Source organism: Gorilla gorilla, chromosome 18 (genome assembly GCF_029281585.2).
Source record: "Gorilla gorilla gorilla isolate KB3781 chromosome 18, NHGRI_mGorGor1-v2.1_pri, whole genome shotgun sequence".
In the NCBI taxonomy this organism is placed as follows: Eukaryota; Metazoa; Chordata; class Mammalia; order Primates; family Hominidae; genus Gorilla; species Gorilla gorilla.
Genome location: NC_073242.2, coordinates 103,893,240 through 104,037,418, shown reverse-complemented (window position 1 = coordinate 104,037,418; position 144,179 = coordinate 103,893,240). Strand labels below are relative to the sequence as shown.

General features: G+C 47.1%; 1 protein-coding gene, 1 long non-coding RNA gene and 1 pseudogene across 16 annotated transcripts; 1 reads left to right on the top strand and 2 right to left on the bottom strand.

Annotated features, from left to right (window-relative positions):
- Positions 1–41,605: 41,605 nt before the first annotated feature.
- LOC129527733 (uncharacterized) lies at positions 41,606–59,245 on the top strand. Of its 3 annotated transcripts, none has more exons than XR_008672794.2 (4): positions 41,606–41,727; positions 42,551–42,745; positions 56,518–56,659; positions 56,951–59,245. It is a non-coding gene; the product is annotated as an uncharacterized lncRNA (long non-coding RNA). The 3 variants fall into 3 exon arrangements; XR_008672793.2 differs by lacking the exon at positions 41,606–41,727 and adding an exon at positions 45,410–45,546 and having other exon boundaries at positions 42,460–42,745; XR_008672792.2 differs by lacking the exon at positions 41,606–41,727 and having other exon boundaries at positions 42,460–42,745.
- A 13,393-nt stretch (positions 59,246–72,638) lies between these two features.
- Positions 72,639–101,545, bottom strand: LOC101134557 (nuclear pore complex-interacting protein family member B12-like). 13 transcript variants are annotated; one of them, XM_063699762.1, is made up of 10 exons: positions 101,421–101,545; positions 97,273–97,351; positions 96,955–97,112; positions 91,451–91,536; positions 87,192–87,320; positions 83,475–83,574; positions 83,167–83,362; positions 79,040–79,100; positions 78,895–78,930; positions 72,639–77,539 (listed from the first exon to the last, which is right to left on the bottom strand). In XM_063699762.1, exons 3-10 carry the CDS (start codon positions 96,977–96,979, stop codon positions 74,162–74,164), a joined length of 4,011 nt encoding a protein of 1,336 aa, XP_063555832.1. In that variant the 5' UTR covers positions 96,980–97,112; positions 97,273–97,351; positions 101,421–101,545; the 3' UTR covers positions 72,639–74,161. The 13 variants fall into 13 exon arrangements, with proteins under 13 accessions (XP_063555832.1, XP_055222475.2, XP_055222476.2 ...); XM_055366500.2 differs by lacking the exon at positions 91,451–91,536 and having other exon boundaries at positions 97,263–97,351; XM_055366501.2 differs by lacking the exon at positions 91,451–91,536.
- On the bottom strand, positions 97,370–143,251 carry LOC101126158 (putative pyridoxal-dependent decarboxylase domain-containing protein 2; annotated as a pseudogene).
- Between the last annotated feature and the right edge of the window lie 928 nt (positions 143,252–144,179).

Genomic DNA, 144,179 nt, shown 5'->3' with positions numbered 1-144,179 from the left:
TCTCACTCTGTTGCCCAGGCTGGAGTGCAATGGCGTGATCTCAGCTCACTGCAACCTCCGCCTCCTGGATCCATGTCATTCTCCTGCCTCAGCCTCCGGAATAGCTGGGATTACAAGCACCTGCCACCACGCCGGGCTAATTTTGTATTTTTAGTAGAGACGGGGTTTCACCGTGTTGGCCAGGCTGGTCTCGAACTCCTGACCTCAGGTGATCCGCCCACCTCGGCCTCCCAAAGTGCTGGGAGGGTTGGTGTTTTTAGGAGCTTCACACACACTCCAGAGCTGGTGTTGGAGGAGGGTGCAGAGACCCCAGGAGGTACCCTGGAATGGAGCCCAATAGGAAGACCCAGGATCTAGGGCAGCAGGTTCAAGCCTGCTCAGCTGGGAAGACCGTTTCCTTCAGGAGTGTGGCGGGTTCCACAAGGCGGGTTGGAGACATGCACCTGCCCAGGCTGGGCCACTCAGGGTTCACGCCGGGGCACTGAGTATTTTGGGGGTGCAATGAACTCTGCACAACGCACCAGGGTGGGGGCGGAGATGAATCAAAGAAGACAGCTGTTTGTGTGTGAGCTTCCCTGGCCTGTGCACACAGAGACAGACATACACACCCACACACACACATTCATACACACCTGCACACACACACGGGCGCACACAGACGCCTGTACACATACATTCACACCCACACACACATATGCATTCATACTCACCTACACACACATCTGTACACACACATTCACACCCACACACAGACATACATTCATACCCACACACACACACCTGCACACACACACACACAGGTGCACACACACACGCCTGTACACATAGATTCACACCCACACACATACACATTCATACACACCCGCACACACACAGGTGCACACACACACCTGTACACATACATTCACACCCACAAACATACACAGCTATATACACACACACATTCATACACACACACATACACAGGCCCATGCACGGACACCTGTACACATACACTCACACCCACACACAGACATACACATCTGTATGGCAAACATTCATACACACACAGATACACAGCCGTACACACACAGGTGCACACACACACCTGTACACACACACTCACACCCACACACAGACATACACATCTGTGTGGCAAACATTGACCCCTTCCTCAGGCTGCTGCTGCTGCTGCAAATGTTACTCAGCGACCTGGAGGCCTCATAAACCACGCGTCCGGCCTCGGCTGATTCCACAAGGCTTCGTGGAGCTACCTGTGCAGGGGGGAGAGGCGTGAGGCTCAAAGGGGCCCTGGACGCAGGGACAGACGTTTCTTTACAGACACCCACGTGAGGTAGACAAACCACACATATGTCTCCAACCACACCTGGTAATTCGTGAGGATGAAGAGGTGAATGCCCCAGGCCATATTCCCTTTGTGCTGTCCTGGTCTAGCGTGAAATGTTAATTTTTGCCTTTTTTCGTGTCTAAAGGGGCCCTTAGATTGTTAGATGTTCCTGCTTTCATAGTAGTCGCATGTGGACTTTTGGTGATACTTTGTTGTGTTTCTACTGCTTGTTGGAGGCAGAAAAAGCGACTCGTCAGTGTTTTATGATGAAAATGAAAAGTGTGAAAGGTGAGCGTTTGGAAAGACGGGAAGTCGTAACAGACATACTTTTGTGAATTTTGGTGATTTTTTTTGTTTGTTGGTTTCAGTCTTTGGAAAAAACCTGTGGTTGGCCGGGCGCGGTGGCTCACGCCTGTCATCCCAGCACTTTGGGAGGCGGAGGCGGGCGGATCAACAGGTCAGGAGATCGAGACCATCTTGGCCAACATGGTAAAACTCCGTCTCTACTAAAAATACAAAAAATTAGCCGGGCGTGGTGGCGGGCGCCTGTAGTCCCAGCTACTCGGGAGGCTGAGGCAGGAGAATCGCTTGAACCTGGGAGGTGGAGGTTGCAGTGAGCCGAGATCGCACCACTGCACACCAGCCTGGGTGACACAGCGAGACTCCATCTTAAAAACAAAAACAAACAAAACAACAACAAAAAACCGGTGGTTATTCCTGATACCACAGAGAGGGTTTGGAGCCTCCCCAGATGCACGGCTGTGTCCCAGTCCAGGTTCCAAAGGGGCTTTGTGGATCTTTTTCTGCAGACAGAATGAATGCTTTGTCCTGCCAAGTCCTACGTTGAAACCCTGAACCCCAAGGTCAGAGTGTTACTAGTGGGGGGTCTTTGGGAGGTGAGGAGGTCGTGATGGTAGAGTCTCATGAATGGGATTAGTATCCCCATAAAAGGGACACCAGAGCTTCCTCTCTCTCTCTCTCTCTCTCTCTGTCTCTTTCTCTCGATCCCCCACCATAGAATGACACAGCAAGAAGGTTGCCGTCTGCAAGCCAGGAAGGGAGTCCTCACCAGGAGCTGAGATGTTGCCACTTTGATCTTGGACCTCCAGTCTTCATGTGTGTGAGAAATCAATGTCTGTTGTTTAAGCCCTGTGGTTTGCGGTACTTTGCTGTAGATTTTCTTTCTTTCTTTCTTTCTTTCTTTCTTTCTTTCTTTCTTTCTTTCTTTCTTTCTTTCTTTCTGTTTGAGACTGAGTCTCACTCTGTCGCCCAGGCTGGAGTGCAGTGGTGCGATCTTGGCTCACTGCAACCTCTGCCTTCTGGGTTCAAGTGATTCTCCTGCCTCAGCCTCCTGAGTAGCTGGGACTACAGGCACCTGCCACCACACCCGGCTGATTTTTTACTTTTAGTAGAGACGGGGTTTCACCATGTTGGCCAGGATGGTCTTGATCTCTTGACCTTGTGATCTGCCTGCCTCGGCCTGCCCAAGTGCTGGGATTATAGGCGTGAACCACCGCGCCCGGCAATTCTGTCTGTCTGTCTGTCTGTCTGTCTATCTATCTATCTATCTATCTATCTATCTATCTATCTATCTATCTATCTATCTCTCTATCTATCCATCCATCCATCTAATCCATCCATCCATCTATCATCTATCTATCCATCTATCTTTTGGGTTTTTTTGAGACAGAGGAGCTGAAACATAGTGAGAGGTTTCTGTACCCAGAGAGCTCAACCTCTAGGGTGGAGAAGTTTAAACATTCACTAAACTGGCTTTCATTTAGTAATTGGTGCAGAGAAAAGAGAGACATTTGTGTATGTGTGTGTGTGTGTTTTCACATCACAATATATCATTCTCTTCTCTTCATTTTGTCTCATTTTTCAGAAGCAACAAAAAGGAGAAGAGAAGTTTATTTCCATGCAGAGAAGGAAGAGTTTGCTTTCTATTTTATTTTATTTTATTTTTCAGATAGTTTCACCCTTGTTGCCCAGGCTGGCATGCAATGGTGCAATCTCGGCTCACTGCAACCTCCACCTCTGGGGTTCAAGCGATTCTCCTGCCTCAGTCTCCCAAATAGCTGGGATTACAGACACCTGCCACCACACCCAGCTAATTTTTTTGTACTTTTAGTAGAGACGGGGTTTTACCAAGTTGGCCAGGCTGGTCTTGAACCCCTGACCTCAGGTGATCCTCCCGCCTTGGCCTCCCAAAATGCTGAGATTACAGGCATGAGCCACCGTGCTCGGCTGAGTTTGCTTTCTTTGGAGAGCAAACAGATAGCCCCACCAGAAATGTACTTATTTACTTAGTTGCTGGCATGTTTGGAGTGGATATTGGAGTTTTTCTCAGCCAGGGAGGTGAGAAAGTCTCCATCAAGTACTAACTAATTCATTTACTCATTCGTTCATTCAATTCAACTTTGAATTTAAAAGTGGAGAGTTCCCCTCCGTCTGACCACAAAGTGATGTGCAGAAGTAGCTTTATTTTAAACCTGCAGATAAGATGGATCGGTCTCTGATTTGTAATTAGAAGTGCAGCAGATAACGAGACAATCTGAATGTCCTACCAAGTCTTTGACCTGTTCTTTGGGAGGTGGCATAACCTTATCTTCAATCATCAAGGCTGCACGTGGAGAAGTTATTCAGGCAGCTGAAAATATCACCCCAGATCTTGCAGAGGAAGCAACCTAGGAGTCGGAGTGTCCCTGCAGATGCTCCACACACGGGTGGGATATAGAAGGAGTGGAGGTGGACGAGGTCTAAGGAGAACAAGGAAAAGGACATGAGAGGATCAGAGAAGACCTCAATAGCTTAGCCAGGGAAGGAATTCATGGGAAAAACATTAGGAGAATTTATAGTCTTGACAGGGAACCCAAAGACGGAGACTCAGACAACAGGGCAGAACCCAAGGGAGGAAGGTGGTCGGGGAGGACTCTCCAAGCTGCCTCTGGGCTCTGGAGAGGTTGCTGTCGTCATGAGGAATTTCTGTCCTGCAGCTGATTTCCTTTATTCTCTCAAGGTTCCAAGTGCTGGGCAGAAAGTCCAGCTCCCTGGATGCCAGGATGGGGGGATAGAGAATGTAGGAGGCTCCAGGATGCCAAAGAGGGAGGTGACGCTGGTTCCCACTGAGACGTGTGAGGCAGGAATGACCCCAAGATGACAAGGCTCTGAGTCCCGGCACGATGATTCAGCTTCCCCATCTCACATGTTCATGGAAGGAGCATGAGGAACTCAGGCATCAGGAAGAAAGTGCCCTTGGTTTGGGGTGGAGCGAGCTTTGGGAACCTCAGGAAACGTTTCACGATGACCAACAGGATCAGCCAGTGGGAGAGGAAGAGGAGATTTGTTACAGCCATGAGGTGGGTTCACTGTGGACACAAATCAGAGGCAGGACAGCCAAAGAGAGGACCAACTATTGGCCACGTGTGGGTAAGAGGAAAGAATTGTGACTGGGTTCACAGTGCAGGGGGCATGGATTGAAAAGCAGGACACGTCTTTCTCTCTTCTGGTTTCATTGAGCCTTTGCTAAATAGAAGCTAGAATCTCATAGACCTGGTGGCGGCTGTCTTAGTTCCTTGGTGTTGCTATGGCAGAATGCCATAGACTGCATGGCTTAGAAACAGTAGACATTTACTGCTCACAGCTGTAGAGGCTGGGAAGTCTCAGATCAACGCGTGGTAGATTTGGTGTTTGGTGGGGAAAGTCCCGGATCAAAGCGTGGTAGATTTTGTGTTTGATGGGGACCTGTTTGCTCATTCATAGATGGCTCTGTCTGGCTGTGTTCTCATATGGTGAAAGGGGTGAGGGAGCTCTCTGAGGTCCCCCCTTTTTTTTGAGATGGAGTTATGCTCTTGTACCCCAGGCTGGAGTGCGATGGCACGATCTTGGCTTGCTGCAATCTCTGCCTCCTGGGTTCAACTGACTCTCCTGCCTCAGCCTCCCAAGTAGCTGGGATTATAGGTGTCCACCACCAAGCCTGGCTAATTTTTGTATTTTTAGTAGATATGGGGTTTCACCATGTTGGCCAAGCCGGTCTCGAACTTCTGACCTCAGGTGATCCTCCTGCCTTGGCCTCCCAAAGTGCTGGGATTACAGGCGTAAGCCACCGTGCCTGGCCTGGGGTCCCCCACTCCTTTTTTTTTTTTTTTTTTTCCTTTTTTAGATGGAATTTTGCTCTGTTGCCAGGCTGGAGTGCAGTGGTGCGATCTCAGCTCACTGCAACCTCTGCCACCCTCATTCAAGTGCTTCTCCTGCCTCAGCCTCCCAAGTAGCTGGGATTACAGGTGTCCACCACCATGCCTGGCTAATTTTTGTATTTTTAGGAGAGACAGGGTTTCACCATTGTTGGCCAGGATGGTCTCGATCTCTTGACTTTGTGATCTGCCCACCTCAGCCTCCCAAAGCGCTGGGATTACAGGTGTGAGCCACTGCTCCTGGCCAAAAATTATTTTTTATAGACCTGGGGTTTTGCTATGTTGCTCCGGGTGCTCTCCAATTGCTGGGCTCAAGCAATCCTTCCACCTCAGCTTCCCAAAGTGCTGGGGTTACAGACACGAACCATAGCACCCGACCGGCCTCTTTATACTATTTTGCAGGAACATTAACTTGCTTTCAGTAAGTGCAGTTCCCACGAAAAAGCCGCGAGTATGGAGAAGTTTGCCTAGAAAACTTAGGCAGTTACTCCTTTTAGATAATTTAACCTCAAAGTTGAAACAGGGCATCGCAGAAAGGATCTGAATTTAGAGGTATGTTTTATTGAATCACTCAAGGCCTAGAAACAGAAATGATCAAAGGGTGTTCGCGAGTGTGCTTTCCAGCTTCCGCGGAGCTGAGCCCAGCTCACTAATGATGGTAATTGTGGTCATAGGTGACTCGCCCCCGAGCTGGGGGGGCTCTGAGCACCTCTGCCTTCCACCCTACTGGGGAGCAAGGCTGTGGGACCGCCTTTAATGATTGGTTGTTATTGTCTGAGGATATCTAGAAATTCAAGAGAGATCTACTTTATACTCTGGAAATGAAAAGCCTTTTGTATTCAGCAAAGGGATTGGTGTTGAGAGGGGGCTTCACGGGTGTACACCGTGGGGAGTATCCCTCCTGGGTTCCAAGCTCAGACAGGTGGCCCAAGACAAGATGTCTGGCTTTTTAAATTTTAATTTAATTTAATTTAATTTAATTTTAATTTCATTTTAATTTTAATTTAAGTTAATTTTAATTAATTAATTTATTTATTTATTTATTTATTTATTTTCGAGACAGAGTCTCTCTCTGTTGCCCAAGCTGGGGTGCAGAGTGCAATGGTGCAATCTCGGCTCACTGCAACCTCCACCTCCCGGGTTCACGCCATTCTCCTGCCTCAGCCTCCGGAGTAGCTGGGACTACAGGCGCCCGCCACCATGCCCATCTAATCTTTTGTATTTTTAGTAGAGACTGGGTTTCACGGTGTTAGCCAGGATGGTCTCGATCTCCTGACTTCGTGATCCGCCTGCCTCAGCCTCCAGAGTAGCTGGGATTACAGGCGCCCGCCACCACACCCGGCTAATTTTTTGTATTTTTAGTAGTAGAGACGGGGTTTCACCGTGTTGGCCAGGATGGTCTCGATCTCCTGACCTTGTGATCCACCCACCTCGGCCTCCCAAAGTGCTGGGATGACAGGTGCGAGCCGCCGCGCCCGGCCCGTTATTTTTATTTTTAGTACAGATGAGGCTTTTCTCTGTTGCCCAGGCTGAAGTGCAGTGACGTGATCAGGGTCCTTGCATTTTTTGTTTTGAGACAGGGTCTTGCTCTGTCGCCCAGGCTGGACTGTAGGGATGTGATCCCAGCTCACTGCAGCCTCAGCCTCCTGGGCTCAAGCCATACTCCGGCCTCCGCCTCCCGAGTAGCTGGACTACAGGTGTGTGCCACTATGCCTGGCTGTTTTTTTCTAAATGATTTTTTTTTGGTAGAGATGGCATCTCACTATGTCTCCCAGGCTGAAGCTCTGTGGTGTGATCACAGCTCACTGCAGCCTCGAACTCCTGAGCTCAACTGATCCTCCCACCTCAGCCTCCTGATGTCCTGGGATTACGGGTGTGAGCCACTGCACTCAGCCAACAGATAAAGATGGGGTCTCGCTATGTCTCCCAGGCTGAAGCTCAGTGGTGTGATCAGAGCTCACTGCAGCCTCGAACTCCTGGGCTCAAGTGATCTTCCTGCCTCAGCCTCCTGAAGTGCTGGGATTAGGGGGGGTGAGCCACTGCACTCAGCCAACAGGTAGAGATGGGGTCTCGCTATGTCTCCCAGGCTGAAGCTCTGTGGTGTGATCAGAGCTCACTGCAGCCTCGAACTCCTGGGCTCAAGTGATCCTCCAACCTCAGCCTCCTGAGGTGCTGGGATTACGGGTGTGAGCCACTGCACTCAGCCAACAGACAGAGATGGGGTCTCGCTATGTCTCCCAGGCTGAAGCTCTGTGGTGTGATCAGAGCTCACTGCAGCCTCGAACTCCTGGGCTCAACTGATCCTCCCGCCTCAGCCTCCTGAAGTGCTGGGATTAGGGGGGTGAGCCACTGCACTCAGCCAACAGATAGAGATGGGGTCTCGCTATGTCTCCCAGGCTGAAGCTCTGTGGTGTGATCATAGCTCACTGCAGCCTCGAACTCCTGGGCTCAAGTGATCCTCCCACCTCAGCCTCCTGAAGTGCTGGGATTACGGGTGTGAGCCACTGCACTCAGCCAACACATCTGTAAATATGCCTAAGACATCTATACCGTAGTAGGTTTGCTACAAGGATCAAGCAAGATGGTGTTCTGGAAATACAAGCCTCACCCTTACGAAGCTGTTTCAGCAGGTGTAACAAATGGCCATTCACAGAATGGCTCAAAAAAACACACATTTGGCCAGGCATGGTGGCTCATGCCTGTAATCCTACCACTTTGGGGGGCTGAGGTTGGAGGATTGCTTGAGACCAGAAGTTTGAGACTATAGCCTGAGCAACAGAGTGATGTAGTGATACTTTGTTTCTAGAAAAATAAAAAATAAAATAATTAGCCGGGTGTAGGTGGGGGGGTCTGTAGTCCCAGCTACTCTGGAGGCTGAGGCAGGAGGATCGTTTGAGCCCAGGAGTCCGAGGCTGTACTGAGCTAGGATTGCACCACTGCACTCCAGCCTGGGCAACAGAGCAAGACCCTGTCTCAAAACGAAAACCAACACACAGACGGGTGCGGTGGCTCACGCCTGTAATCCCAGCACTTTGGGAGGCTGAGGCGGGTGGATCATTTGAGGTCAGGAGTGCGAGACCAGCCTGAGCAACATTGTGAAACCCTATCTCTACTACAAATACAAAAATTAGCCAGGCGTGTTGGTGCGCACCGGTGATCCCAGCTACTCTGAAGGCTGAGGCAGGAGAATGGCTTGAACCCGGGAGGTGGAGGTTGCAGTGAGCCCAGATCGCACCACTGCACTCCAGCCTGAGCGACACAGTGAGACCCTGTTTCAAAACAGAAACAACAAGAACAAGAAGTCCTGCCCATTCTTTTTTTTTTTTTTTTGAGACAGTTTTGCTCTTGTTGCCCAGGGTAGAGTGCAATGGCGTGATCTCGGCTCACTGCATTTTCTGCCTCCCAGGTTCAAGAGATTCTCCTGCCTCAGCCTCCTGAGTAGCTGCGATTACAGGCACCCACCACCACGCCCTGCTAAATTTTGTATTTTTAGTAGAGATGGGGTTTCACCATGTTGGCCAGGCTTGTCTCGAACTCCTGACTTCATGTGATCCACCTGCCTCGGCCTCCCAAAGTGCTGGGATGACAGGTGTGACCCACCCTGTCTGTCCCCTTTCCTTTATCTTTTACAACTCCAGGACTTTAGCATAAGCCTACAAGTCCTGCCCCTTCTTTTAAGATTTTTTTCCTCTTCAATTTCACTCAGCTGAGAGAAAGGGGAGACCCCCCCTCCTCCTTTTCACCAAACACCTACTCATTTTCCCAAGTTGTACCCACCATACTCACAGCAAATTTCATTTAGGGTAGACGTTTTATTTTATTTATTTTTATTTTCATTTTTTTGAGACAGAGTCTCGCTGTGTCACCCAGGCTGGAGTACAGTGGCACGATCTCGGCTCACTGCAACCTCCGCCTCCCGAGTTCAAGTGATTCTCCTGCCTCAGCCTCCGGAGTAGCTGGGATGACAGGTGCACGTCAACCACAGCCCACAAGGTGGCCCAAGGCACGTGGAGTTCACATTGCACACACCATGGGTCGAAGGTGGGCGTCTGATTCCTCCTGAAGGGTGGGGAGCTGTGATGTGAACAGGCCACTTCAATGGGACAGATGTGATCTCCATTTGGGACTAAATACAAGCCCACGGAGGGTCCACAAAGCACCAAGGAAAGCTGGCATTTCATGTCTGCCTCATTTGTCTAAACCACACCACACCACACACCACTCTGGGGTCTGTCTGACCACAGGGAATGTCAGCAGAGCTGAAGCTGACTGAGACACTGACTGAGGGACACTATCTATCTATCATCTGTCAATCAATCAATCAATCAATCATCTGTCTATCCATTATCTATTTATCCACCTATCATCTATTATCTCTCTCTCTCTCATTCATCCATTCATCCATCCATCATCTATTCTATCTTCTATGTATCTATCCATCTATTCATCCATCTATCTATCTTGTATGTATTCATCCATCCTATCTATCTATCTATCTATCTATCTATCTATCTATTTATCTGTCTATCAATCAATCTGTCATCTATGTATCTATCCATCTATTCATCCATCTATCCATCCTGTATGTATATATCTATCATCTATGTATCTATCCATCTATTCCTCCATCTATCTGTCCTGTATGTATTTGTCCATTCATCCATCCATCCATCCATCTATTCTATCATCTATGTATCTATCCATCTATTCATCCATCTGTCTATCCTGTATGTATTTATCTATCCATCCATCCATACATCCATCCATTCTATCATCTATGTATCTATCCATCTATTCTTCCATCTATCTATCCTGCATGTATTTATCTATCCATGCATCCATCCATCTATTCTATCATCTATCTATCTATCATCTATGTATCTATCCATCTATTCATCCATCTATCCTGTATGTATTTGTCCATCCATCCATCCATCCATCCATCCATCTATTCTATTATCTATCATCTATGTATCTATCCATCTATTCATCCATCTATCTATCCTGTATGTATTTATCTATCCATCCATCCATACATCCATCCATTCTATCATGTATGTATCTATCCATCTATTCATCCATCTATCCTTCATGTATTTATCTATCCATCCATCCATCCATCTATTCTATCATCTATCATCTATGTATCTATCCATCTATTCATCCATCTATCCTGTATGTATTTATCTATCCATCCATCCATACATCCATCCATTCTATCATGTATGTATCTATCCATCTATTCATCCATCTATCCTTCATGTATTTATCTATCCATCCATCCATCCATCTATTCTATCATCTATCATCTATGTATCTATCCATCTATTCATCCATCTATCTCTCTTGTATGTATTTATCCATCCATCCATCCATCCATCCATCCATCCATCATCTATCATGCATCTACTCATCCATCCATCCTCTATTTATCATCTCTATCATCTATAAGTCAATCAGTTTATCCATCATCTATCAATCACCCATCCATCTATCTTTATCTATTATCTATCACCTATCTATTTATCTATCTATCCTGTATGTATTTATCCATCCATCCCTCCATCCGTCCATTCCCTATCTATCTCTATCATATAGAGAAAAATGGCAGCAGAGTCCACACTGGCCTCAGAACTCTCTGGTGAGGTTGCACCAATGAAGCAACAGATTATGAGGATGTCACTTTTCTGGTTTTTTTTTTTTTCAAGATGGAATCTCACTCTGTCACCCAGGCTGGAGTGCAGTGGCACGATCTCAGCTCACTGCAACCTCCACCTCCTGGGTTCAAGTGATTCTCCTGCCTCAGCCTCTTGAGGAGCTGGGACTACAGGTGCCCACCACCACACCTGGCTAATTTTTGTATTTTTAGTAGAGGTGGGGTCTCACCGTGTTGGCCAGGCTGGTCCTGAACTAGTGACCACAGGGGATCTGCCCACCTTGGCCTCCCAGCATCCTGGGATTACAGGCGTTAGCCACCGTGCTCAGTGATGTCACTTTTCTTTGAATAGTTTAGATGAAACCGCACCAACTGTATGTGACTTTGTTATATCTTTTATTATATGTATAACAAAAATACATAGTTATATGTGTTGTATTTGGAAGTGCATCACTGAATGTGGTTCTGAGGACCTTGGGGAATTATTTAATTTAATTAAATTAATTTATTGTAGAGACGGGGTGTCATGAGGTTGCTCAGACTGATCTCAAACTTCTGGGCTCAAGAGATCCTCCCTTCTCGGCCTCCTAAAGTGCTGGGATTACAAGTGAGAGCCACTGTGCCTGGCAGGAGAATTATTTTAAATGCTTCCTAAGCACAATAAATAATGCATGAGACACTTACTGCATCTGCTCCTCAAATTCCTTCCAAAAGTGCTTTGGGGCCGGGTGCAGTGGCTCACGCCTGCAATCCCAGCACTTTGGGAGGCTGAGGTGGGAGGATCGCTGGAGCCAGGAGTTTGAGACCAGCCTGGGCAACATAGCAAGACCCCAACTCTATAAAAAAAAATCTTGGGAGGCCGAGGTGGGCAGATCATGAGGTCAGGAGATCGAGACCATCCTGGCTGACACGGTGAAACCCCATCTCTACTAAAAATACAAAAAATGAGCCTGGCATGGTGGCAGGCGCCTGTACTCCCAGCTACTCGGGAGGCTGAGGCAGGAGAATGGCGTGAACCCGGGAGGTGGAGCTTGCAGTGAGCTGAGATTGAGCCACTGCACTCCAGCCTGGGCGACAGAGCGAGACTCTGTCTCAAAAAAAAAAAAAAAAAAAAATATCAGCTAGATGTGGTGGTTTCCACCTGTAGTCCCAGCTCCTGGGGAGGCTAAGGTGGGAGCATTCCTTGAGCCCAGGACATCGAGGCTGCAGCGAGCCAAGATCGTACCACAGCTCTCCAGTCTGGGCAATAGAGTTAGCCTATCATCTCTGCAAAAATAAAGATTAAAAAAAATACTCTCATTGTTCAACTCCCACTTAGGAGTAAGAACTTGCGGTGTTTGGTTTTCTGTTCCTGTGTGAGTTTGCTGAGAATGATGGTTTCCAGCTTCGTCCATGTCCCTGCAAACGACAGGAACTCACCCTTTTTCATGGCTGCATAGTATTCCATGGTGTCTGTGTGCCACATTTTCTTTATCCAGTCTCTCACTGATGGAGCATTTTTTTTTTCATCCTTGGGTTGCTGCCATTAGTACCAAACACATGCTTAACCAACAGGGTGTTCTGAGATGTACCCTTTGGGAACTCCCACGTTATCCATTTGGCCACTAGGACGAAGTTCACCCTTGCAGGTTGAGACACATGGAGCTCACATCGCTCCAATGAACACAAAGCCAGCCCAGCCATAATGAAAATGGGACCCTGGTCTTTGGGCCCCTTGGGGCGTCCATGACATAAATAGTGGCATTGCCTCCTTCCCACAACACCCAGAGGCAGGCGCTATTTTCAGGTGCATTTTCCTGATGAGGAAATGAGGGGTTCGTTCAACTCCCACTTATGAGTGAGAACATGCGGTGTTTGGTTTTCTGTTCCTGTGTGAGTTTGCTGAGAATGATGGTTTCCAGCTTCGTCCATGTCCCTGCAAACAACAGGAACTCATCCTTTTTCACGGCTGCATAGTATTCCATGGTATATATGGGCCACATTTTCTTCATCCAGTCTATCATTGATGGGCATTTGGGTTGGTTCCAAGTCTTTTGCTATTCCCAGCAGGTTTTCAAAGCCCGTCGTCTTTGCTTAGCATGCACCATGATGTCAGCTCTCTGAATTCACCGTCTTTCTAGATGAGTCCCAGAGTTTTTCTTCATCACTCAGTGTTTGGCAACAGGGAAGTTTTTCTAAGCAGTCAACCCATCAATGATAGACTGGATAAAGAAAATGTGGCACATAGACACCATGGAATACTATGCAGCCATCAAAAAGGATGAGTTCATGTCATTTGCAGGGACATGGATGAAGCTGGAATCCATCATTCTCAGCAAACTCACACAGGAACAGAAAACCAAGCACCGCATGTTTTCACTCCTAAGTGGGAGTTGAACAATGAGAACACATGGACACAGGAAGGGGAACATCACACACCGGGGCCTGTCGAGGGATGGGGGGCTGCGGAAGGGATTGCATTAGGAGAAATTCTCACCATCTATGAATCCCTCATTTCCTCATCGGGAAAAATGTACCTGAAAATAGTGCCTGCCTCTGCGTGTTGTGGTAAGGAAGCAATGCCATTATTTATGTCTCATTTATGTCTCTCACACTGTGGCTTGAGCCTGTGTCTGTTTATGCTGCTCTGGTTTGTGGTGGAGGCTGCCGTCTGTCAGCCTCTGCACCTGCCATCTGTCAGCCTCTGCACCTGCTCTGAAGTTTTCCTCTGGGAATAAAAAGGCTCTTTTTGTGCTGAAAAATTGAGCCCAGGGGTTCATCCAGCAGAGGACTCTGTGGGTATAAATATGAATGGAGAGGATTCTAAATATATAGCAGAGCAGAAGTCAGATGTTTGTGGAGAGGTGAAACGGCCTGGCCAGGTTCTTGGAACTTTAGAAATGAGGATGGCTTCCGGGGGATTTGGGGAGCGACCGTTCTCAAGCGGGGATGAGCATGCACCCCGGCGGACACTTCGCACTGTCCGGGGCGTTTCTGGGTGTTGTAACTGGGAGGGGGTGCTCCTGGCACCTGGTTTGTGGAGCCCGGGGATGCTGCTCAGCACCTTACAGTGACCACAGAGAACCCTCCAGCCCCAAATGTCAGCAGAGGTGAGGCTGAGAGACACTATCTGAGGGATTCCATCTATCATCTGTCAATCAATCAATCAATCTCTCAATCTATTATGTATCTATCTATCTATCATCTATCTATCTATTATCTATCTATCCACGTATCATCTATCTATAATCTCTCTCCCAACCATCCATCTATCCATCCATCCATCCATCTATCCATCTATCCATTATCTATCATGCATCTATCTATTCATCCATCATCTATCATCTCTATCATCTATAAATCAATTTATCCATCATCTATCATTCATCCATCCATCACCCATCTTTATTATCTATCTATCATCTATCTATCTATCCATCATTCATCTATCATCTACCCATCCATTACCTATCTATCTCTGTCATATATAAATCAATCTATCATCCATCAATCTACCTATTTATCTATATCTATCTATCTACCTTTATTATCTATCATCTATCATCAATCTTTATCTATTATCTGTCTATAATCTATCTATCCGTCATTCATCTATCATCTATCCATCCATTACCTATCTCTAGCATCTATAAATCTATCTATCATCCATCCATTATCTATCTGTCTATATTATCTATCTATTACCTATCATCTATCTACAGATCTATTTATTCACCCGTTATCTATCTATCTATCTATTTATCTATCTATCTATCATCTATCTATGGATCTACTTATTAACCCATTATCTATCTATCATCTATCTATCTATCTATCTATCTAATCTGTGCTTTTCAGCTGCTGATGATTGTCTCCTCTGAGGACACTTTGTCAGTCTCTGGGGACACTTTTGGTTGTCTGGATTGTGGAGTGAGGGTGCTCCTGGACTGGGAGTGAGGGTGCTCCTGGTCGCTGGTGGGTGAAGCCCAGGGACGCTGCTCAACACCCTACAGTGCACAGATCAGCCCCACCAGAGAGAATCGTCCAGTGCCACGTGTCAGAAGTACCAGGACTGAAAGACACTGCCTGAGGCTGAGGCAATCTCTGTCTATCTATCGCCTATTAGTGATCTATCAGTCAATTATCTACCTATTAACTGTCTATATCAATTATCTGTCATACCTATCAATCAGCTATCAATCATTAATCATCTGTCTATATCAATTATCCATCATACCTATCAATCAACTATCATCAATCATCTATCTATACTAATTATCCATCATACATATCAATCAACTATCAATCATCAATCATCTATATCAATTATCCATCAAACCTATCAATCATATATCAATCATCAATCATCTATCTGTGTGAATTATCCATCATACCTATCAATCAACTATCTATCAATCCCCAACCATATATATCAATTATCCATCATACCTATCAATCAACCATCTATCAATCATCAATCATCTATATCAATTATCCATCATACTTATCATTCAACCATCTATCTATATGAATTATCCATCATATCAATCAACTACCTATCATCAATCTATATCAATTATCCGTCACACCTATCGATCAGCTATCTATCAATCATCAATCATCTATCTACATCAATTATCCATCACACCTATCAATCAACTATTTATCAATTATCAATCATCTATTTATATGAATTATGCATCATACCTTCAACTATCATCAATCATCTATCTATATCAATTATCCATCATACCTATCAATCAGCTATCATCAATCCTTGATCTATATCATTTATGCATCAATCATCAATCATCTATATCAATTATCAATCATCTATTTACCTATCAGTCAACAATCTATCATCTATCATCATATCAATTATCCATCAGTCAGTTATCTACCTGTCTATTCAATGGTTTGCAAACTGGATGATTTTCTTTTTTTGAGAAGAGGTCTCAAAACTTTGTTTTGGGCTGGGCACGGTGGCTCAAGCCTGTAATCCCAGCACTTTGGGAGGCCAAGGCGGACCGATCACCTGAGGTCTGGAGTTTGAGACCAGCCTGGCCAACATGGTGAAACCCTGTCTCTACTACAAATACAAAAACTAGCTGGGCGTGGTGGCAGGTGCCTGTAATCCCAGCTACTCGGGAGGCTGAGGTGGGAGAATTGCTTGAACCTGGGAGGCGGAAGTTGCAGTGAGCTGAGATTTTGCACTCCAGCCTCGGTAACAAGTGTGAAAATTCATCTCAAAAATTAAAAATAAAAAATAAAATCTTCATTTTGTCCTGAGTTGAAACTGAAGGGCCGGCATCGTGCTTCCCAAAGATGTCCTGTTTTATGCTGGAGGTGGCAGTTTCTTGTATTTGCAGATATGTGTGAAAAACCAGGCCTTGGCAATGACCTTGACAATAGGCGGTAAATAACTCCCAGATGCTTAGCGTTCCAATAATGGAACGCTAGGCATCGATAGGTTTAAGCCCCCTATGATTTTAGCACTGATATGGAAGTATGGGATTCCTTCATGGCGAAAATAAGACACTGGTTTTGCTTTCTGTTTTCTTTTCTTTCTTTTTTTTGAGAAGGAGTCTTGCTCTTGTACCCCCAGGCTGGAGTGCAATGGTACTATCTCGGCTCACTGCAACCTCCGCCTCCCGGGCTCAAGCGATTCTCACGCCTCAACCTCCAAAGTAGCTGGGGTTACAGGTGCACGCCATACCTGTGCACCATGCTGGCCAGGCTGGTCTCGAACTCCTGACTGCAGGTGATCTGCCTGAGCCACCACGCCTGGCCGCAAACACCCCATTTCAAATATACTGAGTCTTTCAGCTTGGAGGTCAGAAATGGCCAAGGGTGGCCGGGCCGGTGGCTCACGCCTGCAATCCTGCAGTCCTAGCATTTTGAGAGGCCAGGGTGGGAGGATTGCTTGACTCCGGGAGTTCAAGACCAGCCTGGGCAACATAGCAAGACCCCCATTTCTACACAAAGTAAAAAAAAAATTAGTCAGGCATGGTGGCTGACGTCTGTAGTCCCAGATACTGGGAAGTCCGAGGAGGGAGGATCTCCTGAGTCCAGGCGTCCGAGGCTGCGGTGAGCCATGATTGAGCTACTGCACTCCAGCCTGGGCAACAGAGCCAGACCCTGTCTTAAAAATAAGATAATAATAATAAAAAATAGGCCAGGCGCGTTGGCTCATGCCTGTAATCCCAGCACTTTGGGAGGCAGAGGTGGGCAGATCACCTGAGGTCGGGAGTTCGAGACCAGCCTGGCTAACACGGTGAAACCCCATCTCTACTAAAAATACTAAAATCAGCCGGGCGTGGTGGCAGGTTCCTGTAATCCCAGCTACTCGGGAGGCTGAGGCAGGAGAATGGCTTGAACCTGGGAGGCGGAGGTTTCAGTGAGCCGAGACTGTGCCATTGCACCCCAGCCTGGGCAACAAGAGCGAAACTCCGTCTCAAGAAAAGAAAAGAAAAAAAATGCTCAGGTACATTTTTGCTTTATTTCAGGATTTCTTTACGTTGCTGCGAAAACCTGGATGTTGGGGGCTCTGTCTGTGTATCGTAGACGGAGTTTTGAATTGCTCCAGTGAAACACAAGTATTTTTCCTTATGCTGTCAACCTGCTGGGGGAAGCCTGAAGACAGTTTAACCTTCTGGCTCCGGTAATCATCTTGTCGCAGAGACCTCGGAGAGCTCCCAGAGCCTGGCTGCCACGGTGGTTCTATATACCCCCCGGCCCTGGCCTGCCTTGGGACACCCCTCTCCGCCTGCCGGCCCCAGAATTTCCCCACACACGTGGTCATCACAGCCCAAGATGTTTAATGATGGCTTCATGCACCATGCCCTAAACATGGGTGACAGGCCAAACACCCACTGATTACCTAATTTAATTCAAGCCCACCTGGCCCCGTGGAAAGGCTGAGCTGGGGATGCACACAGGTGCCCCGTGGTTACCTCCGGATGTCAAATTGAAGTGAGGTTTTCCCGCGTGAGCCGGAGGAGCTGTTTCTACCCACCAAGATTTCCACGGTTTGCAGGAGAAACAGTTTTGTGTCTGCCCTCTGGATAGCCCTGTCAGTTTTATCGAGCGTGTCTGATTAAGGAATATTTAAAGGTATGTGTTCAGAAGCGTTTCTCCCCTTCTTTTGCGTGTGTGTGGCTATGTTTAAAAAAAAAAATGTAAAACCAGTTACAGGCAAAGTAGGCTAGTTTGGTGCTGAAATAACGCCGTCGTTCATGAGCTGGCTTAAATAATGCAGTTGTTAGAAACCAGCTCTCAAAGCTGTGGGTTGGCTGAGGAGTGTTTGTACGAGGTCCTGACCACAAACCTGTGTGTATCTGGAGCCGGCGGGAGACATTTGGCCTAGACTATGAGGCTGGCTAGATCTGGAAGGTCCTCAGTGTTAGAGGGGCTGTTTCGGGAAGGTTTTCTGGCAGCTGAGTCCCAATTCCAGGAGGAAGTAGGCACTGAGTAGATAATTTCAGCTCCCCCAGTGAAGGCGTCCAGCCTGCAGAGAAAGATAGCAGTGGCCCCCTGCCCTATCCCGGCAAAGCTGACCCTGAGAATGCCCGGGTCACAAGCCCACGTGGACAGTGTCTCCTTGTGCCTCGGAAGAGAATTCTGCATTAGGAAGGAATCCAACGGGAATGGGGAGAAAAGGCCCGAGATACATGAGCAGAGGTGAGCCGTGCCAGGGCTGAGCCACGCTTCAGGAGAGACCAGCTATGTCTCTCTCTGTGTTGGGAGCCGTTGGGTAAAGCGGGGACTTCTGGGTGAGCCAACATTACAGACTTATTTGGGGATTTAAGGCTCGGTTAAATATGCCCCTCAAAAAAGTTTCCTGACTTTTTTTGATACGCGAGTTTCATTATCAGGGGGCTCATCAGCCGGGGACTCGGTGCAGGATGGATGGAAGCCGTGGGCCGTGTCAACTCTACAGGGCTGTATTTTTTTTTTTTTCATGCTCATTACGATTCTTGGATGTGTGTAATTTACATCTAAATGCACTGACTAATTTTGATCCGATCATGTCAAAAATGATAGGTACTGTGTGGGAGGAGATGACAGCTGTACCAGCGCGGGTTGCCAGAGTGAGAGTCCCTCGGGGCAATGATTTAATGCCCCCAGTCAGCCAGGCCTGTCAGCATCGGAGGCCAAATTATGACACATCATGTCGACGATCGGTCCACACGGAGGCTGCGGTGGGGGGAGCCCTGGTTCACCCAGCACCGTCCCGGCCGACCCCCGCCCCCTCCGGCCCCGGCAGCCGCCCCGTGCCCCGTCACACACGCAAGATGCAGAGTGGGGAGAAATGATGCACTAACCCCCCTGTAAAAGAGTCATTTGCATCTGTATTTTTTACTCCAGCAACGGCACGTCAGGTGTTTGCAGGAAGGGCAGGCTGGACGGCCTCCATGCAGCGTGAGCGTGTCCGCGTGTGTGTGTGCACGTCTGTCCACATGTGTGTGTGGTGTCTGCGTGTGTCTCTGTGTGTGTCCGTGTGTGCGCACGTGCCCGTGTGTGTGCATCTGTGTGTGGTGTCAGCATGTGTCTCTATGCGTGTGTCCATGTGTGTATGTGTCTGCGTGCATACGCCTGTGTGTGTCTCTGCATGCATGTGACTGTGTGTGTCTGAGTGCATGATTGTGAGTGTATGTGTGTGAGTGTGGGCATATGCCTATGCACCTATGTGTGTGTGCGTGTTTTTGTGTGTCTGTGCATACGCCTGTATGTGTGTCTGTGTGCATGCATGTGAGTGTGTGTGTCTGTGTGAGTGTGGGTGTGCCTATGCACCTGTGTGTGTGCGTTTCTGTGTGTCCGTGCATGCATGCACCTGTATGTGTGTCTGAGTGCATGGTTGTGAGTGTGTGTGTGTCTGTGTGAGTGTGGGCGTGCCTATGCACCTATGTGTGTGTGCGTGTTTCTGTGTGTCTGCATACGCCTGTATGTGTGTGTGCATGCATGTGAGTGTGTGTGTCTGTGTGAGTGTGGGTGTGCCTATGCACGTGTGTGTGTGTGCATGTTTCTGTGTGTGCATATGCCCATATGTGTGTCTGTGTGCATGCATGTGAGTGTATGTGTATGTTAGTGTGAGGGTGGACGTGTGCCTATGCACCTATGTGTATGTGTCTCTGCATGCATGTGACTGTGTGTGTGTGTGTGTGGGTGTGCCTATGCATGTATGTGTGTACGTGTTTCTATGTGTCTGTGCATATGCCTATATGTCTGTGTGCATGTATGTGAGTGTGTGAATGTGGATGTGCCTGTGGACATATGTGTGTACATGTTTCTGCATGTCTGTGCATGCATATGCCTGTGTGTCTCTGTGTGTATGCATGTGAGTGGCATTCATGTGTGTGTATTTGCATGAGGTGGGCATGCCTATGCACGTATATGTGTACATGTTTCTGTGTGTCTGTGCATGCATATGCCTGTATATGTGTCTGTGTGCACATGTGTCCATATATGTGTGTCTGTGTGAATGTAGGTATGCCTACATATGTACGTGTGTACGTTTCTGTGTATCTGTGTATCTGTGCGTGCATTTGCCTGCCTGTATATGTGTGTGTGTGTGTGCACATGTGTCTGTATATGTGTGTCTGTGTGAGTGTAGGTATGCCTATGTACATATGTGTGTACGTTTCTGTGTGTCTGTGCATGCATATGCCTGTATATGTGTCTGTGTGTGCAAATGTGTATGTGTGTGTCTGAATGTGGGTGTGCCTTGTACGTAGGTGTGTACATGTTTGTGTATCTGTGTATCTGTGTGTGCATATGCCTGTATATGTGTCTGTATGCACATGTGTTCATATATGTGGGTCTGTGTGAGTGTACATATGCCTATGTACGTATGTGTGTACGTTTCTGTGTATCTGTGTGTCTGTGCGTGCATCTGCCTGTATATGTGTCTGTGTGTGTGCAAATGTGTCTGTATGTGTGTGTCTGTGTGAATGTGGGTGTGCCTTGTACGTATGTGTGTACATGTTTCTGTGTATCTGTGTATCTGTGTACCTGTGTGTGCATTCGCCTGCATGTCTGTGTGCATGCATGTCAGTGTACGTTGGCGGCCCCTCATCAGGGCCCCTCTTGCCTGAAGGAAGTGCCACCCCCAGACCCCCTTTGCTTTGTTTTGAGTCTCGGGAGTGACGTCACTGTCGGCTCCACTGGATCCTCCCATCCTTGTTCGTCCTGGGCTTGCGGGATGAGTCTGTCAGGAGCAGACATGCCGTGGTGGGCCGTGCACACGTTGCACCTGCTCTCAGAAGTCCTTTCCCCGAGGAGGAGGCTCTGTTGGAGAGAGAGACCCTTGGGCACCTGTGGGCCCTCACTGCTCTCGTTCTGAGACTGTGGTACCGGCCGTCTCCAGCCCTGGCCCTCGCCCGGTGACTTCCCCAGGGCACCCCAGGAGTGTGCCAAAGGAGGACTCACCGGGGAGGGTGGGTGAGGTGCATGCCCGCCGTGCCGAGACGCTCCTGAAGGCAGAGGCTGCTCAGGAAAGTCGGCTGCTTCCTAATCTCCGTCCGTGCTCACGCAAAGTCCTCGGTCGCTGTCTGCCACACGCTTATTTTATTTGGCAGAAGTTACAGCTCAGGCGATTTCGTTAGGAAACTTGTTGGCGTTTCTTGGTTCTATGCAGGATGCCTGGTGCTTTAGGAGGAGGTGGGGATTAGAAAGAGTCTTGAGGCCGGACGTGGTGGCTCATGCCTGCAATCCCAGCACTTTGGGAGGCCGAGGCGGGTGGATCACGAGGTCAGGAGTTCGAGACCAGCCTGGCCAACATAGTGAAACCCCATCTCTGCTAAAAATACAAAAATTAGCCGGGCGTGATGGTGCACACCTGTCATCCCGGCTACTCGGGAGGCTGAGGCAGGAGAATCGCTTGAACCCGGGAGGCGGAGGTTGCAGTGAGCCGAGATCGCACCACTGCACTCCAACCTGGGCGACAGAGGGAGATTCCGTCTCAAAACAAAAACAAAAGAATGTGGAAACCGCCATTGAAAACAGTTACAGTTTTTGAAGAACCACTTGGTGGTCAGAGTCTTGTAGCCGAAACCATAACTTCTAATCTTGCGGCTAATTTAAACAGCAGCTTGGCTGTTAGAAGCCAGATGAGGCTGTCAACATCAGACCTTTGTCAGGGTCTGAGTTACAATTTTGCAATGGCGGTTTCGAGGATTTTTTTTTAGATGGAGTTTTGCTCTGTCGCCCAGGCAGAGGGTTCAGTAAGGCCGGACGTGGTGGCTCGCACCTGCCTTCTAACAGCCAAGCTGCCCTTATTCATTCCTGGGCAGGGGATGAGCTAACTTTGCAAGGAACTTATAGTGTTTAAAACCAAGACGACAACAGCCCTTTCCCACAACGGACCTCCTTCCTGCCTGGGGACATGATTCCCTTTACAGGACCAAGAAATTAGCCACAAGATTAGAAGTTATGGTTTCGGCTACAAGACTCTGAGCCTCCCTACATGGCTCCTAAGATCAGTGTTTGAGATATTTCTCAGACAGTGTGCTTGATGGATCAGCTGGCCCCACCCACTAGCTCATCTGATCCTGTGGTCCTCACCCAGGAAGAGGCTCAGTGTGAGAAGATTTCACCTCTGAACAATCGACACTCTTCCACTCAGTGGCCTCCCAACCACCCACCAAGTCGTTCTTCAAAAATCTGATCTGTGGGGGCCAGACGCGGTGGCTCACGCCTGTCATCCCAGCACTTTGGGAGGCCGAGGTGGGTGAATCACCTGAGGCTGGGAGTTAAAGACCAGCCTGACCAACATGGAGAAACCCCGTCTCTACTAAAAATCCAAAAAATTAGCTGGGTGTGGTGGTGCGTGCCTGTAATCCCAGCTACTCGGGAGGCTGAGGCAGGAGGATGGCGTGAACCCGGGAGGTGAAGGTTGCAGTGAGCCAAGATCGCACCACTGCACTCCAGCCTGGGTGACAGAGCGAGACCCCGTCTCAGGAAAAAAAAAAATCTGATCCCTGGGGTCCGGGCATGGTGGCTCAGCCCTGTCATCCCAGCACTTTGGGAGGCCGAGGTGAGTGGATGATCTGACGTCAGGAGTTCAGGACCAGCCTGGTCAACATGGCGAAACCCTGTCTCTATTAAAAATGCAAATACTAGCCGGGCATGGTGGTGCATGCCTGTAATCCCAGTATTTTGGGAGGCCGAGGTGGGTGGATGATCTGAGGTCAGGAGTTCGAGACCAGCCTGGCCAACGTGGTGAAACCCTGTCTCTATTAAAAATGCAAATACTAGCCAGTCCTGGTAGTTCACGCCTGTCATCCCAGCACTTTGGGAGGCTGAGGTGAGTGGATCATCTGAGGTCAGGAGTTTGAGACTAGCCTGACCAACATGGTGAAACCCCATCTCTACTAAAAATACAAAAAAATCAGCCAGGTGTGGTGGTGGGCACCTGTAGTTCCAGCTACTTGGGAGGCTGAGGCAGGAGAATCGCTTAAACCAGGGAGGTGGAGGTTGCAGTGAGCCGAGATCACACCAATGTACTCCAGCCTGGGTGACAGTGTGAGACTCCATCTCAAAAAAAAAAAAAATTAGCCAGGCGTGGTGGCAGATGCCTGTAATCCCAGCTGCTTGAGATGCTGAGGCAGGAGAATCACTTAAACCCGGGAGGTGGAGGTTGCAGTAAGCCAAGATCGTGCCATTGCACTGCAGCCTGGGTGACAAAAGTGAGACTACGGCTCAAAAAAAAAAAAAAATACAAATACTAGCCAAGTGTGGTGGTGAACACCTGGAACCCTGGCTACTTGGGAGGCTGAGGCGGGAGAATCATTTGAACCCGGGAGGCGGAGGTTGCAGCGAGCTGAGGTCGCGCCTGGAAGGTGGAGGTTGCAAGATTCTGTCTCAGAAAAAAAAAAAAGAAAATATCATCTATCTGTAACATTGAATACTACACAGCCATGAAAAAGAATGAAATCATGTCCTTTGCAGAAATACGGATGCAGCTGGAGGCCCTTATTCTTTTTTTTTTTCTTTTTTTAGACGGATTCTCACTCTGTCGCCCAGGCTGGAGTGCAGTGGCGCGGTCTCGGCTCACTGCAACCTCCACCTCCTGGGTTAAAGCGATTCTCCTGCCTCAGCCTCCCGAGTAGCTGGGATTACAGGCGCCCGCCACCACGCCCGGCTAATTTTTGTATTTTTAGTAGAGATGAGGTTTCACCATGTTGGCCAGGCTGGCCTTGAACTCCCAAGAAGCTAGGACTACATGTATGCACCACCATGCCTGGCTAATTTTTTGATCTTTTGTAGAGATCAGGCCTCACTATGTTGCCCAGGCTGGAGTGCAATGGTGTAATGACATAGCTCACTGCAGCCTCAACTTCTCAAGCAATCCTCCTGCCTCAGCCTCCCAAGAAGCTAGGGCTACATGTGTGCGCCATCAGGCCTGGCTAATTTTTTGATCTTTTGTAGAGATGAGACCTCCTTATGTTGCCCAGGCTGGAGTGCAACAGTGTAATCATAGCTCACTGCAGCTTCAACTTCCCAGGCTCAAGCGATCCTCCTGCCTCAGCCTCCCAAGTAGCTGGGACTGCATGTGTGTGCCATCACGCCCGGCTAAGTTTTTGATCTTTTGTAGAGATCAGGCCTCACTATGTTGCCCAGGCTGGAGTGCAGTGGTGTAATCATAGCTCACTGCAGCCTCAACTTCCCAGGCTCAAGCGATCCTCCCACCTCAGCCTTCTAAGTATCTGGGATTACAGACATGCACCATCATGCCCAGCTAAGTTTTTGATTTTTTTTTGTACATACAGGGTCTCACTATGTTGCCCAGGCTGGTCTTGAATTCCTGGGCTCAAGTGATCCTCACTCCTCAGCCTCCCAAAGTGCTGAGGTTACAGGCGTGAGCCACCGTGCCTGGCCTCTTTTTTGTTTTTGAGACAAGGTCTGAAATAACAACTATCTTAAAAAAAATATATATATATATATATAGTTTTAATGTTATATATATAAGGTTTTAATGTTATATATAAATGTTTTATATTTATATATGACATATATAACATTTTAATGCTATATACATATGTTTCAGTGTTATATATACATACAAATATATAAATATATATATTTTTTTAAACAGGGTCTTGCTCTGTCACATGGGCTGGAGTGCCCTGGTGTGATCACAGCTCACGGTTGCTTCGACCTCCTGGTCTCCAGCGATCCTCCTGTCTCAGCCTCCCCAAAATGCTGGGATTACAGGTGTGAGCCGCCACTCCTGGCCAGCACCTTCTCTTATGCGGTACCTAGAAAGTCCTACATCATGCGAACGTCTCCACCAGGTACCTGGAGGTGGCATTTGGGGAATGAGGGGGACCAGGGCTCGGAGCATCCACAAAGCAGCTTCCTTGCCTCATAGAATCATCCCCTTAGCCCAGAGCTGGAGGTGAGTGGGGGCGTGAAAGAGGCATCTTCCCTTCCAGAGGGCGGCAGTGGGGTTGAATGGATAACTTTAATCCTGACACACGTATTTCAGAAGACCTACCGCCAACTTTCCAGCTACGGGCAGCAGGCGTGATGAACACACGGGCCCCGGTGAGGGTTGAATGGGCCCAGACGGCAGGGCAGAGAGGTTTGCATACATTATAATGTTCTCAGAAACTAGGATAAGCACTGGCAGCGGACGGAATGAGGAGAGCTGCATATTCGGTGAACTGTGTTGAAAGCACAGGGTTTTCACGGAAAATAAATAATGTCAAATGCAGCTAAAATACCGTGTGCCACCCGTAAGCCAGTGTTTATCCAGAGCTCCAAGTGTCTGTGAGATTTTAAGGAAAAGAAAGGAAGCTGGAAAAAAAAAAATAATCCAGATGAGTCACAGACCAATGATCCCTAAAAGGTTTGCTTTAATAATTTTTTTTTTGTGGCTGTGGAAGATGACTCGGATTCAAAAGAATGAGGATGTTTATGTCTGCAGTCTGTTCCTCTCTTGAAGATTCATTCTAAGTAATGCAGGTCTCCTAAATGCTAGCAAATAGTGTCATACACTCCTTTTCACAAAATAGCTTTGACTTTGGGGAAGGCAACTATCATTAACTGGGCACCGGCACCTTTAAGCAAAGGTTTCCTGGAATAACAGTCTGCTAAGGAAATATAATGAGAGCTATTTCTTGCCCTTACTGCTCGAACCCGTTGGCTGGAACTCAACCAGCCTGCCCCCCAGCTGAAGCACGTCTGGTTTAAATTCATACAGCATAGATTTACAATTTTTAAACGACTGGATATGTATTTTTTTTCTACGCTGTTTGCAGACCTGGTGGACACCTGTTGTTTCTGGTTAGGAAAGGAGGAGATAATTGGATACCAGAGAGCCTGACTTCTTGAGCCACCATTTAACCGGCTGATTTCAGCAATAAATTGGAGGGGGGCGGGGGTGGGGGAAAAAAACACCCAAGAAACATTCAGACAGATTTGCAACCACAAAGTCTGTCTCCTTTATTATTTTAATTTTATTATTATTATTATTCTTTTTTGCTTTGTTTAACATAAAAATGATCTAGGTGAGTCCTCCTGGGCTGATGTGTATGCGCTTTTTCCTGCCTGGCTATCCTGTGGCTTTATCTAAGGCAAATCGGAGAAAGTGTAAATAAATTAGTTCAACCATTGTGGAAGACAGTGTGGCGATTCCTCAAGGATCTAGAACTAGAAATACCGTTTGACCCAGCCATCCCGTTACTGGGTATATACCCAAAGGATTATAAATCGCTCTACCATAAAGACACATGCACACGTACGTTTATTGAGGCACTATTCACAACAGCAAAGACTTGGAACCAACCCAAATGCCCATCAACGATAGACTGGATAAAGAAAATGTGGCACATACACAGCATGGAATTCTATGCAGCCATGAAAAAGGATGAGTTCATGTCCTTTGCAGGGACATGGATGAAGCTGGAAACCATCATTCTCAGCAAACTCACACAGGAACAGAAAACCAAACACCGCATGTTCTCACTCATAAGTGGGAGTTGAACAATGAGAACACAGGGACACAGGGAGGGGAACATCACACACCGGGGCCTGTCAGTGGGTTGCGGGCCAAGCGGTGGGATTGCATTAGGATGCTATCCTAATGCTAACAAATATCTAATCCATCCTGGGCTTAACACCTAGATGACGGGTTAATGGGTGCAGCAAACCACCATGGCACATGCACACCTATGTAACAAGCCTGCACATTCCGCACGTGTATCCCAGAACTTAAAGTAAGATAAAACGTAAAAAAAAAAGTAAATTGTCTTAAACACACTTTTCCCTGTAGCATATTAAAATGCATCGGTTACTGCTTATTAAAAACATAGGATTTTGAGGATCATTTTTTTTCCTCAAGCACAGAGAGGGCGTTGCTATATTTTCTGATCCAAACTGGGGTATTTTTGAAGGTGAGGAGGAATATCTCACTACCCAGGTACGGAGCAAAGTGGCCGGGGCTCTGAGACGGCTTGGAGACCTGTTCCACAGACCTTTGTTTTGGGAGTGGCCTGTTTTCCACACTGCTGGGGTCGATGGACAAATGCCTCATGGTTCAGGGATTTTGGGGTGTGATGTGGAATGAAATGATGGCCGGGCGCGGTGGCTCAGGCCTGTAATCCCAGCACTTTGGGAGGCCGAGGCGGGTGGATCACCTGAGGTCAGGAGATCGAGACCAAGCTGACCAACATGCTGAAACCCCGTCTCTACTAAAAATACAAAAATTAGCTGGGTTTGTAGTGGTACCTGTAATTCCAGCTACTCAGGAGGCTGAGGCAGGAGAATCACTTGAGCCCAGGAGGCAGAGGTTGCAGTGAGCCGAGATCGTGCCACTGCACTCCAGCCTGGGCGACAGAGCGAGACTCCATCTCAAAAAAAAAATAATAACAATAATACAAATACAAATGCAAAAATTAGCCAGATGTGGTGGTGTGTGGCTGTAATCCCAGCTACTCAGGAGGCTGAGGCAGGAGAAACACTTGAGCCCAGGAGGCGGAGGTTGCAGTGAGCCGAGATCACACCACTGCACTCCAGCCTGGGCGACAGAGCGAGACTCCATCTAAAAAAAAATAATAATAAATAACAATAATACAAATACAAATACAAAAATTAGCCAGATGTGGTGGTGCGTGGCTGTCATTCCAGCTACTCAGGAGGCTGAGGCAGGAGAATTGCTTGAACCCAAGGGGCAGAGGTTGCAGTTAGCCGAGATCACGCCACTGCACTCCAGCCTGGGCAGCAACAGCGAGACTCTGTGTCAAAAAATAAATAAATAAATACAAATACAAATACAAAAATTAGCATGGTGGTGTGTGGCTGTCATCCCAGCTACTCAGGAGGCTGAGGCAGGAGAAACACTTGAGCCCAGGAGGCGGAGGTTGCAGTAAGCTGAGATCACACCACTGCACTCCAGCCTGGGTGACAGAGCGAGACTCTGTCTCAAAAAAAAAAAAAAAAAGACCGGAGAGATGAATTTGAGAGTCCCTTCCCATCTCCTTGTTTAGATGCCCTAGGACCATTTAACTCTTTCTCTGCTGCAAAGCCTGCTGTCTCGGCGTCTTGGTCTGCTACCGTGCAGTGGACATTGGAACCTCATGGTCTGGTAACAAGACTAACAGCTAGTATTTCTCACCCTGCCTGTGTCTTCTTGATTTTCCTGTTCCTCTGTTCTAAGTTTGACCTCCTCCCCCATTTGTGGAACAAATTTCACGTGTTGGGTACGTGTTGATGGTCTTCTCTTTTTTTTCTGCATTTCACTCGAGGTAAATTACAAGGAAAAGAATGACAATGCATGAGACAACCTCAGGTCTTACTGGGCTGGGGTTTACCAAGAGCTGCCTCGTGCAAGTCTCACAGATGACAGCAGGTTTATTAAAACAAAGACTGTCACCGGGCATGTTGGCTCATGCTTATAATCCCAGCACTTTGGGAGGCCAAGGTAGGAGGATTGCTTGAGGTCAGGCATTCAAGACCAGCCTGGGCAACATAGCAAGATACCATCTATACAAAAAAAATGTAGGCCAGGCATGGTGGCTCACGCCTATAATCCCAGCACTTGGGGAGGCTGAGGTGGGCGGATGATGAGGTCAGGAGATCCATCCTGGCCAACGTGATGAAACCCCATCTTTACTAAAAATACAAAAATTAGCTGGGTATGGTGGCGGGCGCCTGTAGTCCCAGCTACTCAGGCGGCTGAGGCAAGAGAATCTCTTGAACCCAGAAGGCAGAGATTGCTGTGAGCTGACATCATGCCACTGCACTCCAGGCTGGTGAAAAAGCAAGACTCCATCTCAACAAAAACAAAAAAAATTTAAAATGAGGTGGGTGAGGTGACTTGTGCTCATAGTCCTAGCTAGTTGGGAGCCTGACTGGAAGAATCTCTTGAACCTGGACAACATAGCAAGACCCCATCTCAGCAAAAAATACAAAATACAAAACATTATAATAAATAAAGCAAAGATGATGACTCTGAACAGGGTTTTTGAGTTCTCAGAGATTCGGGGTTCTCCCAGCTGGACTGCACCCCAGTGACCATTTTTAAGGCCCTGCCACGTGGACGAGGATCTGTATTCAGTTCTGCGTTTCATCCTGGACGGAGCTGTCAACATGTAAACATCCGTTTCACATTTCAGCCTTAACGACTCCTTTAAAACACGTACAAGTCATTTTGTGCAAAAATAAAATAAGTACTCGAAAATGTATTCAGTTATCCTTTTGTAAAATGAAATCGTGCCAGGGTTTTGACAAGTAAACAGATGGATCTTATTACACCGGTGATTACGGGTGGAGGTTATTTAGTATTCGTGTTTTATGGTGATGCTGGAGTCTGCAGAGGATTGGATGTCTTGTTGCTTCATTTCCAGCATCGATTCTTAGATAAGGGACCTCCTTTGAATAATTAATATACTCCTGGTGATAGATGATCCGCATGGTCTGGATATTAGGTTATCAGTCACGACCCACTTGTTTTAATGTAATCCTATTGAACACGTGTCAGGAGCTGTTTACCCAGAGGTGACGGCTACACAGCACCCCCGTTTCCAGCCAGAAAATCGTACCATTTCCTTTCCTTAATCTGCCACTTCCCGACCCTTTTCCCCGTTTCCAGCCAGAAAATCATACCATTTCCTTTCCTTAATCTGCCAGTTCCCGACCCTTTTCCCCGTTTCCAGCCAGAAAATCGTACCATTTCCTTTCCTTAATCTGCCAGTTCCTGACACTTTTCCCCCAGTGTTTTAGTACAGATGGAGTTTCACCATGTTGGCCAGGCTGGTCTTCAATGCGTGACTTCAAGTGATCCACCTGCTTCAGCCTCCCAAAGTGCTCGGATGACAGGCGTGAGCCACTGCGCCCGGCCTCCAGTGTTTTTCAAATTGTGGTAAAACGCACATAACACAAAGTCTAGAGTATTAACCATGTATTTTGTTTTAAGACAGAGTTTCACTCTTGTCGCCCAGGCTGGAGTGCAGTGGCACGATCTCGGCTCACTGCAAGCTCCGCCTCCCGGGTTCAAGCGATTCTCCTGCCTCAGTCTCCCGAGTAGCTGAGATTACAGGCGCCCGCCACCACGCCCGGCTAATTTTTTGTATTTTTAGTGGAGACCGGGTTTCCCCATGTTGGTGAGGCTGGTCTCGAACTCCTGACCTCAGGTGATCCACCCGCCTCAGCCTCCCAAAGTGCTGGGATGACAGGCGTGAGCCACCGCGCCCGGCCGGCATTCGCCGTGTGTAAATGTACAGCTCAGCAGTTTGATCTGCAGTTGGCTTCTGCAACCATCACCACCATCCGTATCTCCAGAAGTTTCTCATCTTCCCAAACAGAAACGCTGTTCCCCTTACACACTCACTCCCTTTCCCCGGCTGCCACCAACCTCCTCTCCATCTCCATGACTCTGAGGACTCCAGGGACCTCCTATAAATGGAATCCCACAGTGTGTATCTTTTTTTTTTCTTTTTTGAGACGGAGTCTCGCTCTGTCACCCAGGCTGGAGTGCAGTGGCACAATCTCAGCTCACTGCAAGCTCCGCCTCCTGGGTTAGGCCATTCTCCTGCCTCAGCCTCCTGAGTAGCTGGGACTACAGGCACCCATCACCACGTCTGGTTAATTTTTTTGTATTTTTAGTAGAGACGGGCTTTCACCGTGTTAGCCAGGATGGTCTCGATCTCCTGACCTCGTGATCCACCCGCCTTGGCCTCCCATAGTGCTGGGATGACAGGCGTGAGCCACTGCACCCGGCCCCACAGTGTTTATCTTTCTGTGTCTGGCTTCGTCACTGCTCCAAGACTCACGTTTGTTGTAGCAAGCACCAAATTTTCTTCCTTCTTTTGGCTGGCTTATGAGGATTTTAGGAGGGACTTCAGTCTCCCAGTTTGTTATTTATTTTCTACGTGCTTTCAACGTCATGTGTTTCCTGTGTTTCTGTCCTCTTGTGTGTTTCGTTGATTTTTATTTTTGTAGACACGAAGTCTTGCTCTGTCACCCAGGCTGGAGAGCAGTGCCATGATTATAGCAATCCTCCTGCCTCAGCCTCCCGAGTAGCTGGGAGCACAGGCATGCACCACCACGCCCAGCTAACTTTTCTGTTTTTGGTAGGGACAGACTCCTGGGGAAGAGGCGGAAGGAAAGGAGTGCTCTTGGGCCCTGTATTGTAGGAGTTTCTGGGGTTCTAACAACAGCAACATGTCTTCTCCCAGTCCTGGTGTCCAGGAGTCTGAGATCAAGGTGTAGGCAGGAACCACAGTCCCTCCAGAGGTTCTAGGGGAGGGTCCTTCCTGCCTCTCCCAGCTCCCGGGGGCTCCAGGCATCCTGGGCTTGTGGATGCATCACTCCAGTCTCTGCCTCCGTCTCCACGTGGCCTCCTCCTCTGTGTCTGTCTCCTCTTCTGTCTCTTAGAAGGACACTGGTCATAGGATTTAGGGCCAGTTGTAATCCAGGATGATCTCATCCTATAATCCTTCACTTATTAAATCTGCAAAGACCCTATTTCCAAATAACTCCCTGTTCTGAGGTTGCAGGTGGATGCATCTTTGGAGGAGGGTGTAGCACGGAGAGACCTCAATGGCACCTCACGGAGGGCAGAGTCATTCTGTGGACAATGGCCCCTATGAAGATTTTTTTTTTTCTTTTCTTCTTTTTTGAGACAGAGTCTCGCTCTTTCACCCAGGCTGGAGCCCAGTGGTGCGATCTCGGCTCACTGCAACCTCCGCCTCCTGGGTTCAAGCGATTCTCCTGCCTCAGCCTCCCGAGTAGCTGGGACTACAGGCGCCCGCCTCCACGCCTGGCTAATTTTTGTATTTTTAATAGAGACAGAGTTTCCCTATGTTGGTGAGGCTGGTCTCTAACTCCTGACCTCAGGTGATCCACCCACCTTGGCCTCCCTAAGTGCTGGGATGACAGGTGTGAGCCACTGCGCCCGGCCACCTGTGAAGGTTTCTAAGCAGCAGGAAGCAGGCTGGGCTGTCTTCGCCGTGGCCCCTCCTGTTCCCTGCTGGGCTGAGCTCCGAGGAGGCGTGAGTCTCATACAGTCCATGTCATTTGCTGCCTCCCATCTGGGCCTCCCCTGGCCTCGCGTGACGCACCCAGGAGCTCGCTGGGCCAAACCCCAAGACCGATTTCTTTCCTTAACTTTCTGAGGTCTTCACAGGACTCAACCCTGTAGAGTAGCCTCTGTCCGGACCCACAACCCTCCTGCCCTGACCTCCCAGCCTTGTTAACGTTAAGAGGCTCCACCCTCCCACCCTCACCTGCTGTGGCTCACTGGGGCCTCAGCGGCAGCCGCCTTTGCAAGCCCTTCCCGGGTGACTTCAACGACCGTCAATGTTCAATGCCCCCAAGTAGAATCTTCCATGTTCAGCGTTCAACGTTTATCTGTCAAAGACATCCAAGCGTGTAACTCCGACGGAAGCCCTCTCCCGAGACCCCGGTCGGCACAGACAGCTGCTCAGGGGGGTGTGTCTCCCCGCAGGTCCTCAAGCTCATCTTCTCCTCCTCATGGCCCCTCTCTGGGGGCTGCTTCTTCATGTACTGGCCTTGGGCAGAAACTGGGACCACACAGGAGCCACCCAGGTCTCCTTGTGAGAACGCTGCACCCCCTAGCCCTGTGCACCCCTCACCCCCACACCCACTGGTCCATGATCCATCATACTGCACCTGTGACCTCCCTCCCTCCCTATAAAAACACTGCTCCTCCCAGCTCTGTGCACCCCTTATCCCCACACAATGGTCCATGATCCATCATACTGCACCTGTGACCTCCCTCCCTCCCTATAAGAAACCTGCACCCCCCAGCTCTGTGCACCCCTCACCCCCACACCCACTGGTGCATAGTTCATCATGATTACACCTGCGACCTCCCTCCCTCCCTATAAGAACCCTGCACCTCCCAGATCTCTGTGCACCCCTCACCCCTACACCCACTGGTCCATGATCCATTATACTGCACCTGCGACCTCCCTCCCTCCCTATAAGAACCATGCACCCCTCACCTCTGTGCACCCCTCACCCTCACACCCATGGGTCCATAGTTCACCATGATTACACCTGTGACCTCCCTCCCTCCCTATAAGAACCCTGCACCCCCCAGCTCTGTGCACCCCTCACCCCCCCACACACACTGGTCCACAGTTCATCATACTGCACCTGTGACCTCCCTCCCTCCCTATAAAAACACTGCTCCTCCCAGCTCTGTGCACCCCTTATCCCCACACAATGGCCCATGATCCATCATACTGCACCTGTGACCTCCCTCCCTCCCTATAAGAAACCTGCAGCCCCAGCTCTGTGCACCCCTCACCCTCACACCCACTGGTCCATAGTTCATCATGATTACACCTGCGACCTCCCTCCCTCCCTATGAGAACCCTGCACCTCCCAGATCTCTGTGCACCCCTCACCCCTACACCCACTGGTCCATGATCCATTATACTGCACCTGTGACCTCCCTCCCTCCCTATAAGAACCCTGCACCCCCCAGCTCTGTGCACCCCTAACCCCCACACCCACTGGTTCATGCTCCATCATACTGCACCTGCGACCTCCCTCCCTCCCTATAAGAACCCTGCACCTCCCAGCTCTGTGCACCCCTCACCCCCACACCCACTGGTCCATAGTTCATCATGATTACACCTGTGACCTCCCTCCCTCCCTATAAGAACCATGCACCCCTCAGCTCTGTGCACCCCTCACCCTCACACCCATGGGTCCATAGTTCATCATGATTACACCTGCGACCTCCCTCCCTCCCTATAAGAACCCTGCACCCCCCAGATCTCTGTGCACCCCTCACCCCCACACCCACTGGTTCATGCTCCATCATGACTGCACCTGCGACTGCTCTCTACCCGTAACCACCCTCTATGGTGTTTCCTGTGAAACTCAAGCTTGCCACCCGCCTGGAGTCCCCTGCGGTACACCACTGGGCACAGGAGACCCTCTGAGCTTCCTTGCCTGGCCTGAGGGTTCTTCCCACAGCTGATCCCGTCTCCTCTTCCTGCTGCGGGGAGGCCGAGTCACCCCCATTCCTGAGGGCACTGCACAGCCCCCTCCCTCTCCCTGCCTTCTGTTCCAGCTTCCTTTGTCCTTGGAACCACAGAAGTACCAGCTCTGCTGAGACACCATTATTGGCCGGGGCTGGGGACCCTTTCCTGGGCATCTCGTGGATATTCTGGTCACGGTGTGCATCATGGATGTCCAGCACTTACCTGGAGATGTCAGCGTCCCTCTCGGCACAGACCATCTCCCAAGCAATTGTCCCTCTGGAAATGCTCCCAGGAGGTCCACGCTCATATACTGAATTCCTGCACTGCTGTCCCCCCTCCCCACGGCCACTGGGTGGGTGGATGGCCTGGAGTGTTTCCAGGACACAGCCCCTCCTGCCTGTGTCCTAAAGGGACATAAAATCATGCTGCATAATTGTCACGTGTGGTTCACGTTACATATGCCACATGTTCTGTCTCGATCAGAACTTTCTTATAAATTTGTTAAAGTTCCTTCTAGATGTTAGGTATTAGACTTTTTTTTTTTTTGGTGGACAGGAAGTAGGATTTATTGGTAAATGCCGAGACCAGCTCGGTCGGGGAGACCCTAACCCAGCAGTACTACAGGAATTAAAGACACACACACAGAAATATAGAGGTGTGAGGTGGGAAATCAGGGGGCTGACAGCCTTCAGAGCTGAGAGCCTCAAACAGAGATTTACCTACATATTTACTGACAGCAAGCCAGTGATAAGCATTGTTTCTATAGATTATAGATTATAGATTAACTAAAAGTATTCCTTGGCCGGGCGCGGTGGCTCACGCCTGTAATCCCAGCACTTTGAGAGGCCAAGGCAGGTGGATCACGAGGTCAGGGGATCGAGACCATCCTGGCTAACACGGTGAAACCCCGTCTCTACTAAAAATACTAAAAATTAGCTGGGCAGGGTGGTGGGTGCCTGTAGTCCCAGCTACTCGGGGAGGCTGAGGCAGGAGAAATGGCGTGAAGCCGGGAGGCGGAGGTTGCAGTGAGCCGAGATCGCGCCACTGCAGTCCGGCCTGGGTGACAGAGTGAGACTCCGTCCCAAAAAAAAAAAAAAAAGTATTCCTTATAGGAAATAAAGGGATGGGCCGAAATAAAGGGATGGGTCTGGCTAGTTATCTGCAGCAGGAGTATGTCTTTAAGGCATAGATCACTCATGCTATTGCTTGTGGATTAAGAACACCTTTAAGCGATTTTCTGCCCTGGGTGGGCCAGGTGTTCCTTGCCCTCATTCCGGTAAACCCACAACCTTCCAGTGTGGGCGCCACGGCCATCAAGAACATGTCAGAGTGCAGCAGAGATTTTGTTTATGGTCAGTTTTGGGGCCAGATTTTGGGGGGCCTGTTCCCAACAGGTAAGTATTAAGAGGGGGCTGGGGCTGGGCGCGGTGGCTCACACCTGTAATCCCAGCACTTTGGGAGGCTGAGGCAGGTGGATCACGAGGTCACGAGTTCGAGACCAGTCCCCTCTTAATACTCACCAATAAATCCTACTTCCTGTCTACCTTTAAAACAAAAAAGTCTGGCTGGGCACGGTGGCTCATGTCTGTAATCCCAGCACTTTGGGAGGATGAGGAGGGCGGATCACCTGAGGTCAGGAGCTCAAGACCAGCCTGACCAACATGGAGAAAACCTGTCTCTACTAAAAAAATACAAAAATTAGCCAGGCATGGCGGTGCATGCCTGTAATCCCACCTACTCCAGAGGTTAAGGCAGGAGAATCACCTGAGCCCAGGAGGCGGAGGTTGCAGTGAGCCAAGATCACACCATTGCACTCCAGCCTGAGTGAAAGAACCAGGCTCTGTCTCAAAAAAAAAGTGTTTTTTTTTTGTATTTTTAGTAGAGAGAGGGTTTTGCTGTGTTAGCCAGGCTGATCTCGAACTCCTGACCTCATGATCCACCCGCCTCAGCCTCCTAAAGTGCTGAGATTACAGGCGTGAGCCACCGCGCCTGGCCTCATTGTTTTCTGTTCAATTTAATTCCATTGCATTCTATTCCATTTTATTCCATTCATTGTTTTCTGTTCTATTCTATTCCATTCCATTTCACTTCATTCCATTCCACTCATTACTTTCTATTCTCTTCCACTTTATTCCATTAATTATTTCCTGTTCTATTCTATTCCATTCATTATTTTTCATTCTATTCCATTCCACTCATTCTTTTCTATTCCATTCAATTCTATTATTTTCTATTCCATTCCATTCCATTGCATTCCATTCCATTCTATTTTTTTCCATTCCTTCTTCTCTGTCCTATTTTACCTATGTTATCCAGCATTCTTATTGGCACACATCCATTCTGTTTTCTATTCAGTTCCCTCCCAACCACTGCATTTCATTCCATTCTATTATTTTCTATTCTGCTCTATTGCATTCATTATTTTCTGTTCTATTTCATTCCATTGCATTCTATTCCATTCATTATTTTCTATTCTATTTTATTCCGTTCAGTTCCATTCAATTCATTATTTTCTATTCTATTCTCTTCCATTCAATTCCATTCCATTCATTATTTTCTATTCTATTCTATTCCATTCCATTCATTATTTTCTATTCTATTCCATTCCATGCCATTCCATTCATTATTTTCTATTCTATTCTCTTCCATTCCATTCCATTTCACTTCATTCTATTCCATTCCATTCATTATTTTCTATTGTATTCTATTCCATTCGATTCCATTCCATTCATCATTTTCTATTCTCTTCCATTCCATTCATTATTTTCTATTCTATTCTATTCCATTCAGTTCCATTCCATTGATTATTTTCTATTCTATTCTATTCCATTCCTTTTCACTTCATTCCATTCCATTCCATTCATTATTTTCTATGCTCTTCCATTCCATTCCATTTCACTTCATTCCATACCATTCCATTCATCATTTTCTGTTCTATTCTTTTCCATTTGATTCCATTCCATTCATTATTTTCTATTCTATTCTATTCCATTCAATTCCGTTCCATTCATTATTTTCTATTCTATTCTATTCCATTCCTTTTCACTTCATTCAGTTCCATTCCATTCATTATTTTCTATTCTCTTCCATTCCATTCAATTCCATTCAATTTCATTGATTATTTTCTATTCCATCCCATTCCACTCATTATTTTCTATTACGTTGTATTCCATTGCATTGCATTGCATTGCATTCTATTCTATTTTTTCTTTTCTCTTCTTCTGTATCCTATTTTAGGTATGTTATCCAGCATTCGTATTGGTACACACCATCCAGGAGAAATATGAAACAGAGCAAAGGAGAAGACAGCAAGACACAACAGAAGCATGAGGAGTAAATGGCAGCCAGCAACGGCTAAGCCAGCCTTAAAGAAGGAGGTGCCTCCCCTTGGGTTTCATAGCATCTCATTTCCTCTTTTTCTTCTCTGGAGAGAGGCCACCTGAAGGGCATTCAAGGCTAGGATGGGTGGTGGGCACCTGAAACACGTAGGAAGCTGAGATACAGTCATGATGGGTTCAACGGTGCGCACAAATAAGGTACATCCATGTCCTGACCCTAGTGTGAATCTTCTAGGGCTGTCACGACAAAGTGCCACAGCCTGAGCGGCTTTCACAACAGACACTTATTCTACCAGGATCCTGGAGGCTGGAGGCCCAAGATCAAAGTGTGAGCAGGGCTAGTTCCTCCTCATACCTCTCTCCTGGGCTTGGAGACGCTGTCTTCTTCCTGTGTCCTCACAGGGTCATCCCTCTGTGTGTGCCTGTGTCCTCATCTCCTCTTCTTATGAAATGTCTTAGTCCATCTCAGGCTGCTATCACAGAATATCATAGACTGGGTGGCTTATAAACAGCAGACATTGACTGTCCCACAGTCCTGGAAGCTGGAAGTCCAAGACCAAGATGTGGGCAGGGCTGGTACCTCCTGAGGCCTCCCTCCTTGACTTATAGATGCCATCTTCTCCTGGCTTATAGACGCAATCTTCTCCCTCATAGGGTCATCCCTCTGTGTGTGTCTGTGTCCTCATCTCCTCTTCTTATGAGATGTGTTAGTCCATCTGGCTGCTATCACAGAATACCATAGACTTAGTGGCTTGTAAAAAATAGACATTGATTCTCCCACAGTCTTGGAGGCTGGAAGTCTGAGATCAAGGTGTGGGCAGGGCTGGTTCCTCCTGAGGCCTCTCTCCTGGGCGTGGAGTTGCCGTCTTCTCTGTATGTCCTCACACGGTCCTCCCTCTGTGTGTGTCTGTGTCCTCATCTCCTCCTCTTATGAGGTGTCTTAGTCCATTTCAGGCTGCTATCACAGAATACCATAGATTGGGTGGCTTATAAACAACAGACATTTATGGCACTGACTATCCCACAGTCCTGGAGGCTGGAAGTTCAAGATCGAGGTGTGGACAAGGCTGGTTCCTCCTGAGGCCTCCCTCCTGGGCTTGTAGACACTATCTTCTCCCTGTGTCCTCACAGGGTCAGTCCTCTGTGTGTGTCTGTGTCCTCATCTCCTCTTTTATGAGGTGTCTTAGTCCCTTTCATGCTGCTATCACAGAATACCATAGACTGGGTGGCTTGCAAACAACAGACATTGATTCTCCCACAGTCTTGGAGGCTGGAATTCTGAGATCAAGGTGTGGGCAGGGCTGGTTCCTCCTGAGGCCTCTCTCCTGGGCTTGGAGATGCTGTCTTCTCCCTGTGTCCTCACAGGGTCGTCTCTTTGTGTGTGTCTGTGTCCTTGTCTCCTCTTCTTATAACGACACCAGTCCTATAGGATCAGGGCCCACCCTAGTGACCTCATTTTACCTGAATCACCTCTTTAAAGACCACCCCATCTCCAAATACACATTCTGAGAAACTGGAAGTTAAGGTTACAATACATGAATGTTTGGGGGTGTGGGAGAGGAACACAGTTCAGCCTATATCAATCCACAATCTTTGAATAGGAGCTATTCTGGAAAAACGGTCTTTGCAGATGTAATTAAGAGATAAGTTATGATGAAATCATCCTGGATTAGGGTGGGCCCTACATCCAATGACGGGTGTCCTTCTAAGAGACAGAAGAGGAGACACAGACACAGAGGAGGAGGCCACGTGGAGACGGAGGCAGAGACTGGAGTGATGCGGCCACAGCTCAGGGACACCTGGAGCCCCAGGAGCTGGAAGAGGCAGGAAGCATCCTCACCTAGAACCTCCAGAGGGAACATGGCCCTGAGACAACTTCATCTCAGACTTCTGGGATGGGGCAAATGAGGACCACCGAAAGATATGTCCACCTCAGACCTGGAAGTGGGAGCATACTTGGAAACAGGTTCTTTGGAGATGTCATTAAATTAGGATGAGGTCATAGGAGATTAGGGTGGCCCTACCTCCAATGACGGGTGTCCTTCTGAAAGACAGAAGAGGAGACACGGACACAGAGGAGAAGGCCAAGTGTAGACAGAGGCAGAGACTGGAGTGATGTGGCCACAGGCCCAGGGATGCCTGGAGCCCCCGGGAGCTGGGAGAGGCAGGAAGGATCCTCCCCTAGAGCCTCCCAGAAAGAACCAAACACAACTGCAATGGGTTGGATGGTGACGTCCAAAAGATCTGTCCATGTCCTGACTCCCAGAACCTGTGAATGGGACCTCATTTGGAAAAAGATTCTTTGCAGATATAATTAAGGATCTGGAGATGAGATTATTTAGGAGTAGGGTGAGCTCTAAATGCAATGAGAAGTGTCTTTCTAAGCGACAGAAGAGGAGACAGAGACACAGAGGAGAAGGCCACGTGGAGACAGAGGCAGAGACTGGAGTGATGCAGCCACAAGCCCAGGGATGCCTGGAGCCCCCAGGAGCTGGGAGAGGCAGGAAGGACCCTCCCCTAGAGCCTCCAGGAGGAACAAAACACAATTGTAATGGCTTGGATCATGACCTCCAAAAGATATGTCCATGTTCTCATCCATAAACTTGTGAATAGAATCTCATTTAGAAATAAGGTCTTTGCAGATGTAATTAAGTTGAGGATCTTGAGGTGAGATCATCCTGGATGGTCTCCAAATGCAATGACAGGTGTCCTTCTAAGAGACAGAAGAGGAGACACCGACACAGAGGAGAAGGCCACGTGGAGACAGGAGCTGGAAGAGACCGTGGCTCTGAGACACCTGGACCTCAGACTCCTGCTGTCCATGAGTGGCAGAGGATGAATTTGTGAATTTTTAAGGCTCCTGGTTTGTGGCAGTTTGTCGTGGCCACCAGAGGAGACTCCTGGAGCAATGGTTTCACTGAAGGGGACGTTGGTGTCCAAAGCCCCTGATAGTTCTGGAATGTGAGTCCAAGGGCCGCATGTCAGCATCTGCTGGGTCTTCTGCCTCCCTCTGGGACCCTGGAGCCTGGACAGGTGAGAAGGGCTGGGACTAGGTCCGATGTGGCACTGCCACAGAGGTGTGTACCCACCGCCAGGGACTCCTGCTGTTTCTTGGAGGCTGGTTTGCTTGAATCACAAGATGTTCCGTTTCAGCCAGACGAGCACATCCCGACCCCCAGAGGTGCCCGTGTATCCTGGATGGGGACCCGCCGTGGCTCTTGCCTGCACAGATGGCTTCCTGCTTTCTGAGCTCTGACGGCTTCTGTGTCCCTCCCCTTGCAGCCTAACGTGGCTGTGGCTGTGATGGGCCACATCTCAATCTCGTAGGACACAAAGACCCCCGTGGGTCCTATCCAGGGCAGCCCTGGCGCAGGGCCCTGTGTCAAAGTCCAGCTGAGCCGTGGGTCTGTGGGGGTCACCGGGTTGGGTGGGGTGGGGCTTGTCATGTGCTCTCATCCTTGTTGATGTGCACTGAGGCCATCTCGGAGACCACCTGGGTGCAGACGGCTTCCTTTCACTCCAGAGAACCTCCCCTGAGCTCGTCTTTCAGCGTCGGCTTCGGCCACCAGTAGGTTCATCTGCACAGCTTCCTACGAATTGCTTCCAGCGACTTTTGCATGTGTGGGTGGCTTCACGGAGACAGCCCCTTTCTCTCCTGTTCCTTTTTATTTTTCCCTACCATGGAGGACGAGGACCTGTCATTGCATTTGGAGCCCACTCTAATCCAGGATGATCTCAGCTCAAGATCCTCAACTTAATTACATCTGCATGTGTGAGTGGCTTCCCGGAGACACCCCTTTAGTCTCCTGTTCCTTTTTCTTTTTCCCTGCCATGGAGGACGAGGACACGCACGCACGGGAACTCAAGTTTAACCCCATGAGTATTTTATGCATGGGGCATTTTCAGCCCAGGTGTACGAAAATGGTCTCACTAAGGGGACTGCTCGGATGACCCATCCAGTGAGGGTGGCATTGCCTGTGTGGCAGTTCAAAGAATCGGAGACAAGCTCTAGAGAGAGAGAGGACACACACAGGTGCACGCATCTCACACACACACACGTGCACACGCGGGCACGCACACACAGGTGCACACGGCCATCACACCGGCCGTGTGAGAGGTGTTGCTTATATTGAAACGGTCTTCAGCCCAGAAGGTCACTGGTGGCAATAATGGTCTCATTAGACACGCCATCCATCATTCAAATAATCACAATTTAGAGCCCGCGTTTCATGCCGGGCTGGTTTAATCATTAGCAGCAGTTTGTAAACGGCCTCATTCACCTGGGATTCGGGGATATTGCATGATTTAGCAGGTGACCCCTGACCTCTGCGGGGGGTGGGGGGCGGAGAGCCTGCCTTGGAGGCAAAAGTGGAACAATGAGGCTGACTCACTCAGGGACAATTATTATGCTTAACAGCCTCACTGTCATCTTAGAAGGAAAAGGAGCCAAAAAAGAAAAAAAAAAATCCATAGGATGCTGAGCATTCCTTCCAGATCCTTCAGCATTCCTTCCAGATCCCACTTTAGAAGAAGGCAGTGGGGTTGGTTTAAACGCACCCAGCGTGCTCCCGAAGATAATGTTTTTGTTTCCGTAGATGCGGTGGCAGCTTTCTGGCGATTTCTAGGCAATGTACAGGAGGAAAGAAAGAAGGAAGGGGAGGGCACGGAGAAGCTCCGGAAGGCTGGATGCTTGGGGAAGGAGGTCAGGAGGCAGGACCGGCCGGCCGCCCTCCAGACGTCCAGATGTCCAGACGTCCAGCCAGCCAGAGACCGGTCTGCACCTGTCACAGGTGAGCAGCATTTGTTAGTGACATCTGCACAGGCATCAGTTGGGTAAAGGATGTTCCCGTGTTGTACGTGAGCGAGTTAGAGAAAACGCCACACTTTGAGACGAATTAAGAGTCCGTTTATTTAGCTGGCAGCCAAGAGACGGCTAACGCTCAAAGTTCTCTCGGCCCCGAAGAAGGGGCTAGATTTTTTTTTATACTTTGGTTTAGAAAGGGGAGGGGGGTCTAGTGAAAACCATTTTACAGAAATAAAGTAGGCAAAAAAGTTAAAAGGATAAATGGTTACAGGAAAGTAAACAGTTCCAGATGCAGGGGCTTTAAGACTATTACAAGGTGAAAGACGTGGGGCTTTGGGCATTATCAATCAGACGAATTCCTGGGAACTGCGGATATAGCTTGCCACAGTATCTTATCGGTTAATTGCATTCTTGGATGTGCTGGGAGTCAGCTTGCACGAGTCAAGTCCTTGAGGAAGGGGCTGCCAGTGAAAGAGCCAAGATGGAGTCTGTCTGGTTCTCTTAGCTAAGGGTGAGTCCATTCAGGTGGAAACAAGGCTAGGTGATTGAAGGAAAAGGGAGAGTCTAAAAACAGGGTTAGTAAAAACGAGGTTGGGCATTACAGGTGAAACCCCGTCTGCCTGTGCTAACAAATGCTGCTCACCTGTGACAGGTGCAGACCGGTCTCCGGCTGGCTGGACGTCCGCAGGGCGGCCGGCCGGTCCTGCCTCCTGGCCTCCTTCCCGAAGCATCCAGCCTTCCAGAGCACAGGCAGACGGGTACAGGATGGTCCCCAGGCCCTCATTCACTTGGAGGCAACAGGAGAAAATCCTCTCCCATTTCTGCAGCCGTCCGCGTTTCTGCGCACAGAGACGGTTAAATGCTTGTCATTTAACTTGTCATTCTGTCCGTAACGCAGTGTTCTATTTTTATTTCCATCGGTGCAAAGCTCATCACTCTCCGTCCCCTCCTGCCTGGGATGCTTGCAGCCCCCTTCCTGAGACGGTGGCGATCCCCCAGTACCAGATTTTTGGTGATCCCAGGGGGGCCACGGGGTGTGCCTGGCATCTCTTTTTCTTGTGATCATTTAAAATTCATCCTCGCTCCAAAGAAGATTATCTGTGTAGCAGTGTTGCCTCCGTGAGCCGTCCTGATTTTTTTTTTCCGGTATTTCAAAGGGAGGTTAGGGGATCGGGTTATTTTTGGTGAGAACAGCGGGAAACCAAGCCCTGACTTCTGGAGTCCCTGTGGTGCAGGAGAGGGATCTCTGAGGACCATGGTGGGAAAATAACTCATCCCTCCTTTGGTCATCTTTGGAGATGAGCTGAAACCAGGAGGGGCTCTAGTCACTTATCTATCTGTTTCTTAAATTTTATTTTATTTATTTATTTTTTTTGAGACAGAGTCTTGCTCTGTCACCCAGGCTGGAGTGCAGTGGTGCGATCTCGGCTCACTGTAACCTCCGCCTCCCGGGTTCAAGCGATTCTCCTGCCTCAGCCTCCTGAGTAGCTGGGACTACAGGCACCCGCCACCATGCCTAGCTAATTTTTTGTATTTTTAGTAGAGACAGGGTTTCACCATGTTGGCCAGGCTGGTCTTGAACTCCTGACCTCATGATCTGCCTGCCTCGGCCTCCCAAAGTGCTGGGATAACAGGCGTGAGCCACTGCAGCCAGTTGATTGTGAATTTCTTTTTTGAGACGGACTCTCGCTCTGTCACCTAGGCTGGAGTGCAGTGGCGCGATCTCAGCTCACTGCAAGCTCCACCTCCCGGGTTCACGCCATTCTCCTGCCTCGGCCTCCCGAGTAGCTGGGACTACAGGTGCCCACCACCACGCCCGGCTAATTTTTTGTATTTGTATTTTTAGTAGAGATGGGGTTTCACCGTGTTAGCCAGCATGGTCTCTATCTCCTGACCTCAAGTGATCCACCTGCCTCAGCCTCCCAAAGTGCTGGGATTGTGAATTTTTTTTAATGTGAACTCTTGGCCGGGCACAGTGGCTCATGCCTATTAATCCCTGCACTTTGGGAGACCAAGGTGGGTGGATCACTTAAGGTCAGGAGTTCAAGACCAGCCTGACCAATACGGAGAAACCCGGTCTCTACTAAAAATACAAAAACTAGCTGGGCATGGTGGTGGGTACCTGTACTCCCAGCTACTTGGGAGGCTGAGGCAGGAGAATGGCGTTAACCCGGGAGGCGGAGGCTGCAGTGAGCCAAAATCGCACCACTGCACTCCAGCCTGGGTGACAGAGCAAGACTCCATCTCAAAACGAAAAACGAAAAATAAATAAAGTGAACTCTTGACAGAAGAATAAAATACACACAGAAAAGTATTCCAGTGATAACTGCAAAGCTCTGTGAATTTTTACAACCCCTCAAACCCACCCAGGTCAGGAAATTAAAGCTCATCAGCTCCTCTGGGCCACTCCCCTCCCGGGATCACTCAGCCTTCTATATTTTATTTTATTTTATTTATGTATTTATGTATTTATTTATTTAGAGACAGAGTCTCGGTCTGTCACCCAGTCTGGGCTGCAGTGGCGCAATCTTGGCTCACTGCAACCTCCGCCTCCCGGGTTCATGCCATTCTCCTGCCTCAGCCTCCCGCGTAGCTGGGACTACAGGCGTCCGCCACCACGCCTGGCTAACTTTTATATTTTTTTTCGTAGAGATGGGGTTTCACCATGTTGGTCAGGCTGGCCTCGAACTCCTGAACTTGTGATCCGCCCGCCTCAGTCTTCCAAAGTGCTGGGATGACAGGTGTGAGCCACCGCACCCGGCCTCACTCAGCCCTTTAACAGGTTAGGTGAGTTTGGCCTGTTGGAGAACTTCTAATAAACGTTAAGTACCCGTCTTTACAGGTAGCTTCTTTCTACGCGAAACATGTTTTGAGATTTGTTGGTGTGGTCGTAACATGTTCCTTCTCATGCATGTGGATTTCCATCTGTTTTTCATAGAGATGAGGTCTCACTGTATTTTCCAAACAGAAAAGAAAAAAAAGGCAATTTTAATGTGTATCCAACAGATGACCACCATTGATTTGTACCCTATATGAGTCTGCTGGGGCCTCCATAGCAAAGTCCCCCAGCCCGGGTGGCTTAGAAACAACAGACATTGATTCTCCCACAGTCCTGCAGGTTGGAAGTCTGAGATCCAGGTATGGGCAGGGCTAGTTCCTCCTGAGGCCGCTCTCCTGGGCTTGGAGACGCCGTCTTCTCCCTGTGTCCTCACAGGGTCGTCCCTCTGTGTGTGTCTGTGTCCTCACCTCCTCCTCTTATAAGGACCCCGGTCCTATTGGATCAGGGCCCACCGTAGTGACCTCATTTTACCTTAATCACGTCTTTAAAAGCGGTCTGTCTCCAACAATCCTATTTCCAAATAAGGTCACATTCTGAGGTCCTGGGGGTTTGGGCGTTCATGGACGAATTTGTGGGGAAAACTCCATTCAGTGTGTCCCATACCCCACTGTGCTCAGGGGTCCAGCTACATGAGGGTGCCTTCGATGAAATTCCTCTGAGGTCATTCCTGCTGCTTCTACTTGGAGGTTCCCTGAGGAGTGTAGGTTTTGGGAACAGCTTTGGGAACAGCTTCAGGCCAGTAGCAGCCTGAGGGGGTCACCCCGGGAGGGAGAAAGAATTCTGGGAGATAAAAGGGAAGGGGGAGCTGGGCGCGGTGGCTCACGCCTGTAATCCCAGCAATTTGGGAGGCCAAGGCGGGTGCATCACGAGGTCAGGAGATCAAGACCAGCCTGGCCAACATGGTGAAACCCCGTCTCTACTAAAAATACAAAAATTAGCCAGGCATGGTGGCAGGCGCCTGTAGTCCCAGCTACTTGGGAGGCTGAGGCGGGAGAATGGTGTGAACCCGGGAGGCGGAGGCTGCAGTGAGCCGAGATCGCGCCCCTGCACTCCAGCCTGGGCGACAGAGTGAGACTCCATCTAAAACAAAAAATAAAACTAAAAATAAAAAGGGGGGGGGGGGAAGGGGACAGGCACGTGGGTGTAAGAGTTAAAGAAAGAGGAAAGACACTTAAAATTCAGCTTAACAGTTAACGACAGATTTACTTTAGAGAAAATAAAGCTGAGATGGGCTTCTGACCGATTTTTCTCTTACAGACTAAGAATATATATTGGTTTTAGGGTGAGGCGGCTTATCCCAAGCTTGGAATGTTTCTGTGTGGGGGAGAAGTTTATGGCAGGGTTGGAATTGTCTGTGGGCAGAGGGCAGGTCATCTTGGTGCTGATATTTTTCCAGCCGGAGGGGGGTTATCTTGGGTCTGGCATCCTCCTGGCAGCGGGAGGGGGATTATCTTGGGTCTGGCATCATCCTGGCAGCCAGAGTGGGTTTATCTGGGTCTGGCATCGTCCTGGCAGCTGGAGAGGGTTTACCTTGGGGCTGGCCTGTCTTCTGGTCGGTGAGGAGTTTGGAATGTTTCTGGTCGGAGATGTTATTGGTGGTTTATGGTCTTGCTGACCTTTGCCATGAGGCCAACATCCTTTGAATTTAGGTGGTTTTTGATTAAGGTGAATTTTAATGTCAGTGGGGAGGAGATTCTTGGGGGAGGGAGGTGGGCAAAGGGTTCAACTTTAAAATCCGATGTGGGGAGGGTGTGGCTGAGCTTATTCGGCAGAGAAATTGTAACTCACGGGGTCTCGAAGGAGGAGGAATACGTCTTCAGTGGCACAGCAGCCCCATGCATCCAATCCAGGGGGCATCGGGAAGCCGTGGGGGCGGGGGTTCTGCCCCTGAAGGACCTTCCTAGGGCTCTGCTAGGGGGAGCTATGAGATCAGCCTGTGGAGGAGGATGTGTAGACACCTGCTGAGAATGGGGATTCAGTGTGAGGTTGGGGTCTGGCTCTCACTGACATGGAATTCACCTGTGAGCTTAACCGAACTCTTTTACAATAGATTAAGTAGAAAATAGAGGTAGCATTAAGTAGAATTAAATTCTGGAAATAGGATTAAACGGAATTAAATTCAAGGAAGAGCATTAAATAGAATTTAATTCTAGAAATAGCGTTAAATAGAAGCCAGTCTCCTTTAATACATTTATTTATTTTTATTAGAAATATGGGCTCTGTCGCCCAGGCTGGAGTACCGTGGTGCAGTCTTAGCTCACTGCAGCCTCGTACTCCTGGGCTCAACTGATCCTGCTGCCTCAGCCTCCCAAGTACCTGGGATCACAGGTGCACGCCACCACTCCTGACTAATTAAAACAAATTTTTTGTTTTTAGTAGAGATGAGGTCTTGCTATGTTGGCCAGGCTGGCCTTGAACATCTGGCCTCAAGTGATCTTCCCACCTCAGTTTCCTAAAGTTCTAGGATTACCAGCGTGAACCTCTTCACCAACCCAGAAAGCCACTCTGGAAAGGTAGAAAACAAAGAAAATTGGGCAAGTCATGGTGGTTCACGCCTGTAATCGCAGCACTTTGGGAGGCCGAGGCAGGTGGATTGCCTGAGGTCAGGAGTTCGACACCAGCCTGGCCAACATGGCGAAACCCCGTCTCTTCTAAAAATACAAAAAATTAGCCAGGTGTGGTGATGGGCGCCTGTCATCCTGAGGGAACAGAGAGACCCTCTCATATTGTTTTATTTTGTTTTATACTCAGTACCTGTTTTAAGAAGAAACAACAAGGAAGTAAAACCAAAGACGGGCACCCCGGTGCCAGGCCCGAAACCAAGCCTGGGCCTGCCTGGCCTAAACCCAGTAGTTAAAAATCAATTCATAACTTGGAAACCGATGTTATTCATAGATTCCAGACGTTGTATAGAAGAACACCGTGAAACTCCCTGCCCTGTTCTGTTTCTTTCTGACCACAGGTGCATGCAGCCCGTCACATACCCCCTTGCCTGCTCAAATCAATCACGACCCTTTCATGTGAAATCTTTAGTGTAGTGAACCCTTACAGGGGACAGAAATTGTGCATTCGGAGAGCTCAGATTTTAAGGCAGTAGCTTGCTGATGCTCCCAGCTGAATAAAGCCCTTCCTTCTACAACTCGGTGTCTGAGAGGTTTTGTCTGTGTCTTGTCCTGCTACAATCCCAGCTACTCAAGAGGCTGAGGTGGGAGAATCACTTCAACCCGAGAGGTGGAGGTTGCAGTGAGCCGAGACGGCACCGTTGCACTCCAGCCTGGGTGACAAGAGAAAAATGCTGTCTCAAAAAAGGCGGGACAATTAGAAGTGGGCAGGGGGCTTCCAGGTCATAGGTAGGTACAACATAAATAGTTGCATTCTTTTGAGTTCCTTTTTTATTTTGTTTTGAGACGGAGTCTTGCTTTGTCACCCAGGCTGGAGAGCAGTGGCGTGATCTCGGCTCACTGCAAGCTCCACCTCCCGGGTTCAAGCGATTCTCCTGCCTCAGCCTCCTGAGTAGCTGGGATTACAGGCACCTGCCACCACACCCGGCTAATTTTTGTATTTTTAGTAGAGACGGGGTTTCGCCATATTGGCCAGGCTGGTCTCGAACTCCTGACCTCAGGTGACCCTCCCACCTCACCCTGTCAAAGTGCTGGGATTACAGGTGTGAGCCACTGCACCTGACGATGTTTTGAGTTTGTGACAAGCCTTTTCCAAACGAGACAATCAGATATACATTTATCTCGGTGAGCACAGGGATGCCTTTCAGTGCTGTGTGTCCTTCGTCCATACGGAAATTCCTTCTGAGGGAGGTATGTAGCTTGTTTTCTCTCTTTCTTTCTTTTTTTTTTTTTTTTTTTCCAATCTTAGGAGCTATCTTTTCTAGGAATAGGATGGAAGGCAGGGAAAAGTCAAGCTTTGGCTTACTCACTTATACGTTGTATTATTATTATTATTATTATTTGAGAGAGTCTTGCTCTCTGTCGCCCAGGCTGGACTGCAGTGGCGCGATCTCAGCTCACTGCAACCTCCACTTCCCGTGTTCAAGCGATTCTCCTGCCTCAGCCTCTTGAGTAGCTGAGATTACAGGAGCTCACCGCCACAGCCAGCTAATTTTTTGTATTTAGTAAAGATGGGGTTTTGCCATGTTGGCCAGGCTGGTCTCGAACTCCTGACCTCAGATGATCCACCCGCCTCGGCCTCCCAAAGGGCTGGGATTACAGGCGTGAGCCACCATGCCCCGCCCCAGTTTTATTATTTAAATCTTATGAAACCAAAAAGAGATGCACATTACAGCTGAGCCAGGAAGAGGTGCAAAGAGAGCGAGAATGTCGCCTTTTTGGGGAGTTGAACACACAAAAAAACCCTGTCCCATTCATGTTCTCAAGACAAATATAACTAATTTCTCATGTGTTGGGGACTGGACGTGAATTTGCAAAAATGACTGAGGTCTGACCCTGATCCTTCCTAGAAACTGGGAGGTGAAGCATTCTTTTCTTTCTTCTCTTTGAAGATCACATTTCAAAGAGGTGGTTCCCAGGTCCTGGAGGAGACATTCCGGCCGCCCGACAGGCAAAAGGCTCATTCATCCATTTAAGACACTTACATGCATTTGAAAAGAATGGAAAAAGGAACTCTGCAAGACAAGGAGGGCTGGGGGAAATCTCTTCCCTCTTCCTTTATCTCCAGCGGGGAAGGAGCAAGCATCTGACTGTCAGGGTGTGTTTGTCCTCAGGGAAGCAGCCGTCGGAATGTCAGGATCTGGGTTTCAGCCCACAGGTTGATTCCTTTTCTGTGCGGTTTCATTTGTAGCCAGGACACCGACGTGCTTCTGTTACAGGACAGGAGTCCCGATCCAGACCCCAAGAGACGGTTCTTGGATCTCACGCAAGAGAATTCAGCGCGAGTCCACGGTGCAAAGTGAGAGCAAGTTTATTAAGAAAGTAGAGAAGCCGGGCGCAGTGACTCACTCCTGTCATCCCGGCGCTTTGGGAGGCCGAGGCGGACGGATCACTGGAGGTCAGGAGTTCGAGACCAGCCTGGCCAACACGGTGAAACCCCGTCTCTATTAAAAATACAAACATTAGCCGGGCGTGGTGGTGGGCACCTGTAATCCCAGCTACTCGGGGGGCTGAGGAAGGAGAATCACTTGAACCCAGGAGGCGGAGGTTGCAGTGAGCTGAGATCGCGCCACTGCACTCCAGCCTGGTGACAGAGCGAGACTCCGTCTCAAAAAAAAAAAAAAAAAAAAAAAGAAAGAAAGAAACAGAAAGTAGACGAATAAAAGAATGCCTACTCCATAGACAGAGCAGCCGGGAGGCCTGCTGATTGCCCATTTTTATGGTTATTTCTTGATGAAATGCTAAACAAGGGGTGGATCATTCATACCTCCTGTTTTTGTTGGTTGGTTGTTTTTTTGAGACAGAGTCTTGCTCTGTCCCCCAGGCTGGAGTGCAGTGGCGCGATCTCGGCTCACCGCAACCTCTGCCTCCCGGGTTCAAGCGATTCTCCTGCCTCAGCCTCCTGAGTAGCTGGGACTACAGGTGCCCGCCACCATGCCTGGCTAAATTTTTGTATTTTTAGTAGAGACGGGGTTTCACCGTGTTAGCCAGGCTGCTCTCAATCTCCTGACCGCGTGATCTGCCCGCCTCGGCCTCCCAAAGTGCTGGGATGACAGGCGTGAGCCACCGTGCCCAGCCCAAAGATGCCTTTTAAGAAACAAGATATTTGGGAGGCTGAAGAGGGTGGATGGCCTGAGGTCAGGAGTTCGAGACCAGCCAAAGATGCCTTTTAGACAAGCTATTTGGGAGGCTGAAGAGGGTGGATGACCTGAGGTCAGGAGTTCGAGACCAGCCTGGGATGACAGGCATGAGCCACGGCACCCGGCCCAAAGATGCCTTTTAAGAAACAAGATATTTGGGAGGCTGAAGAGGGTGGATGGCCTGAGGTCAGGAGTTCGAGACCAGCCAAAGATGCCTTTTAAACAAGATATTTGGGAGGCTGAAGAGGGTGGATGACCTGAGGTCAGGAGTTCGAGACCAGCCTGGGATGACAGGCGTGAACCACCGTGCCCGGCCCAAAGATGCCTTTTAAGAAACAAGATATTTGGGAGGCTGAAGAGGGTGGATGGCCCGAGGTCAGGAGTTCGAGACCAGCCAAAGATGCCTTTTAAGAAACAAGGTATTTGGGAGGCTGAAGAGGGTGGATGACCTGAGGTCAGGAGTTCGAGACCAGCCTGGGATGATAGGCGTGAGCCACTGCGCCCGGCCTCATGCCTCCTGTTTTTAGGACATACAGGGTAACTTCCTGCGTGGCTATGACATCTGTAAACGGTCCTGGTGCTGGTGGGAGTGTCTTTTAGCAGCAAATGAATTACAATTAGTGTAAGGTACAATTAGTGCGGTGAGGACAACCTGAGGTCACTTTCGTTACCATCTTGGTTTTGGCGGGATTTGGCCGGCTTCTTCACTGCAAGCTGTTTTATCAGCAACTCTTTATGACCTGTGTCTTGTGCCAACCTCCTCTCTCATCCTGTAGGTTAGAATGCCTTAACCTGGGGAGGCCGAGGCAGGTGGATCACCTGAGGTTGGGAGTTCGAGATCAGCCTGACCAACATGGCGAAACCCCGTCTGTACTAAAAATACAAAATTAGCGGGACGTGGTGGCACCTGCCTGTCATCCCAGCACTTTGGGAGGCCAAAGCAGGTGGATCACCTGAGGTCGGGAGTTCGAGACCAGCCTGGCCAACATAGAGAAACCCCGTCTCTACTAAAAATACAAAATTAGCCAGGCGTGGAGGTGCACGCCTGTAATCCCAGAACTTTGGGAGGCAAAGGTGGGTGGATCACGAGGTCAGGAGTTCAAGACCAGCCTGACCAACATGGAGAAACCCCGTCTCTACTAAAAATACAAAATTAGCCAGGCATGGAGGCGCATGCCTGTAATCCCAGAACTTTGGGAGGCCAAGGTGGGTGGATCACGAGGTCAGGAGTTCAAGACCAGCCTGACCAACATGGAGAAACCCCGTCTCTACTAAAAATACAAAATTAGCCAGGCGTGGAGGTGCACGCCTGTAATCCCAGAACTTTGGGAGGCCAAGGTGGGTGGATCACGAGGTCAGGAGTTCGAGACCAGCCTGGCCAGCATGGTGAAACCCCGTCTGTAATAAAAATACAAAAATTAGCCAGGCGTGGTGGCACGTGCCTGTCATCCCAGCTACTCAGGAGGCCGAGGCAGGAGAATTGCTTGAACCCGGGAGGTGGAGGCTGCAGTGGAGCCGAGATTGCACCACTGCACTCCAGCCTGGGTGATAGAGCGAGACTCTGTCTTAAAAAAAAGAAAAAAAAAACCCCTTAACCTTCTGAGAATGCAGCCCAGAAGGTCTCAGCCTCATTTTACCCAGCCCCTGTTGAAAGTGGAGTTGCTTTATTTCCAACACCTCTGACACTGCTGTCTGGGAATCTTCCGAATGATTAGAGAGTTACAGAAAGTGAAGGCGCCTTGATCGGGAGAAGCTGGTGCCCTCTCTCTCACGGCGTCTGTGGGACAATTGTCCGGGAAGAGGGCGGCTCTGGGCACTCCGGGGGGCTGGAGGTGGGAGCTTCGCATCCTGGAGGTGGCTGTGTGTTTTGGAGACTCATTGTACCACATAAAACACCCTTAAATATCCTTGCCTTCCCCTGCTATTTTGTATAATAATAATATAATTATATTTTATAATTAATAAAATATTATTTTATAATTAATAAAATATTATTTTATAATTAATAAAATATTATTTTATAATTAATAAAATATTGTTTTATAATAATTAATAAAAATATTGTTTTATAATAATTAATAAAATATTTTAATAAGTAATAAAATATTATTTTAATAATAAAATATTGTTTTAATAATTGATAAAATATTATTTTTAATAATTAATAAAATAATTCTATAAATGTGACGTATAACAAAATATTCTATAATAATAAAATAATTATATAATATAATTAATAAAATAATTTTATGATAAATTTTATACATAAATTTTATAATAAATAAATAATTTTATAATAAATATAATTTGTAACAAAAATTCCATAATAATTAATAAAATAATTATATAATAATATAATTAATAAAATAATTTTATAATAAATATAATTTGTAATAAAATTCTATAATTAATAAAATAATTATATAATATATTATGTGATATTACTACAATCATAATTATATTAATATATAATTATGTATATACATGTTTTTTGAGACGGAGTTTCGCTCTTGTTGCCCAGGTTGGAGTGCAGGGAAGCGATCTCAGCTCACCACAACCTCTGCTTCCCGGGTTCAAGCGATTCTCCTGCCTCAGCCTCTGGAGTAGCTGGGATGACAGGCATGCGCCATCACTCCCGGCTAATTTTGTATTTTTAGTAGAGATGGGGTTTCTCCATGTTGGTCAGGCTGGTCTCAAACTCCTGACCTCAGGTGATCCCCCTGCCTCAGCCTCCCAAAGTGCTGAGATTACAGGCGTGAGCCACTGCCTTTGGCCAATAGATAATAATAATAATCGCATATTATTAATTAATATATTATAATTAATATATACATAATATAATTACATAATTTACTATGTTAATATATAATAGAAAAGATTATATGATTAATATATAATTATATTATTAATATATTATATTAATATATTTATTATATTTTATATAACATTTACATTATATTATTATATAACATTTATGTATTATAATATAGTATTTAATATATAATGATGATATATAATATTTAATACATAATAATATATATTTATATATTATAATATATATTATACATTATAATATGGTATATATTTTATAATATAGTAGTAATAATATATTCCCTGCGAAGTATAATAATAATTATTATTATTATTAAGAGACAGGGTCTTGCTCTATTGCCCAGGCTGGAGTGCAGTGGCAGGATCATAGCTCACTGCAGCCTCAACCTCTCGGGCTCAAGCAATCCTCCCATTTTAGCCTCCTGAGTCACTGGGACTACCGGTGTACACCACCATGCCCAGCTAATTTTTTAATTTTTTGCATAGAAGGCGAGTCTCACTATGTTGCCCAGCCGGTCGGGAACCCCTAGGCTCAAGCACCCTTCCCAGCTTCCAAAGTGCTGTGGTGACAGGTGTGAGCCACCATGCCCGGCCAGGTTGGACAAGTACTAACATACTGTTCATAACATAAGCTGTATGCCGGATGCATACAGCCGGCCTATAGTTTCTGCAAATCCAGAAAAGCTTACTGCAACTGCAGAAAGAAAAAAAAAAAGAGAGAAAGAGAGAGAGAGGGAGGGAGGGAGGGAGGGAGGAAGGAAGGAAGGAAGGAAGGAAAGAAGGAAGGAAGGAAGGAGAGGGAGGGAGGAAGGAAGGAAGGAGAGGGAGGAAGGAAGGAGAGGGAGGGAAGGAAGGAAGGAGGGAAGGGAGGAAGGACGGAAGGAAGGAAGGGAGGAAGTAAGGAAGGGAGGAAGGAAGGAAGGAGAGGGAGGGAGGAAGGAAGGAAAGGGAGGAAGGAAGGAAGGAGAGGGAGGGAGGAAGGAAGGAAAGGGAGGAAGGAAGGAAGGAGAGGGAGGGAGGAAGGAAGGAAGGAGAGGGAGGGAGGAAGGAAGGAAGGAGAGGGAGGGAGGAAGGAAGGAGACGGAGGAAGGAAGGAGAGGGAGGAAAGAAGGAGAGGGAGGGAGGAAGGAAGGAAGGAGACGGAGGGAGGAAGGAAGGAGACGGAGGAAGGAAGGAGAGGGAGGGAAGGAAGGAAGGAGGGAAGGGAGGGAGGAAGGAAGGAGACGGAGGAAGGAAGGAGAGGGAGGGACGGAAGGAAGGAGGGAAGGGAGGAAGGAAGGAAGAAAGGGAGGAAGGAAAGAAAGAAGGAAGGAAGATTCTAATTCAAATCAGTTGCTTAAGAGGGAGAGATCAGGAAATTCCCAACTAAAGTGCTGGGGTGACAGGTGTGAGCCACCATGCCCGACCAGGTTCCCCAGCTGTTTGGACAAGTAGTAACAAGCAGCTAACTGCAAATGCAAAAAGAAAGAAGAAGGAAAGAAAGAAAGAGAGAGAAAGAAGGAAGAAAGGAAAGAAAGAAGAAAAGAAAAAACCAATTCTAATTCAAATCAGTTGCTTAAGAGGAGAGATCAGGAAGAAAGAAAGAAGAACAGAAGGAAAGAGAAAGAAAAAGAAAAGAGAGAAGAAAGACACAGAAGAAAGAGAGAAGGAAGGAAGGGAAAGAAGGAAAGAAGGAAGGAAAAAGAAAGGGAAAAAGAAAGAAAAGAAAAACTAATTCAAATCAGTTGCTTAAGAGGGAGAGATCAGGAAGAAAGAAAGAAGGAAAGAGAAAGAAAGAAAAAGAAGAAAGAAAGAAAGAAAAACAAATCCTAACTCAAATCAGTTGCTTAAGAGGGAGAAATAAGGCAATTTCCCACCAGGAGGATGCCATCTAGATCGGACGGCGTTGTTGGTCCATCCCTGACTCTGAAGTCACTAACAAAACTCCCAGGCTTTGTGCAAAGGAGAACCTCTAAGCCCCTGGGAATGGCGTTCTCTCGCTCTCCACCATGAGTCTGGCTGGCTCGCCTCCTTGTAGAATGAGGTGGCCGCAAGTTTGGCGGCCTCTGGAGAAACGGCGGTGCATTTCTTGACGTAAGAAGTAATGTAGAGGGTGGGGGAGTGTCTGTTCCATGATAATTTCTGAATAGTGCTTTTCTCCGGAGCCATACATCATTGTCAAGTCAGAAGATTACACGTACCGTTTCCTTTGTGAACCAGGGACTCGGGGTGGGTGCAGATGTCCCCAAATGCAAATCCGCCTGGTAGATAGAGTGAGATAGATATGAATGTAGAAACCACGGGTCTCCTTCCCCCACAACCCACCTTTGTTGTTTGTTTGTTTTAGGTGATTCAGGGACAAAACTTTCCTGAAACAACAAGGCTCAAATTATATCATAATTACAGACATCCGTCGGCAAGCCCGCGTTTTATTTCAAGGCCGGGAGCTGAAATGATCGTGTTCAGTCACGCACACCATCTATGATAAGGTAGGTCTGGGTGGGAAGGGAGGTGCAAAATACATGCGATCATTCATTGAGATGAAAATAAAGTCAGTTGAGCTCTCTCCCCCAGGAGGGAACAGGAAGGCAAACGTTTATCTGGCTGAAAACACAGGCAAAAAAATTTAGACAATGTATATAGCTGCAACCAGATTTGGAGACAGAGGCCAAGCACCTGAATCGTTGCCCCAACTTTCCAGTTTTAACCTGATACTCGGTATGTCATGTTATTTTGTTTTACTATTATTTTATTTTATGTTTTTAATTTATTTTTTTCAGACGGAGTCTCGCTCTGTCACCCAGGCCGGAGTGCAATGGCGCGATCTCAGCTCACTGCAACCTCCACCTCCCGGGTTCAAGCGATTCTCCTGCCTCAGCCTCCCGAGCAGCTGGGACTACAGGTTCCCCCCACCACGCCTGGCTAATGTTTGTATTTTTAGTAGAGACGGGATTTCACCCCGTTGGCCAGGATGGTCTCGAACTCCTGACCTCGTGATCCACCCACTTCAGCCTCCCAAAGTGCTGGGATGACAGGCGTGAGCCACCGCGCCCAGCCCTATTTTTTTCTTTTTTGAGACGGAGTCTCGCTCTGTCGCCCAGGCTGGAGTGCAGTGGCACGATCTCGGCTCACTGCAAGCTCCGCCTCCCAGGTTCACGCCATTCTCCTGCCTCAGCCTCCCGAGTAGCTGGGACTACAGACGCCCGCCAGCACGCCCGGCTAATTTTTTTTTTTTTGTATTTTTAGTAGAGAAGGGGTTTCACCGTGTTACCCAGGATGGTATTGATCTCCCGACCTCGTGATCCACCCGCCTCGGCCTCCCAAAGTGCTGGGATGACAGGCGTGAGCCACCGCGCCCAGCCCTATTTTTTTCTTTTTTGAGACAGTCTCGCTTTGTCGTACAGGCTGGAGTGCAGGGGTGCAATCAGGGTTCACTGCAGCCTCGAACTCCCAGGCTCAAGCGATCTTCCTGCCTCAGCCTCCCAAGTAGCTGGAACCACAGGTCCGCACCACCACGCCCCGCTATTTTTTGTGTTTTTTGTAGGGACGGGGTTGCACCATGTTGCTCAGGCTGGTCTCGAATTCCTGTGCTCAAGCGATCCGCCATCCTGGGCCTCCCAAAGTGCTGGGGTTACAGGCATGCGGCCCCACGCCGGCCCAGTCTTTCCCTCTCCCACTGCTTCCCAGGGCTTCGCCTGTCTGATCCCTGCCTGGGCACTGGCGCAAGGTCGCCTGCGAGCGCCAGGCCTTCCTGCCCGGTGGGAGACCGGAGGGCCCGCTCTCCGGCTCGATCTGGTTCCCGGGTCAGCCAGCAGCCGCGCCTCTTCCTCCCGGACCCGGGACCCGCCCCTTGGCCGGGGCCGCGGCCGCAGCGCCCCCGGAGGGGCCGCCCTGCGCATGCTCGCGGGAGGTGGGTGACCCGGGCGCGCGCTGCCCGAGGCCGGGGGGCGGTGGGGACAGCACAGGCGGGGCGGCTGAGCCGAGACCTTCCCACCCCGCCCCACGCCTGGTTGGGGACCTGACGCACCGTCGTGAGTGCGGCGGGTGCAGGTGTCCCTGGGGGCCGGGGGCAGACACTGGTGCGGGACGACCTGCTCTCGAGGGGGTCCGCAGGCCACACCCACAGAAACTGGGGCGCCTCCAGTCACCGCCGCGGTCCGCCCCGCCCGAGGCTTTGACCCCCTGAATCAGCGTCGGGGCAGGGATCCGCGTGGGGTGGAAGAGGCTGGGAAACTGGGGAGTCCCGGGCCTCCTCTGGAGCCGCCCGCCCTTGGCTGGCTGGTCCTTCTCTTCCTCCGCTCCCGCCGGGCTGGGCCCTGGGCCGCCCTCACTCCCTGCCCTCTGCAGCCTCCCTTGCGTTTGTCATTCACTCTGCCAGGCTCTCCTTCTGCCTCCGCATGCCCAACGATCCGGAGAAAAACACGGACCATGACATCAAAAGGCCTTGGCAAAGGAAACGTGATTATTGTGATACAAGATTCTGCACCTCAAAGGGGATCCCTGTAGTGAGTTTTGGAAAACGTACAAAGCCTGGCTTACAGTATGCCTGTTATCTGTGGCGTTTCATCTGGGGAACTTACTTTTCCTTGATAGGGTAAACTATTCTCATCCAGAGTATGTCCCTCAGTCTGTAAAAGTCCATGGTGCCCTACATCTATTAGGGGAGTGAGGAAGGGCAGTGGGCATTGGATCTGCTTCTTTGAAAGCCCCCACCTGTGTTTAGCTTCTCTGTTAGAGGCCTTTGAACCAGAGCAACTCCATTTTGAGTAGGCGCTTGGTACAATGAGGCTGAGACCTACTGGGCTGTGTTCCCAGGCGGTTGAGGCATTCTAAGTCACAGGATGAGATGAGAGGTCGGCACAAGCAGTAAAGAAGCCGCGGCCAAAACCCACCAAAACCAAGATGGGGATGCGAATGACCTCTGGTCGTCCTCACTGCTACACTCCCACCAGCGCCAAGACAGCTTACAAATGCCGTGGCAACGCCAGAATGTTACCCTATATGGTCTAAAAAGGGGAGGCATGAATAATCCACCCCTTCTTTAGCATATAATCAATAAATAACCATAAAAATGAGCAACCAGCAGCCCTCGGGGCTGCTCTATGGAGTAGCCGTTGTTTTATTTCTTTACTTTTTTTTTTTTTTGAGAGGGAGTCTTGCTCTTGCTCAGGCTGGAGTGCAGTGGCGTGATCTCGGCTCACTGCAATCTCCTTCTCCTGGGTTCAAGCGATTCTCCTGCCTCAGCTTTCGAGTGGCTGGGACTTCAGGTGCCCACCACCATGCCGGCTTTTTTTTTTTGTACTTTTAATAGAGACGGGGTTTCACCACGATGGCCAGGGTGGTCTCGAACTCCTGTCCTCAGATGATCTGCCCGCCTTGGCCTCCCAAAGTGCTGGGATTATAGGCGTGAGCCACCGTGCCCAGCCCTATTCCTTTACTTTTTTTTTTTTGAGGTGGATTCTCACACCTGACCTCCAATATGTTTATTCATATTGCTGAGGCAGGGGATTGCTTGAGCCCAAGAGTTTGAGGTTGCAGTGAACCATGATCATAAGCTGTATTTCAGCGTGAGTGAGAGATTGAGAACTTGTCTCACAAAATAAAAGTTAAAAAGTCCTTATCTGGAGGTGAGAAAGCCAAATACAAAGGTCTTCTCAGTTGGTTCCCAGTCTTCCCAGTCCAGCAGCCTCAGCATCACCAGGGAGCTGGTTAGGCAAATTCTCGGCGGCCCCAACCTACTGAATTGGAGACCCTGAAGATGGGGCTATCTGAATTTTAACAAGGCCTCCAGGTTTGCATGCTCAAGACTGAGAACCACTGGCAAAAGCAAACAATTTGAATCTGAAGTCAGCCCACCTGCATTTGAATACAGGCCCTGCCGCTTAATAACTGTGATTTAGAGCAAGTTAGTTACTTAACAGCTAGGTTGACCAATTGTCCGAGTTTGCCTGGCACTGTCCTGATTTCAGCATTGAAAGTACTACATTATCGCTGTGGCTCACGCCTGTAATCCCAGCTTCTCAAGCTGTCCCTGTGGAATCCTCCATATCGGTACATTCATCCCTATCTAGCATCCCCTTCCTCCCTCGCCCGTCCTGCACCCTCAGAATTCATTCTCAGATCAGCTTCCCGGATTTTTGCCAATATCAATTAAAAAATTTTTTTAGCCAACCATGTACTGTGAGTAAGCCAATATCAATTAGCAAAATCTTTAGTTTCTTTTGGTGATTCAGTATCTTCCCCCTGGAGTTTTTTGATGATTCAGTACCCTCCTAGATTTGGCCCCTGGGGCCTGCGGGGTTGTGACTTGTCATTTAATTCTGGAGAAAATGAGGGGTAGGGCTTATAAGGAGACTCCTTCGGGGCAGGGTCATTACAGGGTGTGTTACATAGGGAAATGCTAGCTGCTGGCTAGCTCTCGCTCTTGAAAGGCTCTTCCTCCCTCAACTGAAATGGGGAAGGGGGAACCCCGGCCGACTGAGGTCCTGACATCTTTAGCACATGGCTTCTTAGGTCACCCAGGGCATCCAGGTTACCAGCTTGGGAAACAGGAGATGTAGGTTGGAGGAAGAGGCTACAGCCCATCCTGGAAATAACTGCCATCCGTCCCACCCATATGGTTAGGCTTTGTGTCCCCACCCAGATCTCATCTCGAATTACAATCCCCACGGGTTGAGGGATGGACCAGGTGGAGGTACTTGCATCATGGGGGCAGTTTCCCCCATGCTGTGCTCGTGAGAGTGAGTGAGTTCTCACGAGATCTGATGGTTTTAAAGCGTGGCAGTTCCTCTTTCTCATGCTTACGTCCTCGTAACTGTCCTGTGGAGAAGGTGTCTGCTTTCCCCTACCTGCATGGTTGTAAGTTTCCTGAAGCCTCCCCAGCCGTGTGGAACTGTGAGTCAATTAAACTTCTTTATAAGTTACCCAGTCTCGGTGTTTGTTTTTTTGAGATGGAGATTTGCTCTTGTTGCCCAGGTTGGAGTGCAATGGCGTGATCTCGGCTCTTTGCAACCTCTGCCTCTCGGGTTGAAGCTATTCTCCTGCCTCAGCCTCCCAAGTAGCTGGGATTACAGGCGTGAACCACCACACCCAGCTAGTTTTGTATTTTTAGTAGAGAGGGGGTTTCATTATGTTGGTCAGGCTGGTCTTGTGCTCCAAGCCTCAGGTGATCCGCCCACCTCGACCTCCCAAAGTGCTGGGATTACAGGCATGAGCCACCGCACCCAACCTTGGATGTTTCTTTATAGCAGTGTAGAAACAGACTCACCCGTCGCTGCAGGCCATACCTCAGCTGCATAGAACACCTAACTGCCCGCAAGGGAGTTCCTGCTACTAGGATCTTCAGGGTGACAAAGAGGAAGCTTTGGCTGGCAAGGGTGGTGGGGAGGGGAGGGGCTAGGTACCTAAGGCTTCCCTATCTTTCCACACAGCCTAATTTTCATAGCCTCTGGTCTCCACATTTCACTCTTTCCCAAATAAAGACCTTTTAAGGTGTGGGTCCCCTTGGTCATTCTGTAACCATTGGATCAAGTTTTCAGTTTTTTCTGCTCTCTCAGCTGCAAAATAACACATTTGAGTTTTGGTGTTTTTTTTTGTTTTGTTTTTTTTTTTTTTGAGACAAAGTCTCACTCTGTCGCCCAGGCTGGAGTGCAGTGGTGTGATCTCAGCTCACTGTAACCTCTGCCTCCTGGATATAAGCGATTCTCCTGCCTCAGCCTCCCAAGTACCTGGGATTACAGGCACCCGCCACCACACCTGGCTAATTTCTGTATTTTTAGTAGAGACGGGGTTTTGCTATTTTGGCCAGGCACACTCGGGTTTTCTAACCATACCTTGAGCCAAGAATTTGGATTCTGAGCTTGTCTTTTCATTTAAGCTATGTGGCACTGTTAACATGACCGCCCTGCCCAGCAGATCTTGACTTCAGTGTAATCTTTATTCTCTTCTATGGCAGGAGCCATTAGGTCCCCCAAAGCCTTGCCTTTGATGGGTACTTTGTTCCCGGGGAGAATGGGATTAGCTGTCTTGTGAGGGCATGCCATGGGGCTGCTGGTGTCCTGTCCCTTAATACCGGCTGGATTTTCACTGTCCTCTGGCCACTTTCCAGCCTTCAAATTGCTCCCGTTTCCTTTGGGGCTTCTTGCTCTGTCCAGTGCTGGTCCTATTTTTGTGAGAATCAAGGTTCTTAGTTTTAACCAACAGAAACTAATTCTGGCAACTTGAAGCAGAAAGGGACTTTGTCAGAGGTACTGGCTAGTTCCTAGGAGCTCTGAAAGGGTCAGAAAATCAAATTGGGAAGAGGCCATGGGGCAAAGCTGGCCAGGTGAAGACCCCACAGCCTCTGCTGGCACAGAAGCTACAATTGGCACCACCGAAGTGGGACAGAAACTGCCACCTGTGCAAGCTATATGTAGTGGCTGTCGCTGTCACCATCAATTTTTGAGATGATGCTTCTTCCTGCCTGCCACTTTAATTCAAAGCGAAGGGCAGGTGCAGTGGCTCATGCCTGTAATGCCAGCACTTTGGGAGGCCAAGGCAAGAGGATCGCTTGAGGACAGGAGTTTGAGATCAGCCTGGGCAACAGGGTGAGACCCCGTCTAGCCAAAAAATACGAAAAAAATAGCTGGGCAGAAAGAAAATGGCTCATGTCTGTAATCCCAGCACTTCAGGAGGCCGAGGCGGGTGGATCACCTGAGGTCAGAAGTTTGAGATTAGCCTGGCCAACACGGTGAAACACTGTCTCTACTAAAAATACAAAAAATTAGGTGTGGTGGCACACGCCTGTAATCCCAGCTACTCAGGAGACTGAGGTAGGAGAATCGCTTGAACCCGGGAGGTGGAGGTTGTAGTGAGCTGAGATCTCACCATTGCACTCCCCGCTGGGTGACAGACCAAGACTAGTCTCAAAAAAAAAAAAAAAAAAAAAAAAATAGGGGCCACGTAGATGGAAGGACAAGAATAAAGAAACTGAGGCCGGGTATGGTGGCTCACGCCTGTAATTCCAGCACTTTGGGAGTCCGAGGTGGGTGGATCACCTGAGGTCGGGAGTTCGAGACCAGCCTGACCAACACGGAGAAACCCTGTCTCAACTAAAAATACAAAAATTAGCCAGGCATGGTGGTGCATGCCTGTAATCCCAGCTATTGGGGAGGCTGAGGCATGAGAATCACTTAAACCTGGGAGGCGGAGGTTGTGGTGAGCCGAGATCACGCCATTGCACTCTAGCCTGGGCAACAAGACCGAGATCACGCCATTGCACTCTAGCCTGGGCAACAAGACCGAGATCACGCCATTGCACTCTAGCCTGGGCAACAAGAGCGGAACTGTGGCTCAAAAAATAAATAAATAAATAAATAAAAAGACATTGGGCCAGGCACAGTGGCTCGTGCCTGTAATCCCAGCTCTTTGGAAGAATGAGGTAGGAGGATTGCTTGAGCCCAGGAGTCCGAGGGTGCAGTGATCACGTCATTAAACTCCCGCCTGGGTGACAGAGTGAGGAGCTGTCTCTCCACCCCCATCCCCCAAAAAAAGAAGGTAACTGGGCAAAGAAGTTATTTTTAGTAGAGACTGGCTTTCATCCTGTTGGCCAGGCTGGTCTTGAATTCCTGATGTCAGGTGATCCACCCACCTCGGCCTCCCAAAGTGCTGGGATTACAGGCATGAGCCACTGTGCCCGGCTGGCTTTTTTTTTTTTTTTTTTTTTTTTTTGAGGAGTCGCACTCTGTCATCCAAGCTGGAGTGCAATGATGTGATCTCCCACCATGCTAGTTGTGTTTGTTGTTGTTGTTTTTTCTTTAGTAGAGATGAAGTTTCTCCATGTTGGTGAGGCTGGTCTTGAACTCCTGACCTCAGGTGATCCACCCACCTCGGCCTCCCAAAGTGCTAGGATTACAGGCGTGAGTCACCATGCCTGGCCTCAATTTCTTGAAAGACAAAGAAAAAAGACAAAAAGAAAAAGGGAAAGAAAGAAAAAGAAAATGAAAAAAGAAAAAGAGAAAGAAAGAGAAAGAACAAGAAAAAGAGAAAGAAAGCTCCATGGGTTTAAAGGCAAGAGTCAGCTTCAAGGAGGGCTGGGAAGTCAGGTGACGCCACCCCTGTGCTTCCCACGGCCAGATCACCTGGTGGAGGTACCATTGGTTTTGGGCCCCTCTCTCAGCACTTGCTACCAGAGAGGACAGCTCTACACCAGAGAGTGAGGGTGGGAACCTGCTCACTGCTGTCTGCTCAGGGCTGGGCATGAGGCAGGTGCTCAGTAGGGGTCTGGAGAATAAATGAATGAACCATCACGGGGCCAAGCACCTGGAAGCGGGCTGGAGATGCTTGCTCTGGACTCCTGGCTCAGGAGTGGACTCCCCAGGTGGACTTCCTCCTGCACCGCCACAGCTGAGTGCGTGGAGCATGGGTAGGGCAGCTAATGAGCAGGGTCATCATGAATGACAGCAGATGACACCAGGACAGGGGAGGTCAGTAGCCAGATGGGAAGAAAGCAGAATGAAACAGGTCGGCCAGGTGCAGTGGCTCATGCCTGTAATCCCAGCACTTCGGGAGGCCGAGGTAGGCGGATCATGAGGTCAGGAGATCGAGACCATCCTGGCTAACACGGTGAAACCCTGTCTCTACTAAAAATACAAAAAATTAGCTGGGCGTGGAGGCGGGTGCCTGTAGTCCCAGCTACTCGGGAGGCTGAGGCAGGAGAATGGCGTGAATCTGGGAGGTGGAGCTTGCAGTGAGCCGAGATCACGCCACTACACTCCAGCCTGGGTGACAGAGCGAGACAGTCTCAAAAAAAAAAAAAAAAAAAAAAAAAAGAGTTCTGGCGGAGAGTGTGGGTGAGCACTAGGGTACTGGAAAGATTCCATGCCTGGGAATCATGCGTGGATTGATTACATCCCCACTTCTGGCAAAATGCTTCATGGCCTTGTGCAAGTTAACTTTGTCTCCCTGGGCCTCTGTTTACTCATCTGAGAAACGGGGTAAAGACATTTGCTCTTCTTAGGTCACAGGGCTCCTGTACACGATGTGAAAGGACTTTGGAAAGTGTCCTCCACTGTGCAAATTTCTCTGAGAAGTGCTGCGGCTGTTTATCCTTAGACTGGAATGAGAAGGGGGAGATGTGACTTTTGTGACTTTCAGGGTGGGCCAGGTGTTGTAGGTGACAGGACAATCTCAGGCTGGTAGCAGTGGCTCATGCCTGTAATCCCAGCACTTTGGGAGGCCGAGGTGGGTGGATCACTTGAGGTCAGGAGTTTGAGACCAGCCCGGATAACATGGTTAAACTCCGTCTCTACTAAAAATACAAAAATTAGCCAGGTTGGGGTGGTGTGTGCCCGGAGTCCCAGCTACTCAGGAGGGTGAGGCAGGAGAATCCTTGAACCTGGGAGGCGGAGGCTGCAGTGAACCAAGATTGCTCCGCTGCACCCCAGCCTCAGCAACAGAGTGAAACTCCATCTCAAAAAAACAAAGACAATCTCAGATGTGCAGTTCACACCCTGGGGCTCCCCGTGGGATCAGGCTGAGGGTTGCATTTAACTGAAATCTTCAGGAGTTCAGCGTTGGGGTAGATATTCCCTGAGAAGCAGCTGAGAGGTAAAGCTTCCTCTGGGAAGTACTCACTTGCTCCTTGTTGATTTCATGGGGTCTCAGGTTTCAGGAGGAAAGTAAAGATGAAAAGCCCTTGCTCTGGCATCTTGGAGGACTTCTGGGTGACAGCCAGGAAGGGGAAGGCGTTTGGACTCATTGCCCTCCCAGGCCTGGAGTCTGATTTTCCTGCTCTGTCTGGTTTTGGAGGTGGAGGCTGCGAAGCCGAAGCAGCGCTGGTCCTGCCATCTCCTCCCCTGCCCTCTGCTTCCCTGGCCTTGCACAGGGACAAGGAGCTCCAAAGAGCGGCTCTGTCCTGTCTCAGCCTGGGAGGGAAGAGGGAGGTGGCATAGATGGTTCCGCAAACAGTTCAGTACGTGCCAAAGGAGGGCCTGGGAAGCCCCAGGTCAGGAGAGGGTGCCTGCCCTTCCCGCGAAGGCCAGGGCTGAGCTGCTTCCTGCCAGCATCCAGTTTAGCTCAGAGCACCCAGAACGCCATCTTGGAGGAATGGGGGCAGGCGCTGCCACAGAACCCTGGGGCTGTGTCTCCTGCCTCCAGGGCTGGCCGCAGCTGCAAAGACCAGCTGGCAGGAGGAGGACTCAGGAAGACTCTCCCTGTGTTGGCCCTGCAGCCCCATGTCCCCTTCTCTGCTTCTTGGGAACAGGAGGCCTGTGTCTGCCTGTCCTGAGCATCTCAAAAGGAAAAGCTATTCTAGGGATGATGAGAGGGAATCGGGGCCTGAGGCACTTGGAGGAACATTTGCTGAGCTCCCTGTGCAACAGCCCATTCCAAGGCCAAGGTTGCAAAGGTAGCTTAGATGCTGTCCCTAAATGGCCATGGAGGTTCCAAGCCTGGCAGGAAGGGCTCGAGTGGTGGGGCCACAGCAGAGACAAGGCCAAGCAGCCTGATTCTTGGGAGTGGAGGTTCATGAGCAGCGTTTGCACTTGGCTTTCTATAGGGTCAGGCTGTAGTGCAACATCCTGAGGTGCGTGGCTGCCCACAGGTGCTCAGCCAGCCCAGCCTCTGCCAAGGCAGACAGAGCCTGGGCTGGGAAGCGGGGGATCCCACTGCTTGGGGAGTCCCCTTTTCTTCTGCATAGTGGGGATGCCAGGAGCACTGAACAAGCTCAGCAAAGAGTTCTCCAGCCCGACCCGAGGTTTCCTTCCTCCTGACTTTGTCACCTCACTGGGAGAATATACACAGCTCTGTCTGAAACAAGTTTCCTGCGGGGCGCCCTGTGCAGGGGAAGCTCGGGCAGCCCAACCTACCAGATGGAAGGGAAAGATAGAGGCTGTGAGGTTCTTCTGGGCCTGTCTACAGCCTCTTCTACCTGGCCGCCCTTTGTTCAGAGTAAAGGATGCAGTTCCCAAGACATAAGCACCGCGGGCTTCAGAGTATGAAGGATCCTTCCAGGTCAGCCACTTTGGGCAACTGGTGAGCAAGGCGGGTGTGCAGGGCCGGCTACATCATTTGTGGGGCCTGGTACAGAATGAAAATGTGGGACCCTTATTCAGAAGTTACTAAGAATTTTTTTTTTTTTTTTTTTTGAGATGGAGTCTCACTCTGTTACCCCGGCGGGAGTGCAATGGCACGATCTTGGCTCAGTGCAACCTCTGCCTCCCGGGTTCAAGTGATTCTCCTGCCTCAGCCTCCCAAGTAGGTGGGATTCCAGGTGCCCGCCACCACGTCTGGGTAATTTTTGTATTTTTAGTAGAGACAGGGTTTCTCCACCTGGCTGGTCTCGAACTCCTGACCTCAGGCGATCTACCTGCCTCGGCCTCCCAAAGTGGTAGGATTACAGGCATGTGCTAAAAATTTCAAGATGAGGACAGCAGAGCATAAATGAAGCGCAGGACCCTTGCAAGTGGGCCCGTCTGGGTGTGACTGCATTTGGGGAGAAGGGGATGGGGTCCTGCCTGTCCCTGCAGTCACAGCATACCACGAGTCCTGGGGCAGAGGAGCCTGGATTCAGGCCCTTGGTGCCCAGCGGTCCTGGCTCACCGACACCCCTCGTTCAGCAGCCAGGGGGTTCCTCACTGTGTCCCAGATGTCACTCTAAAGATTGCTTCAGAGGCTCCCTCCCTGAATCGTTGGAGGGACTCTGCCAGTTCCAATGACCAGCCAGCTGCCTTCAGGTCACAAAAGAATCTGGGGCTGGTCTGAGACCAGGTGTACCCCCAGACCCCATCTCTGTCCAGATCATGAGAGGGAGTCCAGGGTCCCCCGCCTCCCACAGTTGGGCTTCCCTGCATAGCTGGAACTCAGCCAGGCCTGTTCCGGGAAGCAGGGCTGTGAGTGTGAGCGGTCGAGGTCCTTGGCATTTTGAACAAAGAATTGAACAAAACCCACAAAGTAACATAGCAATGAAACATGGGAAGGAAGCAGTGAAAGCAGGAATTTATGAAACAGATAAAGCACTCTGCAGGGCGGGAGTGGGCCTAAGCAAGCGGCTCAAGAGCCTGGTTACAAAGTTTCCTAGGTGTTTTGTTAGTTTGTTTTTGTGTTTTTTTTATTATTATTATTATTTTTGAGAAGTCTCTTACCCAGGCTGGAGCACAGTGGCATGATCTTGGCTCACTGCAATCTCCGCCTCCTGAGTTCAAGTGATTCTCTGGCCTCAGCCTCCCAAGTAGCTGGGATTACAGGTAAGCACCCACCACGCCCGGCTAATTTTCATATTTTTTGTAGAGATGGGGTTTCACCATGTTGGACAGGCTGGTCTTGAACTCCTGACCTCGTTAATCGGCCCACCTCGGCCTCCCAAAGTGCTGGGATTACAGGCACGAGCCATGGCACCCAGCCTCCTGGGTTTTAAGTACTGCTTTTGAGGTTCTATTGGCTACCCCTTATCTGGATGAAGGATTTGGTCTGTGGCTCATAAAAGGCTAATGTGAACTGGCGCCCTATGCAGATGAAGGGATGACCCATGCTTGGCCTGTGGCTAATCCAGGACACTCTCCCTTCCCATCTGAGATGTGGTGGAGACAGGAGGGTGATAGCGTGTCTCTATATTAAACACACACACACATGCACACGCGCACACACACACACACACACACACACACACACAAAGGCAGCCAGACTATGCACTAGGAACTGCCCTGGGAATCCCGTTGCATTCTCACAACAATCCCATTTCACAGATGAAGAAACCAAGGCACAGAAATATTCAGTAACGTGTCCAGGTGCGGTGGCTCATGCCTGTAATCCCAGTACTTTGGGAGGCTGAGGCAGGCAGATCACGAGGTCAGGAGTTCGAGACCATCCTGGCCAACATGGTGAAACCCCGTCTCTACTAAAAATACAAAAATTAGCTGGGTGTGGTGGCAGGTGCCTGTAATTCCAGCTACTCAGGAGGCTGAGGGAGGAGAATTGCTTGAACCCGAGAGGCAGAGGTTGCAGTGAGCCGAGATCACACCACTGCACTCCAGCCTGGGTGACAGAGCAACACTCCGTCTGAAAAAAAAAAAAAAGAAAAAAGAAATACTAAGTAACTTGTCTGAGGCCACTTAGTTACCAAGACGTGGGAGCTGGGACTTGAACCCAGGCAGTCTGGCTGGATTCATGCCTGCAGCCTCTGCACTTCTGCTACTTACTGTGTGAGAAGCGCCTGTTCTGTGGAAGGTTGTGGGCTGAGATCTTTCCATGACTTCCATTCATTTACCCCCAAGGCTGTTCTTAAAGACGGGCATGACAGTTATGCCCATTTTACAGATGGGGCCCTGAGGCTCACAAGGGCACACCACTCACCCATTTCCACAAAGCTATAGCTCGTTAGCAGAGGGCAGAATTCGGCCGCCTCTGCCCTAGCTTGAAGGCTGTGATTGACACAGAGGTTTTTTTTTTGTTGTTGCTGTTGTTTGTTCCTTTTTCTTTTTTTTTTTTTTGAGACAGGGTCTTGCTCTGTCATCCCGGCTGGAGTGCAGTGGTGCAATCTCAGCTCACTGCAAACTCTGCCTCCAAGATGCAAATGATTCTCGTGCCTCAGCCTCCCAAGTAGCTGGAATTACAGGTGTGCACTACCATGCCCAGCTGTTTTTTGTAGAGATGGGGTTTCACCATGGTCTCTACTAAACTCTGTCTCTACTAAAAATACAAAAATTACCCAGGCGTGGTGGCACATGCCTGTAGTCCCAGCTACTCAAGAAGCTGAGGCAGGAGAATCACTCGAACCTGGGAGGTGGAGGTTGCAGTGACCCAAAATCATGCACTCTAGCCTGGGGTCTCGCTTTTGCCCAGGTTAGAGTGCAGTGGCACAATCATAGTGGCTCACTGCAGCCTCAAACTCCTGGGCTGAAGGGAATCCTCCCACCTCAGCCTCCCAAGTAGCTAGGACTATAGGCATGTGCCATCATGGCGAGTTAATTTTTTGTGTGTTTTTATTTTCTCGAGACAGAGTCTTGCTCTGTTGCTCAGGCTGGACTGCAATGGCGTGATCTTGGCTCACCGCAACCTCCACCTCCTGGGTTCAAGCGATTCTCCTGCCTCAGCCTCCCGAGTTGCTGGGATTACAGGTGCGTGCCAGCATGCCTGGCTAATTTTGTATTTTTAGTAGACACAGGGTTTCGCCATGTTGGTCAGGCTGCTCTCGAGCTCCTGACCTCGTGATCCACCTGCCTCGGCCTCTCAAAGTGTTGGGATTACAGGCAGGAGCCACTGAGCCTGGCCTGGGGAGCTAATTTTTAAATTTGTTATAGAGACAAGAGAGACAAGAGTCTCTCTTATGTTGCCCAGGCTGGTCTCGACCCCCTGGCCTCAAGTGATCCTCCCACCTCAGCCTCCCAAAGTGCTGGGATTACAGATGGGTGTCACCGCAGCTGGCCTCTGAGGAGGGTTTCATTATAAACCTGCCCTGAAGGGAGGAAATCCAATTTTATGAGAGGGTGTAGCCTGGTGAGGCCTGGATGACCTCCGCAGGCAGGGGCTTGTGCCTGGGCTGAGGCCTAAGGGACAATGGGCAGACATGAAGTTGCCCCAGGCAGAGGGTACAATGTGGGCAAAGTCAGGAAGTGGCAGGGCTTGGATCACTCCAGGAAGAGAGAGGAGTCACGTGTCACAGGAGCTCGAGACCCAGAGAGTGAGGCAGGCAGGGACCAAGCTTGGGCACAGCCAGGAAAGCAGGACAGGGCATGGTGGGGCCAATGGAATCATTACCCAAGACAGGCATTTTCAGGGAAACAGCTTAGATAAGGCCAGGCGTACAGTAGCTCCCACCTGTAATCCCAGCATTTGGGGAGGCTGAGGTAGGAGGACTGCTTGAGCCTGGGAGTTCGAGACCAGCCTAGGCAACATAGTGAGACCCCCATATCCACAAAAAATTTTAAAAAGGAGTTTGTGTTCCTGTAGTAGCATACTTGGGAGGTTGAGGTGGCAGTATCACTTGAGCCCGGGAGTTCAAGGCTAAAGTGAGCTGATTGAGCCATTGCACTCCAGCCTGAGCAACAGAGAGATACGCTGTCTCAAAGGAAATACAAATTAAAAAACCAGCCGGGCATGCTGGCGTGTGCCTGTAGTCTCAGCTACTTGGGACACTGAAGTGGGAGGATCGCTTGAGCCCAGGAGTTCAAGGCTGCCGTGAGCTATGATTGTGCCTCTGCACTCCAGCCTGGGCGACAGAGAAAGACCCTGTCTCTTAAAAAAAAAAAAAAAAAAATCTTAGATAAGAGGATGCTGTGCCTCCCTGGGGGTCTTCAGTCACCCATGGTCCTGGCAGCAGAGGAGGGCCAGGAGAGAGCTTCACCCACCTGCTGTCCTGCCCATGTGACATCCGCAGGTGCTGCCATGGCCACGACTGTTGTTACACTCGAGCTGAGGAGGCCGGCTGCAGCCCCAAGACAGAGCGCTACTCCTGGCAGTGCGTCAATCAGTGTCCTGTGCGGTGAGTCCCCAGCACCACCATGCCACCCACCCCGAGTATCCCCTGGGCATCCTGGCATAGCCAGATGACTTCCGTGCCCCTGTTGCAATAACCACTGCTTCCAACTCTCTATAGACCACCCCTTGGGTATATCTAATGTAAGTGATATTTATTTTATTTATTTATTTTTTGAGTCAGAGTCTCGCTCTGTCACCCAGGCTAGAGTGTGCTGATGTGATCTTGGCTCACTACAACCTCTGCCTCCTGGGTTCAAGCGATTCTCATGCCTCAGCCTCCCAAGTGGCTGGGACTACAGGCATGCACCATCACGCCCAGCTCATTTTTGTATTTTTTTCAGTAGAGGTGGGGTTTCACCAAGTTGGCCGGGCTGGTCTCAAACTACCCACCTCAAGTGCTCTGCCCGCCTCGGCCTCCCAAAGTGCTGGGATTACAGGCATGAGCCGTGGTGTCTGGCCCTAATGTGAGTGATCTTTAACACTGAGCACTTGAAAAAGAAAACCCTGAAGAAACCTAATTCTTTGATGTCTGGATGACAAGAAAGAAGATAGAAATGGCATCAGATAATAAACAGTGTAAATGTTTATCAGAAAGAGGCTGGTGGTCGGGACAAGTAGGAGGATCGCTTGAGTCCAGGAGTGCATCTCTACAAAAAAGTTAAAGGATTTTTTAACATTGGCCAGGCGTGGTGGCACACATCTGTGATCCAAGCTACTTGGGAGGCTGAGGCAGGAGGATTGCTTGAAGCCCAGGAGATTGAGGCTGCAGTGAGCTGTGATCAAGCCACTGCACTCCAGCCTGGGTGACACAGCAAAATCCAGTCTCAAAAAAAAAATAATAATAATATTTTACATAACCAACCACTTCTAAAGATTAAAACCCCCATGATTAAAAACCTCAGGTCCCTCAGGCAATCATACCAGATATCGAAACAAAGCAATAACATAAGGACTGCAGTTTTTATTTTATTTTTATATTATTTATTTATTCTTTGTTAGTTTGTTTTTGGAGTGTGGGTTTTGTTTTGTTATTTTTTTATTTTGTTCTACTCAGTTTTATTCTTATTGCTCAGGCTTGAGTGCAATAGCCTGTTCCAAGCTAACTCAAACTCCGCCTCTTGGGTTCGGGTGATGATGGCTGCACGTCAGCGGCCCTCGGCCTCTCGGGTTTCGGCGGTGGTTGCACGTCAGCGGCCCTCCGCCTCTCGGGTTTCGGCGGTGGTTGCACGTCAGCGGCCCTCCGCCTCTCGGGTTTCGGCGGTGGTTGCACGTCAGCGGCCCTCCGCCTCTTGGGTTTCGGCGGTGGCTGCACGTCAGCGGCCCTCCGCCTCTCGGGTTTCGGTGTTGGTTGCACGTCAGCGGCCCTCCGCCTCTCGCGTTTCGGTGTTGGTTGCACGTCAGCGGCCCTTGGCCTCTGGGGTTTCGGTGATGGTTGCACGTCAGCGGCCCTCCGCCTCTCTGTGATGGTTGCACGTCAGCGGCCCTCGGCCTCTCGGGTTTCGGTGTTGGTTGCACGTCAGCGGCCCTCCGCCTCTCGGGTTTCAGCGATGGTTGCACGTCAGCGGCCCTCGGCCTCTTGGGTTTCGGTGGTGGTTGCACGTCAGCGACCCTCCGCCTCTTGGGTTCGGGTGATGATGGTTCCACGTCAGCGACCCTCGGCCTCCTGAGTTTGCATGGTGGTTGCACGTCAGCGGCCCTCTGCCTCTCGGGTTTCGGTGGTGGTTCCACGTCAGCGACCCTCCGCCTCTTGGGTTCGGGTGATGATGGTTCCATGTCAGCGGCCCTCGGCCTCTCGGGTTTCGGTGGTGGTTCCACGTCAGTGACCCTCTGCCTCTTGGGTTCAGGTGATGATGGTTCCACGTCAGTAGCCCTCGGCCTCTCGGGTTTCAGTGATGGTTGCACGTCAGCGGCCCTCGGCCTCTCGGGTTTTGGTGATGGTTGCACGTCAGCGGCCCTCGGCCTCTCGGGTTTCGGTGGTGGTTCCACGTCAGCGACCCTCTGCCTCTCGGGGTTCGGGTGATGATGGTTCCACGTCAGTGGCCCTCGGCCTCTCGGGTTTCGGTGGTGGTTCCACGTCAGCGACCCTCCGCCTCTTGGGTTCGGGTGATGATGGTTGCACGTCAGGGGCCCTCGGCCTCTCGGGTTTCGGCGATGGTTGCACGTCAGCAGCCCTCCGCCTCTCGGGTTTCGGCGGTGGTTGCACGTCAGCGAACCTCCGCCTCTCGGGTTTCGGTGGTGGTTCCACGTCAGCGGCCCTCCGCCTCTTGGGTTCGGGTGATGATGGTTGCACGTCAGGGGCCCTCGGCCTCTCGGGTTTCGGTGGTGGTTGCACGTCAGCGCCCCTCCGCCTCTCGGGTTTCGGTGATGGTTGCACGTCAGCGGCCCTCGGCCTCTCGGGTTTCGGTGGTGGTTCCACGTCAGCGACGCTCTGCCTCTTGGGTTCGGGTGATGATGGCTGCACGTCAGTGGCCCTAGGCCTCTCGGGTGTTGGTTGCACGTCAGCGGCCCTCCGCCTCTCGGGTTTCGGTGTTGGTTGCACGTCAGCGGCCTCTCGGTGATGGTTGCACGTCAGCAGCCCTCGGCCTCTCGGGTTTCGGTGTTGGTTGCACGTCAGCGGCCCTCGGCCTCTTGGGTTTCGGCGGTGGTTGCACGTCAGCGACCCTCCGCCTCTTGGGTTCGGGTGATGATGGTTCCATGTCAGCGGCCCTCGGCCTCCTGGGTTTGCATGGTGGTTCCATGTCAGGGGCCCTTGGCCTCTCGGGTTTCGGTGTTGGTTGCACGTCAGCGGCCGTCGGCCTCTCGGGTTTCGGCGGTGGTTGCACGTCAGTGGCCCTCGGCCCCTTGGGTTTCGGTGGTGGTTCCACGTCAGCGACCCTCCACCTCTTGGGTTCGGGTGATGATGGTTCCACGTCAGCGGCCCTCGGCCCCTCGGGTTTCGGTGGTGGTTGCACGTCAGCGGCCCTCCGCCTCTCGGGGTTCGGGTGATGATGGTTCCACGTCAGCGACGCTCTGCCTCTTGGGTTCGGGTGATGATGGTTGCACGTCAGTGGCCCTAGGCCTCTCGGGTGTTGGTTGCATGTCAGCGGCCCTCCGCCTCTCGGGTTTCGGTGTTGGTTGCACGTCAGCGGCCCTCGGCCTCTTGGTGATGGTTGCACGTCAGCGGCCCTCGGCCTCTCGGGTTTTGGCGGTGGTTGCACGTCAGCGACCCTCCGCCTCTTGGGTTCGGGTGATGATGGTTCCACGTCAGCGGCCCTCGGCCTCCTGGGTTTGCATGGTGGTTCCATGTCAGGGGCCCTTGGCCTCTCGGGTTTCGGTGTTGGTTGCACGTCAGCGGCCGTCGGCCTCTCGGGTTTCGGCGGTGGTTGCACGTCAGCGGCCCTCCGCCTCTCGGGTTTTGGCGGTGGGTGCACGTCAGCGGCCCTCGGCCCCTTGGGTTTCGGTGGTGGTTCCACGTCAGCGACCCTCCGCCTCTCGGGGTGATGATGGTTCCACGTCAGCGGCCCTCGGACTCTCGGGTTTCGGTGATGGTTGCACGTCAGCGGCCCTCGGCCTCTCGGGTTTCGGTGGTGGTTCCACGTCAGCGACGCTCTGCCTCTTGGGTTCGGGTGATGATGGTTGCACGTCAGGGGCGCTCGGCCTCTCGGGTTTCGGCAATGGTTGCACGTCAGCGGCCCTCTGCCTCTCGGGTTTCGGTGGTGGTTCCACGTCAGCGACCCTCCGCCTCTTGGGTTCGGGTGATGATGGTTCCATGTCAGCGGCCCTCGGCCTCTCGGGTTTCGGTGTTGGTTGCACGTCAGCGGCCCTCCGCCTCTTGGGTTTCGGTGATGGCTGCATGTCAGTGGCCCTAGGCCTCTCGTGTGTTGGTTGCACGTCAGCGGCCCTCCACCTCTCGGGTTTTGACGGTGGTTGCACGTCAGCGACCCTCCGCCTCTTGGGTTCGGGTGATGATGGTTCCATGTCAGCAGCCCTTGGCCTCTCGGGTTTCGGTGATGGTTGCACGTCAGTGGCCCTAGGCCTCTCGGGTGTTGGTTGCACATCAGCAGCCCTCCGCCTCTCGGGTTTCGGCAATGGTTGCACGTCAGCGGCCCTCGGCCTCTCGGGTTTCGGCGGTGATTGCATGTCAGTGACCCTCCGCCTCTCGGGTTTCGGTGGTTGTTCCATGTCAGCGGCCTTCTGCCTCTTGGGTTCGGGTGATGACGGTTCCATGTCAGTGGCCCTCGGCCTCTCGGGTTTCGGCGATGGTTGCACGTCAGCGACCCTCCGCCTCTCGGGTTTCGGTGGTGGTTCCACGTCAGCGACCCTCCGCCTCTTGGGTTCGGGTGATGATGGTTCCATGTCAGCAGCCCTTGGCCTCTCGGGTTTCGGTGATGGTTGCACGTCAGTGGCCCTAGGCCTCTCGGGTGTTGGTTGCACGTCAGCAGCCCTCCGCCTCTCGGGTTTCGGCGGTGGTTGCATGTCAGTGACCCTCCGCCTCTCGGGTTTCGGTGTTGGTTGCACGTCAGCGGCCCTCGGCCTCTCGGTGATGGTTGCACGTCAGCGGCCCTCCGCCTCTTGGGTTCGGGTGATGATGGTTCCACGTCAGCGGCCCTCGGCCCCTCGGGTTTCGGTGGTGGTTGCACGTCAGCGGCCCTCGGCCCCTCGGGGTTCGGGTGATGATGGTTCCACGTCAGCGGCCCTCGGCCTCTCGGGTTTCGGTGGTGGTTCCACGTCAGCGACCCTCCGCCTCTTGGGTTCGGGTGATGATGGTTGCACGTCAGGGGCGCTCGGCCTCTCGGGTTTCGGTGGTGGTTCCACGTCAGCGACCCTCTGCCTCTTGGGTTTCGGTGATGGTTGCACGTCAGTGGCCCTAGGCCTCTCGTGTGTTGGTTGCACGTCAGCGGCCCTCCGCCTCTCGGGTTTCGGTGGTGGTTCCACGTCAGCGGCCCTCTGCCTCTTGGGTTCGGGTGATGACGGTTCCATGTCAGTGGCCCTTGGCCTCTCGGGTTTCGGTGGTGGTTCCACGTCAGCGACCCTCCGCCTCTTGGATTCGGGTGATGATGGTTGCAAGTCAGGGGCCCTCGGCCTCTCGGGTTTCGGCGATGGTTGCACGTCAGCAGCCCTCCGCCTCTCGGTGATGGTTGCACGTCAGCGGCCCTCCGCCTCTCGGGTTTCGGTGATGGTTGCACGTCAGCGGCCCTCGGCCTCTCAGGTTTCGGTGATGGTTGCACGTCAGCGGCCCTCTGCCTCTCGGGTTTCGGTGGTGGTTCCACGTCAGCGACCCTCCGCCTCTTGGATTCGGGTGATGATGGTTCCACGTCAGCGGCCCTCGGCCTCTCGGGTTTCGGCGATGGTTGCACGTCAGCGGCCCTCGGCCTCTCGGGTTTCGGCGATGGTTGCACGTCAGCGGCCCTCGGCCTCTCGGGTTTCGGTGTTGGTTGCACGTCAGCGGCCTTCGGCCTCTCGGGTTTTGGTGATGGTTGCACGTCAGCGGCCCTCTGCCTCTCGGGTTTCGGTGGTGGTTCCACGTCAGCGACCCTCGGCCTCTCGGGTTCGGGTGATGATGGTTCCATCTCAGCGGCCCTTGGCCTCTCGGGTTTCGGTGATGGTTGCACGTCAGCGGCCCTAGGCCTCTCGGGTGTTGGTTGCACGTCAGCGGCCCTCCGCCTCTCGGGTTTGGGTGTTTTTTCTGCCTCAGCCTCCTGAGTAGCTAAGGGAGGTGTCTTGAGATTATCATCCGCTGAGGGTGGAGCTGAGGGTGGAAGAGGAGTGAGCGGACACTCGGAAGGTGTCTTGAGGCTCAGGGAGTTATCAGTTATAGAATGTTGTTGAGTTGGAGGAGGTGGCTGGTGGCCCATCCTGTTTTTTAAAGTTTCAACTGTGAGGTAGGGCCAGTGGGGCAATCCTGAAGAATGACGATGCTCCGCTGCCGCCATTCTGACCTGTAGGGACAAAGGAGGGAATGTTTTCACACATATCCATTTGATGGACAAAATTACTGCCACCAACACAGTCTGCACCTTCTGTTGCTGGTGATAGATTTTTCCACCTTTCCATCCTCCAGGTTTCAAAATAGCAGTATCAGCGTCATAATATCACCCTTCCACTGAGTACTGCCGACAGCTGGGGGGTAAAGTCATTGGGACACACTGTTGTCTCCACATGCCACTGTGTCTGTCTGCAAATGTAGGCAGGCTGGGGTCCTGCCCCAGGGAAGACAGAGTCATAACAGAGTAATAAAGAAGCATGTTTGAGACACAGGAGTGTCTATGTCTATCCTCATTCCTCCCTCACAGCCATCACCAGAGCATGTTTCTTGCACCAGGTCAACAGACAGTAAGAGACAGTAAGAGAGGCATGAAAAGCCCATTGTCCACACATGTTGCAGCTTCTTTTTGGAGAATGTTTCCCAGGCCTTTTATGTTCTGTCTCTGATTCTCAGAACTCTGCAAGGTCAGTGTGACCACCCTGCTCCAAATCTAAGAAAACAGAGGTTTCCAGAGGAAGGAGAAATTGTGCCCAGGGTCACACAGCTTGCAAGAGGCAGAGTGGAAGTTGATTCCAGCTCTGCCTGCAGGACCCTCTCATTTCCCCTCTGTTTCCCTCCTTGACAAAGGATCTTCTTCACTCTGGAGGTGCCACCCATGAGAACAAAGAGCTCTGGAGAGATGTGGATTCCTGAAGAGCTGCAGGGGAACTGGGAGAGGGTTTTCTGACAGAACAATCTTCTCTCAAGAAGTCAGTTAGGCATGGCTATAATATTTCTTTTCACTCCCAGGTAATACCAAATTGTAAGTGCACTAGGACATGAAGAATACTTTTGTCCATGGAAAAATGAGGTGGGAATTCTAAACAAAGCAAGTTTTAAAACTGTGTTTCACTTCAAGTGTACAAGTCCCATCACGTGTAATCATAGGACTCGGCAGCTTTTGAAGGTACAGAGGCCACACAAGAACCAGCTTAGCTGAGCATCATTTAAGGCCTTCATTTGGAATTGTCCCTGTGGGTAATAAGTTACATTCACTCTTCACTAATTTACAGTCAGGGCCCATTTGCTACTACAAATACGGGACCTCTGACACTTAGAATATTAGATCAGGGGCCCCACTGGGTGGGTATGAAAGTGTTTTTGCACAACATGGTTACCAACAGGGATGGGACTGTGATGCTTGTAGGCAGCCTTTCTCTCTGCCATCTCCCTCTGCAGGGCTTGAGCACAGAGCTGTAGGGAGAAAAATGTATCCATGTCCTGACCTGGCAGACTATGTCCAAAAGCAAGGAAAACAAGCAAACTTACCCAGTTGCAAAGAGGCTTTCTTGCAGAAGGGGGGATCTGAAAAAGCCAACACATGAGAAATTGAATGTTGAGAGAGTCTAAGGGCCGTGGCATCATCTGCATCAGCACTGAACTATCCTGCAACTGCGGGGAGGAAGCTCCTTACTTTGCATTTGTGGTAGTCCTCTGCCCGCCGCCGCAACTCTTGCGCACGTTGAAACATTTTCCTATGGATTACAATCACTTTCATCAGATAAAGCACCACTTTCAGGATGATTTTAAATAATCTGCCATGTTTCTGTTATCCTCACAACTGTACCCTTACACAATCTATCTCTACCTAGAAAACGTATTTCAGATGGCTATAAGAGTACAGTCTGAGCCGGTCACGGTGGCTGACGCCTGTAATCCCAGCACTCTGGGAGGGCGAGGCGGATGGATCATGAGGTCAGGAGATTGAGACCATTGTGGCTAATATGGTGAAACCCCTTCTCTACTAAAAATACAAAAAATTAGCCAGGCGTGGTGGCAGGCACCTGTAATCCCAGCTACTCGGGAGGCTGAGGCAGGGGAATCACTTGAACCTGGGAGGCGGAGGTTGCAGTGAGCCAAGATCACGTCATTGCACTACAGCCTGGGTGACACAGCGAGATTCCATCTCAGAAAAACAAAAACAAAAACAAAAAAACTGTACAGTCTGATCCAAACTGTTGCTATATTGATTCCTCCTCTTGCTTACTGCCTGCTGACTTCTGAGATGATAGTTTCCTTCCCCATTCTCAGTGTATCCCTAATTCATCCTTCATTGAGCATCTTTTATCATAAAGCTGTATTCTCTTTGTATTAATATCCTTACCGTGTTTCACAGGGCAGAAACAGCTGGGCTTATAAACAGGCATAGTCCTTTTGAAGGATGTGGCTGATCCTACAACAACACACTTTCCTAAGGATGACAACAACTCACCCCACCCCTAGAATAGCTGGTATGAACCGAGTTTCCACACAGTCTAGCTGGCAATGGGGTCAGGAGACCTTTTGCTGCTTCACATCTTTTGGTCACTGGTAAATATTAAGGTACTTTGTTTTCTGTTTTGTGAACTCTCTCTCTCTCACGATATGTCTTCTGACCATTTGTTTCTATTTCTGCATTTACCGGGTCTAAACATTGTACAGAGGTTAAAAACAACACTCCAATGGGCGTTTCCCAAGACGGTGGGGTTCAGTTTCTGAACTCACTTGTAGGTGTGTATTTCTTTCATATCCAATTTCCCATTTTCCTCTGCCTCTGATACCTACCTCTCCTTTTCTGCATGCTCACATTCCTTCATGCTTAGTTTCCTCAGATTAGAAGGGAGAGAAATGCACACACATGATCCACCAGCCCATGTGGGATTCCCTCTGCCCTTCTGGCATCTGAAGGCTGTGATTCAAAGATCCCCCCTGCAACCTTTCCACAAATGAACCAACTGATTCTCACAACCGAAGGGAGAATGGACACCTCCCACTGAGGGACAAAAAAAAAGTCACACTCTGGCCTGCTGGCAAGTCACCTGTCATTTCCAGCTCATCTTCATAGTTCCATGGTTAGTCCTATTCTTTAGTAAATATAAAGACTACTAAAAGCTTCTATGAGGTGCACTATGTGTGTTTCTGGGGTCAGTCTTGTGCTTGACACAGCGAAAGCTCATTTTAGTTCACTGTGAAAAACCAGACCTCACCAATTCATCACAACTAACTCCATCGGAAGCAGAGGATTGCTCCTCATCTGACTCCTCCTGTGTGAGACCTGATTCTCAGTCAGAGGCTGATGCCGGAACTGAGACCATCAGCCATAGAGAGGTCCTTCCAGAATATGGTGTCATTAACCCCGCAGTTCACTACTGCACTCTGCCATGATTCAGGACTGGAACTCTTGTCATCGACTTTAAAGATCCTGGTTGAGAGAAAAGGCAATCTGAATGCTGGGCGCATCTATTGAATTACAAATGATTGGAATGGCTCCTAAGTCAGGGTGTTATGTCCTGAAAATAGGTGACAACGGCAAACCATCCACCCTGGTGTTGACTGACTTTAACAAGGTTCAGTTCACAGAGATTGAGGGCAGAAAAAGGAAACGGCCTAAAAAGGGTAAGTTTGCTGTGTTGCCCTCACACCACTTGATTCATGGTCCTGATCCTAAGGATCTCACCTGATACTTGGTTTTATAGGAAGCATGTGTAAAATTCCCAGAACGCTAGGAAACAGGGACGAAAACACTTCAAAGAGAAAGTTAATGAACTTGTTTCTGACCACAGGGCATCCTTCAGCACATGCTGTCTGGAGTGGTCTCCAACAAGGAGTGTGTGGTGAGGTGCTGAGAATGCAATGGGAGCAGGGTCCTGTCCCCACGCTAAAGAAGCTCACAGTTTAATGCAAATGAGAAGCCAGTGAGAACATCACTACTCCTGCTGTGCACTTGGGAACTAGAAACACAAAACCTGACTCTGGAGGGAAGCTAAGGAAGCATTCTACTCTTGAGTTGACATAAGTGCATCTGAAGCTTCTGATCTCCGATGAGAACAATGGGGGACACCAAACAGAATATAAAACCCATGATTGAATACATCAAATTGCTAACATGGCAGTAAACAGACATGAGGTGAAGATGGAGAAGAAGGAAACCCAGGACGAAAGTCAGCCTCGCATTTGGAACCCATTTCCCTGAGTTTCACTGCTGAATTCCAGAAGGAACTACTGAGATGCAAAGAAGCACAGCAGCTTTTGCACACATGCGTGGGATTAGAAGGAAAACAAGTGGATTGAGGGTCTGCCAATGAAAGCGACCCATACTGAAGTCCACTGGCTCTGGTTGAGACCCAGAAGAGTCATGCATCAGAATAGAGGTGGACAGGAAATACCCTGGCCTTTGTAGGGACTGAGCCTGCACCGACGACCTCAATTGCAGCCTGTATGGAGGACCCCTGACCATCCCCCAGAAGTAGACTCCCATCTCTTCTGCAGCAAGATAACATGCTACTAGGCCTCAATTCATTGCTAAATATTTTTTAACAAGTATCTCACATTTAACAAAAAAAGATCAGTCATATGGCAGCAAAATACAATGTAATATGACCAAAACATGAAAGACTGTGAAAATGAATCTGGAGGTGACCCAAGCATTGAATTCAACAATCCAGGCTGGGTGTGGTGGCTCACACTGGGAGGCTGAGGTAGGCAGATCACCCGAGGTCAGGAGTTCAAGACTAGCCTGGCCAACATGGTGAACCTCTATCTCTACTAAAATTACAAATATTGGGCTGGGCACGGTGGCTCATGCCTGTAATCCCAGCACATTGGGAGGCCGAGGTGTGCGGATCATGATGTCAGGAGTTCTAGACCAGCTTGGCCAATATGGTGAAACCCCGCCTCTACTAAAAATACAAAAATTATCCGGGCATGGTGGCATATGCCTGTAGTCCCAGCTGCTCAAGAGGCTGAGGGATAAGAATCGCTTGAACCTGGGAGGTGGAGGTTGCAGCGAGCCAAGATCATGCCACTGCACTCTAGCCTGGGTGACAGTGTGAGACTCTGTCTCAAAAAAAAAAATTGGCCAAATGTGGTGGCACACACCTGTAATCCAAGCTACTCGGGAAGCTGAGGCAGAATTGCTTCAAACTGGGAGGCAGAGGTTGCAGTGAGCCAAGATTGCACCATAGCACTCCAGCCTGGGCGACAGAGCGAGACTCTATCTCAAAATTAAAAAAAAAAAAAAAGGCTGGCTGTGGTGGCTCACGCCTCTAATCCCAGCACTTTGGGAGGCTGAGGCAGGTGGATTACCTGAGGTCAGAAGTTCGAGACCAGCCTGGACAACATGGTGAAACCCCATCTCTAGTAAAAATACAAAAATAAGCTGGGTGTGGTGGTGGGCACCTGTAATCCCAGCTACTCGGGAGGCTGAGGCAGGAGAATCGCTTGAACCCAAAAGGCAGTGAGCTGAGATTGTGCCATTGCACTACAGCCTGGGCAACAACAGCAAAGCTCCATCTCAGGGAAAAAAAAAAAAAAAAAGAGAGAGAAAGGAAAACCAATGCCAGTACTAGCAACTCCTCTTCCCCCGAAAAAATGACAAACAAGAATGTAGGAAGGGAAAGGAATTATACAGCTTAAACTAATGAAGCAGAAAGGACAAACTCAATTTTGAACCCACTGAATTTGCCACAAATATTGTAGAAAATATTCTCAAGGACTTTACAGTTGTCTACTTTGATTGGCACATGGTTCATACAACAGTATTTGTGTCAAGGCACATCTTACTGTTTTTTGGCGGTCTTCCTCTTTCCATTGATTTTGTAATGATGGTTGACTTTCTTTATGACCTTCGTCTTACGGATTTTAGCTTGAACTTTTGTTTCCACCTGTTTCCGTAAAGGACAGATGTCTTCCAGGCCAATTTTAATTCCTGGAAAGGAAGAAACTCTTTTCTTTGTGTGCATACAAATGGACCTCAGCCCTTGGTGAGAGTGAGGAGAGGAGAAGGTGAGAAACCTGAGGGCAAGAAGCTGTTCTTTCCCTTTCCAGGGCAAACTCATTTCCACACTATGGGGACTCCAACAGAGCCATACCTTCCTGTCTACGGCGGTTGGACCTCCAGGCTCTCTGCTGTACATCCGTGGATCCATCATGTCCATTTTCAGACTGGAAGATAGTCTTCAGGAAAGACAACTAGGAAATAATAATATAAGAATGACGGCTGGGCACGGTGGCTCATGCGTATAATCCCAGTACTTTGGGAGGCCGAGGCAGGTGGATCACGGGGTCAGGAGTTCAAGACCAGCCTGGCCAAGATGGTGACACCCCGTCTCTACTAAAAATACAAAAATTAGCCGGGCATGGCAGGGGCGCCTGTAATCCGAGCTACTCGGGAGGCTGAGGCAGAGAACCGTTTGAAGCTGGGAGGCGGAGGTTGCAGTGAGCCAAGATCACACCACTGCACTCCAGCCTGAGCGACAGAATGAGACTCTGTCACACACACACACACACACACACACACACACACAAGAATGACATGAGGCTGGCACGGTGGCTCACTCCTGTAATCCCAGCACTCTGGGAGGCCGAGGCAGGCGGATCACCTGAGGTCGGGAGTTTGAGACCAGCCTCACCAACATGGAGAAACGCTGTCTCTGCTAAAAATACAAAATTAGCCAGGCATGGTGGTGCATGCCTGTGATCCCAGCTAGTCGGGAGGCTGAGGCAGGAGAATCACTTGAACCCAGCAGGAAAAGGTTGTGGTGAGCTGAGATTGTGCCATTGCACTCCAACCTGGGCAACAAAATTGAAACTCTGTCTCAAAAAAAAAAAAAAAAAAAAAAAAAAAATAGGCCAGGTGCGGTAGCTCACGCCTGTAATCCCAGCACTTTGGGAGGCTGAGGTGGGTGAATCACAAGGTCAAGAGATGGAGACCATCCTGGGCAACATGGTGAAACCCCGTCTCTACTAAAAATACAAAAATTAGCTGAGCATGGTGATGCACGCCTGTAGTCCCAGCTACTCGGGAGGCTGAGGCAGGAGAACTGCTTGAACTCAGGAGGCAGAGGTTGCAGTGAGCCAAGATCCCACCACTGCACTCCAGCCTGGTGACAGAGTGAGACTCCGTCTCAAAAAAAAAAAAAAAAAAAAATGACATGAATATACTTCACACAACGGAACTGCACACTTCAACACGGTTAGATGGTAATTATCATAAGTATTTTACCACAGGTTAACATGTTTCAGAACTTGAAAAGGAAGTAATTACCTTCAGCTCTCTGAGTTCTAGAATTTGTAACATTTCACCCCCTGCTCCTTCCTGATCTGCACTGGAGCATCTTCCTTCTGTCCCTGCTCTACTCAGAGTTCACTTTCCCTTCCCTCACATCAGCTTCATTGAGGCTGGTTTGAACTTAACGCAAAACATCCTCACTAATGACTGAATTCCCACCAAGATTTCCATATTATCACAGTATGCTTTTAATCTTTGAAGATATTAAATATTTGTTCTCATCATAGCTAAAATGCAATGCAAATCCCATCTCAGATGTGGGTCAGATACCTATGAATCTCCTGAGGTAGTCATTGAAATGACTTTTTTCTTGAGACGGAGTGTCACTCTCAACCATGCTGAAGTGCAGTGGTGCTACCTTGGCTCACGGCACACTCCACCTCCCAGATTCAAGCGATTCTTGTGCCTCGGCCTCCCAAGTAGCTGGGATTACAGGTGCCTGCTACCATGCCTGCCTAATTTTTGTCTTTTTAGTAGAGATGGGGTTTCACCATGTTGGCCCATCTGGTCTTGAACTCCTGACCTCAAGTGATCCATCTGCCTCAGCCTCCCAAAGTGCTGGGATTACAGGCATGAGCCACCACACCTGGCCTGAAATAATATCTTTCAAATTCTTTGTAGAATTTGTTTTTTCCTGATTTCTGCACATAGGATAAAAAAAAAAAATCATGTACTAGGATTTCGAGAGAAGCAATGGGTAATCTAAAAAGATGAAAACAGCAACCACGTCAATCCCACAGCTACTGCTAGATTTCACAGGAAAGGTAGCTGGCCCAGTTTGGAGCTAGGAGAAATGTCAAACACATGAAGAAATGAGAAGCAAAGAAATGCCATCACGCATGAATGCTTCATGGCACCCATGATGTCCCTGCCTAGGAGGTAGTGGTATAGATGACTAGATGACAACGACAAAGATGAGAGGTGCGAAGTTGTCCAAGTCCAACAGCTCAACTGAACTTTCCTAAATGGAATTGTTAAAAAGTGGTAAATTTAAAAACTTCCCCTGGCTCAAGTGGTGGCTCACGCTTGTAATCCCAGCACTTTGGGAGGCTGAGGCGGGTGGATCATTTGAGGTCGGGTTTTGAGACTAGCCTGGCCAACATGGTAAAACCCCGACTCTACTAAAAATAAAAAATTAGCTGGGCATGGTGGTGGGCACCTGTAATCCCAGCTACTTGAGAGGCTGAGGCAGGGGAATCACTTGAAGCCAGGAGGTGGAGGTTGCAGTGAGCCGAGGTCACACCATTATACTCCAGCCTGGGCAACAGAGGGAGACTCGTCTTGGGGGTGAGAAAAGAAAAAAAAAAAAAAAAAGCTTCCTCCAATTTATACCGAAAATTCTCTGTTCAGGACTAAGTGGCATAGAGAATGTTAAATGTGCCTAGATATCTTCATAACTCACATATTTTCTGTTTTCTACATATCTTGAAAGGCAGTGCCAAATGACGTGTAATTATCTAGGTGGTAAAACTGAAACATACTTCCTCTTCCCTTGAATATAAAAAAGCATTGTGGTATTAGTACTTTTATCTTGGATCATTGTTCAGAAGGAGGTTCAGCCCCCAGACAACCACATTTTTACTGTCATGAATGGCAAGACAAAATGTAGAGCTCAACTTACCCAAAGGAAAAAAGGCTCAAAAGACAAATTATGGCACAACTTAGCAGCCAAATTCTTACCAAGTACAGACTTTTGACATACTGATCTCTCTCCAGTTGCAAGTGGGAACATGCACTTTGAATGATGTCATTCAAAATTACCCTGCCCAGACACACTTTTCATTGATTCTCTTGGAGGGCAGTTCTAAGAGATTCTCTGGGGCTTTCTCTGCATCATGAGACGCAGTGCAGTTCTGCCCTTCACCTTCCGGCAGTTTGTCACCTCGTCCCTATGACCTCAGAGGAACTTTGTCTCAGGCCAATTGTTTGTTCCTTGGGCTCTTTCATTTCCCCTAAAAATCATTTGCTGCCCCTCTAAATGGCCTACATCTCCATCTATCTCCCTCTCCCCTCAGAAGAGGGTGCTCTTTAAGCATCAACCATCCAGCCCTTCTAGCAGTCTCATTTTTCAGCTGGTTCCCATGTTTATGCCTGTTCTATGTTTTTCTTTTCCTGTTAAGCTGTCTGTTGTCAGCTCATTTCTGCAGTGAATCTTCACAGAGGAGACTGGAAACTTTCCTTCCACCCATATGATAGAACTATAAAGCAGAAGAGTTTAGAAAGAATTTCCTATTTAAGTGACGAAACCTCATACTCCATTTGTGACAAATAGCACAAAGATTAAAAAAACTTATTTCTGACCAAAAGCTCTCTTGACATTCTATTAAACAAACACTGACCTATTTTTCATAATGTAAATGGCAGATATTTTCATAATTCTTGTGCTAATAAGTCATTTCCCTGATTTTTTGGATAAAACCACATATTCATAATGAAGTCCAGAAACGTGAATTGTTTTATATAATTTATTCTTATTTGTGATTACAAGTATACCTCTACAGAAAGTTAGTATACTCACCCAAAGGTACACTGTCCAGAGGGTAATGACAACTTCATAACTTCTCAGAAACTCAATAATGATATGTAACCAAGGACTTTCATCAAAGTCAGTCCCACGATGATGATGGTCAGCCAGAGTATTGATAACCTGGAATAATAATAGTTGAAATAATGAAAAGGTCAATGACACCGACAATATTTCACTCAGAAAGAATCATCCTTAGAAACCGTCAACCTCCTCCAAAAGGTAACCACATCCCTCAGATATCACCGTGGGATTCCACTGCTACAAAAAAGAACAGAAGTTAGAAGTCTCATGTTTTTCAGATGGCTGGTAGTGTTTTTAGGCATTGCAAATGTGGGGTGTTGTCTTTCTCGGTATAAAGCAGGGATATCCAATCTTTTGACTTCCCTGCCTATATTAAAAGAAGCAAAGTTGTCTTGAGCCACACATAACATACACTAACAATAGCTGATGATCTAAAAAAAAAAAACCTTTTTTTTTTTTTTTTTTTTTGAGACAGAGTTCCGCTCCACTCAGTCACCCAGGCTAGAGTGCAGTGGTGCAATCTCGGCTCACTGCAACCTCCAGCTCCTGGGCTCAAGCCATTCTCCTGCCTCAGCCTCCCAAGTAGCTGAGATTACAGGTCTCTGCCACCATGCCCGACTAATTTTTGTATTTTTAGTAGAGATGAGGTTTCACCATGTTGGCCAGTCTGGCCTTGAACTCCTGACAGGCGATCTGCCTGCCTCGGCCTCCCAAAGTGCTGGGATTACAGGTGTGAGCCACCGTGCCCGGCCATTTTTTTGTTTTTGTTTTTGTTTGTTGTTTTTGAGATGGGGTCTCACTCTGTCACCCAGGCTGGAGTGCAGTGGTGTGCTCTCTCGGCTCACTGCAACCTCTGCCTCTCAGGTTCAAGTGATTCTCCTGCCTCAGCCTCCTGAGTAGCTGGGAGTACAGGTGCCTGATAGTGCACTCAGCAAATTTTTGTATTTTTTGTGGAGATGGGGTTTTGCCATGTTGGTCAGGGTGGTCTCGAACTCCTGACCTCAGGTAATCTGCCCGCCTCAGCCTCCCAAAGTGCTGGGATTACAGGCATGAGCCACTGTACCTGGCCAAAATCTCCTAATGTTTTAAGAAAGTTTACAAATTTGTGTTGAACTGCATTCAAAACTGTCCTGGGCCACATGCAGCCCGTCACTCATGGGTAAGACAAGCTAAGTATAAAGTAATTATCTTTTCTTTTCTTTTTGTTTTGAGACAAAGTCTTGCTCTGTCACCCAGGCTAGATTGCAGTGGCATGATCTCAGCTCACTGCAACCTCCGCCTCCCGGATTCAAGCGATTCTCCTGCCTCAGCTACTGAGTAACTGGGATTACAGGCGCCTGCCACCATGCTCGGCTAATTTTTGTATTTTTAGTAGAAACAGGGTTTCACCATCTTGGCCAGGCTGGTCTCCAACTCCTGACCTCATGATCCACCTGCCTCGGCCTCCCAAAGTGCTGGGAATACAGGTGTGAGCCACTGCACCTGGCCAGTAGTTATCTTTAAAGTTATTTACTTGTTTTTTAAATTGATGTATAACATTGGATGCATTTATTATATATCACATGGTAAAAGAATCCCTCTAAATAATACTTCTCTCTTGGATTATATGAATCTTTGTCATTTAAAGCTCAGCATAAGTAAAAAAAAAAAAATACAATGAAGAGATTACTTCATTCACAAATAAGTATCAAATTTTAGTGCTTAAAAATTAACAAGGTGGGCTGGGCGTGGTGGCTCACGCCTGCAATCCCAGCACTTTGGGAAGCCGAGGTGGGTGGACCACGAGATCAGGAGATTGAGACCATCCTAGCTAACACACTGAAACCCATCTCTACTAAAAATACAAAAAATTAGCAGGGCATGGTGGCACACGCCTACAGTTCCAGCTACTTGGGAGGCTGAGGCAGAAGAATCACTTGAACCCGGGAGGCAGAGGTTGCAGTGAGCTGAGATCGCACCACTGCACTTCAGCCTGGGTGACAGAGCGAGACTCTGTCTCAAAAAAAAAAAAAAAAAAAGTTACCAAGGTGGAGATCATGAAAATGGCATGAATAGTGTGGGATTTCTCTAAGATTGTTGATATTAATTCCATTAGACTCTTCTGTGAGTGAAGACGAAGACTTCCCCTGAGTAAGTTCAGACAGCTTGTGATAACATTTCTACATCGATTCCTCAGGATTTAACTATATATTCTTGAAAACATCTCAATTTTAAATGTTTCTTTCAAGATGGTGAATTAAACAGAGATAGCCCTTCAACAGGTTGAACTCAGCATATGCTGAGTCCGAAATGGAAATGATGGAGTTAGAGAACCATACAACAATGGTAATGATTTCAGTAACATGGTGTTGAGCAGAACAAAGCAGACACAAAAGAGTACCTATGGCATGGCATGCATCTGTATATGCGAAATTCCAGAATAAGCAAGCTAACCTATGATAAGAAAGAGACTGGCTGGGAAGAGTGAGAGTTCACTTTCTGGGGTGACATAATAGTGTAGATCTTGGCTGGGCACGGTGGTTCACGCCTGTAATCCCAACGCTTTGGGAGGCCGAGGTGGGCGGATCACCTGAGGTAGGGAGTTCAAAACCAGCCTGACCAACATGGAGAAACCCTATCTCTACTAAAAATACAAAATTAGCTGGGAGTGGTGGCACATGTCTGTAATCCCAGCCACTCGGGAGGCTGAGGCAGGAGAATCGCTCGAACCTGGGAAGCAGAGGTTGCGGTGAGCTGATATTGCCCCATTGCACTCCAGCCTGGGCAACAAGGGAGAAACTGTCTCAAAAAAAAAAATAAATAAATAAAATAATGTAGATCTTGAAAGGGGGTTGGTTTATGCTGGTGTATGAACTTTCCAAAGTTAGTAAACTTACACTTAAGGTTATATATTTTGGCCAGGCGCGGTGGCTCAAACCTGTAATCCCAGCACTGGGAGGCTGAGGCAGGCGGATCACGAGGTCAAGAGATGGAGACTATCCTGGCAAACATGGTGAAACCCCGTCTCTACTAAAAATACAAAAATTAGCCAGGCGTTGTAATCTGAGCTACTCAGGAGGCTGAGGCAGGACAATTGCTTGAACCCCGGAAGCAGAGGTTGCAGTGAGCCGAGATCTTGCCACTGCACTCCAGCCTGGGCGATAGAGTGAGACTCTGTCTAAGAAAAAAAAAAAAAAAAAAAGTCATCAAACCAGATGACACAAATCAAATGACATTTCACTTTGTTTTGGTCCATTTTGTTTGTTAGAGACAAGAGTGCAGCAGGGCCATCTCAGCTCACTGCAACGTCCAGCTCCTGGGCCCAAGCGATCCTCCCACCTCAGCCTCTCCAGTAACTGGGATAACAGGTACGCACCACCAAGCCCGACTAATCTTTTTTGGAATTTTTTGTAGAGATGGGGTTTTGCTATGATGCCCTGGCTAGTCTTCAACTCCTGGACTCAAGTGATCTGCCCACCTCGGCCCCCTAAAGTGCTGGGATTACAGGCCTGAGCTGTGTAATTTCATGCCGCGTGACACAGCCCAGTAAAAAGGAAGAAACCCCGCGGGTCCAGCGTCTACTCACAGGGGTGGGCTGATGGCTGATAAATCCCAGCAGGAGCCAGAAGAGGAGCCAAAAGCACCGCCACCGCACCCGCATGTCCTGGTCCTTTCAGGGCGCCCTGAGGCGGCCAGGACAGAGGTGGAGGTGGCTTAGGGCAGGGGTGAGGGAAGGGGACGGGGACCAGGCTGGATCTGAGTTGGGGAGGGGGAGGGGAGGGAGAGGGGAGGGGAAGGGGAGGGGGAGGGGAAGGGGGGAAGTAAGGGAAGGGAAAGGAGGAGAAGGGGGCTGTTGGGCACCTGGAGGAGGTGGAGGAGGAGGAGGAGAAGAAAGGGGTCTGGGAAAGGATCCGGTTCAAATTAAGTTCTCAAGCGCTGGTGGAAGGTTTAGCTACAGGTCACGGAGAAGATCAGGGAAGCAACAGGACACGCGGGGCAAGGGAGCGTGAGGCTTAGGAGCAATTAGAGGGAGACAAAGGTTCTGCTTTCCACCAAACCTTCTTCGGTCTGGGCCCTCCCTTAGCAACCCTGGGGCTTTATACTCCCTCTCCACCAATCCCTGATGACCCCCCGGTGGTGCCTCACAATGGACACTCCAAGTAACGCCCGCATCATTCCAATGACCCCTCCCCCATCTCAGTCCCCCACGCTCCTCCCAAGGACAGGTCCTCTCTGGAACCTTCACAAACCTGATTTCTGGTCCTCCCCAACCAGCTCCCTGTCCCTGCTTCTGGGCGCTCCTTCCTTCCTGAGCTCCCAGGGTTCCTCAAGGTCACTTTTGGCGACAAAACATAAAAAACAAATGATGGCAGGATGGCAGGAAGAACCTCATACCCAAGTAGAGTGCCAGGTTTTACAGCCTCCGCTCAGCCATTCATATCCTAAGCAACAAAACATCAGCAGGATGTGGAAGGTCCCGATAGTAAACCATCTCCATCACATCCATGTAGCCATCCGTCCATCAACCTGTATCTCAGGAACAAATGTAGATACATTCATTTTAAGCATGCATGGTACATTTACAAAAATTAACCTGACTTATTTTGTTCCAGCAAATCTCAATATATTTGAGAGCAATCAAATCACACAGCATGTTTCTGATCATATAACTGTGCTAGAAGTCAATGATTAAAAGCTAATTCAAAATTATTATTTGCTTGGAAATTCAAAGTGCCCTTATAAGATATAAACATAAGAAAGAATCCAAAATGAAACAAGATTGCCTTTAAACTCAACGATAAGATCATAACATGGCAATAAAATGTCTCCCTCTGGCCTGGGAATTCCACTTTGTGGCACAAGGTTGTGTGATCTCAAATCACCCCTAACCCACCTAGACATTTTAACATCCGAAACCGAGTGATGATGTCCTTATCTATATCATCTTACTGCCTGTGTGTGTGGACTTTAAATTCTGAACCCAAATGAGGGGGAGAAAACCAAGTTGACTTTCATGATTGACCTCTCAGGGACATCCAAGGAATCTGTGCATTTCAAGAAACAAAGTTCATCAGCTTCTCTCCTAAGGTATTTGCTCACAATACCCAGAGGGCTTGGCAGCATCATGTGTGATGGGTGGGGAGCTCCAAGCAGGTGGGCAGGACCCAGGGGCCTGGTGACCAGGACGGACCCCCACTGTCCATCACCTTTCCTGGCCCTGTCCTCGGCTAAACTTCCCACAGGCCTTCTGCCCGATCACACACAGTGTGCCCAAACTCAGGCCTCTGGCAGCTGAAAACCACTGCTTTAAATCCCTTTACCATTTACCATGACATAAGGTTACTGTAAACAGGAAATATTCTATTGATGCTACAAATGGAAAGCCAATGCCTTTACCATAAATAGAAAAACAACCCTAAGAAACAAGCAAAACGAAAACAAAACAGGGGCTGGGTGTGGTGGCTCACGCCTGTAATCCCAGCACTGTGGGAGGCCGAGGTGGGTGGATCACAAGGTCGGGAGTTCCAGACCAGCCTGGCCAATATGGTGAAACCCTGTCTCTAATAAAATACAAAAATTAGCTGGGTGTGGTGGTGGGCGCCTGTAGTCCCACCTACTTGGGAGGCTGAGGCAGGAGAATAGTTTGAACCCGGGAGGCAGAGTTTGCAGTGAGCCGAGATTGCACCACTGCACTCCAGCCTAGGCGACAGAGCGAGACTGTCTCAAAAACAGCAACAACTACAAACAAACAAACAAACAAAAAACAGGGTGAACAAAACTATGGAATTCAATTCTATTTGTACGCTGCAGCCATGTTCCAGCCCTAGATTTGGCTGGGCATGGTGGCTCACGCCTGTAATCCCAGCACTTTGGGAGGCTGAGGCAGGCGGATCACGAGGTTAGGGGTTCGAGACCAGCCTGACCAACATAGTGAAACCCCGTCTCTACTAAAAATATAACAATTAGCCAGGCATGGTGGCACACGCCTGTAATCCCAGCTACTCAGGAGGCTGAGGCAGGACAATCCCTTGAACCCGGGAGGCGGAGGTTGCAGTGAGCCGAGATCGTACCATTGCACTCCAGCCTGGGTGACAGAATGGAATGAGACTCTGTCTCAAAAAAAAAAAAAAAAAAAAAAAAAAAAAAAGAAGCCCTAGATTTCGGTTGTGTTGGTTGTAAAAGGAGAGACCAACTAAGTGGGGGTTGAAGTCAGATTAGACCAAAAGTGAATGGCAGAGAGTGCTATAATGTCCATGAAGGGTTGCTAGAGTCACCGTGATCATAGCCCAAGCAGAGACAGGGAAAGGAAGATGTGAGCAGAGTTTGGGGCCTCAAACAATGGAGGTTATTCGTGCAGCCCAGGAAAGGCTCCCCAAAGCCAGGATCAACCTCCCTTGCAGGCGGTCCCTCATGGAGGCATGGCCAGGCACCTTAGATTTGAGACCAGCTATGTTGCTGCTGACCAGCTGTGTGACCCTGGGCTGGTTTCCTTCCATACAATGGGAGTGCCAATGGCTGCATGCATGCAAAGACCGTCTGAGAATAGGAGGAAGCAATCTGTTGAGCACCCGTGTACCTGAGTGTCATCACCTCCCAAGGGCATCCTTCGTTCCAGAGCTGGCACCTTGGAAGGCCCTTGGTCACTGAAGGCAGTGATGATGGTAACAGCAGTAAATCATCATTTACGGCTGATGAGGGAAGGCCAGGGGTAGGGCTCCTAGGTCCTGGATAAGAATGAGGGTCTGGGCACTCCTGGGGACAGCTGAGTGGTAGGACTCCTGGGTCCCCAGGGGGCAGGTCCATCTTCAGTGGCATTGGGCCTTGGCTGGGATGCTGAGTTATCCACTGGAGCATCAGCAGTACAGGCAGGCACAGACGCAGTGGATCCATCGGAGGTGGCAGGTGTAGGATCGTCTGGTGAGCAAGTAGAGTCACCAAGCCTGGCTGACCACTACCCCCACTATCCCCACAGACGATGCCCTGTCCCTTGCCTCATGCTCCGGCAGGGTACAGGCTCGCACCTGGGGCCTCATGGAGCATCTCTCTAAGACCTCTGTGTCCTGGTCATTGAATGGGCACTTGAGTCACCCAGGGCCATTGGAACAAAAAGGAAGAATCAGGCCCCACGATGTTCTGGGAGAGTGTTTAGCACAGGAAAATGCACAGAATACATGCACGACACGGGGGCACTGTCAGTGTGGGAGCAATAGTTTACAACCTCCAGCCCTAATCTGAGCACTCTCACCTGTGCAATCTGAAAGGAACAGGAGACTTGCAGGAAAGACAGTGCCTGGACTTCACTTAAAGGAACTAAACTGTTGGAATTTGTACTCTTGATATCCTTCCAAATCAACTCTCTCAATGTTCCCATCCTCAAAACTATCATATGGGGTAACTGAGGCAGTCAGAGATTTACTGACTCAATGTCACTCAGTTGATTCTGAGTTCACTGCTGATTACATCTGACCAAACCGCTTTTTCTGAAGTCTACTCTGTTTCATCATGCTGGTGATGATTTTGTACAGCTCTGGGACAAACTCCACCTGGCTGAGGATAAAGCAAATCTGTGGTGACTTAGTCCTCCTGTCATTTCCCATCAGTTCCCCACTCTCCTCCTCTGCCCCTCCACAGTCTCCCATGCAGGCTGACACCATCTGATGGCCTTAATGGAGTCCACCTAGTATTTCAGGTTCTCTCCTGGGCCACTTGAAAGTGGATGTACCCATGGGATTTGCTTTGACCCAGGAGATGTGAGTGGAAGCGTGTCACCTCGAGGCAAAAGAGTTGGGAGCCATTGAGACTGGCCACCCTCTCCTTCATCTCTTAGAGCAGCTGACAGCTCCCATATGGAGGCTGTTCCTTTATTCTCGTCGCAGGACGAGGGCATGTGGGGCACAGGGCACAGGAGAGCCATGGAGGATGTGCAGCATGGGCAGGAAAAGAGCCTTCAGTGATGTACATTTCCATTGTTTGGGGCTGTTTCTTACCTACAGTGATACCTAGCCCATCCTAGCAGGCATGCACCATCTACTCCACACTCTGTGATGCAGACTAGCCTGCCGTCAGAACATGAACTGGTGGTCAGACACACGTAGGTTTCAGTTCCAGCTCTGCCTCTTACTGACTGCAACCTCAGGCTTAACTTTCAGTCTCTGAGCCTCAGTTTCAACTCTGTAAAATGAGGTGGCTATACCATCTCAGGTTGCAGAGAGAATTAAATGAAATATAAGTGCATGTAGAGCATTGAACCCAGGGCCTGGCACACACAGTGAGTACACAATGTTAGCCATGTAGCTTCATAATGCATACTGATTGTCAATATTCAGACAATGCAGTAAAGTATTACCAAAAATAAAAGTAAACTTATTTGCATATGTATTCTTTCAATCTTTATTTTTAAACAGGGTAAAACTATGCATATTCTTTCATAGCCAGTGTTTTTCTCTTCATAGTATATTGTTAAAATAATTTTATCTTGGACCGGGTGCAGTGGCTCACACCTATAGTCCCAGCACTTTGGGAGGCCGCAGTGGGCAGATCACGAGGTCAGGAGTTGACACGAGCCTGGCCAATATGGTGAAACCCCATCTCTACTAAGAATACAAAAGTTAGCTGGGCATGATGGCGCACACCTGTAGTCCCAGCTACTCACAGGCTGAGGCAGAGGAATCGCTTGAACCTGGGAGACGGAGGTTGCAGTGAGCCAAGATTGTGCCATTGCACTCCAGCCTGGGCGACAGAGTGAAACTCTGTCTCAAGATATATATATGTGTGTGTGTGTGTGTGTGTGTGTGTGTGTGTGTGTGTGTGTGTGTGTGTGTGTGTGTGTGTGTGTGTGTGTGTATCTATATAAATCTCAAAAATAAAAGATCATTTTTGAGATTATCATTTTAAAAGACAAGATAATGTTCAACTTAATGACTAATTTAATTATTACTATTGGACTTTTTGTAGACTGCACAGAGCATTCAAAACAAATGAAGGAGAATAAAAAATATGTATTACATGTTGTAAAATAAATGTGATGTGGTTAATTCTTTTATTCAAAATTACAGAACATATATATGTACTGTAGAATGTATTTCTTATTATGAGTCATGTTAAAAAGTAGTTTAGAAGCTGTTGATTTGAATTTCCTTTTCAAATTTTGCAGCATAATTTTTTTTTTTTTTGACAGAGTCTCGCTCTGTCGCACAGTCTGGAGTGCAATGGTGTGATCTCGGCCCACTAAAACCTCCACCTCCTGAATCTCAGCAATTCTCCTGTCTCAGCCTCCTGAGTAGCTGGGACTACAGGCTCACACCACCATGCCCGGCTAATTTTTGTATTTTTAGTAGGGACGAGGTTTTACCATATTGGTCAGGCTGGTCTCGAAGTCCTGGCCTCAGGTGATCCACCAGCCTCAGCCTCCCAAAATGCTGGGATTACAGGCATGAGTCACCATGCCCAGCCTAAACTTGGCAAGATAATAACCTTTTTAAGTGTCGTTGGGCACCTGTCTGGTTGTTTTTCTTTAGGTTACCATGCCAGCAATGATTCCTTTTGAGTTTCTGACAGAAGATAGTGGTTTTCATCCAAGTAAGTCAACTACTCTACCCCATCCCTAAGCCACTTGTATGGAAAGAAAAAGAGGAAGAAGCCAGTACTGTGACTGCGTAAGCTTCCCCCAGCATCATCCGCTATGAGATGTGTGACAGCTGAGACCCGGGAACTGCTCAAGGGCACCAGGCCCCATCTGTCTGCACTCACTCACCTTCCTCAGGTACTCGCATGGGCATGTCACTGACTTTACGTGCTGCTGCAGCTCCTTGGTGAGCTGGCCCTGGTCATGGGACAGGAACTGTGGGGTCAGGACAATAGAGAGCTTCACCATTTGCAGAATGAGAACAGGGGCTCATCATGAGTGCCAACCTATTAGACAATTAAAAAAAAGTGTTGAATGAGTGGAAAAACAAGGTGATGTTTGAGTCTATAGTGGTCAAGGGCTTCAGAAAAGGACAGAACCAAGTTCAAATTCCTGTACTTTGAATTTCTACTTCATGCCATGCAAAATTACTTTACCCCTTTTAACCTCAGTTTTCTTCTGTGTGAAACAGGAACAATAGTTTCATTCGTCATTCAGTTTCTCTCAAGGTTTCACGAGATCATACCTATAAAACATCCAAGTCATTTAAATGTATCATCATTTCTGTCATAATTAGTGGGATCCATTTCACTATTATTGGATATACAGTTCTGTGCCTGAAACCTACAAAAAAAGAAAATGTTAAGTCTAAAAAGCATTAGTGATTTCTCATTTTTATATTACTAATTATAACCCTATTTAATCACACAAGGCCTTGTCCGTGGCAGGTGCTCAATAAACACTTGTCGAATCAATGCATGTGGGCTCCGGAGCCACACTGTTTAGATTCTATTCTGCCTCCACCACTTATCAGCTGTGTGATCTGGGTAAGATAATTCACCTCTTTATGTCTGCACTTCCTTCTCCATAAACTATATATAACGAGAATCCTTAGCTCATTCGGTTGTGGTGAGGGGTGAATGATTTGGCACACAGGAGGGGCTTGTTAAACATTAGCTGTGATGATCTCCTTCCAAATCTTCATTTCCAGAGCCACAGATGAGGCCATAGTGCAACCAGGTGACCTTAGAGTGTAAGTACACATGATCACCAGCTATGCTCTATCTCCACCATAGGTCCAAGACTGGGTAGTTCCGGCCTGGAGGTTTCTGCTGCATCTGCCTTCTCAGTGTTCACCTAAGGACTTTTGTATTTTCCTCCTCACGTCCCCACAGATGGGGTTCAGGCTGCCGAACACAGCTGGGTGATGCCAGGGCAGTGGTCACCTGTGCCAGCCCCGTGAGGTAGCTGGAGGATCATTGTTCCTTGCTTCTCGGGCTCTGGGCAGATGCCAGGGCTGGGGGGACCTATGCCCTCAAGTTTCTTGCTTTGGAGGGCCACATTTTCCCTTGGCAAAGAGGGTAAAGGTCACAGGATGCCGGAGAGCTGTGACTTCTCTGTGCCCTGGGCCCAAACTGTGAAGACCTGACACACTATGCTAAAAGTCCAAGGCTGGGTGCTCCCCAGCGCTTCTTGCCTCACCGCTTCTGCTGAGGGAGGAATGAATACTATGTCCTCCCAGAGCTTTGGGAGCTTGTAGCAAGCAGCCTCCCCAGCGCAAAATCTCTTGGAAACCTCTAACTGTGTCTGAAACATTAGTGCAAATGTTGCATCCTATTTCCCATATGTCCGCATGTTTTAGGAAAAAACCCTCAATTTCCTAAATATGCAAGAAAAATCGGTATTGTAGGACAATGTGACTTTTTAAAAAATGTTATTTAAAAATCTTCCCCACCTCCTTTTCTGCCCTCCAAGACTGCCAAATACTTGTTGAACAATTATTATTAAATGCCTACTACGTGCCAGCCATGATTCATGGTCTTGGGGACACAGCAGAGAACGAACTGACAGGATTCCTCTCTTATGTAACTCACATTCTTATATGATAATGATAAGGGTTAACATTAATTAAGCTGTCACTACGTGTTAGTCACGGTGCAGTCATTCCCACACATTATTACACTTAAACCTGCTAGCAAGCTTGCAAGGTAGTTAGTTGTTTTTCCTTTAAAAACTGAGTCTCAGAATGATGAAGCACTCTGTCCAATGTCACACAGCTAGTAAGTGTGGAGACCTTGCATCCAATCAATGCCCGTCTCATTCTAAACACCACGTTATGTGTTCTCCAGCCCATGGAGAATAATTTTAACACAGTCAATGAAATTTCTACACAACAATGTTCTTGTCTCAGGTCCAAGAATGCCTCCTACACCTCCCATAATACTGGCTTTCTGGTGAGTAAAGATGCCATTCTCATGTGTAATCAGGTGGCAAATGGAGATATGACCAAAGTAACCATTTGCCTACACTCATAACCCTGTACACACTCTTCCTGTGTCGACTCAATTCAAGTACCCCTTTTGATCACTTAGCAAATCTGACCTTTAAAAGGGTTAAGGTTTTTATATCCATGTAAGTTTCTGTATTGCTTTGGAAGTCTCTGGTTAAATGAATACCCTTTTAATAGTGACCTGTGATTCTGTTTTGATCAAGTGTTTTCAAACTTGACGTCTTTGATGGGTTTCTCCAGTGTCAAAATCCTAAATCAGGTCTTTTTGGCTTAAAATTAACTTTGGGATTTTTCAGCTGCGTCCCTTGGGGAGTCTAAAGAATATATCTCTCATCTTGTAGCGGTATTAAGTGATTCGATTTATTTGGTAGATTTTATGGGCGGGCATTGTCAAATGTGGTGATACTGCATGGGAGGGCACTGTCAAGTGAGGTGACATTAGATCTCATCTCAGTTATATTTATGGGTATGTTGTTGATATACACGTTCCAAAAATTACATACATTTATACAAATTTAATGTTATGATTTGTAATTTTGATAGTTATGCTAGCTAAATATTTGTTAAAGTTATATTTGTATAAACATGTTATGAATGGCTGGGCACTGTCACTCATGCCTGTAATCCCAGCACTTTGGGAGACAAAGGCAGGTGGATCACCTGAGGTTGGGAGTTCGAGACCAGCCTGACTAATAGGGTGAAACCCTGTCTCCACTAAAAATACAAAAATTCGCCATGCCTGGTGGCACACGCCTGTAGTCTCAGCTACTCGGGAGGCTGAGACAGGAGAATTGCTTGAACACAGGAGGCGGAGGATGCAGTGAGTCGAGATCATGCCACTGCACTCCCACCTGGGTGACAGAGGTAGAATCTATCTAAAAAAAAAAAGGTTATTAATTATTTCTGAAGATTATATGAAATTTATAAAAGTCTGGTGGTCCTGATGTGATGCTGTCAGTCATGATTCTGATTACTGTCTTAAAATGCTGCACATAAGTAATTAAATTTCCTTGTGAACTGGGAAGTTTCATCAGACTTTTATCATAACTATTGTTTCCATCATCCACAGTTACTGTTTTGATTTCTTCTCTAAAACTATTTGTAATTGGCAATAGTCCAAATTTTCTTTTGTTTTCTTTCCTGTTTTTGAGACACAGTCTGGCTCTGTCGCCTAAGCTGGAGTGCAGTGGTGGGATCTTGGCTCACTGCAAGCTCTGCCTCCTGGGTTCACGCCATTCTCCTGCCTCGGCCTCCCAAGTAGCTGGGACTACAGGCGCCTGCCACCAAGCCCAGCTAATTTTTTGTATTTTTAGTAGAGACGGGGTTTCACCGTATTAGCCAGGATGGTCTTGATCTCACGACCTCGTGATCTGCCCGCTTCAGCCTCCCAAAGTGCTGGAATTACAGGTGTGAGCCACCGTGCCCGGCCTGTTTTTTTGCTAAATGCTATGATCTGAATATTTATGTCCCCACAAAATTCCTATGTGGAAACCTAATCCCAAATGAGTTGAGGCCTTTGGGAGGTGATTAGGGCATGAGGATGGAACCCTCACAAACAGGATTAGTGACCTTCTGAAAGAGGCTCAAGGGACTGTTCTCACCCCTTCTGCCATGTGAGGCCACATGCAAGGCACTATCTATGAGGAACGGGCCCTCACCAGACATGGAATCTCCTGGCACCTTGATCTGAGACTTCTCACGCCCTGAACTGTAAGCAATAAATGTCTGTTGTTTATAAATTACCCACTCTAAGGTAGTTTGTTATAGAAGCCTGAATGCTCTAAACACTGAAATATAGCATAATTATATATTTTTCACAATCAGAACACACCTAAAATGGAGAGAGAATTAGAATTGTCCCCAACAGCCCTGCAATTTGGAAACCCAAGCCAGTTGGTTTTTAAAATATCCATGCCCTCCATAACTACCCTGTAACCTTCCTATTCCCTCACCGTAGTCAGTCAATCAAGGGGAACACTCGCTCCCCACCCCTCCACCTTTTGCACCCTTCTCCACTCCTTGGAAGTCATCTGTGACTTCTTTTCTGATCCCATGCTGACAGTGGTGTTCCTTTTCATCTGATTTCATCTGATTTCATCTGCACACAAATGCTGGGACAGACAACCCAGCACTTTCTCCCAGAACTTTGAACAAGAAATATTTACATGCAGGGCGATTAGTCTCTGGCTCACGAGACAGTCAATCCAGACAACAACACTCTGGATGGAAGGTACAGAAATGAGATGTTTTTCTGTCTCTGCTGTGGCCAAGGAGTCTTTCATTTAAATGTCAGGCTTCTACTCACCAGTTGACAGGCATGCTTGATCCTCTCCACAAACCCATCAAGTCCCAAGTATTGTAAAGATAACCACAGAGGCAGGGCACGGAGTTTGTCTGTGGGCTTATTTGATATAAGACCAGCAACTAAAGTCTAAAAAAGCCAAAAGAGGTTTATTAATCAAAGCCATTGCAATCTCATAATAGAACTAACCAGCTACCATTTGCTACCCACTTAGTGTGGGCTAGATGCCATACTAGTCACTAGGCTTGCATTATCCATGTGATCTTCCAACAACTCTGTGAGCTAAGTATTCTAGGTAACTTCACTCAGAGACCTCGGTTTGTCCAAGGGTTCACAGCTCAGGAGTGGCAAAGCCAGGAAAAGCCAGTGGAAAACCCAGATGGGTCACATCCCAGAACCTAGGAGACTCCCCACTTCAAAGGTAGCTCTGAGCATCCTCAAACACCTGGCCATTATTAGCTGAGCAAGACAGCAGTGTTTTAGCAGAAATCACTTAAACCTTATTTTGCACGCTAACCTATATTATCAAGAACCACATTATTTTTTTTTTTTTTTGTGACAGGTTTCGTTTTCATTCTGTCACCCAGGCTGCAGTGCAGTGGTGTGATCATAGCTCACTGCAGCCTTGATCTCCAGGGCTCAATCAGCCCTCCCACATTAGCCTCATGAGTAGCTGAGACTACAGGCTCACACCACCATGCCTAGCTAATTCTTTGTTGTTGTTTTTTTTTTATAGAGATGAGGTTTCACCATGTTGCCCAGGCTGGTCTCAAACTCCTAGGCTCAAGCGATCTGCCTGCCTCAACCTTCCAAAGTGCTGGGATTACAGGCATGAGCCACCACGCCTGGCCCACAACTACGATTAAAAAAAAAAAAAAATGTGGCCAGGTGCGATGGCTCATGCCTGTAATCCCAGCACTTTGGGAGGCCGAGGCAGGCAGATCACCTGAAATCGGGAGTTCAACATAACCAACGTGGTGAAACACTGCCTCTACTAAAAATACAAAATAAGCTGGGCGTGGTGGCGCATGCCTGTAATCCCAGCTACTTGGGAGGCTGAGGCAAGAGAATCACTTGAACCCAGGAGGTGGAGGTTGCAGTGAGCCAAGATCATCTCACCACTGCACTCCAGCCTGGGTGACAGAGCGAGACTCCATATCAAAAAAAAAAAAAAAAAAAAAAAGAAGTTACAATCTATTGGACAATGTGGATCAGGAGGCTTAAAACTCCCCCACTCAGTCATTCCACATCTGGGAACCTATTCTAAGGAAGTAATTAGAAACACAGAAAGACGTTCACTGCTTCATTATTTCAGTAACAAAACACTGAAAACATCCTATAAGTTCATAAATGGAGAATAATTAAATTGTGACAGAATATTATACAATCATAAAATGTCATTAAAAAAAAGTCTCACCTTACAAGTTTCTCTTTAAAAAAATGAAATAGAAGTGAAATTATGGGTATTTTTCACTTTTTCCTGTATTTTTCTGGATTTTGCCCCCAAAGCCAATAATGTGTATTGGCCACACCCACTCCCTCCCCAGTGAGGGGAAACTTACCAAGGCAGGGTCATCGTGTTTATACAGTGTCACCGCAGGAACAGCTGGCAAACCCAGCCACGGGCCAGGAGTCATCGTCATGCTATCACATTTGGCTGCAGCCTACCAAAACAAGAACAACTCTTTGTTAGATTATCAGAATACACAAACCTAACACCCTCCTCCATTCATAAAAACTGTGAAGAGCCATGAGGGATTGAGTGATTTTAAATTCATTCTTAAAAACACCAATATTCAGTAAATCAACAACATACCAGCACTGATGACGAGACATAACCCAGAGCCAATGTTGCCAGATTCACACTGGAAGAAAAAACACCAGTCTAAGAACTAATTATTTAATGTTGCTTACTCACCATGTACTTAAAAAAATAAAGGCTGTGCTGTTGCCAAGTTGACACTTAAGTATATTTTTAATGTTATTAGCTTTCATAACAGCAACAGAAGATGTGCTTTATACATATGAAGGAAAATCCTGAAAATGCACTTTAATAAAAATGTGTCTCAGGAACTATCCCCGCTCATTTAATATAATGGGAGTATTATTCTCTTTCATGGATCTTATTTTCCAGTTTTATCATTCTTTACTTAGGGATCAAAAAGAAACCTCCCTGTATGATGTGGTGGATATGGGCTACTCTGGCTGCCCACGTCCGTTCCCCCTGCTTCTCTTAATGGCCCTACAATAGCCTTCCGGGGTGCCACCTCCATTTCTTCCAGCAGAACATGAGCTTTGTGGGGAGGAGACACCACTATCTGCTCCAGAGGAGGGCAAAGAACCTGAACTATCAGAGGATTACTTCTCCCTGGCCACAGTGGCTGGTTCAATATGAGACTTCTGTTAGGACTTCCAGCTGACCACGAAGCTGGAAAGAAGGCTAGAGTTTCTGCAGCTACTTTGCACCGTAACAGGAAAATCTGTCCACAGGTAGAGGAAACCAAGCCCAGTGCCTGTGACTGGGGGAGCAGAGGTGGGAGTAACACACTGGATCCTGGTTGATGTTGTGCCTGAGGCAGTCATAACACTGCTCTTTGTAGTTATGTGAGCCAGTAAGATCTCTTTGGGCTTAAGCCAATTTGGGTTATTTTGTGATCTGTGACCCGAAGAGCCCTTCGTGATAAATGTCACCAAAGTGAGAGCCTGGATGTCCAGTCCTCATGAGGACTCTGTGCAGGCCCGAATGGAGCCACCAGCCTCACCGCCGGCTTACCCCTCCACATGAAGCCATATGCCATACTGCTCACAGAGTTCTTTCAATCTCCCAATCTTGTCTGTGTGTCCTACTGCTGCCGTTCCTAGGATAAAACAGATCAGGGCATTAAAAGGAACAAATGTTTTCTAAGGCTTTATACACCTTAAACACTTCTATACACATTATCACCCTAGGAGGGAAGTGACTTATTATATCCCTATTTTATTGAGATTTTCTTTGTGGAAGGACTTAAAATCAGTGTTTGTGAGTTGACTTATTACAAGCTTTGAAGAGTATGTAATCTCTATTACATGTATCTAATTGTGTCATTGAAATCTTTTATATACTTATTTTCTATCTACTTGATCTGCTGACTCATGAGAAATATATTCAAATCTCCCACCAAGAATGTGGTTTGTCAATATATACTTGTGTTACATCAGACTTTTCCTTTAGCTTTCCTTTATATATTTTAAAGTTATGTTCACAAGCATTCATAACTGTTTTTTTTTTTTTTTTTTTTTGAGATGGAGTCTCACACTGTCGCCCAGGCTAGAGTGCAGTGGCAGGATCTCAACTCTGCAACCTCCACCTCCCAGGTTCAAGCAATTCTCCTCACCTCAGCCTCCCAAGTAGGTGGGATTACAGGCACCGGCCACCACGCCCGGCTAATTTTTTTGTATTTTTAGTAGAGACGGGGTTTCACTACGTTGGCCAGGCTGGTCTCGAACTCCTGACCTCGTGATCCACCTGCCTCGGCTTTCCAAAGTGTTGGGATTATAAGCATGAGCCACCATGCCCAGCAGGTATAACTGTTATTTCTTTTAGGAGATTACATCTTTCATCAATATGAAGTCGATTTTATCCCACACTAATATGGCTATGGTACTTTCATTTTGTCAGCATTTGTCCAAGATAAACTTTTCCACCTTTTTATTTTATTGTCACTTCCTGGATTATTTTGATTCAGATATGCCCTTTATAAAAATCATATAGGTGGGCTGGGCACAGTGGCTCACACCTGTAATCCCAGCACTCTGGGAGGCCCAGGCAGGTGGATCACAAGGTCAGGAGATCGAGATCATCCTGGCTAACACGGTGAAATCCCGTCTCTACTAAAAATACAAAAACAAAATTAGCCGGGTGTAGTGGTGGGTGCCTATAGTCCCAGGTACTCGGGGGGCTGAGGTGGGAGAATGGCGTGAACCCGGGAGGCAGAGCTTGCAGTGAGCCGAGATCGTGCCACTGCACTCCAGCCTGGGCAACAAAGCGAGACTCCAGCTCAAAAAACAAACAAACAAAACATATAGATGAATTTGTTTTGTTTCCACCCAGGTTCTTTGTAATACAGAACATGCATTCTGAAGCCAGCTTAAGCATATTAAGCACTTTCAGCCGCTCCCTTGGTAATTGATTGCACTACAGATTTTGCTGGGGAGATCCCTTTTCAGAGAGAGCTTAGTTAAAACGTGGAGTCAGGCATTCCCCCAGCCGTCCTAAATTTCCAGTTAGCAGCAAGCCAACTAAAAAGATTTCAAACCCTCACCAACGGCCTCAACAAACACAGCTAAAGAAAGTAGTTCTTTTGTAAGGTCTATGCCAGGAAAAGGGCTGAAAACTTTTTCCCCTCATACCTAAATCTACCTCAAATTAAAAAAAAAAAATCTTAACAGACACATTTAGTTTAGCTGAAACAAGATCAAATGTCAATGCATGGGCTGTGCCACAGGCTCTTCCAGCAAAATAAAAGCGTACTGCTGTGTTAGTGCCCGGACCGCATTCAGATTCTCTTTTCATATTTCTTGGCAACGTCTGGTGACTAACCCTTGACATGTGTCTTCTAACATCTGCAACATAATCACACTGGCAAGTCACTCAGTCACATGCAAACTACAGCCCCTCCAGTTTATCATGTGACTGAATACGGGTGAATTTGTGTTTTTAAACAATAAGGCAGGAAGTGATGGTTTTCCTGTTGGCAATAAAGTGAATATTTATGTGGTTTTTCTATTTTGTCTTTTTTTTTTTTTTTTTGAGACAGGATCTCACCCTGTTGCCCAGGCCGGAGTGCAGCAGCGCAATCTCGGCTCACTGCAATCTCAGCCTCCTGGGTTCAAGCTATTCTCCCGCCTCGGCCTCCTAAGTAGCTGGGATTACAGGTGCCTGCCACCACAATCAGCTAATTTTTATGTTTTTAGTAGAGACAGGGTTTCGCCATTTTGGCCAGGCTGGTCTTGAACTCCTGACCTCAGGTGATCTTCCCGCCTTGGCCTCTCAAAGTGCTGGAATTACAGGCATGAGCCACTGCACCCGGCCTAAATAAGCAGTTTTATTGTAGTATGATTTTTTTTTTTTTTTTTTTTTTTTGAGACAGAGTCCCTTTCTGTCGCCCAGGCTACAGTGCGGTGGTGCGATCTTGGCTCACTGCAACCTCCACCTCCCAGGTTCAAGCGATTCTCCTGCCTCAGCCTCCCAAGTAGCTGGGACTACAAGTACACACCACCACACCTGGCTAATTTTTGCATTTTTAGTAGAGATGGGGTTTTACCACATTGGTCAGGCTGGTCTTGAACTCCTGACCTTGTGATCTGCCTGCCTCAGCCTCCCAAAGTGCTGGGACTACAGGCATGAGCTGCCATGCTCGGCCTACTGTAGTATGATTTACATGAAACAAAACTCACTCATGTAAGTATACGGTCCAATGAGTTTTGACAAATATATAGAGCATGTAACCATCAACACAATCAAGATTCAGAATACTTCCATCAACCCCCAAATCCCATCAACCCCAATATAATTACCCTTTCCCTGACTCCTCACTGGCCCTGGAAAATCCTGATCTGCTTCTGTCACTGTAGTTTTTTGCCTTTTTTTTTTTTTTTTTTCTGAGATAGGGTCTCACTCTGTCGCCCAGGCTGAAGTGCAGTGGCACAATCTCGGCTCATTGCAAGCTCCGCCTCTCGGGTTCACGCCATTCTCCTGCCTCAGCCTCCCGAGTAGCTGGGACTACAGGTGCCCACCACCACGCCTGGCAAATTTTATTTATTTATTTTTTATAGAGACAGAGTCTCACTCTGTCACCAAGGCTGGAGTGCAGTGGTGCGATCTCACCTCACTGCAACCTCCGCTTCCCGAGTTCACGCCATTCTCCTGCCTCAGCCTCCCAAGCAGCTGGGACTACAGGTGCCCACCACCACACCCAGCTATTTTTTTGTATTTTTAGTGGAAATGGGGTTTCACCATGTTAGCCAGGATGTCTTGATCTCCTGACCTCGTGATCTGCCCTCCTCGGCCTCCCAAAGTGCTGGGATTACAGGCTTGAGTCACTGTGCCTGGCCTGACATAGTATTTTGAAGATTTTTTTTTTTTTTTTTTTAAGAAAGGATCTCGCTCTGTCACCCAGGCTGGGGTATGGTAGCACAATCTTGGCTCACTGCAACCTCTCTCTCCTGGGTTCAAGCCAACCTCCCACCAAAGCCTCTGGAGTAGCTGGGACTACAGGTACACACCACCACACCTGGCTAATGTTTAGTATTTTTTGTAGAGATTTCCTAGGGGTTTCGCCATGTTGCCCAGGCTGGTCTCGAACACCTGAGGGTAATTGATCTCGCCGTCTCAGCCTTCCCAAGTGTTGGGATTACAAGTGTGAGCCACCTGTAATTTCTCTATTCTAACAGACATGTAGTAATGTCTCACGGTGATCTTAATTTGCATTTCACTCATGACTAATGATGTTAAACATCTTTTCAAGTGCTATACATTTTCATTTTCTTTGATGAAGTATCTGCTCACATCTGTTGTTCATTAAAAAACTGTACTGTGGGCCGGGCACAGTAGCTCACACCTGTAATCCCGGCACTTTGGGAGGCCAAGGCAGGCAGATCACCTAAGGTCAGGAGTTCAAGACCAGCCTGGCCAACATGGTGAAACTCCATCTCTACTAAAAATACAAAAAAACTAGCTAGGTGTGGTGGCGCATGCCTGTAATCCCAGATACTCGGGAGGCTAAGGCAGAAGAATCACTGGAACCCGGGAGGCAGAGGTTGCAGTGAGCCAAGATCGCACCACTGCACTCTAGTCTGGGCAACAGAATAAGACTCCATCTCAAAAAAAAAAAAAAAAAAAAAATTGTATTGCTCGTGTCCTTATTGAGTTGTAGCAGTTCTTTATATATTTTAGATACAAGTTCTTTGTCAAACAAATGTTTTGTAGCTTCTGGGGAAAAAAATGAAAAAGAAATTTTAAAAGAAGACAGGCCTGGGACAGTGGCTGGCTGGGTGTGGTGGCTCACGCCTGTAATCCCATCACTTTGGGAGGCCAAGGCAGGTGGACCACCTGAGGTCAGGAGTTTGAGACCAGCCTGGCCAACATGGCGAAATCTCGTCTCTACTAAAAATATAAAAATTAGCCTGGCATGGTGGCGTGCGCCTGTAATCCCAGCTACTCAGGAGGCTGAGGCAGGCGGATCGCTTGAACCTGGGAGGCAGAGGTTGCAGTGAGCCAAGGTCGCACCACTGCACTCCAGCCTGGGCGGCACAGCAAAACTCCATCTCAAAAACATAAAAAAGAAAAATACAAAAAGACAAAAAAAAAAAAAAAGAAATAAGAAAAAAACGTTTTGCAAATATTTCTCCCAGTCTGTAACTTGCCTTTCATCTTCTTAATAGGGGCTTTCAAACAGCTAATGCTTTTAATTTTTGATAAAGTACAATTTATGGTTCACATATTTTGTATCCTAAGAAACGTAACCTAAGGTCACAAAGATCTCCTGTATTTTCTTCGAGACATTTTATTGTCTTAGATATACGCTTAGGTTGATGAACCATTTATAGTTAATATTTATATATACGGAGAATAAGATAAGGGTTAAGATTCAGTTTTTTTCCATATGGATATCCAAGCTCTAAGACCACTGATCGAAAAAGATTGTCCTTTCTCCCTCGAATTACTCAGGCATCTGTAAAAACCTGAAGTGTCCATATACTTCACATGAGTCTATTTCTGAATTCTCTATTTTATTTGGTTAATCTCACACAATCTTACTTGCTGCTTTACAGAAGTCTTGAAGTATGACAAGGTAAGTCTTCCAATTTTGTTCTTTTTCAAAATTCTTTGGGCTGTTCCTAGATCCCTTGTATTTCTATATAAACTTTAGAATTAGCTCATCAAGTTCTATAAGAAATTGTAGCCTGTTGAGATTTTAAGAGGGATCGAGTTGAATCTACAGATTAGTTTGGGAAGAACTGACTTAATACTTAGTCTTCCAACCCATGTGTATGGCATATCGTTCTTGGGTCTTCTTGAATTTCTCTCAGTAACATTCTTAGTTTTCAATGTACAGATCTTGCATATATTTTGTTAAATTGATCCATAAATTTTTCATCTTTTTTGATCCTATTATAAATGACATTTAAAATTCAATTTCCAATTCTTCTTTGCTAGTATATAAAAATCCAGAAAATGGTTTAGATTTGATCATTAGTTCCAGTAGCTTTTCTTTAGTTTTCTATCTATATAATCATGCCTGCAAACAAAGTTTTATTTCTTCCTTTCTAATCTGTCCGTTATTTTTTTTTGCCTTATTGCACTGTCTTAGATTTCAAGTATGATGCTGAATGAGATAAGTGGAGCAGCAAGTGGTAGTTGCTCTGCCGCCTATAAGGTAGATATTTAAGTGTGACATTTTATGAATTTTCTTGTTTAATTTTTACAACGATCTTACAATGTCAGTACAATTATTTTTATTTATTGAGATGGGGTCTTGCTACGTTACCCAGGCTGGTATTGAACTTCTGGGCTTAAGCCAACATCTGGCTTGTCTCCTGAGTAGGGCGACTATAGGCATGTGCCACCACACCTGGCTTAAATGTGTCATTTAAAAATTCAGGCCAGGTACAGTGGCTCATGCCTGTAATCCCAGCAATTTGGGAGGCTGAGGCAGGCGGATCACCTGAGGTCAGGAGTTCGAGACCAGCCTGGCCAACATACTGAAACCCTGTCTCTACTAAAAATACAAGAAATTAGCCAGATGTGGTGGCACGCACCTGTAATCCCAGCAATTCAGGAGGTTGAGACAGGAGAAACACTTGAACCTGGGAGGCAGAGATTGCAGTGAGGTGAGATTGTGCTACTGCACTCCAGCCTGGGCAACAGAGTGAGACTCTGTCTCAAAAAAAATAAAATAAAATTCAGTTTAGAACAGGGTAAAGAAGTATATGAAGGAGAAGATAGAGAAGCATTTACAATCTAAATGAAAAAGTATACACACACATAAAATAACTTCCAAAACAAACCAACGATTAAAGAAAAATCTAACGAGCCAACCTTACTATTACAGTTTTTGCTACAATGTGGATATGGACTATGTTAAACATGTGGTGCACACACATTTCTTAAGACTTTATCTTTTATAGGCTGAGGACGTAGCCTCGCTCCTATATATTCAAAATGGTAGATTCAGCATCATGCTACCTACCTGCATTTGCGACAAGCAACAGGGGCAGTCTTCCTCACTCTATATCATCTTTAATCAGTTTCTCCAGGAAGGCAACATCCTGGAACCAAAACAAATCATTGGAAACTGAGGTGCCTAGTATAAAAGCTATAAAATGAAAAATTATGACTTGCAAAAGAAGCAGATAACTCTCAAAAGTAATGTCAAATCAATTCTTACTCTTGACAATTTTTCTGTTTTCTCTCATCATAGATGTGAAAATCAAATAGTTTTCCTTGAAGACTAGAAAAATCAGTTAAACAAGATTAAAGGTAAAAACTGTACATATGCAGGAACATTTCTTTGATTTTAAACATTTACATTTAAATGAAATGTTCTCTTAACTCTCCTAAAACAGCCAAGAATGTATCTCTACTATTACTCACTGATGTACCTGAACTAGAAAATAAAACTACCTTGACAAAAGAAATAAAAAAAACCCTAAAATCCATCCCTTCCTTCTCCTTCTGGAATCATTAAGGAGAGATTTATCAGCTGCATGTCTGAAAATAAGCAGAACTCAATTCCACGATGACAATGAAGAACCTCATTTTCAAAATCTGCCCATTCATAAATCCAGGCAACAGTGCTAACTCATTAAAAGTAGGAGCTTCAGAAGAAATTTCTGGTGCTTAATTGAGCTTCCATGTTTCTACTTAAAGCAGGCGATACAGTAATTACAAGACTCCTTAAAAGCCAGGTGCTCCTGACCTATATACCAACCAACCTTCATGGACATTCACATATTAACAGAAGCATATATTACACAATGCAAGGGTCCAAGCAATACATCAGTAAGTTACTAATTATCTGGAGGCCAGCAAAAAGAACTTCACCTGAAAGGCAGTTTCCAAACACAATCCCACATGATTTTACAAACCAAAAGTAGAACTCACCATCTGATGCTGGGATCCAAACATAGTGTTACAGGGTACACGGCACAAGCAGGGGAAGGGCAAGCTGAGTTGCAGGAAGAAACATACGACTTGACAAGAAAGCTCTCTGCACCATTCACTTCAGATTGTGAAAGCCTGTGGCTCTAAGACAAGCCACGATTATTCTTCTAAGAAATCTCTCTCCTTAGGAACTCTTAATATTATAAATTGATGTTAAAGTACATTTAGAAAGCCAAGCCGAAAAAAAAAAAGGGTGAATTTCCAAGTGCCTTATAAGAGGATATAATGTAAAATTTTCTAAATGATTCAAGTAATTATCTTTGGTATATTCTAGAATATACCAGAAACACTTTGACAAACACAGAAACAATTGGGTCGTGAGCATTTTAGTGGGGGTAATTTTGGATTCTTTCTCCAAGCATTACTGGTAAATAACACCAGCTAAAGGCATTCAAAGAACAGTATCTTATTTATGGGTTCACCCACCCCTAAAAAGTAATAAATATGGATTAGCAGATGCACATTTCTCAAGAGAAGTGAAGTCAGTGTTATGCACAGAGACAGTGATTGTCAACTTAATTTTATATTCTTCATGTTTAGCCTCCAAGTCCTTGAGGAGTTTACAGTTTTAGGAATTGTAAACAGTTGCAGCATGCTGTTCTGTATGACTAAGACTTGGGAGCATTCAGAGACCAAAAATTTAATAAGCACATTTTCTCCTTAAAGGATTAAAAATTATGAATGTGACACCCAAGTAAAACAAATCCTCAAAAAAAATACAGGTATTAAAAGTGAAAATGCCTAGCCCCCTACCCTATAAGCCACCAATCCACCCCATTAACAGTTTAATACATAACCTTTCAGATATTTTCTAGGTATAAATTTACATATTTTTCTAGGTACAAAAACATAGTTATAAAGGATACACACACTTTAAAAAATGTGAACATAACCATCTTATATATGCTGCTCTGCCAGCTGCCATTCCCAACAGAACACTCTTACACATCTTTTGAAGGTTAGACTGTTGTCCCCAAACAGCCTTGTGTCCGCAAGAGCCTGGCTTGCAGTAGACACTAAGTAATTCATTTCACGTTTCAGAGGATTATTATTAAACTCCCCATTTTGTACACCCCTCAAGAAGAGGACATAATTTCTTAACACCAGTGATCACAGCTCAGAATCAATTTAAAAGTCACTAAGTGTCTCCCATACATCCCCCTGGGACTCCTACAGCTTACAAAAGAGGAACCCTCCAACCCTACGGTTTTGCTTTTAAACATTCTTGGCAAAGACAGTTAACAGTGTCTTATCTCGATGTAGTCCTCCCAGTTGGGCTAGAAGCACCATGAACTTTAAAAATAGTCATGCTCGGCTGGACGCGGTGGCTCACGCCTGTAATCCCAGCACTTTGGGAGGCTGAGGTGGGCAGATCATGAGGTCAGGAGATCGACACCATCCTGGCTAACACGGTGAAACCCATCTCTACTAAAAAAAATACAAAAAAATTAGCTGGGCGTGGTGGCGGGCACCTGTAGTCCTAGCTACTTGGGAGGCTGAGGCAGGAGAATGGCATGAATCCGGGAGGTGGAGCTTGCAGTGAGCCGAGATCACGCCACTGCACCCCAGCCTGGGCGACAGAGCAAGACTCTGTCTCAAAAACAAACAAACAAAAAACAAAACAAAACAAAAAAATAGTCATGCTCTTTGATCCAGCAATTCTAGACTGACTCTGAAAATCCATCTGAGGACCATAACCCTAAATAAAATACAGGAAGAGCTTTATGCACAGAGAAGTCCTTAACAGCACTACACAAAGAACATTACCTGAAAATGGTCACAGAAAGCAAGAGAATGCAAACACTCTTAGTTGTCCAAAAAGGCAACAGTTAATTACTACATATTCACTTGAAAAAATACCATGAAGGCATTAAAAATAAACTATACTTTGAAAAATTATTATTAAAATGATATATTCCTGTTTTAACAGTAAGTGAAAAGAGCCAGATACAACCATATAAACACAAACACACCCCCTTCGATTAAAGTCTGGGAAAAAAGAGAAAATGTTGACTGTGGATGCCCTTGGGTAATCTATCACATATTCCTTATTTCTAAATTCAGTAATTTTTACAAATATGACAAAAGCATATAAGACCATCTTTCTTTTCATTCAACAAGAACAGCAACTAGACAAACGGGTCAACTTTAAAACTTTCAGGACAAAATAAGACATTATTTCTTTAAAATAGCCACCTGATACCACATTACCTGATTACAAAGGTATTGGCCCAGGCCAGGTCTAGCAGCAGCACTAAGATATATGACAGGCTTCTTATTATATAACACACTGAAGCCATCCACTACAAAGTCTTCATATCGAGAATGAATGGCAAGCCTACATATCTTTGCAAGTCCTTCTCTTTCCTCTTTGTGGAAATAAGCACACCCATTTTCATATCTGTTAAGAGATACATATTAATATGCTCTTATTTCTAGTTAAGGATTGTATAAGTCAACCTTACAATCATGGAGACAATTCTTTTCTCAAGCTAGGAATTGTCACTTTTATCAGGCAGAGAGGAAAGGAATGTGAAACATCCTCCTCATAGATGGCTGACACCTCATTACAGCTGAGGTTACCAAGCAGCGAGACAATAACCCTCCATCCATACCCAATTCCATAAAGAGCAGAAACTATGAAAACAAGTAGAGACCAGGAATTCTCAGATATAAAAAGACTGAAGATCATGGTTCTGGCTTATTATGAACTAAGGCCAGCACTGGATAACACAGGCATAGTTCATAGCAGAGTTTCAGCCCTAAAATATCCAAAGTAAATAAAACTGTCAAAAATGCTCGTCAGAGGCTGGGTGTGGTGGCTCACGCCTGTAATCTCAGCACTTTGGGAGGCCAAGGCGGGTGGATCACCTGACGTCAGGAGTTTTGAGCCTAGCCTAGCTAACATGGTGAAACAACTGTCTCTACTAATTGCCAGGTGTGGTGGTGAGTGCCTGTAGTCCCAGCTACTCGGGAGACTGAGGCAGGAGAATGGCTTGAACCCAGGAGGTGGAGGGTGCAGTGAGCCGAGATTGTGCCACTGCACTCCAGCCTGGGCGACAGAGTAAGACTCCATCTCAAAAAAATAAAAAAGCTAGTCAGGCTAGCTTTTGGTTTTACTATAATCTGCTGAGGCTCCATCTCCTAGAGGAGGAGGGACAATTTCAATTACAGGCAGCAGATTTTTACTAGAACAACAGAACACTGCTCCTTTAATATTAAAGTTGGGCAAACTTATACTCCTGCTTGGCCAAGTTCTTTCCCAACACTGAAAGTGAGGGTCTCTCAAGATAAATGTCTCAAGTTAGGCAAACATTCCTTCTCCATAAAAGTAACAGCATAAACCCAATGCCACTAGTCCTATGTCTCCTACTGAATCCTTCATCTGTTGTAATTCCTTAGTACTGCCAGGATTATCACAGAATAAAACAAATTTCAGTTTCATAGCACATATTCATCTTCCTTATGACAGAGTTTTCTTTTCTTTTCTTTTTTTTTTTTTTTTTTTTTTTTGAGACAGAGTCTCGCTCTGTCGCCCAGGCTGGAGTGCAGCGCCTCAGCCTCCAGAGGAGCTGGGACTACAGGTGCTCACTTCCACGCCCGGCTAATCTTTTTGTATTTTTAGTAGAGACAGGGTTTCACCATGTTAGCCAGAATGGTCTCGATCTCCTCACCTTGTGATCCGCCCACCTCAGCCTCCCAAAGTGCTGGGATTACAGGCGTGAGCCACCGCGCCTGGCCTCAGAGTTTTCTTTCTAATAAAATGCAAGCTAATATTTTCAAAGCACAGCTGGCCCTCTGAACCTGTGGGTTCTGCATCTGTGGATTAAACCAAGCATGAGTAAAAAATCTTCAGAAATTTAAAAAGATGGGTGCCTCTGTACTGAATATCTACAGACTTTTTTCCTTGTCATTATTCCCTAAACAATACACTGTAACAACTATTTACACAGCATTTACATCGTATTAGGTATTATATGTAATCAAGAGATTAAAGTATATGGGAAGATGTGCCTCAGTTACATGAAAATACTGTGCTATTTTATATAAGGGATTTGAGCATCCATGAATTTTTTTATCCATAGGGTGAGGATGGGAGGTCAAGAACCAATCCCCCAAGGACACCCAAGGATAAGGGACAACTGTATTTGAATCTAGATCATTGCTCTATCTTCTACTGACATGTGCCAATTAGATACCCCACAAATAAATAACTGCTGACCCTATCAAACACATATGTGCTTCTATTCTCCACCCTTCACATGTATTAGTCCATTAGCTCATTTAATCCTCACAATGCTTCTATGAAACAGGTATTAATACTATCCCCATCTAACAGATGATGAAACAGGCACTGAGAGGTTAAACACCCCTTTCAAGGAGAAGGAAATCTGAACCCAAGTAGTACAGCTCCAGAAAAAAGATCTTTCAGTCTACACCCGACTCATAAAAGTCTTCACTGGAAACTCATCATGTCTTTACCTGAAAATTCTGCATAGCCATAAGGTGGTATCTGAAAGTATCCTAGTTGTAAGTTCTCTCAGCTTCTCTTTGTCCAGAGTTGAAATATAAGCTCCCAGACTATGTCCCAACAAAGCCACATGACCTTGTTCTCCAATATTTTGGATTCTGTTAAGCAAAATTAAAGTATTAGAGTCAAACCATAAAAAAGGACATAGAACTTAGAGACACAGAGTTCCACAGAAATATCTGTCAGACTTGAAATCTACTTAATGGCCCAGAAGGCAAATCAATGCATAAACAGTAGTGATAGTTTGGTGAGAAGTTTTTCTATTTTTTGAGACGGAGAAAAAAATATATTTTTTCTGAGATGGAGTCTCCCTCCTGATGCCCAGGCTGGGGTGCAGTGGTGCGATCTCAGCTCACTACAACCTCCACCTCCTGGGTTCACGTGATTCTCCTGTCTCAGCCTCCCGAGTAGCTGGAATTACAGGTGCCCACCACCAAGCCAGGCTAATTTTTTGTATTTTTAGTAGAGACGGGGTTTCACCATGTTGGCCAGGCTGCTCTTGAACTCCTGACTTCAGGTGATTCACCTGCCTCGGCCTCCCAAAGTGCTGGGATTACAGGCATGAGCCACCACTCCTGGCCAGAAAAATATTTTTATAATTAGAGTTCCAGGAGATAAATAGCCCTTTTTAAATTGAGTACCTACAAACTGTTTTAAAATAATTTCCTATTAAAGTATTTTAAAAATTAAATACCAGCCTTAAGAATTGTGGAGGGTAGAGCTAAGGTAAAATCAGCTGAAAGCATTTTTTAAAGAACTAAATCCTGGCCAGGCGCAGTGGCTCATGCCTGTAATCCCAGCACTTTGGGAGACCGAGGCGGGCGGATCACGAGGTCAGGAGATTGAGACCATCCTGGATAACATGGTGAAACCCCATCTCTACTAAAAATACAAAAAATTGGCCGGGCCTGGTGGTGGGCACCTGTAATCCCAGCTACTCAGGAGGCTGAGGCAGGAGAATGGAGTGAACCCGGGAGGCGGAGCTTGAAGTGAGCCGAAATGGCACCATTGCACTCCAGCCTGGGCAACAGAGTAAGACTCCATCTCAAAAAAAAAAAAAAAAAAAGATTTAAATCTCAGGTCTATGCATCAAATAAGAATTATTTATTGCAATAATACAGCAAATTCATGGGGGACTAGGTATTATTTTATATATAATTAAAATTGATTATATAAAATGTTTTATATAGAATTAAAACTAATTTCCCTTATAAAGAATAACTGTAAAAAAGAAGGACTAAGTTTACAATTGTTAACTGTGAATAATAAGAAAAAGACAAATAACCTAATAGGATCATGGGCAACAGACAGTTCCTAGAAATATAAATGGGTCTTAAAACATACAAAAAGACACGTCACTTGGTTCATAATTTTAAAAACCTGCAAATTCGAATTATGCTGAAACACCATTTCTCACTTATCAGATTTCTCATCGGAATATCACTTATCAATGATCCTTCAGTCTGATAACGCCTTTGCAGGTGAATAGTGTGGAAACAAAGTACTCTCATACATTGCTGGTGGGACTGCTAAATGCCGCAACTCCATGGAGGGAAATTTGGCAGGATCTATCAAAATTACAAAAGCACACACTGTCTGAGACAGCAACTCCACTTTCAGGACTTTGTCCTCCAGACACCTGCTTCTATGAGAAGTGACACATGTCGAAAGTTGTTTGCTGCAGCAATGTTTGTAACAGTGCAACATGACAGGGGACCAATAAAATATGGTTCATCTGTTCAAAGTAAAACACATAGCTCTGACAAAGGAGAAAGTTCCTGTGCATTAATATGCAGTGAACTCCAAGACATAAGTGAAAAAATGCAAGATGCACAGCATATGCATAGTAATTATGTATTAGGGTGGGCATAGACATTTTGCTGGTGTATAATACATATAAAATCTCTCTGGAAGAATACACAAGAAACTGGTAATGTCTGTCTCTAGAGAAGAAAACACGGTAGGGAGATAGAGGTAGGAAGGAAAATTCCCTTTGTATATCGTTCTTTATTGTCTGAATTTTGAACCAAGAGAACAATTTTACTTATTTCAAAACATCAAATTTAAAATAATTAAAGAGAAAACTAACTAAATACCTAATGAATACAAGTACAGCAATTCTTAGGAAGCAGAAGCACAGCAGCAGAAAGACATGCGACACTCACTCTTCAGTCCTTCTGCCAGCGCCTCTCTAAGGCATGATACCATAAAAACTATGGGATCTAATTTCAATAAATGCCTTCATTTCACAAAATATATATTAATATAAACGTCTTTCTGAAAATAAAAAGGATTACTTTAGTATCATATATAACTCAATGAAATATAGCTTCTTATTTGAGCAACTTGTCAGAGCGCAATCACTACGAAATCAAGAACACATGCACTTGAAAAGAGAAGCTGCCAGGTTCATTACCTGGGGCTCTGGGGCTCCTCATCTTCATCTCCATGCATCAGATTCTGAACTAACTGGAGGATGCTCGCCATATCTTGTCCACTGCAGAATGAAAAGAGTTGATGGGCTGATGGGAACAGCACACATCCCCCGCCACTCTCCCGCTCCTTCCCTCATTCAACTGGCGTTGCTTCAAGTTTTTTTTTTTTTCTTAAGCAACTATAAGAGAAAGAACGTGGTATATAGTTTATGCTTTTTAAAAAACAAAGCTCAAATTATAAACTGAATTCCGATATAAACTTACTTGTGGTTAAATAAATCTTCTACCTAATTATGAGTTTCATTTTAATAAATGTCACCAGTCTTTTTATTTTTATTTTTTTGAGACAGGGTCTCACTTTGTCACCCAAGGTGGAGGGAAGTGGCATAATCTGGGCTCACCGCAACCTCTGCCTCCCAGGTGTAAGCGATCCTCCTGCCTCAGCCTCCTGAGTAGCTGAGATTACAAGCGTGCGCCACCACGCTCGGCTAATTTTTGTATTTTTAGTAGAGATGGGGTTTCACCATGTTGGCCAGACTGGTCTTCAACTCCTGGCTTCAAGTGATCCACCCTCCTCGGCCTCCCAAAGTGCTGGGGTTACAGGCATGAGCCACCACGCCCAGCCGTTTTTTTATTTTTGGTAGAAACAGGGTTTTGCCATGTTGCCCAGCCTGGTCTCAAACCACCAAGCTCAAGCAATCCTCCTGCCTCAGCCTCCAAAAGTGCTGGGATTACAGGCCTGAGCCACCTTGCCCAGCCACCAGTCTTGCTCTAGCAACATTTCTATACATTTCATTTGAATCTTGGAGTACAAGACAGAGAATATTTAATAAGCATGTAATAAGAGCCAAAAGTCCTTATAATATGTACTTATAATATATAAGTGTATTATATACTATACATTATATAAAATATAAAATATATATAAAATATATTATATAAAATACAATATATAATCATCCTTAGTATATTATAATGCTAGACAGTCACAGAACACTCCAATAGCACTGGTATATCTAATTTTCCTCCATAGGGATCTTGTCCGTTTGGACTAACAGCCTCTAACAATGCAAGCTTCATTTATTACCAGCTCTTCCCCAAGCTGGGAACCTTGAGATCTGCTTAGAGTATAAAAACATTTTACTTCTATCCAAGATATGTTGCTATGAAATGCTCATTACATGAGGAGATGGAAAGTTATGAAAAGAATTCGAATGGCTGAAGTAGCAAGCAATGGCAAGGCAACTTGCAACAGGAATAACGTAAAGCTATTCGTCTGTTAATGAGAATAGACTAAAAAGATGTTTCCTCTTTCAAAAAAGGAAGTGCCATCAAAACAATGTCCCCAAACCAATTGTCCCCAAGGTGCTGCCCTTCAAGTGAGAGGGGCTCTGGGCCTTGGACACTGTAGACATCAGAGCAGGCAGGGGCCCTTGAGGCACACTGGCTGCCTGCCACATGACCTCGAGCAAGCTATTCCAACTTGCCAAGCCGGACGTTATGGATTTGGGAGGCTTCAGACAGTGAAGGTATGGCACTTAGCTGTGCCTGGCATGTTACTAGTCTTGAATGCTGGGTGGTAGCACTCCTAAGTGTGAATCCTCCTAGTCAGTGGCTTAAGGCTGAGAATTACAGATGCTGCTGGGAGTATCTCTCCTGGGAAAACTTCCGTGGAATTAGGAGACTAAACCTTAAAACCTTTGGTTTCCATCAGCAGGGCTGGAATGAGGAGATTTTATAGGACCTGCCTCCTGTTCTGAGCTGAGAATGCACTTCACACCTAGCTTCACATCAGCACTATTCATGCTACGAATAGGAGTGACTGTTTTAAAGTATTAGTATCTCGGCGTGTTATTGGCACACTGTGATCCTTCCTCCATACTTTTCTTTTGCAACCTGGTTGAATCTATATTCAGGTCAAAGGATATTTAAGGGAGTTGTACTGTTTACTTACGTGCAGTTTCCTGGTTATAACAGGAAAAAAAAATAAGTTTGTCTCAGGGAAGCTGGGCTGGGATACTAATCCCAGATTAACTGCTAATGTCTTGTGAAAATTTTAGTCAGCTACTTACTTTTTTGCTATTTTTCCTGCTACTCAAACATGACAGATTTGCTTCAGTTGCCAAAAAATAAGTAATTTGACATTTTCCTTTCATTTGTATTATGAAAACAATAAATCTTATCAAATTAAAATACCGCTTAGAATAAAACTCAGTCTACCAAATACATGACAGGTTTCAAGAGTGAACTAAGTATGACACACCAGTTATAATGATGAATTTGTATATCACTTTTATTTTATTTGATAGGGTCTCGCCATGTTGTTCAGGGTGGCCTCGAACTCCTTGACTCAAGCCATCCTCCTGCCTCAGGCTCCCAAGCAGCTGGGACTACAGGTGTGCGCCACGGTGCCTAGCTCCATGTATCACTTTTGAGTCATGAGGTTGTATTAAATTGTTGGTTTTCTAAAAAATTTTTGGCCAGGTGCGGTGGCTTATGCCTGTAGTCCCAGCACTTTGAGAGGCTAAGGCAGGCGGATCACCTGAGGTCAGGAGATGGAGACCGTCCTGGCCAACATGGTGAAACCCTGTCTCTACTAAAAATACAAAAATTAGCTGGGCGTGGTGGTGGGTGCCTATAATCCCAGCCACTCGGGAGGCTGAGGCAGGAGAATCACTTGAACCCGGGAGGCAGAGGTTGCAGTGAGCCAAGATCACACCACTGCACTCCAGCCTGGCGACAGAGTGAGACTCTGTCTCAAAATTAGAAAGTGTCTCTATCACTCAGGCTGGAGTGCAGTGGTACAATCAAAGATCGCTGTAACCTTGAACTCCTGGGCTCAAGTGATCCTCTGTCCTTGGCCTCCCAAAGTGCTGGGATTAAAGGTGTGACCCACTGTACTCAGCCTCTATTAAATTCCAAATGGGAGAGGGAGAGAAGCCAGCAGGTGCGGCAATATCACCAACCAGCCAACCACACTTCAGTTTTCTAATGTTATACTGCATATAAGTCTATTTAAATTTGCTATGTGTTCATTAAAACTAAAACCATAAATCAATGATGATAAGACACTGGTTTAAGAAAAATGTAGGCCGGGCACAGTGGCTCACACCTGTAATCCCAGCACTTTGGGAGGCCGAGGTGGGCAGATCACCTGAGGTCAAGGTCAGGAGTTAGAAACCAGCCTGGTCAACGTGGCAAAATCCCATCTCTACTGAAAATACAAAAATTAGCCAGATATGGTGGTGCATGCCTGTAATCCCAGCTACTCAGGAGGCTGAGGCACAAGAAAGAACTGCTTGAACCCGGGAGGCGGAGGTTGCAGTGAGCCCAGACTGTGCCACTGCACTCCATCCTGGGCAACAGAGCACGACTCCGTCTCAGAAACAAACAAACAAAAATTTACACCTTAACTAAAGGTATGGATCCTCAGCGCCACCTAACTGCCCTGGAGTGGGCCTGGAATATCTGTGGATATGAGCTTCTTTCCATTTTCCTCTTCTGTTCTTCTCATTTAAAGAAAAGAAAAAGCTGTTCATTTGTTTCATCATACCAAATTTCTAACGCCTGAACATGCAAACATGACCATGTTGCCTATAACCTCCCAGTGACTGAGGCAGGATTTCAAACATTTATCACATCTCCCTGCCTCCAGTTTCAGGTATCGTTTGAATTTCTGGAAAAGACAAGAATATGCAACAAAAAAGTTCCACCCACTTCTTGTTTACTTGGTGCTCTATATGACCTGAATATATAATAAGTATTTATAGAGTCAAATCAATATATTAAGTAAATGAAACTCTTAATAGACAGAATTAAATAGTATAAGTCTTTCCTCTCAATTTCAAAATCCTTTAATTACAAGGCACCTTTTACCCAAGACAAACACCAATTTTCAAGTCAGCTGAAGCTGTGTGTGACACTGTGAAGCCAAGAGGCACCTTTAACAGAAAGAACCCAGAGCCACTGGCTTCACAGCAGGCTGAACTCGTTGAACAGGGTCACCTCTGTCCTACTCACCTCTGACTGTCCTCCAGCATCTTCACTGCCTCCTTCAAGTTTTTTCCCATTTCAGCTAACGTGGGGTCTGCTATCTGGGGGAAAAAAAAAAAAAGAAAGAAAGAAATTTTAATAATCCTCTATTACCTCTACAACACAATTCACCCAGAAAAATTAAGTGCATAATTTCTTCTGGATTTACTGTGAAATACATGATTTTAAAACCTGCAATAGTACAAAAGTATAACAGAAAAAGTAAAAGTCTTCCAGCCCCACTTCCTAGAGGAAGCTGCTGTTTTTATTTTTATTTTTTGAGATGGAGTCTTACTCTGTTGCCCAGACTAGAGTGCAATGGCATGACCTTGCTCACTGCAACCTCTGCCTCCTGGGTTCAAGTGATTCTCTTGCCTCAGCCTCCCAAGTAGCTGGGATTACAGGCACACACCACCATGCCCAGCTAATTTTTATATTTTTAGTAGAGACGGGGGCTTCCACCATGTTGGCCATGCTAGTCTCGAACTCTTGACCTCAAGTGATCTGCCCGCCTTAGCTTCCCAAAGTGCTGGGATTGCAGGTGTGAGCCACCGTGCCTGGCCTCCTTAAGTTCCTTTTGAATTTTAGTGCCATGTGTACACCTATCTCCCATCCAAAAAGTAAACAAAATAGAATTTACATTTTTCTGCAGAATTATAATTTTTTCACCATTCATTCTGGGAAGAACCACGTGAGGCCAAAACCAAGGACCCTACCCTTCTTCACTTGGTACCACCTTCCCACTTGACAAGTTACAAGTCCCATGGGGGTAACCACAAGGTCCCCTCAGCCTGGCCATTGTACACAGCCCCAGGGTACCGGCAACGCATGACCTACACTCCAAGGCAACTGGACAACTTGGTCTTTGGTAAGATCACTTATGATAACAAAGTGAGTCAACTTCACTTCAGACAAGCCATGTGGCAGTGATACAAAGACATGCTATTTTGACAAATATTATTTTTGAGACAGTCGCTCTGTTACACAGACTGGGGTACAGTGGTTTGATCGTGGCTCACTGCAGCCTTGACCTCCAGGGATCAAGTGATCCTCCCACCTCAGCCTCCTGAGTACCTGGGAATACAAGTGCTCGCCACCATGCCTGGCTAATTTTCAAAATTTTTTTGTAGATACAAGGTCTCATTATGCCGCACAGGCTGGTCTCAAACTCCTGAGCTCAAGTTATCCTTCTGCTGGGATTACAGGCTGAGCCACTGTGCCCGAACTTTTTGCAGAATTAAAACATACACATTCATTTTCCTTTCTCTATTCTTAATCTCTGTAGTTATTTTTAGGGAGAAAATTCTTGTTGACTTCAATCTCTATGTAGTATGAGTTGTGTTATAACAATAAATTATATATTACATATAATACATATAATATCATATATAAGTTATAGCTCTTTTGTTCCCCTCTTACTCTTCTAAGTGTGCTGCTTAAAGGAAGAGCTGCGTTTACCTTTTCCTATTGCTCACTGTATATCTAGCAATATCTTACAGCATGGCATACAATACATACGTATTTAAAACTGCATTGCCTCCTCAAAATTGTTTTTAAGAAATTCCACTCCATTTATCAACATAAGATTCAGAAATTGTTACATTCTAGAAGGGACCTAAGGGATCTAGTCCAGGGATTTTCCAGCTGTGTTCTCCTGAGCCTTAAGGTCCCTGGGAGGACTCTGAGAAGGAAGGGTTAGGTAAGCAGTTGGGGCTTCTAACTCCCTAGCAGATCAGCTCTGTTTTGTATAACAGGGTTTTGAGTAAAGTTTTTATTTGTAAAAAGTTTCATTGAATGATAAAGGGGATATCACCACCGATCCCACAGAAATACAAACTACCATCACAGAATACTATAAACATCTCTACGCAAATAAACTAGAAAATCTAGAAGAAATGGATAAATTCCTCGACACATACACCCTCCCAAGACTAAACCAGGAAGAAGCTGAATCTCTGAATAGACCAATAACAGGCTCTGAAATTGTGGCAATAATTAAGAGCTTACCAACCAAAAAAAGTCCAGGACCAGATGGATTCACAGCCGAATTCTACCAGAGGTAAAAGGAGGAGCTGGTACCATTCCTTCTGAAACTATTCCAATCAATAGAAAAAGAAGAAATCCTCCCTAACTCATTTTATGAGGCCAGCATCATCCTGATACCAAAGCCTGGCAGAGACACGACAAAAAAAGAGAATTTTAGACCAATATCCGTGATGAACATCGATGCAAAAATCCTCAATAAAACACTGGCAAACCGAATCCAGCAGCACATCAAAAAGCTTATCCACCATGATCAAGTGGGCTTCATCCCTGGGATGCAAGGCTGGTTCAACATATGCAAATCAATAAATGTAATCCAGCATATAAACAGAACCAACAACAAAAAGCATACGATTATCTCAATAGATGCAGAAAGGCCTTTGACAAAATTCAACAACCCTTCATGCTAAAAACTCTCAATAAATCGGGTATTGATGGACCGTATCTCAAAATAATAAGAGCTATTTATGACAAACCCACAGCCAATATCATACTGAATGGGCAAAAACTGGAAGCATTCCCTTTGAAAACTGGCACAAGACAGGGATGCCCTCTCTCACCACTCCTATTCAACACAGTGTTGGAAGTTCTGGCCAGGGCAATGAGGCAGGAGAAGGAAATAAAGGGTATTCAATTAGGAAAAGAGGAAGTCAAATTGTCCCTGTTTGCAGATGACATGATTGTATATCTAGAAAACCCCATCGTCTCAGCCCAAAATCTCCTTAAACTGATAGGCAACTTCAGCAAAGTCTCAGGATACAGAATCAATGTACAAAAATCACAAGCATTCTTATACACCAATAACAGACAAACAGAGAGCCAAATCATGAGTGAACTCCCATTCACAATTGCTTCAAAGACAATAAAATACCTAGGAATCCAACTTACAAGGGATGTGAAGGACCTCTTCAAGGAAAACTACAAACCACTGCTCAAGGAAATAAAAGAGGATACAAACAAATGGAAGAACTTTCCATGCTCATGGGTAGGAATAATCAGTATCGTGAAAACGGCCACACTGCCCAAGATAATTTACAGATTCAATGCCATCCCCATCAAGCTACCAATGACTTTCTTCACAGAATTGGAAAAAACTACTTTAAAGTTCATATGGAACCAAAAAAGAGCCCACATTGCCAAGTCACTCCTAAGCCAGAAAAACAAAGCTGGAGGCATCATGCTACCTGGCTTCAAACTATACTACAAGGCTACAGTAACCAAAACAGCATGGTACTGGTACCAATACAGAGATATAGACCAATGGAACAGAATAGAGCCCTCAGAAATAATGCCGCATATCTACAACTATCTGATCTTTGACAAACCTGACAAAAACAAGAAATGGGGAAAGGATTCCCTATTTAATAAATGGTGCTGGGAAAACTGGCTAGCCATATGTAGAAAGCTGAAACTGGATCCCTTCCTTACATCTTATACAAAAATTAATTCAAGATGGATTAAAGACTTAAACATTAGACCTAAAACCATAAAAACCCTAGAAGAAAACCTAGGTCTTACCATTCAGGACACAGGCATGGGCAAGGACTTCATGTCTAAAACACCAAAAGCAATGGCAACAAAAGCCAAAATTGACAAATGGGATCTCATTAAACTAAAGAGCTTCTGCACAGCAAAAGAAACTACCATCAGAATGAACAGGCAACCTACAAAATGGGAGAAAATTTTTGCAGTCTACTCACCTGACAAAGGGCTAATATCCAGAATCTACAATGAACTCAAACACATTTACAAGAAAAAAAACAAACAACCCCATCAAAAAGTGGGCGAAGGATATGAACAGACACTTCTCAAAAGAAGACATTTATGCAGCCAAAAGACACATGAAAAAATGCTCATCATCATTGGCCATCAGAGAATGCAAATCAAAACCACAATGAGATACCATCTCACACCAGTTAGAATGGCAATCATTAAAAAGTCAGGAAACAACAGGTACTGGAGAGGATGTGGAGAAATAGGAACACTTTTACACTGTTGGCGGGACTCTAAACTAGTTCAACCATTGTGGAAGTCAGTGTGGCGATTCCTCAGGGATCTAGAACTAGAAATACCATTTGATCCAGCCATCCCATTACTGGGTATATACCCAAAGGATTATAAATCATGCCCCTATAAAGACACATGCACACGTATGTTTATTGTGGCACTATTCACAATAGCAAAGACTTGGAACCAACCCAAATGTCCATCAATGATAGACTGGATTAAGAAAATGTGGCACATATACACCATGGAATACTATGCAGCCACAAAAAATGGTGAGTTCATGTCCTTTGTAGGGACATGGATGAAGCTTGAAACCATCATTCTCAGCAAACTGTCTCAAGGACAAAACAACAAACACCGCATGTTCTTACTCATAGGTGGGAATTGAACAATGAGACTACATGGACACAGGAAGGGGAACATCATACACTGTTGCTTGTTGTGGGGTGGGGGGAGGGAGGAGGGATAGCATTAGGAGATATACCTAACGCTAAATGAAGAGTTAATGGGTGTGGCACACCAACATGGCACATGTATACATATGTAACAAACCTGCACGTTGTGCACACGTACCCTAAAACTTAAAAAGTATAATTTAAAAAATTTTTTTTTAAAAATTAAAAAAAAAAGTGTCATTGAAAAGAAGAAAAAAAATTCTTTTGAAGGCCAAGGCAGAAGAATCACTTGAGGCCAGGAGTTTCAGATCAGCTTGGGCAACATAGTGAGAAATAAATTAGCTGGGTGTGGTGGTGCACCCCTGTAGTCCTAGCTACTTGGGAGGCAGAGGTAGGAGGATCACTTGAGCCTGGGAGTTTGAGGCTACAGTAAGCTATGATTGTGTCACTGCACTCCAGCCTGGAACAGAGTAAAACCCTGTCTCAAAAAAAAAAAAAAAAAGTATAGCATAAAAACATCTGATTCTGGTCTAACATTTTGGAGGTGAGGAAACTAAGATGCAGAGAGGTTAAGTGACTTGCCTATGGTCATGGAGCTGATAAATGACAATGAGGTGCCAAAACCTGGGGTCCCTGACTCTTGTTTCTGACCTCTATTATATCACACTGGCTCCCACAAGGGCTTACAAGGTAATCATTTAGCCACGACCAAATTTTTAGATAAAATAGACAAATTTTAAAACAAGTGTTTTCAATAAAATTCACCACTTTAACTATGAGAAGGCTCAGAAAGCACTCGAAAAAGGCCTCAGTGCTGACAGTGAGGAGAATGAGGAATATGATGGTCAAGAGAATTTATCTTCACCCCTGAGTCAGCTGGTGATGCTCCTGACGATCCTCACTGCTGTGACACTCCCATGTGTCCCCTACCACCTAGCCAAATGATAAGATAAACAGTTTGGCTTGATTCACACCTTCATGCTCCCAACGACCATCCTGTCTGAAACATCCTCATGACTTTTATCTATCTCTCGCCTAGCACCTATTCAGTTACAAGTCAATAATTCCAGGAAGCCTTTACAGATAAAGCCACTTTTGCTCTTTCCCATCCCCTCTAATGATACTGATGCCTTTTTTCCTAAACCAAAAATCTAGATTTGTTGCTTAACAATGTTGGTTGTATTTATGGGGACAATGGGACAGAATGCTTGCAGTTGTTGCGGCTGCCATTTATCCTCATGATTCCTTACACCCTTTACTGTGAATTGTTTTATAGATGTGCTTTCCAGTATAAACGTGCTCTCCAATTAGATTACAAGCTTCTTGAAGGCAAGGATTCAGACTCCTACTAATTTTGACTTCTCTTTAGACCACGGGTCTAAAGTTAGCTCAATTCTCCAATTGTCACATTAACCTGAAAATCCCTTAGGAAGGCATGCCAGAGTGGATATCAACATACTGTTCTCTAAGTGCAACACAGCTTTCAACAGAATTATAATGAATATTTCCGTTAAGAATAGATAAAATATGCCAGGTGTGGTGGCTCGTGCCTGTAATCCCAGCACTTTGAGAGGTCAAGCCAGGAGGATCAGTTGAGTCCGGGAGTTTGAGATGAGCCTGGGCAACATGGCAAAACCTCGTCTCTACAAAAAATACAAAAAAAGTAAGCTGGGCATGGTAGTGCATGCCTGTGGTCTCAGCTACTCAGGAGGCTGAGGCAAGAGGATTGCTTGAGCCCAGGAGGTCAAGGTTACAGTGAGACAAGATTGTGCCACTGCCTGGGTGACAGAGCAACAACTTGTCTCAAAAAAAAAAACCAAAAAAAAAAAATAGACAAAATACAGCTTAGGCAATATGACAAAACCCCATATCTGCAAAAAATACAAAAATCAGCCAGGCGTGGTGGTGCATGCCTGTAGTCCCAACTACTTGGGAGGTTTAGGTGGGATGATCACTTGAGCCTGGGAGGTTGAGGCTCTGGTGGTGAGCCATGATCACACCACTGCACTCCAGCCTGGTCAACAGAGTGAGAACCTGTCTCGACAACAACAAATACACACACACACACACACACACACACACACACACACATCTAAATACATATATAATACATATATATACACACAAAATAGTTTAGAAGCCGCATTGTGTGAACATGCATTTATAAACACTAAAATCCCATGTAATGACCAGCTGCTTAAACTGAAAGGCAGGAGGGAAATGCAGATTCACAATCCCCAGGTGAATCTCTGACTCTGGAGTGCACATGCAGTTTATGTAAATGTAAACTGGCTTATGTTTAAATTGTTCTTGCTGGCCGGGCGCAGTGGCTCACGCCTATAATCCCAGCACGTTGGGAGGCCGAGGTGGACGGATCACCTGAGGCCCAGGAGTTCGAGACCAGCTTGGCCAACATGGCAAAATCCCATCTCTACTAAAAATACAAAAATTAGCTGGGCATGGTCACGTATGCCTGTAGTCCTAGGTACTTGGAAGGCTGAGGCAGGAGAATCGCTTGAACCCAGGAGTTAGAGGCTGCAGTGAGCTGAAATTGCGACACTGCACTTCAGCCTTGGCGCCAGAGCAAGACTGTCTCAAAAAATTAAATAAAAATAAATAAATCGTTCTTGCTCTTCAGGGAGTAAGCCCAGGGGGGAGTGGGTGGGTAGGAAAAGCATCACTGATAGTTAAGTTTGGGTGAATAAATGTGAACAATGACTCCAATGCCATAGACCCTCACGTGTTTGTTGCATTAATTGGATAATTCAAAATATAAAGTATTATCCAGTTTCAGGATAATATTAAGATCTAAATCAATGAATGCTCTATGAAAAGTTGTAGATTAACTGATCCCTTAAAACTAAAAACAGCGTCTTCATAAGCTTCTACTGAGGGCAGCTACCACTTTCTTCATCACATTTCTTATACTCAATAGCTGTGGGCAATGTCAAAATAGCTGTATGATCAACATTAATAAACAACACCAGGGCAACAGCCAGACACAAACCTAAATGAAGAATTAAATTGTATAAAGATGTATAAAGATGTCTATTAGTTAGTACATAGGAAATTGTTTGATAATGTTGGCAGAAAAAAAAAACAGGCCAGGCGCAGTGGCTCACACCTGTAATCCCAGCACTTTGGGAGGCCAAGGTTGGCGGATCACCTGAGGCCAGGTGCTTGAGACCAGCCTGGCCAACATAGCAAAACCCCGTCTCTACTAAACATACAGAAATTAGCCAGGCGTGGTGGGGGGTGCCTGTAATCCCAGCTATTCGGGAGACTGAGGCAGGAGAACTGCTTGAACCTGGGAGGCGGAGGCTGCAGTGAGCAGAGATGGTGCCACTGCACTCCAGCCTAGGCGACAGCAAAATTCCATCTCAAAAAACAAAAACAAAAAAACAAAGGAAAAACAGTATTCTATGTCAAGTTCCTGGGAAGAATGTCAAATAATTTCTGAATCCCTTAGCACTGAGTGCAGGGTCAGACACAGAGTAAGTATTCAATCAGATTTATGATCCTTATAATTACTAATACTTACTGGGTTGCTTACTATATTCCAGGCATTGTGCTAATAATTAACGCCTCTACACACATTACTTCCTCACAAGCCCCAAATCATAGTACATTTTAGAGCCAGAACTTAAAACTAAGTAAAATTCTAGGACCAGTGCTCTTAACCACTGGGCAATACTGCTTCTCAATTTTATCAAGTAAGTAAATGAAGCAACTCAACACTTTAAAAAAGCTTGTACTCAAAAATCATATTTAGAACTAAGGTTTAATTTTAAAGATTATCCTTGCTTGATTAATGTTTTCACCTGGGAAGAAAGTGACTCTTTACAGGGAAAATTTCTACTTTACAACAGTCTCAACTAGATGGCCGTAAACTCATCATCCAGATCAGGGCTTTTTTTTTTTTTTTCCTTTTTCCACCAACTCTTAAACCCAAGCATTTTTAAGAGTGAAAGCACGGCCAGGCATGGTGGCTCACACCTGTAAAACCAGCACTTTGGGAGGCCAAAGCGGGGCAGATCACCCGATGTCAAGAGTTTGAGACCAGCCTGGCCAACATGGTGAAACCCCGTCTCTACTAAAACTACAAATATTAGCTGGGCGTGGCGGTGTGCGCCTGTAGTCCCAGCTACTCAGGAGGCTGAGGCACAAGAATCACTTGAACCTGGGAGGTGGAGATTGCAGTTAGCCAAGAACGCGCCACTGCACTCTAGCCTGGGCAGCAGAGCAAGACTCTGTCTCAAACAAAAATCCCAGAACCAAAAAAACTGCAACAAAGCATTTACAGAGTGGGTATATCTACGTGCACATTTTCTGATAGATACTAATTGCTGAGAATTTAGACACAGTTTTACCTCTCTACAAATTCATAAATTATATTTCAAGTACAGTTAATTCTGCTGTATAAATGAACTGGGTTCAATATTTTTGCTACAATTTTATCTAACACAGTTGCATGATAGGTATGATTTAATTCTCCTTTCCTAAGAAGAACCATTCAATTGCATGCTCACTGTCACAGAACTGAGACTTTTTTTGAGATGGAGTCTCATTCTGTCTCCCAGGCTGGAGTGCAGTGGCTTGATCTCGGCTCACTGCAACCTCCGCCTCCCGGGTTCAAGTGATTCTGCTGCCTCAGCCTCCTGAGTAGCTGGGATTCCAGGCGCCCGCCATCACGCCCAGCTAATTTTTTTGTATTTTTAGTAGAGATGGGGTCTTACCATGTTGGCCGGATCAAACTCCCGCCCTCAGATAATCTGCCTGCCTTGACCTCCCAAAGTGCTGGGATTACAGGCGTGCGCCTCTGCACCCAGCCAGAACTGAGACTTTAATAGTTAGCTCATTTTATAAAACAAGCCCTACTATTCACACCTTCATGAGCATTTTTTACAAACTTTTTTTTTTTTTGAGACATGACCTCGCTCTATCGTCCAGGCTGTCACAGTGGCGTGATCATAGCTGGCTGCAGCCTTGAGTTCCCGGGCTCAAGTGATCCTCTAACCTCAGACCCCTGAGCAGACATGGCTACAGGCACATGCCACTACACTTAGCTAATTTTTAAAAATATTTTGGAGAGACATGGTCCTACTATGTCGCCCAGGCTGATCTCAAACTCCTGGCTTCACGAGCAATTCTCCTGCCTTGGCCTCCCAAAGTGCTGAGATTAGAAATGTGGGCCACAGTGCCTGGCCAAGAATCGTTTTTATGCTAGGTGATTTTTATCACTTTCAGACAGTATGGGATATTAAAATACTCCCTCACTACCAGAAGAAATATTACATATGTAATGTTAAAATTGCTTAAAAGTTCTGACAATTTAAATGTTGGAGGAAAAGTCAAGAATCAAATGCAAAGTAAGATGGTAAAGGAGGTCAAGGAGGAACTCTCAATTTTTCAAAAAAGCTAATGGAAAATCATAAATTGGCAAGGCCGGGTGCGGTGGCTCACACCTGTAATCCCAGCACTTTGGGAGGCTGAGGCAGGTGGATGGAGACCATCCTGGCTAACACAGTAGAAATCCCGTCTCTACTAGAAATACAAAAAATTAGCCAGGTGTGGTGGCCGGCGCCTGTAGTCCCAGCTACTAGGGAGGCTGAGGCAGGAGAATGGTGTGAACCCGGGAGGCTGAGCTTGCAGTAAGCCGAGATTGTGCCACTGCACTCCAGCCTGGGCGACAGACCAAGACTCCGTCTCAAAAAAAAAAAAAAAAAAAAAAAAAAAAAAGTTGTTTATCATATCTTCCAAAACTGGTAACTACAATAGAAATAAAAGGTGTCTTTAGAGCCTAAGATTTGGGAATTAATGAACTAGTCACTTTAAAAATTTTTTCATCTTAGGCTGGGAGCAGTGGCTCACACCTGTAATCCCAGCACTTTGGGAGGCCGGGGTGGGCAGATCACGAGGTCAGGAGTTCGAGACCAGCCTGGCCAAGATGGTAAAACCCCATCTCTACTAAAAATACAAAAACTAATCGGGTACAATGGCGGGCACCTGTAATCCCAGCTACTCAGGAAGCTGAGGCAGGAGAATTGCTTGAACCCAGGAGGCAGCGGTTGCAGTGAGCCAAGAATGTACCACTGCACTCCAGCCTAGGTGACAGAGCAAGACTCTGTTTCAGGGGGAAAAAAAAAAAAATCTCATCTTTTGAAAACACACTAATCAACACTTTTCCTCAGGTAAACCAGTTCACCAAAGTGTGAATTTAAAAAATTATACATTTGGCCGGCAGCGGTGGCTCATGCCTGTAATTCCGGCACTTTGGGAGGCAGAGGCGGGCGGATCACGACAGGAGTTTGAGACCAGCCTGTCCAACATGGTGAAATCCCATCTCTACTAAAGATATAAAAAATTACCTGGGCGTGGTGGTGTGCCTGTAACCCCAGCTACTCAGGAGGCTGAGGCAGGAGAATCGTTTGAATCTGGGAGGTGGAGGTTGCAGTGAACCGAGATGGCGCCACTGCACTCCAGCCTGGGCGACAGGGTGAGAGTCCGTCTCAGAAAAAAAAAAAAAAAAAAAAAAAAATATATATATATATATATATGTATATACACACACACATACATACACACACACACACACTCTCTCTCTCTCTCTCTCTCACTTTTATGTGATTTGGGAAAAAAAAAAACCCACACAAACACACACCTCAAATCCCAGAATTTAGAGACATTACAGTTGAGCACAAATCTAAGTTAAAAAAAAAAAAAAAAGGCGGGGGTGCAGGGATGGGATGGGTGGGTAAAGAGGGCTAGAGTGACAGAAAGCAGGGCAGGGATCCACTGCAAAGGGACATAGGGACATTTTCAGGGAGACAGAAATGCTCTGTACCTTTTTTGGGGTGGGTGGGTAGGGGACTTATTTTCTGAGACAGGGTCTCACTCTGTCACCCAGGCCAAGTGCAGTGGCACTATCGTGGCTCCCTGCAGCCTCACCCTCCTGGGCTCAAGCGATCCTCTCACCTCAGCCTCCCAAGTAGGTGGGACTACAGGTGCATGCCAACAAGCCTGGCTAAGTTTTTATTTTTTATAGAGATAGGGGTCTCACTGTGTTGCCCTGGCTGCCCTCAAACTCCTGGGCTCAAGAGATCATCCTTCCTTGGCCTCCCAAAGTGTTGAAATTACAGGTGTGAGCCACTGCACCAGGTCAATGCTTTGTATCTTGATCATGCTGGTGGTAATATCACTATATACAACTTCCAAAACACAAACTATATAATTAAAATGGGTATATTTGTTGTATGTAAACTGTCCCTCAATTTTTCATAAAGGGGGAGTAAATTGATGTAAAGTAGATTTAAAAGAAAATACTAAGCAAATAATAGTATAGGCTGGTACAGTGATATGGCCAAATTCACAGATGGTACATGAATAACTGACATGAATAACAGCTGTTTAAGAGATACAGAGCTAAGCCTTCAAAGAGAAGGCTTTTTTTTTTTTTTTGAGACGCAGTCTTGCTCTGTCGCCTAGGCTGGAGTACAGTGGCGTGATCTCGGCTCACTGCAACCTCCGCCTCCCGGGTTCAAGCGATTCTCCTGCCTCAGCCTCCCAATTAGCTGGGACCACAGGCACATGCCACGACACCTGGCTAGTTTTTTGTATTTTTAGTAGAGACGGGGTTTCACCATGTTAGCCATGATGGCCTCGATCTCCTGACCTCATGATCTGCCCGCCTCGGCCTCCCAAAGTGATGAGATTACAGGCATGAGCCACCATACCTGGCCAAGAGAAGGCTTTTAAGAGAAGCAGCCTCTATAACAAAGAAAGTCTAAAATTTATTTTTAAAAGTATATTAATTGTAACATTCATCAGTGCTGGAAGTATATAATACTTTCGTTTCAACAAAGTTTTTTTTTTCAGGAGAGGAATGTTCTTATTTGGGGGACTTTTAGGACTTATTTCGGAGGCCTCTTAGGGCTAACTAAAGAGAAACCAGCTGCTCATATTAGAAGACCTTGGAGTTATCAGATGCTAGTTTATACCATATGCATTAGACATATAAAAAATCACCACCTACCTTCAGCTGAGATAAAAAGCAAGAGGTAAAGCTCCAGACAGCTGTTCCTAACTTAACTACTCTTGCCTCCCACAGCTTTCTGAACAAGGTAAATGCTGAATAGTGATCATCATTCAACCTTCATCTCTGCAAAAAGCATTTCTTTTCCTCCCAGGCGAAAACAAACAGTGCCTGCTGTCTGGCACTAGTTAAACAAGTTCCCCAAACACCACACACGTCTATTATAATACATACCACTGAGAAGCCACAGCAAGAACATAATGTTCCTTATGGGCCAAGGATGAGAGAACAGGACAGGAATCCTCCAAGCTGATACAGTGACTTGTAAACCTGGTTTATCTTATTGGAGTCTCAGTTTCTATATTTGTAAGTATTTTTGCCTGATTCAACAGTATAGTTATTTAATTAAGAACCAGAACTTGTGTCTCCTCCAATCTTCTTTTTTTTTTTTTGAGATGGAGTCTCACTCTGTTGCAGTGGCACAATGTCCTGAGTAGCTGGGGACTACAGGCGTGAGCCACCGCACCTGGCTAATTTTTGTATTTTTAGTAGAGATGAGGTTTCACCACGTTGGCCAGGCTGGTCTTGAACTCCTGAACTCAGGTGATCCACCCACCTCGGCCTCCCAAAGTGCTGGGAGTACAGGCATGAGTCACCATGGTCAGCCGTCTCCTCTCATCTTCTAAGAACTGGATATTGTCATTTGAAAGTCTTATTTTTAACCATCATGGTCTCTACGCTTGAGTGTGTCTGTGAGAATATGAAGACATACTGTAATTACTGGCTCATTAAGCATCATAATCTTCCTAGTTGCAAAGGGTTAGCCAAGTACTGTATAAGGTGTAACTATAAGTATTTAATCTTACAAATTCCTCAAGAAGATAGGCAGAAAATCGGAAAGAAAAGGGCAAAAATAGGCTGGGTGCAGTGGCCCACCTGAGGTACAGAGTTCAAGACCAGCCTGGCCAACATGATGAAACCCTGTCTCTACTAAAAATACAAAAAATTAGCCGGGCGTGGTGGTGGGCGCCTGTAATCCCAGCTACTCAGGAGGCTGACACAGGAGAATTGCTTGAACCCAGAGGCAGAGGTTACAGTGAACCAAGATCGCACCACTGCACTCCTGCCTGGGCAACAAGAGCAAAACTCCATTTCAAAAAAAAAAAAGAAACAAAAGAAAAGGACAAAAATACCCAACAGTGGAAAGGAGGCAGCAAAGTTAACTGCACAGATCACATCTCAGTCAGAGAGCAGTATGTGAAGGAGGGAAAAAGCCTCTAATCACTTGACTCAGATATATGTTGGAGATGCTAGAGATCCAACTCCGTGTTCCAAAAACCTGTGTTCCCAGAGACCACTACTGCAGTGTCAGTTCACACAGATCTTATAACATGAGTAAACACTTCCAGAGAATGACACTGATGGAAAAATAGCATACAATAGGGAAGCTCTATTTCTAAAAACTTTATTGTTTACCTGGAATCACACCTTTATTCCGGAACAAAAAGAAAATTGCTAAACAGAAGCAGATACTGTTATAACTCTTCCTTAAGATAAGCTTCTTTATAGGCAGTGTTTAACTAGTTTAACTAGTGCTAGACAGCAGGCACTGTTTGTTTTTGCCTGGGAGGAAAAGAAATGCTTTTAGCAGAGATGAAGGTTGAATGATTATCACCATTCAGGATTTACCTTGTTCAGGGATTGTTAGCGAGCGATCAAATCAGAAAGATAAAGATGAAATGCTTTTCCTGTTTCTTGATTTTTATCTACCAGCAATAATATGAGGCACACTCGTAAAGGTCTGCATTACATTTACAATTAAACTCTAGAAAAGCATAATTCTGAGCTAAATATTCTGCCTAAAGAATCTCTTCCACATAATCTTTCCTGGTCTCTTGCTCCTTGCACTCACAATTTGTTTCTTAATTCCTATGCTTTTTATCCCTTTCTATACAAGGATTTGTCCAAAAAAAGTATACTCCCTTACCAGAACGCGACCTCCTGCAGGGGCCACATCTTACTCACCTTGTGTCTCTGTCAGCACTCAGCACTGGGCTTTGACCACAGCTCACCTTCGATTAATAAAAATTATAAATCAAGGCTGGGTGCAGTGGCTTACACCTGTAATCCCAGCACTTTGGGAGGCCAAGGTGGGCAGATTACTTGAGGTCAGGAGTTGGAGACCAGCCTGGCCAACATGGCGAAACCCCGTCTCTATTAAAAATACAAAAATTGGCCGGGCGCGGTGGCTCACGCCTGTAATCCCAGAACTTTGGGAGGCTGAGGCGGAGGTCAGGAGATCGAGACCATCCTGGCTAACACTTAGTGAAACCACATCTCTACTAAAAATACAAAAAATTAGCTGGGCGTGGTGGTGGGCGCCTGTAGTCCCAGCTGAGGCAGAAGAATGGCATGAACCTGGGAGGTGGAGCTTGCAGTGAGCCGAGACTGTGCCACTGCACTGCAGCCTAGGCCACAGGGTGAGACTCCATCTCAAAAAAATAAAAAATAAAAAAAAAAAATTAGCCGGGCGTGGCACAAAAATAATCCCAACTACTCGGGAAGCTGAGGCAGGAGAATTGCTTGAACCCAGGGGGCAGAGGTTGCAGTGGGGCAGAGGTCGCATAGAGGTGAGATCGCACCACTGCACTCCAGCCTGGGTGACAGAGCAAGAGTCCGTCTCAAAAAAAAATTATAAATCAAAATAGGTTTCTGCTTTAGGTGACAACAGATGAAATCAAGCTCAAGCAACTTCTACCTATAACTCATATAATCCTAGATATAGTGGAGCAAAGACGGAAATGGGACCATCAATAGCTCTGCCACTGACTTCCCCTGCAATCTTGAATAAATCAAGAATGAACAAAGCCATAAACATCTAGGATCAGGAACTTTGTACTATGGCCGAGTCCCATCAGTTTTCCCTGACAGCCAGTATTAGATAACCATTTACAGCCACAGCCACCACGCATCTGTATGCAAAACCCTCACATTATAACATTGGAGTTGGCTTTATATGAAAGCTACAATTACAGCCTCTCATCTCCTCTCACTCTATATAAAAGAGTGGGATCTATAAAGCCATACACGGAAACTGGTCATTTCAACCTTGCCTAACAGGGGTTCTTTTCTCATGCTTTTTAAGGAAGGAGCAGGAATAGAAATTCTCGGAGTCCTTATCAGTAAGTAATGATCAGGAATGTTCCATTGATGCTGCTATAAACCTCTAGCATAACAGCAAGGTGACAAAGAATTTTCTAAAATCAGGCCCAATTAGCAGGAAAGAAACACTTAGCTCGGGATGAGTTCAAGAATCAAAAATGGGCTGAGTTGTGCTGATTTAGGTCAGAAACAGGGTCAAAGTTGCCTCTTTCAGAGATGAGAATTAGATATAACAAGTAATTGGCCGGGCACAGTAGCTCACGCCTGTAACCCCAGCACTTTGGGAGGCCGAGGCAGGTGGATCACTTGAGGTCAGGAGCTTGAGACCAGCCTGGTCAATATGGTGAAATCCCATCCCTACTAAAAATACAAAAATTAGCCAGGTGTGGTGGTGGGTGCCTGTAATCCCAGCTACTTGAGAGGCTAAGGCAGGAGAATCGCTTGAACCTGGAAAGCAGAGGTTGCAGTGAGCCGAGACTGTGCCACTGCACTCTAGCCTGGGCGACAGAGGGAGACTCCATCTCAAAAAAAAAAAAACGAATTGCCAGCTCTTAGCACTGTCCAGCGGAACCTTCTTTGCGATGGAAATGTTCCACATCTGTGCCGCCCAGTGTAGCAGACATCAGCCACATGTGGCTGCTGAGCACTTGAAATGTGGCTAGCATGACTGAGGAAACGAATTTTAAATTGTGTTTAATTTTAATCTCAATGTAAACTGCCAAATATGGCTAGTGGTGACCAAACCGGAACTGTAGCTCTAGATTCCCTAAATTAGGGACTTTCAACGACAGGCAATTCCCTCTACCCCTTGGGGGACAACTGACCCCATCTTGAGACATTTCTTATTGTTACAACTGGGGGTAGGGAGTGCGACTAGCATCTACTGAGCAGAGGTCAGGGACACTGCTAAGCATGCTGCCATGCACAGGCCAGCCCCCATAACAGCAAATTATCTGACCCAAAATATCAGTAGTGCTGACGCTGAGAAACTGCTTCAAGTTTGCTCAAGGACAGAATTAAAGTAAATGCAAACAAACTGCAGTATACCTTGCCTAAACATAATACCCAGGAAGAATGAGATCTTTTAACCAACAGAAAAAGGTCTGGGCTATTCTACAAGTTTAGAGTAGCAGGTTTTGGCCTGGCACGGTGGCTCATGCTTATAATCCCAGCACTTTGGGAGGCTAAGGCAAGAGGATGGCTTGAGCCCAGGAGGTTGGGACCAGCCTGGGCAATATAGTGAGACCTTGTCTCGAGAAAAAAAAAAAAATTGTTTTAATTAGCTCAGTGTGGGGGTGAGTGCCTGTAGTCCCAGCTACTCAGGAGGCTGAGGCGCGAGGATCACTTGAGCCCTGGAGACGGACGTTGCAGTGAGCCAAGATTGTACCACGGCTCTCCAGCCTGGGTGACAGAGAGAGATCCTGTCTCAAAAATAATAATAATATAACAGGTTTTTACTGGAAGGTGTGTTTAATAACTTAAAATCTTCATCAATATAGTGATTACTTCCTGTGGCATTTTCCTTATTGAATATTAACATAAGTACACACTGTGAGACTCTGCTACAGGGCCTTGTTCCTTATGCCTTGGACATACAGTGGGGGGCAGGGGCAAAGCCCCTACTCCTACTCTCCTAAGTTTGAATTTCCTTTGCCTCCTCAATTAACCCATCTGATTTATTGGGACATCACTGATCTCAGATACAAGAAAACTGATACTGTTGTGGAAGAAAAGCAAATCGTGACGAGAAAATGGCTCTGTTATCACAGGTCTGCACATTTACATAACAGAAAAAACAAGGGACAGAATTATATTTGGACCAAATCCAAATCATTGAGTGATTCTACTAAATGATGATCGCATACTACATTTTGTTTTTGTTTTTTCACATACATTTTAAAGTGAGAGATATTATTTTAAATTTTAGAGGGTGAGCATCAAATAACATTGTGGTTTCTGTAATCAGTATAAATTACGCAAGAATCAGTTTAAATGGGATCATTCACAACTGCTCACATAGCTCTTGAGTTTATATTAACAATGTAGAATTTAACGCAGGATAGTCTATTCCTCAAAGAAACAGGAATAATGAACACAATTAAATGTTTCACTTTGACCCAGACTATTTTTCAGAACATAAAGTCATCAACATTCATATTACAGCAATGCTGTTTCTTTTCTGCCCAATTAGCACCAATATAAATCGTTCATTCCATCTAAGGCCCTGTATTACTTCAGGGAATATAAATCTAAGTCCCAGCCAGGTGCAGTGGCTTACGCCTGTAATCCCAGCACTGTGGGAGGCTGAGGCTGAAGGATCACAAGGTCAGGCGTTTGAGACCATCCTGACCAACATGGTGAAACCCCCATCTCTACTGGGAATACAAAAATTAGTCGGGTGTGGTGTCACACGCCTGTAGTCACAGCTGCTCGGGAGGCTGAGGCAGGAGAATCACTTGAATCCGGGAGGCGGAGGTTGCAGTGATCCGAGATCGCCTCACTGCACTCCAGCCTGGGCAAGAGACCGAGACTCCCTCTCAAAAAAAAAAAAAAAAAAAAAAAGTAAGTCCCATAGTTCTGAAAAACTTACACTCAGAATTTTCACATTGACCTAAGGCAGAAACCTCCAGCCCACATGTTCTGAATTCCTAAAAGATCACTACAATTTTTGTGAATGCTCCAATATTAAACACACTGGAATTTCAGTCCCTCTTGAGATCCTCATTGAGAGAGTTTAAGATCTTTTATCATCAATTAACACTTAGGGAGCAACCACTGTAACCTACTGATCAAATGCCAGAAAAGTAATATTTAAAGCAGGATTCTGACCCACCCTGCAGATTTTCCTATAAAGGCTAATTATTCCTGGAGGAAAGATCACCCCAGTTCTTCAGGATTCCAATTACAATCACATGAAGCCCACCCACCTTCTTAGGAAATTGATAACACCACTTTGCATCATTTTGTACTCAACTGCTGGTGTTATAAACATGATCTTGACCAGGATTTCTCAGCCTCAACACTGCTGACATTTTGGGCCAGAGAATTCTCCAGCGTGGGGGGCTGTCCTGTGCAAGGTAGGATGTTTAGAGGCGTCCCTGGCCTCTACCCACTAGGTACCGGCAGCACCTCCCTGCCCCCACTGTGACAATCAAAAATATGTCCAGAGATAGCCAAATGTCCCCTGGGGAAATAAATTGCCCCCTGCTTTAAGAACCACTCATCTGGACAAACTCAAAGTACCAAAAGGTAGACACCCTGCTAATCAGACGACCGGAAAGACTTTATTCCCAGCCAGGAAAATACGTAACATTCACCCCAGAGATGGCACAAGAAAACCATATTATCTTTTTCTTGTCTTCCACCCAATTTATGCTAAGCAACCCAGGAATAGTCTATACCACTGTGAGCACATGAAGACATCTGGCCCAGCCTTTACAATTACTGCCTTTAACTCTCCAGTGACAAGTGAACAAAATCTACAGCAGCTGCTGCCTTGAAAAAAGACAAAATATGTTATTCCTGCCAGCTCAAAATTAAAATGTACCCGTCTTAAAACACGAGCATTGCTCCTGAATGCCACATGCATGAAAAACCGGGTATGCACTGGATTGGACAAGCAGACTCCCAAGCTGGAACAGAGAGAAGGGCTTTGAGGGAGGGCAGAATGTCAGGTACCGAAAGCAGGAATCCGTGAAGAAACCCAAACCGGTTTCCATTTACAAGCCCTAACACTGGGACAATGAGAATCCGTTTCACATGGTAGAGCAGTCAGCCAGGTACACCATGCTGCTGTTCCCCCAAGGGGAAACCAGAGGTAGGCTCTGTTACCAGTGGATTTCGAGTTGACTCGGGGATCCCTCCTCGCCACTGGAATGGGGGAGCCAGGAAGTTGTGGAGCAGCTGCGATCCCCGAAACTCAATTCGCAATCTACGCAACACCCACCCCTTTCTGGAACTCAGAGGTTCTCGCCCAGTGATCGCAGGCTCAGCATCAGAATCACCTGCGTGGGGCGGAGTGGGAGGGGGGCGGTGGCTGTTAAACACGCAGTTCCCGGTCCCGCCCCCAGAGGTTCTGACCCCGGGACTGAACCTCCGCATTTTACCAAAGGCCCCAGGTGATTCCCACTCAAGCTGAAGTTGGAAAACCACTGCTTTAGCAATTTTCATTCCTAACTCGGAGACCAAGAAAAACCGACAGGTTTGCAGCTGGCTCTGAAATAACTGCGGTTTCTTTCCGGGAGCATCTGGGGCCGCCAACGGAGAGCTCCCGGTCCTCCGAAAGGGCCAGCCGAGCTCAGGCCGGCCACTCGCGGAACCTCGGCAGGGCCCAAGGTCGGCCCCGCGGTCCCAGTCCTGGGCTCCGGGCCCCTCGCGGCCCCCACGGAACCCCGCCCAGCCTCTTCGGCCCACGGGGACCCAAGAGACACCCGGCCCCGTGACGCGCCCGGGCCCCAGCCGCCCTCCCGGCGAGGCCTCCTCAGGCGGGGCCTGTCAGCCCACGTCCCCCTGTCCGGGTCACAATGGCAGCTCGCGACTGGGAAACAGTTGCCTCGGAAGCGGGAGCCCCGGGCCGCAGCACCGTCCCCATCGCCCCCTCCCGGCACGGACCTTCTCCAGGGACGCGTCCATGGCTGAGGCGGCCAGTGGTGGCCCGGCGGTCCCGGGCTCTACTTCCTCCTCCCGCGCCCCGCAGCTCTTTCCACGCTGGCAGCGCTGACGTCCCCCGCGCCCGCGGCCAGCGGGGCGGAGAAGAAGAGGAGCTGCCAGGCGGTGCCGCCGGCTGCCGAACCTGATGGTTGAGGGGCGGCGGGGCGGGGCCCCGTAGCGGTGGGCGGAGCCCTCTGGGATTCCGTACCTGGGCACCACGCCGGCCCTCCCTAACGTGCGCAGGTGAAGGGGGAGGATGCCCGGTGGATTGTTCACCAAACTTTTTCCAGCAGCCTGTTGCAATCATCAAGGTAGAAGTATAATAATCACAAAGTACTATTCACGGAGTGAAAGGCTGGAAATACTAGTGACGCACCTCACTTCCGGGCCCAGGCTTCCAAGTCTCCCGCCTCACCTCCCGCCGGCATCCCTCCAGAATGGAACAGGCCATTCGCCAAGGAGGCGGTGAGCGAGTGAGCAACCTTGCGCATGCGCAGGACTCGCAGCGTCCTCGGCGCCCGAGGACTTGGGGGTTTTGGGGTTGGGGGCTGCTTAGTGAACGCTGTTCAGAGAAGGCACTGATCTAAGCTGAGGTGTTGTCTCAGACCCTACCGCCGAATTCTAGACGGAAAAAATTGTTGAAACAGCTGGTCCAGCCTCTTTCATGTCACAATTATGACTTGTCAGGTAATGGGTAGTAGTAATAATGATAATACATCAGCTGCTGTTCTTCCATTTTCCTATTTCAGCAGCTCTAGGAGATCATTATCCCCATTTCGCAGTGCCGATCTAGGTAGGATTCAGACCCAAGCCCCATGAGTCCACATACTGCTTCCACTCCTACGTTACTTTAAATGTTTTAAAAAGTTAATTTATTATTATTTTTTATCTTGTTAACCGATGAACTGAAGAGAAAAAAAATTAAAATCTCATTTTAATAGAGAAGGTGGGGGAGTCTCACTATGTTACCCAAGCTGGCTTCAAACTCCTGGCCTCAGGCGATCTTCCCGTCTCAGCTTCCCCAAGTGCTGGGATTACAGGCGTGAGCTACCACGCCCGGCCACTTTTGTAATTTTACTGCAATGTGTTTCGAACGAATGGGGAGGGCGTACATTTGCTTAGTAGATTCCTCCCACCTTAATGTGGGAAACTGATGTAGACTACCACAGTGGCAATCAATGGAACGCTTCACCTCTGCGATGACGCTGCAACCACAATCTTACTCCTTTTCTCTCCTGTTTTATACTCTTCGTCCCGAAATCTGTGTAAAC

Coding starts and splice junctions, on each gene's coding strand:
- LOC101134557 (XM_055366500.2), bottom strand. CDS start 97,074: ATGGTGAAGCTCTCTATTGTCCTGACCCCACAGTTCCTGTCCCATGAC. Junction 79,101..83,166: donor AGGAAGACCGCCAAAAAACA/GTAAGATGTGCC, acceptor TGTAATCCATAG/GAAAATGTTTCAACGTGCGC. Junction 78,931..79,039: donor AGGACTACCACAAATGCAAA/GTAAGGAGCTTC, acceptor TGGCTTTTTCAG/ATCCCCCCTTCTGCAAGAAA.